General features: G+C 33.5%; 2 protein-coding genes and 1 pseudogene across 5 annotated transcripts in view; 1 reads left to right on the plus strand and 2 right to left on the minus strand.

Annotated features, from left to right (window-relative positions):
• Window positions 1-3,742: 3,742 nt before the first annotated feature.
• Window positions 3,743-3,971, minus strand: LOC145266818 (U2 spliceosomal RNA; annotated as a pseudogene).
• An 8,459-nt stretch (window positions 3,972-12,430) lies between these two features.
• On the plus strand, window positions 12,431-61,522 carry LOC145266411 (peptidyl-prolyl cis-trans isomerase FKBP4-like). Of its 2 annotated transcripts, XM_080122074.1 has the most exons (10): window positions 12,441-12,575; window positions 12,729-13,000; window positions 36,578-36,742; window positions 38,121-38,219; window positions 41,440-41,687; window positions 42,746-42,829; window positions 44,619-44,855; window positions 52,888-53,076; window positions 58,487-58,658; window positions 60,951-61,283. In XM_080122074.1, the coding sequence occupies exons 2-10, from the start codon at window positions 12,793-12,795 to the stop codon at window positions 60,953-60,955; spliced, it is 1,407 nt and encodes a 468-aa protein (XP_079978200.1). In that variant the 5' UTR covers window positions 12,441-12,575; window positions 12,729-12,792; the 3' UTR covers window positions 60,956-61,283. The 2 variants fall into 2 exon arrangements, with proteins under 2 accessions (XP_079978201.1, XP_079978200.1); XM_080122075.1 differs by lacking the exon at window positions 58,487-58,658 and having other exon boundaries at window positions 12,431-12,575; window positions 60,951-61,522.
• A 40,343-nt stretch (window positions 61,523-101,865) lies between these two features.
• LOC145266412 (uncharacterized) overlaps window positions 101,866-144,179 on the minus strand; it is a 792,722-nt gene continuing 750,408 nt past the window's right edge. For 2 of the 3 annotated variants that reach the window (XM_080122077.1, XM_080122076.1), the window contains one exon: window positions 130,429-132,612. Coding sequence is in view for 1 of the 3 variants with exons in the window: in XM_080122078.1 (XP_079978204.1) it covers window positions 108,449-108,648; window positions 127,912-128,101 (390 nt within the window). In the remaining 2 variants the exon portion in view is untranslated. Of the gene's footprint in view, window positions 108,649-127,911; window positions 128,102-130,428; window positions 132,613-144,179 lie in introns of those variants that run through there. The other variant, XM_080122078.1, reaches the window with a different exon arrangement.

A 144,179-nucleotide genomic window follows, 5' to 3' on the forward strand; every position in this document is an offset into this window, starting at 1 on the left:
CTTACAATTCCAACCCCAGGGTTCTACTATAATAAAAAAAAATACAGAAAAATGTTTATGATGTATGTATCTGTTACTGAATGAAGATGTCATTAAAAAAAAAATATGTAAAGTGATCAAGTACTTTTATTAGGTTGGTGCAAAAATAGTGTCGTTTTTTTTTATATATATACGTCAAAAAACGACCCTATTTTTGCACCAACCTAATATTTTCAACTCAGAAAATAAAATTTTATGAGTAAGTAAAAAGGGATTCTCTCACATCGCCATCTTGAAAAGAACAAGGACAAATAAGTCCACAATAATTCAAACTTGTGAGATCAGTCTTGTAATGCTACCAATTTCATATCAATTGCTTTGAATTGTTTAAAAATGGTTTTCTTTATAAAAAAACAAAAAAAAACGTGATGATTGATTTATTGATTTTTGGAATATGACATTCCCATTCCATCATAGGTACGTACATCATAAAGATTTTTTTGTATTATTTTTTTTTTTTTTAATTAGATTGAATTTTTAAGTATTTATCATAAGTTTTTATCTTCAGTATAGGTTATCCGACTAGGGTATTAAGACCATATGTTAAGGTTTTGATCCTCTTCTATTGAAAATGTCAAGTAACACTAGTTGTAATGTGCATGAAAAATATGTGAGGGTAGGGTCACTGGCTCAGTAAGAAAATTGGTAGTAATATAGATCTTGGTGGTCCTTCCATTCTGCAGTCAAACATGACTTAAAAACATTTACTGGGGGGGGCATTAATGGTGTAGGAACTTAGTCCGTTCCAAACCAGAGTAACTCTGCTAGAGAAGAACTGGTCGCAGAAGCCAGAATGATGCTGGAGCTGCATCTTCAGATTGTGTCCCCTGGTAGATGAGTTGAGGGTTGAAGCAAACAAGCAGTTGCCACAGTTGGTGCAATGTCTGTTATGGTGGACATTATCAGAACCCCCTTATCTTGTAGGCCTGTATTATATCAGCACGTTGTTTACGGAATTCAAGAGTAGGGCGGTTGAAACAGGCAAGGTGTTTGGAGTTGGCGATGCCCTGTACAAGTCTTGTTGTTCTATGCTGGACCTATTCCAGGACATCCTTTTCTTTTTTAACTTTGGGTATCAGACCACAGAAGCATATTCCAAGTGTGGACGGAGAAGCAGGAAAGATGTGTCAATAGTTGTAAAGGTGTGTTTGATGACTCTGAGAACCCAGTTGGCTTTGTTAACTTGGAATTTAGCATGTTTATTGAAGGACAGCCTTTTGTCAATGATCACACCAAGATCCCTCTCCTTATCCGTCTCATTCATTATTATACATCATGATGCTTGAATGCTTGAGATTATTATTATCTAGATGCATCGTTGTCCACTTTTCAGTATGGAACTGCATACACATGGTGTTCACCCAGGATTGGAGTTGGTCTAAGTCTGCAGACAGGAGTGTTGGGTATCCTGTGAATAAGCAATGACTTGAAAAATCTTGATATCATCAGCAAACATGAGGACAAAACACTCCAGCATCGCTGAGATATCAGCAACAAAGAGGATAAAGAGAAGTGGGTTAAGAACAGAACCCTGTGGCACACTGCTAGTCACATCCGCCCAGTCAGAGCAAGTTCCGTTGACCACAACTACTGTGGGGAAACTACAGACCCACTGTAGGGTATAGCCCCAAATCCTGAAGATAATCAATTGTGCGAGAAGTCACACATGTGAGACGGTGTCAAAAGCTTTAGCGTAATCCAGAAAGATGACATCAAGTACTAGATTATGACTCAGCGCCTCTGTCCAGATGTCCGAGGTTTCAATGAAGTGAGTCACAATTGACCTGCCAGAAGTAAATTCGTGTTGTTGTTCATAAAGTTGTTTGTTTTTCTTGAGGTGGTCAGTAGTGTTCTCAGATATTAATTGTTCCATGGTCTTGCAAACAATTGATGTGAGCAAGACCGGTCTGTAATTGACCGGATCGGACTTGTTGCTTTTTTTTAAAATAGGGGTTGTGGTAAAAGATTTTCACTGAAGTTACATATCCATTGATGAGACTGGTATTGAACAGGATGCAGAGAAGAGTAGCGAGAATGTGGGCCAGTTCTTTGAGGATCCATGGGTGTATATTGTCTGGCCTTGGTGATTTATCAGTCGTGATGGACTGCAAGTTGTTGAGAACCTTTTCTTTGGTTATGATGACCTTAAGTTCTGAATCCATCATGCCCCAATTGAAATGAATTGTTTTGGGGAAGATCCATGTCTTGACAAGCTTTGGAGACTGACCTTCTCTCCTGATCTGAAATGGAACACATATATCAAATCTGTTACCATGATCGCTGGAAAAATGGTTGAATCATTCTACTGCTCCAGTAGGTATTTCACTGCCGATGCAATCCTCTATCTGTATAAGAGCCAGGTATACATCTGGCCAGGAACTGCTTGGCACGCAGCCCTGATAGAGTTCAAAACTGGCTTTGAAACCTAGTAGGTGTTGCCCATTTCTCTTTCTCGCAACCTCTTTCTCACAAAAGAGATGTTGCAAGCCTGTCTCTGCTCTATTGTTATTTTCATGACTGAACTCCAATCTATGATTCCCCTTTGCCAAACTTTCACAAAAATAACTCCACTTGCTGCAACCACTATATACGATTTCCCCCACTCTCTATCTGTGCCTAAATCTAAATGCAGGTTCCATGAACAAAGCTTCTTTCTCAGAACTCCCCACTTGTGGAACACTGTTCTGCTGGCCTGCTTCCCTCTTTAATACAACATAGTAGCTTTCAAATCCAATGTAAACAAGTTCTTGTTGAGCTGTCCCCATAAATAATCAAATTCTACCCAATTTACAACATTTAATGATTACTACACTACCATTTTACATTCATTAATCCTCATCCTTGAGTGGCCTTCGGGCCTTGATAAGTAGTGAAGACACCGTAGTACTGTTTATTCAGCATATTTGACCTATCCTTATCATTGCAGACAAAAGATTCTTCCCCTTTTCACAGATCTGAGATACCACACTAGGTTGTTCTCCTGCTATTTACATCATTCCAAAAAGCTTTATTGTTGGAACATGTCTCTCTGGCTAATTTGAACTCAAAGACTTTCCTAGGTTTTTCACTTGTATATGAAGCTTCATTCCTGCCTCGAGTAGTTGTGGTCATCTTTTGTGTTGAGGTAGCAGATCCAGGAGTGGTGTTTTTTCTTGATTTTATGAAGAGTAGCACTATTCATCCACAGGTTTTTTTTTGATAGTGTATGGTCCACAATCCTTGTAGGTGTACATTTTTCCACAGTTTCTATAATAGACTAGCCTGGGTGTTTGGCATTGCCCGGGTGTTTGGAGGTGTGTGTTGAGCAAAAAAAGAAAAGTGGTAGTAGGCAGGCAGATTCGAACCTGTAGCACAAAGGAGAAAAAGAATGTAAAAAAAAAAAATGTGACGTCTTTGCGGTTACTCCATAACACGACCAGAAGTTCAGAATCCAACCAATTGCAAAAATGGCTCGCGAAAAATCGACCCCTCCTTGTAGAAAACTGCCCAGTTAAGGGTGAAGGAATTAATGTTTTTAGCAATTTTTCGATATTTGTCATCCGAGACGGCGAGCTTCAAAATGATACTGATCTCTTGAAAATCCGTCGCCTCTGTTAAAAATTTCAAGCAGACATACAAACATACATACATACATTTAAACAGACAGGTTAAATTTATATTATAGCCTAGCCTGGACGCCCGGCGTTGCCCAAGTATTTGGAGGTGTGTGTTGAGCAAAAAAAAAAAATTGATAGTACCTATTTACTATGCCTCCCCACGGGACAGAGTTAGACACCAGGGTCGTTTTTTTAACGTGGAGAAAAGGTACAAAAATAAAAATTGTCTCAGTCGTGAAGGATTTCTCCTCCGCCAAAAGAGAACAAGAAATGGAAGTGCAGCATCTGAAGAACAGATACTACACTTTGATCTTGACCAAAAGGCCAAAAAAAAAAATTGGTAGTAGGCAGGCAGACTTGAACCAATTTTGTCAGGATCCATTGCCTCTGTCGAAAGTTTTTGTGAGACATATATACATACATTTAAACAGACAGGTGAGATTTATATAATAGACTAATGGAGATGGCCGGCGTTGTCTAGGTGTTTGTCGGTGTGTGTGTATAGGGTAAAAAAAAAGTTGGGTAGGCAGGTTTGAACACAAAGCGAAGTTGGAAAAGAAAATGTGACATGTTACCGCTATGCTAAGAGGGCAGAGGAAGTGAGAATGGTTGAAATTAAACGGTTAAAAAAGGCAGGTGCTTAAACGAACGTCTAGGTCAAACATCACGCAATGATCAGAAATGAAATCACGCAATTAATTCTGGGTTCAAACCAGCTGCCCTATTTGTTTGTTTCCCCAAACCAGCTCCCCATAAAAAGGGGAGTGTCCAAATGAAGAGCAATTGTCTGATATGAGCTAACACACATTTTCGCTTTCATATTATAGATGATTCTAGAAAGTCAGTAATTTCTTGCATACTTCTGCTCCTTAGTGTGTGTTTCCAGTTCAAGTGCAGCATAGTTCCCATGTCATTGTAATCCTCTTTATCATAGATGTAGCAGGTCTTGCTAGGGGGAGTATATCAATATTCAAATGAATATTTGAATGAGATGCCCACATGATCACTTGCTGCCAAAGGATCAAGGGTTATTAACTGATCGACCATCTCAAACTCGTTGCCAAACACAAGATCATCATGAGTGGAGGTTTGGTCTCCTCTGAACCTGGTGGGTGCAGTTACATGCTGCAGGAAGTAAGTGTTCCTGATACACTTCACAAACCGAGAAGGTGGGTTGCTAGGAATGACATTCTTGGAAAGTTTGGGCATGGAAGTCCAGTTGGATATGAGATGATTAAATCATCTGTATAGAAGTTTATGTGAACAGTTCATGGAAGATGACCAAGATCTGCACAGATCTTCATCCAATAGGCAACCACTGCTGGGTTGCTACTTTTGCATATATTATATTGCCTCTCCCCTCGATAGTGATCCACATCTTATCCTTCTATGAAGTGTTGAATTCTGGATAGGGTATTGAGTGAGGATTTGACATAGATGCAAGTGCCTCAGGTATTGGTTGCAAACAAGTCACTTGTGAAAAGATCATAGCCAGCAATGTTCAATGTAAGTGTATATCGTACAAGATGTCTTCAATAAGTGTCCAGACTTTTTTTTCGTATGGGCACTTTTATTGATAATACACACATGAAACTCTAGTCCCCTTTGAAGTAATCTCCTCTGGCTGCAATGCACTTGTTGCACCGTTCCAACAACTTCTGAAAGGGTCAACAGGAGTTTTCTTGTGTGAGTGTGTCAATGACCCTCATCACAGCCTCTTTCATCTCCTCAATTGTCTTATAACAACAGCCTCTAAGGTTTTCCTTGAGCTTAGGGAATAACTAAAAGTCACAGAGAGCAATGTCTGAACTATAAGGAGAGTGAGGAACTGTCTTGATGACCATCTTGGTCAAATAATCTGTGACAAGGATGGAGTTGTGGACTGGTGCATTGTCCTGGTGGAAATGTCACTAACACTATTTGAAGAGTGCTGGCCTCTTCTGACAGAATCTCTTCCTGAACTCCCTTACAACCTCAACATAGTATTCCTCGTTCACTGTCTGTCCAGTGGGAACCCAGTGCATGTAGATCATGCCTGTACTATAAAAACAAAAGGGATCATTATAAGTTTCTAATTGGATTTGCTTTGTCTCGCTTTCTTGGGTCTGGGAGAGCCAACATGCTTCCACTGGCAACTCTGTCTCTTTGCCTCTGAGTCAAAGCAGTAGGTCCAGCTTTTATCGCAGGTCACCAGAGCATCAAGAACTGTGGGATCTGAATCGATCAGCTGAACCATTTCCCTGCTGCCATGACAACATCTTTATTTCTGATCTTCTATGAGCATCCTTGGAACAAACATCATGCAAATATTCTACATCTTCAGTTCCTCGCAAATAATTGTGTGTACAGTTCCCACACTGACATCAATCTGTGCACTTATTGTCTCTATACAGACAACGGTCCTTATCCATGAAATTCTTTATTTGGTCAATTAACTCTGGTATTCTGACTTCCTTGCTCCTTCCACACCTCTCATAATCCCTCACAAACTCCCTGCCTTCCTTTGATCTCTTATGCCACTCAAAAACTGATGCTCAATTCATGCAAGATGGTCCAAAAGCAGTCTGAAGCATTCCATATGTTTCTGTGGCATTTTTTCTAAGTTTAAAACATAATTTTATTGCATATGATTCTTCTAAAGTGTTGTCAGGTCCAGATTGCATTTTTGAAATTCACAAACTGTGACAATCAGGCTTTAGTAGGGTGTATTCCAGTTTCTGCTGTAGCAGTTCATTTGAATCTGAAATCATAAAAATTGGTCAGTCATTTCATAAGGTGCATAACAATAACATTGAATTTTCAAGAGTCTACGGCAATTTTAAATGCCTGTATAAAAAAGTCTTAAAACTTATTGAATTCACTTCGCATATGGCTCATCTTGGATTTGATCTCTGTAAGGATCATAATGTCGTAGCCATTAGTGTGAGTAAGAATAGTAGGCTCATTGTATTTGCTCATCATACATTAATATAGTATTGTTTATATCGAAAGGTTTCTTATGGTGTGTACAGTCTGAGCTTGTAGCCTTGGAAATACCTTTATGTTCTTTGATTTTGCTGTGCTGCTGTTGGATCTGGATTATATTCCTGCTCTATGATTCTGCTCCACTTGATGACTCAGTGCTTGGTAGGATCTTCCCTCTGGACCTTCAGAAGCTGAGCCTGCAAGTTTTTTGAGGCAATCCGTTGGTTCTTAGTTAGATCAGGTCTTATGTATACTCTGCTGCAAATCTAATTGCCGCTGATGTGTAATTCCTGGGTTCTGGCTAATATTTGCTAGTTTTCACCAAGAGACTTCAGCCCAGCTTTCGGTAATCTTCTTTTTCCCCTGCTGAGAGGTCCCAGGCAGGTACCCTTGCTAATCTTCACTATCAGTTTAAATTCTTCCTTGATCGTCTCTTGGACAGCTTAGGTGTCCTCCTCAGCTGTGTTTCCAGAAAGTTAAAATTCTTCCTTGATCGTCTCTTGGACAGCTTAGGTGTCCTCCTCAGCTGTGTTTCCAGAAAGTTAAAATTCTTCCTTGATCGTCTCTTGGACAGCTTAGGTGTCCTCCTCAGCTGTGTTTCCAGAAAGTTAAAATTCTTCCTTGATCGTCTCTTGGACAGCTTAGGTGTCCTCCTCAGCTGTGTTTCCAGAAAGTTTAAATTCTTCCTTGATCGTCTCTTGGACAGCTTAGGTGTCCTCCTCAGCTGTGTTTCCAGAAAGTTTAAATTCTTCCTTGATCGTCTCTTGGACAGCTTAGGTGTCCTCCTCAGCTGTGTTTCCAGAAAGTTAAAATTCTTCCTTGATCGTCTCTTGGACAGCTTAGGTGTCCTCCTCAGCTGTGTTTCCAGAAAGTTTAAATTCTTCCTTGATCGTCTCTTGGACAGCTTAGGTGTCCTCCTCAGCTGTGTTTCCAGAAAGTTTAAATTCTTCCTTGATCGTCTCTTGGACAGCTTAGGTGTCCTCCTCAGTTGTGTTTCCAGAAAGTTTAAATTCTTCCTTGATCGTCTCTGTGACAGCTTAGGTGTCCTCCTCAGCTGTGTTTCCAGAAAGTTAAAATTCTTCCTTGATCGTCTCTTGGACAGCTTAGGTGTCCTCCTCAGCTGTGTTTCCAGAAAGTTTAAATTCTTCCTTGATCGTCTCTTGGACAGCTTAGGTGTCCTCCTCAGCTGTGTTTCCAGAAAGTTAAAATTCTTCCTTGATCGTCTCTTGGACAGCTTAGGTGTCCTCCTCAGCTGTGTTTCCAGAAAGTTTAAATTCTTCCTTGATCGTCTCTTGGACAGCTTAGGTGTCCTCCTCAGCTGTGTTTCCAGAAAGTTTAAATTCTTCCTTGATCGTCTCTTGGACAGCTTAGGTGTCCTCCTCAGCTGTGTTTCCAGAAAGTTAAAATTCTTCCTTGATCGTCTCTTGGACAGCTTAGGTGTCCTCCTCAGCTGTGTTTCCAGAAAGTTTAAATTCTTCCTTGATCGTCTCTTGGACAGCTTAGGTGTCCTCCTCAGCTGTGTTTCCAGAAAGTTAAAATTCTTCCTTGATCGTCTCTTGGACAGCTTAGGTGTCCTCCTCAGTTGTGTTTCCAGAAAGTTTAAATTCTTCCTTGATCGTCTCTGTGACAGCTTAGGTGTCCTCCTCAGCTGTGTTTCCAGAAAGTTAAAATTCTTCCTTGATCGTCTCTTGGACAGCTTAGGTGTCCTCCTCAGCTGTGTTTCCAGAAAGTTTAAATTCTTCCTTGATCGTCTCTTGGACAGCTTAGGTGTCCTCCTCAGCTGTGTTTCCAGAAAGTTAAAATTCTTCCTTGATCGTCTCTTGGACAGCTTAGGTGTCCTCCTCAGCTGTGTTTCCAGAAAGTTTAAATTCTTCCTTGATCGTCTCTTGGACAGCTTAGGTGTCCTCCTCAGCTGTGTTTCCAGAAAGTTAAAATTCTTCCTTGATCGTCTCTTGGACAGCTTAGGTGTCCTCCTCAGCTGTGTTTCCAGAAAGTTAAAATTCTTCCTTGATCGTCTCTTGGACAGCTTAGGTGTCCTCCTCAGCTGTGTTTCCAGAAAGTTTAAATTCTTCCTTGATCGTCTCTTGGACAGCTTAGGTGTCCTCCTCAGTTGTGTTTCCAGAAAGTTTAAATTCTTCCTTGATCGTCTCTTGGACAGCTTAGGTGTCCTCCTCAGTTGTGTTTCCGGAAAGTTTAAATTCTTCCTTGATCGTCTCTTGGACAGCTTAGGTGTCCTCCTCAGCTGTGTTTCCAGAAAGTTTAAATTCTTCCTTGATCGTCTCTTGGACAGCTTAGGTGTCCTCCTCAGCTGTGTTTCCAGAAAGTTAAAATTCTTCCTTGATCGTCTCTTGGACAGCTTAGGTGTCCTGTAGGAGACTAGGATATATATAAATACCCCAATCCCGTTACAAGAGAATAATGAAACGAATGAGGAATTGAAGGAAACAAAGGCTCAGTTAATGGATAAGATAAACGTTGTTTATTTGCTATTGAAAGAAATGAACGTTTTAGTTACAATATGTCCGCGCGTATGTGGCCAATGTTCGTTACAGGACTGGTGTTGTTGCAAGAAGGGAAATGTGTTTTCATCTGAAGTTCGGGTCACTATTGTTTGTTCGCGCGTGGGAAGAGAAATAATTGTTGTATGAAAATTGAGAATAGTAGTCCAGCGTGTGTATGCATTGATAAGGAATTAACTTCTGTGGGGGTAGTATAATTAAACAAAGCGTACTTATCTTTTCAGACGACGGGGGTGGTAAGTGGCGGCCAGCCGTGCTACTTCGGTGATATGTGTCAGGCTTTTAACTGGAGAGCGACGACTACATTTATCAAGCTAGCAGCGCGGCGTTTTTGCCTCCTGTGTTTTTCTTCTTTTTCTTCTTTGGTTTGTGTAAGATAGGCATTGTTAGAATTGAAGGCGTCTCGGCTCATAACGTGAGAGCGGAACTTCTTCTTCTTCTTCATCTCTTAAGGTCGGGTGGAAGAATGTCTGTGCGTTCACTGACGCAGCTGGGCGAATCTCCTTTTCTTTTCTTTTTCTTCTTCATTTCTTTAGGTCGGGTGGAAGACTGTCCGTGCGTTCACTGACGCAGCTAGGCGAATCTCCCCTCTCTTTCTTTCTGGTCCCCTCCTTTTATAGTCGTAAACCGGCTTCCAGCGGCCGTGATAATTTAGGCCTTTATTTTCGGCGGGGAGCTCTGCCATTGGTTCATAATTCTTTTTATGGTTTCTTATTTTTCTTTTTCCAAACGGAAGCGATGCGTGGAGCCATGTGCAAACGACGATTTTTTATTTTATCTCTTATGCTGGAGACGTTAGCATCCGGTTGGCATGTTCCCACAGTCCTCCCCAGTTGTGTTTCCAGAAAGTTTAAATTCTTCCTTGATCGTCTCTTGGACAGCTTAGGTGTCCTCCCCAGTTGTGTTTCCAGAAAGTTAAAATTCTTCCTTGATCGTCTCTTGGACAGCTTAGGTGTCCTCCTCAGCTGTGTTTCCAGAAAGTTTAAATTCTTCCTTGATCGTCTCTTGGACAGCTTAGGTGTCCTCCTCACTTGTGTTTCCAGAAAGTTTAAATTCTTCCTTGATCGTCTCTTGGACAGCTTAGGTGTCCTCCTCAGTTGTGTTTCCAGAAAGTTAAAATTCTTCCTTGATCGTCTCTTGGACAGCTTAGGTGTCCTCCTCAGTTGTGTTTCCAGAAAGTTAAAATTCTTCCTTGATCGTCTCTTGGACAGCTTAGGTGTCTTCCTCAGTTGTGTTTCCAGAAAGTTTAAATTCTTCCTTGATCGTCTCTTGGACAGCTTAGGTGTCCTCCTCAGCTGTGTTTCCAGAAAGTTAAAATTCTTCCTTGATCGTCTCTTGGACAGCTTAGGTGTCCTCCTCAGCTGTGTTTCCAGAAAGTTAAAATTCTTCCTTGATCGTCTCTTGGACAGCTTAGGTGTCCTCCTCAGCTGTGTTTCCAGAAAGTTTAAATTCTTCCTTGATCGTCTCTTGGACAGCTTAGGTGTCCTCCTCAGTTGTGTTTCCAGAAAGTTTAAATTCTTCCTTGATCGTCTCTTGGACAGCTTAGGTGTCCTCCTCAGCTGTGTTTCCAGAAAGTTAAAATTCTTCCTTGATCGTCTCTTGGACAGCTTAGGTGTCCTCCTCAGCTGTGTTTCCAGAAAGTTAACAATCAGTTTCAGCTTCCTTTGTTCCAAGTCTTCAAGCTCCTTCAATCCCTCCCTAAGGCTTCTTGTGTCTGGGGTTGGTGAATGGATGTTAGTTTTGGTCAGTTTGGTTATCCTTTTCTCCATATTCCTGATAATAGTGTATATCTCTGCATTGGCATTAACATGTCTTTGTTCTATGTCTGCTATGTCCTGAATACTGGTGTGATTCCCGGTCATGGTCCCAGCCTGTTGTTCTTCAATCCAAGCTAGCCAAACTACTTTTAAGATTGTCAATGTTCTGGTCAGCCATTTTCATGCCGGCGTGTAACTTGGAGAGAGTTGTTTTGGACTCCATATTAGCCATGACCAGAGAGTCCAGAGTTGCTTTGATCTCAGTGTTGGCTGTGACCAAAGGATCGAATGTTTCTCGCATTGCTATCTGGTCTCTCTGTATAACCACGACCTGCAGCTGCGACTTTCTTGCCCCCTGCTTGCAGGAGGTGCAATACCATGTAATATTGTTATGATCACGAGAGATGGCTTCATACAGTTTAAGTATTATTTTTTGGCACTTGTCATGAAACCGGAACAGACATACCTCACCATCTACAGCTTTATCATTATCAGACACCCTCTTGTCACAAAAAACACACTTACACCAAACATTGGAAGCTGGGCCAGAGTTAATAGAAGAAACAGTGCTATGTGCAGTAACTATAATCAGGGTTGCAGCGTTGTTAGATATGCACTAATTGGACAAAAGGATGAATAGAGGGAGCGTTGCTAGTAAGAAGATCTAGGGCCATATTATTGTTTATTTTTATGTATCATTATTATTATTGTTTTTTATTATTATTATTATTATTATTATTATTTAAAAAAAAAAATTTTTTTTTGTCTTTATCTTTTATCCGCTATTTTGTAAAGGTGTTAATAATAATTCCATATAAGTTATCAAATTTACCAAATTTTCATTACTAATGATTACTATATTGTCCAATTTCTACTGTACACTCTTTAACCCTTATCCTTGAGTGGCCTCTTTGCCTTGATAATGTGGTGATGCCTATGTAAAAAAAAAAAACAAATATTTTCAAATGAAAATTTAGCGTTCTAAATAAAAACCTACAATTTTAATTAACCTTTTTAACATATATAAAAAAAGTAAACATTTATGTAAAATATTTAGCTTATAATAGTGACTATTTTAGTTTGCTTGTTAAGTTTTGGCTTACAAGCAAAGTGAAGTATTGGTTTGATACTACATGTGACGGGTTTTTCTTATTTTTAGGTTAGATTCTAAATAAAAACATAATTTTTATTTCATTTGAGAAGAATAATCGATTTTATCCAACATTTGGGTAAGATAATAATAATAATAATAATAATAATAATAATAATAAAAGCAGCACACTAAGGCGGTCTCGACAGTACAATTAAAGCGACAAAGGAGAGAAAGAAGGGTTTTTTCTTAGCGTTGCTTAGCAACGCCGCCCTCCCCATCATCACACAAAAGAGCGAGTGGTCACATGACAAACGTAGTAGTAGTTGTTGTTTAAACCATTTATTTAAAAAAAAAATGTATATTGTTTTTTTTATGCAATAAATAAATGGTTTAGAGGAATATGTTGCATATTTTATTTACTTAAATAAAATAATAATTAGAATTAAAAAAAAAAAAAAATCTGAATTTAAAATCGGCGTTTACCGGAAAAACGGGTCACGTGATCAGGAAAATTCTACTAAGTTCCAGAAATAACAAAAAAAAAGCACAAAACCAGCGAACTGCATGATTTTGCGGCCGACTAGTATATCTGTAGCACCATAAAAAGGTAAAAATCAAAAGGAATAATCTCATTAAATCTCGAATAACAACATACATAATATGTTAGAGTTCATATTATTATCTCAAAATATCGATTTACTCGAATAATTTGTTGTAAAAAAAAAAAAAGGTATATATTTGATCCAATTTTTCTTTGCAGCCTTTGAAATTCGGCTTCGAAATTAAAGATTTGATTTTTTGGGGATCGCCAAATAATTTCCAAAATGACCCAAGATGAAACTGCGAGTATCGATGTGACTCCGGATAAGGATGGGGGCGTCTTAAAGGAGATCCTTCGGGAAGGTTCTGGTGATGAATTCCCGCAAACTGGAGACAAGGTGTATGTTCATTATGTCGGAACGTTAACCGACGGTACCGGGTTCGATTCCAGCCGGGAGCGAGATGAAAAGTTTAGCTTTAACTTGGGAAAAGGTAAAATATTATTCATTATCATTTGCTTTGATTATAGTTGGCCTTTTTTTTTCTTTCTTTTTTTTTTCGTCTTTTATGGGGCTAAAATATGGGGCCCACTTCCTTATGATTTTGCGCAAATTAACCCTAATTTTAATTTTATTTGATCAACCATAAAGTGATGATGCGATTCCGAAATAATTGCTACTAAGGCAATATTGGGTTTAAAGAAGAGCATGTTTTAATTTATAATGAAAACATTCACCAGCGAATAATTTCTCGTTCACTGAAATAAAAAGCAAAACTCTTTAAAAAATACAAATATAAAATCGGATTACTGTTGAGGTTAATAAGTCCCAACCCCTAAAGGGAATTACATCACTTTTTTTTTTTTTAGTTAGCGAACAAAATTAATGATGATGAAGAGGAATAGGTGACTCGAAGTCCGCAGCAAACGGTAGCAGATAAAAAAATTCAGGTGCTTATTCAGATTGGGCACTCATTGCAGTAATTAAAAGTAAAGAAAATACCGAAAAGTCTGTATGATGACCTGCTCGTTGCAGAACGATGTCATCTTCCAAAAATCGCGTTAATCAATCAAGTAGTTTTAATTCTTAAAAAAATAAAAATTTACGATTTTTAGCGATTTTACTACCAAACTTCATTTCAACTTGACACGTCGATTTGAGTTGTCTTCCCTTTTTTTATTTCATCGGATTTAATCATGGCCGACTTGATCATAAAACTTGATTTTTGGCGGACCTGTACGAGAATCCCCCCCCCTTATATCAATAATAATCCACTGAAAAAATTGCAAAAAAAAAAAAAAAAAAAAAAAAAAAAAAAAAAAAAACTAAAGCCGTTCTTGACATGGAGAGGTTGGGGTGTTTATTCCGAAAGCCGTTCTTAATATGGGAGGTTGCGGGAGTATTCCGAAAGACATTCTGGGGGGGGGGGGAAGATTCTCGTTCAGGTCCGCCTGATTATTTGGGATAATTTTGGAAGAAGAAAAAAATTTTGATCAAATTACGTGATTTTCAATTTGACAAGCACGAAAATTCGCATTACTTATTTTTTGCATAAAATAAGTAAAATGTTACCGTTTCATGGTTTTTAATATATTTTTAATATAAAAATATATTACTTTATGAAATAACTATGAGTATGTTATTGTGTTATGTGCAAAACCATGTAAATTTTTTAGATAGCATTTTAAAATTAAACTCAATTTTTACGGTATCTTTTCATTAAATGAATGATTAGATGAAAGTACAGAATAGTTAACAGACGCCCATCCCATCTCCATCCCCATGTTAAGAATGGATTTTTAAATAATAATGTTATTTCAGCACAGTCCGTATTCTGCACAAATACCATGTTCTTATACTACATTTCATCTGTTCAATCATTGGAAGAAATCCTTCTAGACTGGGGAATTTAAATTTTTGCCCGAAACCAAAGTGCTCCTTTTTCTGGAATTTTCTCCACCGTACAAACCGACCTTGTGCATAACTTCACCTTTTATTATTCATGACAAACCTTTAATTGGTATTCCCCCCTTATACTTATTATTGCGGATCAGTTTTCAGGCTGAGATCGAAGTGTAGTATCTGTTCAGTTCGAAGGTGAGAGATCCTTCACGACAGTGGCATTATTATTATTTTTTTCCCCCACTGTCGCCAATTTGGATTATCCGCCACATTAAAAAGCAACTTGTGGGGAGACAAATAAACGGGGGCATTTTCACAAGGTGAATCCACCTCCTCGTAAGTGCGAAGTGTGCATATATATGATGTTGCAGTTTGTTTGCAATTATTTTGTAATATATAGACAACAAAACGAAAAAGTGGTAAAAAAAAAGAGCAAATATATAACAAACGTTTCTATTTACTTGCCTCCCCACGAGGGTAAATTTAGACACAAGGTCGGTTTTTAATATGGGGAAAATCCAGCCCCCCAAGAAGGGGCACTCTGAATAGGAGCAAAAATAAAAATTGCCCCAGTCATGAAGGATCTTTCCTCCTCCGACCGAGGACAGAAAAGGTAAAGTGCAGCTGCACTTTACCTTTTCTGCAGCATCAGAACAGATACTACACTTTGTTCGTAGCCAAAAGGCAATTATTATTAAATGTTACCAAAAGTAAGCTAAGTTACTCTATCTGGGTAAGTTTCTTTGTGGTATAACTTATTTTAAAGCGTTTATTTCGAAACACAATGTCGAGTAAGTTAGAACGTTAACAAAATGGTTGACATGATATGGTTATCTTGGCAGTCGATAATCAATCAAAGATCGAAAATTAAACAAAATACTGGTAGAAACCCACAAATAAATGCCACTGTGGAATTAGAAATAAGTGTAAATGTTTGTTTTAAGAGTAATTTATCTGCCCCATTTTTTTTTATCCTCAAAATTGTATATTTTGCTTTTTTACTTGACTGCTAACTATATTGCAGGAATGCCCCCCCATCTATATAGGTGCGGTAGTAACCTCCCTAATTCATTTTAAGAATTGTGTATTGATCAGATTTAAAACCTGTAGATTTTAAATCTGTTCCTTTATAGTCACTCTAGGAAAACAATGGTATCTACGTATTCCTTGTATTTTTAAGATGATTATATCCAAAAATTACGAAAATCGATAAGGTAGAAAATTATTTATTAAAGTAAATAAAATAGAACCTGAAGAAAACGATCATAAGACAAAGTTCAAAAGGGAGGTAATTTTTCCGTTTCGATTTAAACAATATGGCAGGAATTTTTTACCTGCTAACACGATTAAAGTTGTTTTGTTTAATAATTCAGTTAATATCGACTGCATATTTGGAAGCTACCATTGTAACTTATTTGAATTGACAAAAAAATCAGTGAAACCATTGTTTTTTTTTTTTCTCTTTTTTTATTTTTCATTAATCGATTATAAAATCTCGTCTCAATAGTGTAGAAGCACCGGATTTTCAACTTTAATTCCGTTTTTACGGCATTTTTTTTTTTTTTTTTAAGTTGTTAGGTGAAAGTATAAAATAGTTACAAAATGCATTTCTCTCACCATATTGGGTTTAACGTTATTATTTCAGCACGTATTCTGCATACGTATATAAATATGATCTGAATTCTGAATGTGCCATTTCAAACTTAATCATAAATGACATTTTTGTCACAACGTTTTTATTTATTTTAAAATATTTCAATAAATTTAACGACTATACGATCGAGCCTTATCAGTTGATAAGGCTCGATGGTATAGTCGTTTAAATTTATGGAAATATTTTAAAATAAATAAAAAGGTTGTATATAAAAATAATATTTTCACAATATTCGCTGGGTTGATTTAAAAAAAAAAAAATTATCCCCCCACGTGGAGTTTGTCCTTTCTTTCAGATCTCCCTCCTCCGTCACCTTTTTGCCAAGCAAAAAATCTTTAGTACTAGCGACAATCCTCCCACCTCGATCCCTTACTTGGTGGGGATAGGGCTACGTGTATTGACCCCTAAAACTATTCTAGGTCTTACCCTATTGACCCCGAAAACGGGAAGCCCACATTGAAAATGTGAAAGCCCACATTGAAAATGAGTTTTAAAAAAAAAAAAAAAATCTCCGCGTTGCTGATAAATAAAAAATGCCGTATGCGGCGTTTATAGTTAAATGAAAAAAAAATTCAAAATTAATTTTGTTTATATTGAAGTTTTCAGCTTTTAAAACAGCTGCCATTGAAACACAATCTTAACGAAATAAGTTTGGATACTTATGCGTGCCATTTTTTTGAAAATAATTTCAAGTTAAATTTAATTTTTACAGTAAAGTGAAAGTACAAAAATAGTTAACGCCTTCCTACATCGCCATGTTAAGAGTTTCTAAATAACTTCCGTATTCTACGTAAATACCTTAATTTTATAACATTTTAAGGTTCGACATAATTTAAAATAAAATACAGAAATATCGGGTTTGTATTACTGTACACATAGATTCGAAAAAGTTGTCAAAACAACAAATATATAACAAATAAATGTTATCAAAGGCAAGATAAGTTATTTTCTACCAAACTGGATACATTTTTTGTGTTTTTATTCAATGTAACATGTTTATTCAGCTCGAAAAACATGCAGTGTTTACCGATGTATGTATTGGAAAATTCAAAATGGCGCCCGACACTCTCTTTAAAATGGTAAGTTTGGGAAAAGGTGTTATAAATAATAAACTAGACAAAATACTATTTAAAAAACACCGAATATATGTCAACTTATGTCACGGTAATATATATTGAGCGAATTTCTAACAGTATTTTGTCTAGTTTATTATTTATAACATCTTTTCCTGAACTTACTGTGTTAAAGAGAGACTCTGGCGCCATTTTGAATTTTCCAATACATCGGTAAACACTGTATGCTTTTCGAGCTGAATAAACATGTTACATTGAATAAAAACACGAAAAATATATCCAGTTAGGTAGAAAAGTAACTTATCTTGCCTTTGATAACATTTATTTGTTATATATTTGTTTTTTGACAACTTTTTCGAATCTATGTGTACAGTAATACAAACTGTGTTATATATAAAAAAAAAAATTGCTTTACGATTTTCAACGATTAATAGCAAATTGTAGTAATTACGAGGTTGATTTTGATCTATTTCTGTAGGCACCTCCAAAAGTCACCACATAATTACCCCCCCCCCCATGTAAAACGATGTAACTTTATTATAAATTAATATTATCAATCTAACTTTTGGGCGGAGTTGTACAACCATCACCCCCGTGCGTAATTTCTATACTGATAGTAGGCACGGGCAAAATGAATGCCGATGCTCAAAATGTATAAACATTTTGGCCCCTGCCTTTACTTAAAAAAATCACCAAAAATCAGGAAATTGACCAAATTTAATGAAATGTTCAGTATTTATCAAATAATGATCGCGGAATATAATGAACTAATTATTTTTATTTAAATCTTAGTGGAAATGTATCATTTTGTTTAAATTAAAAATACCTTTACTAAAGTTATGATTTTCAGTAGTAAATAAAAACGCAAGAATTTATTTTTGCTTTTTTTTTTTATATGTATATATATAAAGCATCGTAATTTGTAACAATAAAATAATTTTTACAAGAACATTACGAAAAAAAATCCCTAAAGTCCGTATTAATGAATTCGATATAACTTGAAGAAAAATGAATTTCTCGAACTACCGATATTACCATTGAATTAAGCATTGTTTATTGATTATTTTCACACACAAAAAAAATTATAATTGCAAAAAATATTTTTTTTTTTTAATTACAAGTTTCACATAATTTTTATATAAAAGATTTTAATAATTTCCTTGCTCGCAAGAATGTGAAACTTTTGGCGTAACATAATTTTTATATAATATTGAACAATAATAATAAAAAAAAAATTAATTTAAAAACAAGAACATAGAAAAATCATTAAATTAAAAATGGAAAAATCTATACAAACGTTCAGAATAGGAATGTATGGATGCATGTCTGGGAGGAAAAACAAAAATATCACCCCCCCCCTTTTTAATTACATGGCGTCATCTTCACAGTCTTTCGACTGCCTGAAATTTTGGGCCTTCATGTGTACAAAATTTTAGTTTGTTGCGTCTTGCAAACGGCAAAATCACTTGATTTTGGGGCTAATTAATGTATGTTTTGCACAAACAAGGTGTTTTTTTTTTTTTTTTTTTTTTTTTTTTTAATTCAATTTCTTAGGACTTTACTAATTATCATTGAAATAGACCCAGAAAACTAATTTATCTTTTAAAGGATTTTTACAATGGATTTAACTTCAAAATTTAGCTGAATTGAGTAGCTCGGTGTGAAAACATTTTTCATAACTTTTTTTTTTCACATGTACAAATATTTTTTTTCTTTTGGAAATTAAGTTTAGTCTTTAATCTTTCAAATACAATCAAAAAGTAGTCGGAAACCTACAAAAAATTATAAATCAGCTTTCAAAACTAGGTCCCCCTATTTTTGTCCACCCATTTTTGCCCGTACCTAACTGATAGGTTTTCTGAAATTTTTTCACTGGATTATTATTGATTGCACACTAATTAACCAGATTTTGAAAAAAAAATAAAATCATTTCGACATTTGAAAGGTGTGCTCACTTTTTAGTTACAATTTTTAAAAAATAGCCTTCATAGATTCATATAAGCTATAAAAAAAAAAAAAAGTAAATTTTTACTTTGTTTCCACATGAACATTTTCTTTTAAAATGATGACTTTAAAGGTTTTCAAGTATGCTGAAAACGAATATCGCATTTAAATTTCTGCAAATAAGTAGTTTTCCAGATATTAAGCAATGTGATTTTTTTATGTTATAAGTGGTGGCAAACACGCTCATATTTTTGGCAAATAACATGTATGCATTTCGTTCCCAAGAAATGTACAACAGTGTATCTGAGCAAAAACAATCCCAAGCATCCATACACCATGGTATACAGTGATGGTAGTTGTTGCACTCTGAATGAGACCAATGAGGAGAAGGATCTAGGTGTGATCATTAACCAAAACTGTTCTTCACTAAGCATGTTGAAACCCAAGTCAATAAAGCCAACCGAGTTCTCTGAACCATCAAACACATTTTTACAGGTCTGGGCACAACATCTTTCTTGGTTCTCTATAAGTCCCTAATCCACCTACACTCGAACTACACCTCTGTGGTCTGGTAACCAAAACTGAAAAAAGAAAAGGATGCCCTGGAACGGGTCAAGAGTAGAGCAACAAAACTTGTACAGGGCATTTCCAATTTTCCCTACTGAGAACGCCTTGCCTACCTCAACCTCCCTACTCTTGAATTCGGCAGAAAACACATCAACATAATACAGGCCTACAAGATAGTAAGGGGTTTCAATAATGCCCACCATAACAGACCTTGCACCAACTGTGGCAATTGCTTGTTCGCTCCAGCCCTCAATCCATCCACCAGGGGACACAATCTAAAGATGCGAATACATCATCATCCTGGCTCTTGTGGTCAGTTCTCTAGCAGAGTTACTCCTGTTGCAATGGCCTTAGTTTCCACACTGTTAATGCCCCTTCAGTTATTTCAGTCTTGCCTTGCAACAGAATGGAAGAACCACTAGGACCTACCAATTTTAGAAGTGTAAATTTGGTAAATTGGATTACTTAAGGGGGAACAACTCAAGAACTTGTTTATGTTAAACTTGAAGACGACCAAATTGTAGTTAGCTGGAAAGCAAACAAACAGAAGAGAATTCCACAGGCGTGCAGTTCTAAGAAAGAAGCTTTGTTCATGGAATCTACGTTTAGGTTTAGGCACAGATAAAGAGTGGGGGAAATTATTGACAATGTTTTTGGCTAGATGAGTGTTTCTTGTGACTGTTCAACGGGAGGGGGGGGGCATAGATTGGAGCTCAGGCGAACACTTGCCATTAAAATAACGATAAAGCAGAGACGGTCTCTCAACGTCTTTTCTGTGAGAAAGAGGTTGCAGGGAAGAGAAAAGAGTGGCTACAGTCTATTTTGAACTCTGTCAAGGCAGGTTAGTCTTTCTAGCAGCTCCTGCCCATATGTGACAATAATACTCCATCCTTGGACGTACCTGGCTCTTATATAGGTAGAGAATTGTATCAACAGGCGGATATCTACTGGATTAAGAGAAGGATCCCACCTGCGCTGACAACGTCTGCACTACTAAAACTTTTTGCTGATTTCTATCACTTTGACAGTTTTTATTTAAATTTTATTAAATTTTATTTACATTTTGATGTAGGGGGCTACTATCAGGGCCCTAAGCTAAAAGGGTACTATGTGGGGAGTTGGGCAGCAAGATGTCGGTTTATGTTACACTTGTGTTGTGTAGCAGGGGTTTCATATCTAAAGATGGCGGGGAATTCATATTGGGGCACATATATAACGGGACTATGTATTACAGACATAACGATAGTGATGATGATGAGGGGGAGAAGACATTTATATTACAGTTCTTTTAACACATCTTGGAGAAGGGGAGACATTTCTTGTGATGGAAGAGATGGGACACATAACTTGGAAGCGTTTACAATGTTCATTATAATTGATGATAACACAATTACTTTTCGTTCATAATGATGGATGACACAAAACACGTTACAACATAATGATGACTTCTTTATTCATCTGATCGGCCGGTCGATGACGTCAGGAATTCAAACTTGGATCTACATGGTTAATCTATCCTTCGCCTCTAAGGGATTCTCCTCTGACTATGTCAACTCTTGGCTGATCAACTGACTCTCTGACTGACTCTCTCTCGCTGACTGACTGAAATCCAAACCCATAGAATCCTATATCAAGAAATGTCCTTTGTCTGACGTTAAAAGTGTGTTTTCGAACGTGACTAAATTTGCATGTGGCTTTACATATGTTTGTCCAACACACTCTTAACAAACAAAAGAATCCTCAAATCTAAACTAACCTATTTTTTAAACAATATAATTTAATTTGCATTGTTCATACTTTTACTGACATATTTAATATTCAGATTTCTAAAAGAATCAACAATAGACTTGATTTCTAACATTCCATTTCTTAACTTTGCCTACAGGGTTCGATTCTAGGCTTATCCTAATCTCATTTTCACTTATCTAATATTCTTCTTATTTACATGGAAAGGAGACAGCCCTTTTCCATGTAACACTTCTGCATGTCAGTACAGTTGGGGAAGCAGGAACCCGGAAGGGAATTCCAAAGTCTAGCAGTTCTGGGGAAGAAACTACTGAGTAGAAAGCTCTTACATCTAGGGATCTCTACTGTGTAGGGGTGGAATTTAGCTGCTTGTCAGATTTGTCGGGGGTGTTTACGTCAAGGGTGGGGTACAAGTGCTTGCAGTTTGTTGGAGCATTCACCATTAAAATACTTGTAGAACAGGCAGAGGGATGCAACATTTCATCAGTGGGACAGAGGCTGAAACTTAAATGACAGTTCAGGACCTATCAGGTTGGCGACTCTCTTTTGAACCTTGTCTAAGAGCGAGAGACTAGTAGCAGATGCAATAGTCCAAATATGACAACAATACTCCATACATGGGCGAATGGTGGCCTTATAGACGTACAGGATACTTTCGGGCATTAGTAGCTTTTAGCATGGTAGAGAGAACCTACCTTCGTTGCAGGGGTTCTGGCAATGCTCTCAATGTAATTGTTCCAACTCCTGTTTCGTGTGAACGTTAGGCTGAGGAGTTTAAAAGAAGTACTTTCAGATAATGAATCTTTGGCCATTGCTATTGGTGGAAGAGAAGGTTTCTTGTAATTATTGACGGAAACAAGTTTAGTCTTGGCAGTGAAATTGTGAGATATTATTCTCACACTTTTTAATTCCAAGACAAAAATAACACAAACTACAACAAAGGCCTACCTTAAAATTCAATGCAAATTTTATTAGTTCCTCGTTGCAAGAAAAAAAAAAAAAAAAAAGGAATCCCCGTTTTACCTCTGAAATAGAGCTATTAACAACCTCGAAAGGTAATAGGCTTTTATCTTCAACAGGAACTGGATGCAGGTTTTTAGCATGATAGAGAGATCAAAGATCAATGATTACAATCGTTTGAAGAGGGTTGGTATGATGCCTTCTGATGAAAGAATTCAATTGAGTCTTGAGTCGACTTTACAGAAGTTCATAATTAATGTTCATTCGAAGGAAAAGTCCTTAATGAAAGGTTAACAATTCAAACCTTAAGGTCTCAAGGAGACACAAATAATAACTTAGGTTAATCATTTAGGCTTGAAATTAAAGTCTCAAGGAGACTAAGTTTAGAGGTGCCTAAATTCCTCATATGTGGAGAGTGAGTTCCATAAATGTCTTCTGGGCTACTTTTTGGAACTGAAAAAAGTATGCATGCAAAAAAAAAAAACTTGCCAAAGCTAATCACTCTGCGGTAAAATCAATCGACCAATTTGATTGGTCTAAAACATGGGAGGCATGCCGTAATTGTAGAATTTCTGACAGAAATTGCTGTAGAAGTATAAATTGCAAAACCGTTGATGGGAATCAAGATTTTTTGACTGGGGTGAAGTGAGTCACCCACTTCATTAGGAGAGTGGTGTACAACTTCAAAATTGTGTAAGGATTCCCATTCCACACCTTAACTCCACTAATGTGGATTTTGGGTTGTTTTGGAATATTCTAGATTGTATTATTTCGTTTCACATTTGTAACCCTATGATACAATTTGGTTGATATGTGACATTTGTGACGAATATGTGCCCTGTGTAACCAAGTGATACTGATCTTTAAAAGGACTTTTATTGTAAAAAAAAAAAAAAAAAATATATGCAAGAGTCAAGTAACTTCATTTAATATAAATGTGTTGATGAAAACAATTTTCTTTATAGTGATTTTACACTCTTGATGTCTCATTTCACCCCTTTGCAAGATACATCAAGTACCTCAAAAAGCTTTGTGCATTTTATGGAACATTAGCATTATTTTTGGTCGAATGCTGAGACCCCATTTGCTATCCTGAGCATATTTACCTCTACATGCTTACAATTTTGTGGAAGTTATCGTTTCTAAAAGTTTACTCTAACCCACATTAAACAATTGATCTTGTGCCACACTTGTACTTCATGAACAAAACTATCATTTGATTCTTGCTTTTAAACTTTAAGACGGATTATCATAGGTTTCAAAAGTTATTTGGGGGTGGGGCTAAACAAAAGGAGATAATCTTTACAGCAAGCACACCTGCCGTATGAAAGAACCACTTCGGTTAATATTAAATTTTTTAGGGGGTACGGATTAAGTTTTTACCCCCCCCCTCCCCGATCTTCCTCTTTGTTCAGTGGAAATGTTTGGATAATGGGGTGGAGGGGCTGCTTTTCAGTTTATGTCTAATTGTATATTTTTACAATAAAAGTTTATGTATAATCGAGAGCGAAATGTTTCTTCATTTCTCCATATTTATCTTATTTAGCAATGAAATGGCAACAATTAAAACATCTGCACAAATTCATATATTTCAAGAGTTAAATTTCCATTCATAGTAAGAGTTAAGTACAAACAAGGTATAGCTAAAATATTCAACTTTTGTGTTTTACCCAATAAAAAATATTGTACCCAAAACTTATTTAATTTATTGAAACTTATTTTGACTCTTCTGTAAAGAAAAGTTTTTAAAATATGAATGAAAATAAATCGAGTATGAGGGAAAATTTTAAATATTTATATATATCTATTTTCATTTGATTTCTTCAGTTTGAATATTTAGTTTGGTTCTATATTTTTTCTCATAAATTTGGATGGGAGTAGGGTTAGGTACCCCCACCTTACTCCTGGTGCAATTAACATGTCTGTATACACTCTCTGTTGACACCAGAGAGGAGAAAGGAGACATTTCTGAAAATTATGTTTTCATCATTATTTTTTAATATTAGTTCACTATTTTGTTTAATTTTTTTATTATTTGGATTATTTTGTTAAAAAATTCTTGATTCTTATTAAATTATTAAACTGAAAATAAATGTTTATGTAATTTATGCTTAAAAAATTATCTTGCAAAACTATTGATCCTTCATATTTTTTTAATTTTTTTTTGTAATAATTTAATTTTCTTTAAACCATATTCTTTTCTATTTAAGTTTTTACAAAATGAATAGCTGATCCCCAAAATGTATAAAAATTTTGACCCTTCCCTTCACTTAAAAAATTCATCAAGGGTCAGAAAATCAATCAAATCGCAGAATATAATGAACCCATTTTTAAAAAAATCTTAGTAAAAATGTATTTTTTGTGTAATCAAAACAACTTTTACTAAAGTTATAATGTTTAAATAATAAAAAAACATGAATTTATTTATTTTTATGAAAATAATGTATTATAGATGTTAACAATTAATTTTTTTATAGATATTTCAAGAACTTTACAAAGAAGCCCCTGAAGCCTGTGTTAATGAAACTAATATAAACTGAAGAAAAATTAATTTCTCAAACTAATAATATTTTCATTAAATTAAACCTTGTTTATTCAATATTTTCACAAAAAAATATATATATAATTACAGAAACTATTTCATGTGATTTTTAAGGATACAAATATTTCAAACATACTATTTTCCTGAATTTATGAATGTGTTATCAGCATAAGAAATTTATTTTTATACTCTTTAAAAAATTTTTTAAAAAATTTTGAAAAATTTGAGGTATAGGATCACCAAGAAAAAAATAATAGTATAAAAATAATGGGATAATTTCTACTAATGATTTATTTGGAGAAGTACAAATGGGCAACTTTGTAAAAAAAAAAAAAATAATAAAAAAAGTTTGGATTTTCATCCCACTTGCTGTATATTATTTAATTATTAATGACTGTTTTAGCTTTTTTTTTCAATGAATAAATTGTAAGTGTAATCAGTGATTTTGAATTTTTCACACTTTAAATGTACTTTTTAATTTCATTTAAAAAGAATTAATTTCATTTATTGTTATGATACGTTTAAGAATAGTCATCTAAAAAAATAAATAAAATTGATACTGTAGGCATTTTACAAATGTTTTATTTCAAATTCTAAGGGAAATCATTAATAAACAGACTTCAATATTTCCAGATTATTTTAACCAGTAATATTGTTGACTGTTGTAAAAAAAATACATCTGAACTTGTTGAACCAAGTTAAATATCAATCTTGATAGATAAAAATATAAAATCTTAATAGTATACATTTAAAAGATAAGCACTATTTTATTACAACAAAATAGGAGTATTCAAATTAATGAATCTTTTTTTATATAATCTTCAAAAATACATGAAGTATAATGTTTCAATTTCTGTATGAATTGAAAAGTAAAATTGAATTTTTGACATTTTAGGCTTCTGTAGAAATTCTGCACATAGCTTTGTTTTTGATTGTGCAAAGAATGGTTTCTGTTACTAAACTCGCTTTTTGGCGATAATAAAAGCTTTTTTTTTTTTTTTTTTTTTTTTTTTTTTTTTTTTTTTAGATTTACTAATTATCTTGGAAATAGTTCTCAAACTAATATTCATCTTTCAAGGGAGTTTTACAATTTAACTTTAAAATGTAGCTGATTTTTGGAGTTTTTGTAGCCAATGTGAAAACATTTTTCATTATAACTTTTTTTTTTTTTCACATACAAAAATACATTTTTTTGCGTCCAAAAATAAATGTTTTTGCATCCAAAATTACATTTTTTTTGCGTCCAAAAATACATTTTTTTTGCGTCCAAAAATACATTTTTTCTCAAACACCATTTAAAAGTAATGGTTTACTATTATTTGAAATTCCACACAATTTTAAAATTAAAATGCCTTCTATTTGCCGAGGTAATTAGATAATAGAAGAAATTCGGTGTAGTCACCTTGAAGTATTGAAAAACAAATAATACTAGTATAATAGTAATAATAAAAATTGTAATAATTATACCATTAATACATATACTCATAATACTATTACTTTCAATAATAATGACAATATCGCTAAAAATAATGCAAGTAAAAGCTAATTATAAAGAATAATAATATTGGTAATAAAAAAAGCTGATTTCCTCATGATTGATTAGAGTGACAGGTTTTTTTTTTTTTTTTTTTTTTTTTTTTTTTTTTAGGTCAGACTTTTTTGGGAAAATCAGTTGGGTCGGAATTTAGGTAGGAAAATAGAATGTTGAATGGAATTGAGTAATAATTCCGCTGGTTCCTGTCAAAGGAGGGATTGGACCTAGTAATTCACTCTCGTTCGTTGGTTTGCACTTTTCTCAATAACCATGCCATGTTTTTTTTGTTTTTGTTTTTTTTAATGTTGCACAAAGGTTAGTCATGGTGAAAGTAAATTTTTGCCAGAACTGATTTATTCACTTGTGGATGTGTAACCCACATAGTAGATTAGATGTTTGAATAACTTTTCCTTAAATCATAAATAAATAAATTAAACCTATTTGGGTTATATTGTTTTTATAAATACAAAAACTGGTTTAATTGTAGTATAGATCAGGGCTCCCTCTGTCTTTTACAGACTATGGTTACCCACGAAGGGGTGCCTGCGCGTGAAAGTTTTATAGGCAGGAGGTGCACAATCTCCAACCATACCTCTCCTGAGTCGACATTGTTAAATACCAGTGGCAAGACTAGAAACAAATGCCGAGATAGTGTGTGTGTGTGTGTGTGTGTGTGTGTGTGTGTGTGTGTGTTTGTGTTTGTGTTAAACTAGCAGGGGGTGTCCGGCGTTGCCTGGGTGTTTGTGTGTGGGGGAGGGGTAAATCAAAACAAAGTGAATTGACAGGTGTGTAAATTTAACGAGGTCAAACATCAATCCTGCAGTTAAGTTTGGCTGCGAGGCAGTGTTTTGTTTTGTTTCCCCAAGATGTTGAGTTTGGGAGGAAACCAGCTCCCCATAAAAAATGGGGATCCAAATGATAGCAATTGTCTGATATAAGGTGCCCCTCCCCCCTCCCCGCATTGATCAAACCTTATTGCTTTTCTGGACGTCCCTGTCACGAGTGCCGGGGAGCTAATGCTACAGATTCAGTTTCGCTTTTGTACTGAAAAGTGAAACAAAGACGCGGCAAGTGAAAAAATCTCGAAAATAGCAAAAGTAAAAGTCGCCCAAATATAGATAGATGCGATAGATATGTAGTATAGATACTGTTGAGATATATTATTTTTTTTTTTTTTTTCAGACCAAATTGTGATATCGTATAGACTTGTGGCATTTGTCCATGATATTATTACTTTATCAACTAATACCTAGTCATTTTAATTTTGAATTCATCAACTCTCTCTTAGTTTGTCCTTTAATCCATCAATGATGTTTCTGGCAAAAGGGGAAGAATTGCTGTTTTCTGAGTCAGAATTTATCTAACACTGGCTAGTTTTTATCATGAAGTAGTTTTTAGTTTTGAGCTCCTTGCATCAGATGGCTTCATGCATGCTTTATCTGGAGCAATTTTCATAAAATGGGATTAAAATCCATGATTGCAGAGACTGTAATCTGGTGTTTTACAAGAAAACCATAAAGGACCTGCCTGAAACACGTGATGATTTATTATGTTTACATTGTCGTTAGCGATAAAAGTTGTGTATGCATTCATAAAAACATGAATGATATAATGTAAGGGAGTTAACTCTCTCCATCACTTCGGTTATTATTGCTACTAACAACAAATAATGAAAACGTATATATATGTCTTTATTATAGAAGTGGTGGATGAATTAAACGTCTTAAATTTGAAGCTTTTAATTTTGTAAAATGTTTGAAGTTTCTTTTTGTGTCAAGTGTTTTTGGTGCACAATTTTCAAATGCTAACAATATTTTTGGTGCCAAAATGAAACTTGCTTTTACAACCTGAGAATTTAAGAAAGGATGGGAAAGGAAATTCCTCTGACATGAAAAAAAACCCACATTCACTGTTTATTCCCACTTTTTTTTTTTTTTTTTTTTATTATAGCAATAGAATTTTTAATATAATAAAATTGTGTGTGTGTGTGTGTGTGTGTGTGTGTGCGTGTTAATATTTCTCTTAGCCTGTTTGTCCGTGTTTGTATGGACCTTTATTATAAGGTGCAGTGAACTAAGTATTATGGTATCTGTTTGATGCACAATTAGAGATTAATAAGGATTAGTTAGTATTCCATGCAAAAATGAGCACAAATTTAACCATTAATTTAGCATGAAACATTCTAAGTTAACATGCTATAATTTTTGCCTGTTAAAAACGGGCTAATATTAATTGATTATATATTGAAAACCAGCCTGGTGTTGCCCAGATGGATGGAGATGTGTGAGCAAAAAAAAAAGTAGGCAGGCTCAAACCCATATGGCAAAGGAGGAAAAAAACGTGATGTCTTTACTGTTGCGCCCATCGCCAAACTGGAAGTGACGTGGGTTTAAATTAAGGCTAGTCAATCGAAAAGAGGGGATGACTTTGGAAAATATTGGTGAAAAAAGTAATCCCTCCCTGTAGAAAAGTGCCCAGTGGAGGGTGAAGGAATTAATGTTTTCAACCAATTTATCAATATTTGTCGTCTAAAGGGTCGAGCTTCAAAATGATGCCGATCTGGTGAAAATCCGTCGCCTCTGTCGAAAGTTTTAGGCAGATATATGAACATACAAACAAACATACATACATTTAAACAGACAGGTGAGATTTATATTATAGATAACAAAATACTGAAACAAATTTTTAATTCTAATTTAAGAGAAAGAAAATTGCAGATAATGATACTGTTTATTCTTACTGTTTCCAGTCGTCCAGGATTTTTCCTTGCCGGTGGACTTGCATGATGGAGAGTTGTAGTTTGAGATTATGTAAACCTTGTCTCATAGACTCCCCACCCACACGTCCTTACAAGGAGTATTTATTATTTTTCAAGACTGAAATAGTGCCAAATAAAAAATGATAATGCTTAGAGCGTGACAAGGATATGAATATTTATTTAGGTGTATAAAAACTAGCACATGTACCTAACATTACCTGGGCTTCTTCATTTCAAAATGCACTTTTTTAATTTTTGCCTTGTTTTAATCTTTTTGATTTATTCATTTTTCACTAAATAATATGAACAGAGAAAACTAAGATTTTAAAAAAGTTCTTTTTTTAAGAAACTCTGGTTTGTCCCATCGAAAGTTAAATTGCTCAAAGATGGCTTTTTCTATACAGGATGTTTATAGTAAAATCGACATGTTTTGGACGGAAAAGAGGAGGAAAAGTTTTATATTAATAACTGATATATTCCCAAAATTAAGTACATTTCTTAAAGAACTTTTTGCTCAATAGCACCTTGAACGTCCACCACAATCTCTAGATTGAACTGAATCGTACAACCTTCAGTGTCCTTCAAGAGACGTCTTGCTAACAAATGAACTCTGGTTATATTTGTGGAAACATTGTCATAATTGTATTTTTTAAATAAAATTACTCTAATCTTGGGAAAATTTCAATCTCCCCATTAATAATGTGATGGGCAGCAGGCTCTAATGTGTTTGGTTTTCGTAGATCCTTGTACAGTGCTTTCTTCATAATCACAACTCCAAGAAATGGAAATCCTATACTTTTAGCATGTGTCCTCTGCTATGATCCTTCCGGAGGCCAAGTCTGTCATGCTTTTTTGTTGCTCTTAATCTTTCTTTATCATCAAATCTTTCTTAAGAGTTCATATATTAGATCCATTGTTCTTTCTGCTTCTCATAAAGTTAATTCTCTTTATCGCTCTAAACATCTTCTCACACCTGAGGCTATTTATGAGGCTGCAGATCTGTTGTCAGTCTTTGTCATATTTGGATTAGTTACTGTCCCATTTGAAGTGCAGAAACTTATTTGATTGCCCCTCCACCCCCACCCTCACCCTTTGTTCTTCTCTGCTACATGACTCTCGCAGACGTGCTGTTGCTAGTCTCAAGTCTTTATAAATACTATAATGGTGTGCTCTTCAAAATTGTCTGTTTTATTCCCTTCTTCCTTTGTTCCAACTTTTTCGTCTAGTGGTCTCCATCAATTTACTGTTTTGATTCCCCATTTTAATACAGTAGTTTCAAAGTTGGATGTGCAGCCATACATAAAACAATCCTAATCAAAAGATTATCAGACAAAGCATCCATCTACAGTACTGAAGTATCAACCATTGGTATGGCACTTGATCTTATAGAATTTATCTGCTCAGATGCCAAATCAGTACTTGAAACACTGGAAAACAGGAAACCAACAAACCCAATAATCACCAAAACCCTAAATAGAATTGATGATATTCCTAACGATAAAAACCTCCTTTTCTGTTGGACACCCAATCATATCATCATAAAGGGTAATGATAGAGCTGACAAAGCAGCAAAAATAGCATTAAAATTGACCCCAACCAAAGATGAGATCCCTCATACTGATTTAAAACAAACCATAAACAAATATATTAGAAACACATGGCAAGAGTCATGGAACTCCTATACTAAAAACAAACTGCACCAAATCAAGGAAACCATAGGAAAACAGAAAGCAAACAAAAGAATGACCAGAAAGGAGGAGGTTATAACAAGACTCTGAATAGGTCATACTTCCATAACACACTCTTACCTACTCAAAAAAGAAGCCCCATTCTGCATACCCTGCCAGGAACTATACTCAGTGAATCATATATTAACAAGATGCGAAGACTTGAAAACAAACCAACTGAATCTATATAATGAAAAAGTTTTAAAGGACATATTCACTCATGTAGACCCAACTACCCTTCTCAAGTATCTGAAGATAACAGGGTTACTAAACAAAATTAAAAAAAAAACAAAAAACAATACCTTATTTAACTATATAATCATAGACACTGAACACCAGATACATACATAACTTATAACTATTAATGAATAATAAAAAAAAAAAAAGACTCCGGCATTAAATGACCACATAGGTTGATATGCCATAAAAATCAATCAAGATATTCTAGTAGTTTAGTTTTTTTTTTTCTTCAAAGAACTTTAAGGTTGTGGAACTCTCTTGCACTGTTTAACTCCTACCTACTACAGCCTTGCCTTTTTTTTTTTTTTTCCAAGACTCTGGTCAATAGTTATCTTCTACCTTTGTGATAATCAGATAATCATCTTTGGTTCTTGTTAACTCTTCCCATCAAGTGACTTTACACTTTGTCTCTAGTGATTTTCATTTAAAAAAAAAAAAAAAAAAAAAAAGAACGAGATTATAGGCATAACCGCTCACCAGGGCACCAACTAGCTGAACCATATACTTAAAAGAAAAGAATTGGTGGAAGGTTTGGTTCTATGTTTAGCAGTTCCTTAGAATTTAAAGAAAGGATTTTCCGTAATCGCTTCCTGGTAAAATAAATGATAGCTTTCGTTCAGTTACAACACAGAATTCAATGGATGATAAATCAGGCTAGGCTTTTTGTTTCAGATAAACTTGTTTAATTACATATGCCTTTCACTTTAAAGGACAAATTTTGTACTTTTTTCTATTAGAGAAATATAAACTAACATGCAAGACTTGCTTGATCAAGAAAAATTATCAGGTGTTAACAACATGTTGGATAAACGGTGTTGAATTTTAGTGTTCTCAAAATTGGAAATGAAAGTACAAGTTTGTATATGCAGTCTATACGATGCCAGTGGTGTTGCATTTTTGCAGCATCCACGTAAGAGGCAGCATCAGCAGCATGAGATTTATGAAGTGAAATAATTCTGTCATAATTCAACTCCTACGATTTGAATGTGTATGTGTATATATATATATATATATATATATATATATTTTATTTGTAGTATTCCGAATTATATAGGGTTTATATAATTCAGTAATCAGTCATATACCAATAGATTTTAAGCCAAAAAGAGATGACTTAAACTGTATGCTACAAAATTATCATATTTCATAATTGAGCATTCATATATTGTTTTAACAAAAACCAAAACTTCAAACAATGGATTGATAGCAACAAAAAGTGTACTTCATTGTTAGTTACAATTGTTTCAAGACCATTTGGACAAATTCAAGCATTATGGCGTTTGAAAATTTTCACAAGAACAGCCTTTCTTCAGACTTATTAAATAAAAAACACTTTAACAATAAAACATGAAAAAGAAAACATTTCCTTTATAAGGAAAAGCAAACAAGCGAGACCACTTTACCTCTATCACATCTTTGCAGAGCATTTTTAAAAAATTTATATATCAGCCTATTTTCGTATCTCTTAAAAAAAAAAATCATATATATTAGTGATGGGATGATTCTAATACTTTTCCCCAGTTCCGATACATTTACCGATTCCGATTCTTTATAAATCTCTAAATATTTAACTACAGAGTTATTTCCCCTGGTTTCTGTAAAAAAACATGTTAAATGTGCAGATATTTTCCTAAACGTAAAATTACACTTGTGGAGGATGATTTGTAGATTTTGGCTTTACTGGTAATTTAAAATCAATAAATATTTTATCATTATTACCAGCAATGGAAGATTTAAATCAATTAAAAAAACAAAAAACAAAAAAAAAAAAAAAAAAAAAGAATTGTTTTGTCATCGGATAATAGGCACCAGTTTTTTCGATTCCAATACTCCCAAATTTGTCTATTTTTATGATCCCCGATTTCGATTAATTGTCCCAACACTAATATATATATATATATATACTAGACCACCCATGACCCATTGGGTCAGTATGTTATATTAGCTATGAAATTAATGAGCATTATAACATAACAGAAACATTTCTATGAAAGTATATTGAAATGAAAAAAGAATATAGATTTCTATGAGTCATTCGGTTTATAATTGTTTATTTTTGGAAAAAAAAACCTTACAGTCATTGAATTATAAGTGGTTTTCCATACTTATAGGTAAATGTGCACTGAACAGATACCATAATACTTAAAGTTCAATCCAAATTTTGATATATATTTTAATTTAAATGCAAAAAAAACAAAAACAATTGGGACGTTAAAAACGTACACAGTAAAACAATGTTTTATTGTCGCATTGATTATTTATTTGTAATGCAGTTTTAAAAAAAACATTTTCAGGGTTATTTATGTTGGTAGTGTAAAAGAAAATGTATGTGGTGGGTAAATCGCTGTTGTAAAAATGTATGTGGTGGGTAAATCGCTGTTGTAAAAATGTATGTGGTGGGTAAATCGCTGTTGTAAAAATGCTCTTATGGTTGTCAACGGGTTAAAGTAGATTTATTTATAAGAAAATTGCGTTAAAATAACTTAATGTAATATGGAAATGAACAATGTAAAAAAAAAATGCAGAAAGTATTAACAATTGTTTATTTGGATAATTTAAACGCAAAAAAAAAAATTGGGATGCTTAAAACGTACACAGTAAAACGATAAGTTTTATTGTCGCATAGATTATTTATGTACACATGCGCAACTGGAAGTCATAAACCAGATGTTACAACACCCGTTAGGTCATTTGAGTTTTATAATTATATATATATATATAAGGAAAAGATCAGATTTATTGTTTGACAGAATACTCCTAAAACAATTTTCAAGAAATCCTTATTCCACAGAGTTTCAAAGAATGCTATTCTTCTCTTCAGAGGAAAGAAAGATATTAGCAAATTATTAGCTACGAATTTGCTGGTTATGGCATTAAATGAAACGGCACTTTATGATGGTTAGTCATAAAATGCAAAAAAATTTCATGTCTATTAAAACATGTGAAAAATGGGTGGGGTGGGGGAATATAGAAGGTCCTTAATGCATCCAGTGATAAATCCAATAATGGTTGAAAGTTTTTTAAAAACAGTCAGAATTTCAATGTCAGCTGAAATGCATAAGTAAACTGTAGAGTGAAAAACAATCCGATTGGAAAAGTAGTTGCAGAATTAAAAAAAAAACCTGATTGGAATAATAATTCAATGTAGGTTAAAGGAAAATAAAAATCCACTTGCAGTTGCCGAGAATGACCAAAAGGTTAGATCTTAAAATTCAGTCACTTAAACTAACCAACACGCTTGCTTCCATCGTTGGTCAGGCGTTTAATGGCAAGAACAAATTAGGTTAAATCAAGTTGAACGTGCAAATGTGTAGGCGTTGACCCAGACAAAAGTTGTCTAGACAGAGGAAAAATGCATCTGATAGGTGTTAAAACTTATACGGTCATTCAATCCTGACATTAATAAGGGAAAAAATAAATTTAAGCGATAAAATCATAGAAATGTTGTGAAATTTGCAAAAAATCAGCTCGGTTGTTTGGGAACTCACTCACTCACTCACTCACTCACTCACTCACTCACTCACTCACTCACTCACTCACTCACACACTCACACACACACACACACACACACACACACACAAAGGGGCTTTTTATATAGTAGATATTTTATATATATATATATATATATATATATATATATATATATATATATATATAAACTACAGACACTAGTGTTTTATGCTTATGCACTCCTCAGTATAAGAAGTAACAATTACTGGCAGTCACAAAGTCACTCTTGACTTTGTAGTCTATATAATAAATTGAATATTTCTACAATTGAAAATATAAGAATCTTTTTTTTTTTTTTTTTTTTTTTTTTTCCCCCCCAATGAAAACAATAAGTCAAATATTTTGGTCAACTCCTGACCATCTTCAGTTTATTATAGACATTTTATTTTTCTTATTGTTGAACTACAATGATGAATCTATAAGTCTCCATTTGACACCAACAGATCGACTATCACCAGCATTCATTGTTATTGCTTGACTATTAAAAAAAAAAAAAAATGTTCAACTCGCTGAGGAAGGTCAGAGTTGGCTGAAATATTCAATTTACATTGTTGTCATTTATTGAAAAAAATTTTTTTAGTAATTTAAAAAAAAAATTAAACACTGTTTACCTAGAGGAGAAAAATCCACTTGTTCACTTCACATGATTTAAAAGAAAAAAAAAATTAGCATCAAATTTGCATTCAAAAATAATGTTTTATATATAAACTAAGGACAAATGAATGTATCAAAAATGAGTTCCTTTTTTTTCTTTTTTGTATAAATAAATATGAGCATATCATTAGATTTTACAGATTTGTGCTCTATTTTATTTGATTATATTTATATTTTTTTTATATTTTTTCTTTTTCTTCCACTTTTCTCTTTCCCTTTCCTTGTTTTTTCTCTCTTCAGATCATATTTCGCCTTGCTCCACCTCCCCTTCCCTTCTCCCCCTCTCTGAAAATTTGCCAGGCTTCAAACAATTTATGATTCATTAACAAATGTCTTCCTATCCACTTTAAAACGTATCAGTTGATATAAGGATATGTTTTCTCTGTGAAAAGTGTTGTTCAAGGAAAATTCCAAATATAAGTTTAGTTTAGTAAACCAAATTCAATGCAGATCGTTTTAAAATAAACAAACATTTATTTGTTTATAAATCAAAGTACTTTTTGACATAATAACGTCTTCATCAGGATAGACATTTTTTTTTTTGTTTGTTTGTCTTATTTATCCCTCGTGGCATAGTGTCACTTAGAAAAAGCAAGACGCATTTGATGTTATCAACTGCAATTTACAAATGTCCCGGTTAGGAGATGCCACGAAGGATAAATAAGATTTAAAAAAAACTTTCTATCCTGATGAGATTGTTGAAAATTACTTTGATTTATAAAAAAAATAAACATTTGTTTAAATGGTATTCAGTACCCACCTCCCTTAAAAAAAAAAAAAAAAAAAGTTTACTTTTTAGGTTAATTATGGGTGAACACCCTGAATCCCTAGGTTGTGAAATGACTGGATTAGCCATTATATGGACTAAAAAGAAAAAGAGGTTGATATGCCATAAAACAAATCCACCCTCTTTGTTTTTTATTTATAAGTCACCAAGTAACAATTTGAGGATCAGAGTTAATGAGACTGATAGTTGAATTATGAAGAATATTATGAGAGGATGGGAAATGTTAGTGAACAAAATTTGATTATTTATGAGCCTATTTGATAACAAGATCAAGTTCTAATATGCAAGAAAGTAGTATCATATTGTGTTGCACATTTAGGACTGTCATGGAAAGAAACTTTGTTCATGGAAGTTTTATTTACAATCAGAAAATTTTTTTTTTTTTTTTCATTTTTTTTTTTGAAATGTTGAATTAATGTTGGACATTCGTTGGAAGAAAAGCATGCTACTGAATTTTCTTTTTCTTTTCAGGTTCTGTGATAAAAGCATGGGATTTGGGTGTAGCAACAATGAAAAAGGGCGAACTTGCCCGTCTGACCTGCAAACCTGAATATGCATACGGCACCAATGGTTCTCCTCCCAAAATTGGACCAAATGCCACCTTGATATTCGAAGTGGAACTCTTTGAATGGAAAAGTAAGTGTGCACTTTTTATTTCTCAACAACATTCTCCAAGTTTGTCTAATTAAACCAACATCCATGTTTGACTTATTCAGACGACTATTCTCGTCATAGATGTTAGTCTTGCTACATTTCAGCCAATGTACAAGGTGTCTTAAATAAGTTTCCACTCTTTTTGTACATCATTTAAAATTGTCGTAGACTCTTGAAAATTGAACATGAGGACACTTTAGAAGAATGATATGCGATGAAATTCTGTTTTAAACTTGGAAAAAATGCCACAGAAACGTATGGAATAATTCTGGCTGCTTTTGAATCATCTTGTATGAATCGAGCATGAGTTTTTGAATGGCATAAGAGATTCAAGGAAGGCAAGGGAGTCTGTGAGGTATGTTGAGAGGTGTGGGAGGAGTAAGGAAATCAGAACACCAGAGTTGATTGGCCAAATAAAGAATTTCATGAATAAGGACCATGTGTGTCTATAGAGACAATAATTGTTAGTGTGGGAACTGTACACACAATTATTCAAGAAGCTTACAAGGAGAAACATGCAGAGGACTGGAAATGGGAATCTATGAAAACAGATGAAATCGATAAAAACCTGATGCATATCGGAGTCAACCAGTAGCATTTTTGTAGTCATTTTTCATGCAACAGAACTTTTTGTAGTCATTTTTCATGCAACAGAACTTTTTGTAGTCATTTTTCATGCAACAGAACTTTTTGTAGTCATTTTTCATGCAACTGAATTTTTATTTGCCTGTTTTCATGTTTTATATCTGTCTCCTCGTTACAACACCTAAATGCTTCTTGATTGGCCTCTTTTCCTGTTGGAACTTCAAAAGAGGTTAGACTAGAGATAAAACCCTGTAAAAATGTTATAATTTAAATTAACTCCTTCAAAAAGTGTTTCATTTTGAAACCATACTTATAACTAACTCGCAGGGCTACCCGGCATTGCTCGGCATAAAAGTCTAACATAACTTCTATCTGTCTCTCTTTCCCTCTCTCATCTTTCTTCACCCAGTACATTCTTTAAGCATGCACATAACTTCAGTCAGTGTAAGGGAAATAACTCTGTGGAAAAAAAAAAAAAAAAAAAAAAATCAGTTATTTCTCTATAGTTTACATCTGGGGAAACGGACTATATAAACATTAAATTTTGACCCCCAAATAATGAATCTTTTTCTTTTAAATTTTAGATAATATACATATGCAATTTAAAAAAAAAAAAATCAACTTTATGGGTGTTTTGTGTATTTTCAAGTTTTAGCTGAACATACATTGGCTGTGTGTGTGTGTGTGTGTGATTTTCCTTTTTCTAGAATTTATAAAATTTGAAGGTATTTGTATATTTTATTGTTTGAAAACAAATGTTTATTTTTTTTTGCAGAAGAAGACATTTCTCCTAATAAAGATGAAGGTATTTTGCGGCGTATCGTTAAAAATGGAGAAGGGCGTAAAACACCAAACGAAGGTGCCACTGTGAATGGTGAGTTTAATTTTATCGTCTTTTTCTCTTTTTACATCCTAATTGAATGAATATACGCGCAAAAAAATTGGTTAAAACTTTTTTTTGTCTGTCTCAAACCAGGCATATTGCAAGTGAAACATAGGCGGCTACTGTGATAGGGGCCAGATTTATTGGGGGGGTCAGCTTGGATAGAGCATTGGGCAGCAAAATGTTCAGATTATTTGAATTTCTGCATCTTGGTACAATCAAGCGAACAGAGCAAAAAAGATCTCAAAGGAAGCCGTCCGAGGAAAGAAACTATCAGCATAGCAAAATTGTTTAGCATCTCGGGGCAACAGTGAAAAGAGTAGATTGGGAATATTTACATTGAGGAGATACAAGTGCAGCAGGTTCATCGGAACACGTTCCATAGAAATAACTATGAAATGAGCATAGGGGGTGCAACACTGCGGCTGGAGCTTGGCCAAGAGTGCGGGACATTAGGTAAGAAATTCCGGCTATATTAAAAAAAATTAAAATCTGTATGTTTTATATGCTCATGACAAAACGAAAATATCATATGCCAAAAAGCATGTAGATTGATCAAGTAGTTTTATTTTTAAATAAGTTGATGTATATCCGAGTAGTGAATGTATTGCCCGCCATGTTAAAAGAAAAAAAAATCTTTAAAACCAAGGGGGATAATACAACAGATTTATTTTGTAGTGCCTGCAATTTCCCATTAATCGCTAAAAATGATTTTTTTTTTTTTTTTTTTAAATTAAACTACTTGATCAATTCACGTGATATTTAAAATATGTTTTCACATCGTCATAGGTATGTATATGGTACAGATTAAAAAAAAAAAACATTTTGTGTTAGTATGGGGGAATTCTTTCTGGAGAAGGATCAAAATTCTTTATTTGCACTCTGCCCAAGAATGTACTATTCAGTCATGATTGGAATTTTTACATGAAAATTTAAAGATGCTAAGATTTTACTAAATTTGGACATCCAAAACAGTCCCTACTTATCAAGACTAAACAACCACAGGAGTACAATTGTTAATGAGACAGATCAGTTAATTGATGAACGGAATCTATAAAGTGCTTATGCTTATTGCTTATGAGAAGAGTTTATAATAAATATTTGATGACGACCATGTTGTGTTTAAGAAACTATCTTGTGTTAATATGTTCCTCTGATAGGAAATTCTTGGAAAGAAACTCGCTTCATGGACATTCTGTTTGATGTTAAACGGAGAAAGACAGGCTATTTGCAGTTGTGATTAAAAGGGATAATCTATCCTCACTATTTTTAAATTTATTTATCTTTTTTCTTTTTTTAAGTAAAAAGAATATAAACATGGCCGTTGTTAATCCCAACACTAAACCTAATCAACGTTTGGTTTTGAGATTCTAAATTGGCCTTTGTCTCGTGTATAGTTTCTTTCAGATTTAATTAAAAATGCAACACTAGTACAATATGTCCGTGCTTATTTAAGGTTCTTTCTTTGCGCATCTCGTTGCTTCCTCTTGACAACAATCGTCGACCCCCCAACGTTGTTTCTGTGGGCTTCTCTTTTCGACATATTGTCGTCACTCACCTTAGCGACTAAAAGTGGCGTGCACAGGTTCACAAGTATGAAAAGTGAAAACATAAATCTGACACATCCTGACAAGACCTCATTGTCGTTGGTTGGCATCAGCTCCTCTGTCTCCTAAAAGGTCTCTTGGTCTGGTCCAAACCACAACCTGCCATCAACTGTCACAAACTGGAAACTTTCCTCAAAGATTGCAAACTCAATACTGTCCCTAACTGTCGTAAAACTTGTCCATCCTAAAACTGTCCATAAACACTAAATATCACTACCACACCTTGATTAATAAAATGTGGTTATGGTGCATTTAATTCTGCACTCTTCACAAATCACAACCATAATTTAGAAATCATTGGCAAACATATCTCCTGTGTGTGATGCTGTTTCTAAAGTTTGCAAAGATATCACCTAAAGAATTGTTTTGCTGAGCAAGCAAAATATTCTGACCATATCTACCAAATGTATATTATCTAGGATATTTTTTTTTTTTTTTTGTTCCCTACCAGAAAATTATGTTTTCTGTCCCTTCCATTTCTTCCTTTAGGTTAAAGCATTTTCTCGTATGGTTTTTATTACATATTCTGATCAATCATATATTTTAGAATGTTTTCAAAAAAAATATTTTCATCAAAAATGTCCTGCCAATCTTTTTAAAGCTTACTTTTTTTGTATTTTGTTTTATTTTTTATTTTATTTATTTTTTATTAGTCTTTTCTCCCCACAGGAGGTCATCATATTAAATGGTTTCTTGAACACACAGTGGTTGGAAGCAAATTAGTGAGGGGGAAATAACATTGATGAAGAAACTAATAATAAAGAGATGGTTGCATTTACTTATAAACATTTATTTCTCAAAAAGCAAACATGATACATAAAAGGATGAAAAAAAAAAATTATTCTGTGTAACTGTACTAAAAAACAATCAAAATGTATGTATTGCCAAGGTAAATGCATTGTAGAGAAAGCATAGGTTATATTAACTATTCTGCCAAGGATGCTGTTGATATGTGCCATGCTGAAATGACTAGCTGTTTGGGAGTCGTGTTTTAAATGCCCAGAAATAAATTCTGACAGCCTAGTGTCTGGCTACCTTAAAGTTCGATATCAGAAAGAGACAGAATCTGATTTCTAAATATCTCGTGGATATTTTGGAGATTGTCCAGAATTCTTCTGTTAAAAACAAAATACAAATATTTATCCATGATGGAATGAAAAGATCATATTCCAAGACTTACATGATAAATTAATTTTATTTTTTATAAAGAAAATCATTTTTTGAAGATTTTTAAGCAATTAATGAGAAATTGTAGGCATTACAAGGCTGATCTTGTGAGTTTGAATTATTGTTAGGTTTTCTCTCTTGGTTTCATTAAGATGGCAACACGAGACTATCCCTCCTCACTTAGGTTTTTAGTAAAAAAAAAATTACTTTGTCAATTTATGTAATTTTTTTAAATATATTTTTGTTTCGCCATGGGTATGTATGTTATACAGATTGTTTTTTTATATTTTTGTTTCTTAAAGGGTCAATTCTAGGCAAGAACCAATATTTTATTTAGTTTCCGGAAGTAGATTGTATGTCTTGAATATAATTCCAGGCGAATTACTCTGAAATACTGAACCAACTTGCCATTTTTTCTCTTAAATCTTTCTTTCCAGTTCATTACATTGGCTACCATGAAAACAAACAATTTGAAGAACGTGATGTCACATTTGTGGTTGGCGAGGGTATGGCTGAAGGCGTCATCGATGGTTTGGATATGGCTATGAAAAAAATGAATGAAAACGAACAATCTATTCTGGAAATTGCACCAAAGTATGCGTACGGCAAAGAAGGACATTCCGAGTTTAACGTTCCCCCAAATGCTACTCTTAAATATGATGTCACTCTTAAGAGTTTTCAAAAGGTAATTAGAAGAATCCGCATACTCTCTCATATATACTAGCAGGGTATCCAACGTTGCCTGGAGACAGTAAGAACAAAATAGAAGAGGCTAAAATGTATAACATTTTTCTATTAAGCATTCTAGCGCTTTACATCTGTCCTATCTTTCTTCCCCTTCACTTGTCTTTCTAACCCCTTCTTACTAATAGACCCATATAGTGAAAAAATAAAACTAAGGTCTCTAGAGCGCTACTGAAACTACCTAAATAAAATTATGGAGACCTCCAGAGCACTACTACTACTACCACTGTACACTCATTAACCCTTATCCTTGAGTGGCCTCCGAGCCTTGATAAGTGGTGACTCCTTGGTAAAAAAAAAAAAAAAAAAAAAAAAATGGACAAGACGCCAGCTATCTTGGTTGGAAATTTAAAAGCCATGGTTAATATTTGAGATGAAATAAAAAGCATTTAAAATTATGTAAAAACATCAAAAAATGATGCAGGTAGTTTGCAAAGTAACTGTTATTGGCTATGGTAACATTTATTTGTATGTTTGATTTTTTTATCACTTTTTCAAATCGCTGTGCATTGTAAAACAAACCCCAAATTGAAAACTTGAATTTTGTCTGGCAAAGGCCTTGAAAAGTTCATGAAAATGGACATTGAAAATCTGTACGAACCCTGGAAATAAGGAAATGAGTCTACATTTAATTTCTCTATTAATACTTAAATTTGACACCACTACTGTGCACACACACTGAAGGAACCTGTCTTCTCGATTGACCTTCAAAAAATGAATGTTTTAATAATCACTTGTGGCAACACTGATTAATATATATATATATATATATATATATATATATATATATATATATATACACACACCAACTTTATAGGTGTTTGTTTTGTAGTCTTACACTTTTAGCTGGATATCAGACCTATATATACACACAGACAACTATGCTTTATATATAAAATCAATGTTATAGAAATGTATATGTTAACAGTGTTTGACTTTGTAAGTGAATTTACTCAAATTACATAATCACATTTTTTTACCTTTTTGTTTTTTTATAAGGACAAAGAAACCTGGGAAATGGATGCAGATGAGAAATTACAACAAGCTGAAATTGCCAAAGAAAAGGGAACAAAATACTTCAAGGTATATATATACACACACACACACACACACACACACACTTTAAAATTTGTACAGTGGTGCCAAAAAGAAAATCCGCACTTGTCCTTTTTTTTAAAAACTGCAAATTTAAGCTTAATTAATGTAACTGTTTAAATACCTCATTTGATTCGCCTTTTCTTCCTCTATAATTTTAACTGTTTATATTTGAGTTTTAATTTAAGTATCCTAGTGTTTATGTCAATTTAAATATATATATATATATATATATATATATACATACACACACACACACACACACACACACACACACACACCTACAGAAGGTGTCCAAAAAGTCACTCTAAAATAATCTAAGTTCAAAACCCTTCAGTGACTTTTTGGACACCCTATATATATATATATATATATATATATATATATATAGAGAGAGAGAGAGAGCAAATAGTTAATAATAAAACATGTTAAAAAACACTTTGAAAAAGAGTTAAAAACATATTTAATTAGAATCCGCGGAGTTTCGAAGAAATACTTTCCTTCTCATCAGAGGGTAGGATTTAGCAAAATGTTGGATCAGATTTTGCTTGCAAAAGTATTTGATGAAACTGCAAGTAAGTCGAGCATCTTACTTTATAACAAAGTGTTTTTATTTTGAGTGTTTTATTTTTATTATATATTTACACAGCCTACAAGAGCCATGACGCCCAACAAACCGGAAGTCCAAGACTTGAGTTTTGGGCTCAATCAGTTGGACATATCCAAACCCGGGATTCGAAACCTGAGCCTCTTGCATGTGAGGCAAGCACTCTGCCAACTAAGTAGCACCCCCCCTCCCCCCAAAAAAAACGAAATTCTATTAACACAATCACTTATAATATAAAAGATTTTGTCTGAATTAAGGAAACGACATCCAAAAAAAACTGATCAGAGATAAGTTTGGAAGTCAATTTCTAAAAGCTGTCCAACACATGCCAACTTGTAAAACAGACGTTTAACTTTTAAAATGATGATAGTTTGTGCTGTTAACACTCCTGCAATCATGTTAGGATGAGACTACTTCTTCAAACCCCTAAATAATTATCTTTGTCTCTGAGGTGATATCGAAATGTGGCTACAGGGCTGTCAACAACATAAATATTTAAATAATCTATTGAGCACTTTTTAAAAATTATTAGTTTTAAATTTATTTTATAAGTACATCTGGACGCAATATGTATAAATAAATATATTATTTGGATTCTTTGGACTGTTTTTATTTTGAGTGTTATTTTCACAGTTTCGGTTTATGTATACCCCAACTTCTTCAGGCGTATCTTGTCAAATTTGGGAATCTGCACATAATTTCAAACAAAGGCCTTTATTAAATCCACTAAGGTAGCATGCTCCTATTCCATCAGCTATGACTGGATTGTAGTCCTAAGTAATTCGCAATTGTATATGTGAGTGTCACCCACGTAAGGATTGGACCTTCAACCTCCTCAAGAGTGTAACTTACAATTAAATATTACCAAGTACTTTATCCACTATACCACGGGTTCTCATCAACAAGATACACCTGAAGAAGGTTGGGGGTTACATCAACCGAAACATTGTGAAAATAACACTCAAGATGAGAACAGTAGTCCAAAGAATCCAAATATGAATAATCAATCCTCATCTCAAAAGTTCAGAAAAATAAATGCACATTTCTCTTTATTATAAAGTGGAGAATAACTAATATTGGTTAAGTTGAATGAAATTGTTGCTTTTTAGAGATTAATTTTTTTTTTTATTCCTCATCTTTGATAATGTTTTTTTTTTTTTTTTTATTCAGGAAGAAAAATATACATTAGCCATAAAACAATACAAAAAAATTGTCAACTATCTCGACACTGAATCGTCATTGGAAGGTGCTGAAGAGGAGAAACGACATAACCTTTTATTGGCGGCACATCTTAACATTTCGTTGTGCCATCTGAAGACAGGCGAACATGTGAAGGCAATTCAAGCCAGCGACAAAGCATTAGAATTGGATGACAAAAATGTTAAAGGTCTTTTCCGCAGAGGACAGGTAAAAAAAAATTTTTTTTACACTTTAGAAGCAACCTAAAATGCTATTAAATTTTCCAACTTTTTTTCAAATTATTTGGTAACACAAAATAAATTATTTTGACTAATTTCATAGCATATTTCCGTGATGTTGATCCTTTCTTGCTAAAGAAACAAGATAACTTTTAGAATAGTTTTAGATAAAAACAGAAAATGACTGCTGGTAATATGAAACCAGCACACTACTTCATAAACTAAAATTATTTTTATTCAAAAAAAAGTTATTTTAGAGGTACTTTTTAAAGATACTTTATTTTAAACTCTTGACTAAAAAATGTTTTAAAAATGGAAAATGTAAACCAATGCATCCACTCCAGGGTGCAATGACTTTTTTTTTCTTTTTTTTTTTTGCACCAACACAGTGCCCTCACTCCTATATTGGTACCCCAATTCATCGTCTGAACGATTGACATTAGTTTTTCCTGAAATTTTGCTACAAATTGTATTTCATTAAATAGATGTGCACAGTAAAAGATTTTTTTGTTAAAATTCCCATTGCGTCAGGTAAAAAATGCCACATTTTGCCCCATAACTTTTCATCCACGTATTAGATTTTTCTGAAACTTGGTCAAAATGTGGAGCCATTGTTCTTAATATAAATCCAGTATGGATGACCCTGGCAAAATTCTGGGAACTTTTAGTGCTAAAAACGTTCTTTTTTTTTTTTTTTTTTTTTTTTTTTTTTCATATTTCTCAGCAAAAATTTGATATGTCTGACTAAATAGTGGTTTGTTATGATGGTCAACTCAAATGAAACTGCACTATTATCCATTTCTATTAGGATTCGGTGTCTCCAGGAGCTCAAAAAAGGTAAATGGCCAAAAATGACACTGAGATAGCATTTGATCCATTCATTAGATTTTCCTGAAACGTTGGCCAAAATGTGGAGGTCATTGTTCTTTGACCCTTCATACTTCTCACATTTGTCATTTCTTCACTATTTTTTGTGGTGTCATCTCACATGCAGCACCAGAAGAGGATCACGCATGTGCGGCTTGTTGGTATGGTTTTGTCCAGTATTTATTCCAAGGCACTCCCTCCAGTGTATGACTGCAACATTTATAAAATTTAAAAAAACTAATTTTCAGTTAATTAAGTGCTTTTGTATTTTGTTTTACTTCCAGTCAGTTTTTTGTTCCTGAACGCCATTATATTTCTTTAACCAGAAATTGTGAACATTACCAGTATTTCTTTTAAGTTTATGTTGCCAATAATGTTTACTGATTTGTTTTTAATCGTTTCTTGTCTGTTTCTGAAATCATGGGTCAACTGCATACTAAGGATTTTTCTTTATTTTTGTTTTTTTAATATGGGTGGAAATCTTGACAAGCACAAATCTTTGATTTCTTCTAACTTGCCTCCTTATTTTGGCTGTATTTTTTTTTTTTTTTTTTTTTTTTTTTTTTTTTTCTGTTTTTTCATTTTCCTTGTATTATGTTGCCTTTCTTTTCCCTTTGCTGACAGTTCTCTCTAAATTTGTTAATTTTGCCAACTAAGATTTAAAACCATTCAGAATAAGCATATTTTTGTCATGCTGTTTATTGTTTTTGACTTTCACCATGATAGATATTTTGCTAAAAAAAATTTTTCAAATTAGCATTTATTTATTTAAATTTTATTTTTTATTACTAAGTACATCATCCAAGTTGTTTTCAGTTTTTTTTTTTTTTTTTAAATTTTTTTTTAAATTTTTTTATTTTTTTTTATTTTTTTTATTTTTTTATTTTTTTTATTTTGCATTGGCTTCTCCACAATACTATCAGCCCTCCCCCAGTTTTAGAAAGCAAGGAAGAAAAAAACACCATCTATTACATAAATCTCACCTGTATGCATGTCTGCCTAAAACTTTTGACAGAGGCGACAGATTTTCACGAGATTGGTAACGTTTTGAAGCTCGACCTTTCGGAGGACAAATATCGAAAAATTGGCTAAAAACATTAATTCCTTCACCCTCAACTGGGCACTTTTCTACAAGGAGGGGGTCGCTTTTTTCACTGATATTTTCGAAAGTCATCCTCTCTTTTTGATTGACTAGCCTTAATTTAAACCTTCGCAACTTCTGGTTTGGCGATGGACATAACAGCAAAGACTTTTTTTTTTCTCCACATTCTTTTCCTCCTTCGTGGTACGGGTTTGAGCTTGCCTGCCTACTACTACTACTTTTTTTTTTTTTTTTTCAACATACACCGCCAAACACCCGGGCAACACCGGGCACCCAGGTTAGTTGTATTTTTTTGGAAGGGAACTCCTGCAAGGCTTCATAATTTTTGTATTCATTCTGTTGCGGACTATTATCCTCGTGTTTATAATTGTTGTTGTTTCACCATGTTTCGGCCAATTCATCCTCTGGCCTTCTTCTATTCGACAGAATAGGAATGCCGAGTCACCCCAATAATTACTGCCTTCCATAATTGTTTTTATCTCGGCACATTTGTTAAAGAGCATCTCTCCCCCCTCTCTGGCTTTCTTACTCTTTCTATTTTCTCTCTGTGTGTCTCTATTAGAGAATAGAGAAATAGAGAGGGAGAGGGAGAGAGAGAGAGAGAGAGAGGTGAATAACGTGGACAGTGGACACGTTTGCAAAAGAAGGGTCAGCTGACCAGATGACGTGGTATCATGTGGTGAGGTTAGCTGATTCTTTCTTGGCAGTTGGGTTTTCGGGTGTTGAATAAGACAGACGGCTTTTCAGCTGTCCCCCCTGGGCTGGGGAGGACGCTGACGTGTATCATCAAACAAGCAAGGTTCACCTCCATTCTGTGTCGACCTTTGGAAGGTGAATAAAAACATAAAAACCTTAATTGTCATCTTGGAGTGAATTCTTCATCCAACAGGCCAGCTCCCCTCCAAGAGACAATGAAAACCAGAGGAACAACCGACGACACATGAATAAAGGTATGTTAAGAAATACATGTACACAAACACACACTCACGAAGACATCGAAAATAAAACCATTAGAAACTAGACGATCACGTACACGAATCTCCTTGACAAAATCTCTTTTATGACAAACCCGAATATATAACATATTCGTTTTGGTGCTCGTGACTAAGTCGCATCACCGATGCGATAATCGAACCTGTGTTTAAGAAAATACAACGTGGAAGCATGGAGATTTAGTGTCAAGAAAAAAGAAATAGACTAAAAAAAAAAAGAAAAAAAAAGGACAAGAAAAAACAATAAAATGTATGGAAAAAAAAAGAAAAAGAAAGAACAGTAAAAAAAAAAAAATAGAAATCAACACACACACAACGTAGGGTCCATTACAACACTAGGCGAATTAGAAAAATAATTAAGAAAAAAAAAAAGAAAAAAAAGAAAAGCAATACACACGTACAACCTTTTCACGAAGAAAGAAAAGGAAGACATACAGACACACAGATGTAAAACTTTATATATAGAAAATAGTTAAAAAAAATATTTATCGTATTGGGAATTAACTCGTTATGAACGAAGAAAAATATCACTTAATGTCAAAATTAGAAGGGAAAACGAAAAATGACCTTATTTTGTAAATTTTTAACAACGGCCAGTGAGAAAACCAAAAAGAAACGAGCCTTACCACAAAGATAAACATGTCAATCAAAAATATGTGTTATGAATATTTCGTGTCATTTTTAAATTGTGAACTAAATATAACTTTTAATGAAAAACAATATGTACTTTTGATGAAAAACAATGGATAGGTTCTGAAATGTGATTTTTTTTCTTCCTTTTTTTCACTAATTGAACGATTTTATTTCTTAGGAATTTTTTTTTTTTTTCTTACATGGACAATTTTAGTTCCATCGAGTTGTCTGAGACTTTATAAGTGAGTCGTTTTATTTTATTTTAGAAACGACTGTATTTTAATTGTAAATGTCTAGGTATTTTTTTGTAAACGACTGTGGTTTTTCTTTAATTTTGAATTATGTGGAATGGTAAAAGATGATGCACTATGCAGCCGACCTACTTGCTGACGTGGACAAAATTTTGTTGTTTGGATTTTTGTTATTGCTAAGATGGGACTTTGTGATTGCTTATAGAATATTTTTGTATTTTTTTCATTTATTTTCTTTATGTAATTGATGTGTTCTAAAATGGTATTGTGCAGGATTTTCTTACTCTGTGACATGTATTTTTTTTTTTCGCAGAATGGGGAGGTGGAATCTTGCTTGTGGGGTCTATGGAAAGAAGGATTAATAAAAGAAAAAATGTGTTTTTAATTAATTAAATAGTAATAATAAAATAGGGAGAAAGAAATAAGATTTAAACAGTGTAATAAATGATTTAAAAAAAAAAAAGTTTCGGAAGAGTCAAAGGTTCAGTCGGTATTAATTTCAATTTTCGAAAAGTAGAATAAATGTTCTATTCGACATGAGTGACGTTTTGACCACATAAGTAAGGTAAAAAAAAAAAAAAAAAAAAAAAAAAGGATAAATATAGGGTTAAATAAACTATATGAAGAAATGAAAGAAAAAAGTGGGGCGTGAATGGAATTTAATTTCTGTGGCAAGCATGTTAGAATTTTGGAGAGGTGTTGAATTACATGGGTAGTTATTAATTTCATTATTCTCGGGAAATGATTCGAATTTTATTTTTTTTTATCGTGATTTCTGTTGATTTCGAGTAGAATCAACATGGAGCAAGTTTGAGTACTTCATGTCTGGAAATCCGATGTTTTCCGTGAAGCTATGTGTCTTCAAGGCAGGTTGCGCTTACCGACTTTGGAAAAAAAAAAGAAAGTTTTTTCTGACATAGCAGTGAACGGAATGTATTCTGTCCAGCGTGAGCGGATCTAGTTGTAATCAACTTCAGGGAGCAAATGAAATGCCCTCTGACATGGTGTAAGGGGCAGAGGGGGTGCAATGGCTGACGTGGCCATTATGTTACGAATCGCTCAAGAGAAGATGAATGAAATATGTATGCAAGTACTTAGGAAAATAAAATGTTACCATATTGTGAATTAAAGGTACCAAAATTAAAAAAAACCATGCTGGGTGAATTTCATTGGTATTATTAAATTAAATTATTTTGGAATAGTTTTGGTTGGTTTAGTTATATTTTAGGGACGTTTAGCGCGTAGTTGCATTTTTTTTTCATGAGAATTACAAGGCGATTAGGCTGTAGAAAGCAGTTTTTTCTGTTGTTTTATTTTTTTTTATAAGCCACGGTATTGTCACAAATTAGAAAATTTGGCAGGGGAAATACTATTTTAGAGTAATGAGAACCCTGTTAAAACAATACTAGTGGTTCCAGTGAGTTGGAAGATGCCACGTAGGCCCAAGCAACGGCAATAAGTCTTGTCCAACAAAAGTCTGGCGTGCGAGGTCGCGATAATTCCTCAGGGTACGGAGCGACTGGACAGTCGGTACCAAGCCTAATCACGGGGAGATAGAAGAAAGGGAAAGATGCAGATTACGTAAGGGACAAGATAGAGCCTTATTATTTTTTTAATTTTTTTAGAGGAATGTGTGAGGGATATCTGGGTTGGAATCTTGGGACTTGCTGGGAATGCGGAAAAATCACAAAGGGAAAACTACTTAGTTAGAAATCGATGGCGCATTAGTTAGGGAGTGATGATTCCGTATCTTGTCGGGTTCCAGGAACTCAAACAGGCTCCGAGTGAATCAGTGTGAAGGCGTATCTTGACTTAGACCAACCAAGGGAGTTAGTAGAAGAGCTTTGTGAAGTCCCGAAGTAGTAGATTGAATAGAACAAAGCTCCAGTAATAGGACCACTCAGAGAAAGACGTCAGGGCATTACAGTAAAGGAAAAAAAAACTGGGACTTAGGCCTATGCTGAAAGTCGAGAACGCGAGTGGGATGGTTGGATGGTAGAGCATCAGACTTTTAATCTGAGGGTCTGGGGTTCGAGTCCCCATGCGATAAAGCTACCACCAACATGGAGCATCCGACGTTCTGGTCGTAATTGCGATATGCTGGCCCCATTTCGAAAAAGTGATCGAAAATGGAGTCTCCATTTGTTTGGCCAAGTGGTCCAAATAAAGAGCAGAGTCAGTGGAAAATATCCAACAATGCGACCGCCTAGACAAGATGTATATCTGCAAAGCTGTATCTTTGTCTAACTTGGAAGCAAGTTAATGTCTAGGAGGGACTTTCGAGAAGCAGCAGAAGGGTTGATAGTGTTGTAGAAGAGTACTGGTGCCTGATCTTTCTTGGAAAAGGGGTGAGTCCGGAAAGTGAAAAAATAAAGATGTACTTCGGACATAATTATTTTTTTTTAGTTAGTTAGTTATTAAAAATGTATGGCTTGCCATACATTTTGATAAAAAAGGGGTGGAGGAATGTTAAAGAGCATCTCTCCCCCCTCTCTGGCTTTCTTACTCTTTCTATTTTCTCTCTGTGTGTCTCTATTAGAGAATAGAGAAATAGAGAGGGAGAGGGAGAGAGAGAGAGAGAGAGAGGTGAATAACGTGGACAGTGGACACGTTTGCAAAAGAAGGGTCAGCTGACCAGATGACGTGGTATCATGTGGTGAGGTTAGCTGATTCTTTCTTGGCAGTTGGGTTTTCGGGTGTTGAATAAGACAGACGGCTTTTCAGCTGTCCCCCCTGGGCTGGGGAGGACGCTGACGTGTATCATCAAACAAGCAAGGTTCACCTCCATTCTGTGTCGACCTTTGGAAGGTGAATAAAAACATAAAAACCTTAATTGTCATCTTGGAGTGAATTCTTCATCCAACAGGCCAGCTCCCCTCCAAGAGACAATGAAAACCAGAGGAACAACCGACGACACATGAATAAAGGTATGTTAAGAAATACATGTACACAAACACACACTCACGAAGACATCGAAAATAAAACCATTAGAAACTAGACGATCACGTACACGAATCTCCTTGACAAAATCTCTTTTATGACAAACCCGAATATATAACACATTTTGGCCAACTAATCCTTTTGTCTGCTTGGGCAGGATTGAATTGAAACCGCTATCTTCAAACAATGCCCGTGGCACAGTGGATAGGTGTCGAGTCTCTATGGTTTTAGGTGAGCATTGTCTAAAGATAGTGGTTTCAATCCTTCCCAAGTAGGTCAGTACTGGAGATGCAGCTACAAGATTCAGCATTTCTATCCCTTTGCGTTTAATCACCTGAGGATGAGTGAGCTGAAACATGGTGAAACAACAATAGCTATTAAAATGAGGATAATAGTCTGCAAAAAAAATGAATATACAACACAATTGACCCACAGAACATAGGTATAGGAAGTGAGGTTATTAGAAAGACAATGGGGTGAAAGTTGTTCACCAAGGCACACAAAAAAGCTAAAATAGGATTGTTAATAAAGGTATGGCAGTAACTGGGGCAAAAGATCGGACATTGATGGTGATATATTTAGAGTTAGTTTATGGACAATCTTGGGAATGGTAATGAATTTTTATGACAGTTAGGGACAGTTTGCAGACGATCTTGAGTTTGTAACTGTTGAGGACAATTTCTAGTTTGATACAGTGGATGTGGCTTTGAGCAGGTAGAGATGAGCTGACGTCAACCAACAACAAAAAACTGCAGCAAATGACTTCGCTGTAGGTCAATGGTGTCACACACTCACCCAAAGTACAACTGATATCTAAAGAATTTCAGAATTTTTTTTTTTTTTTTTTTGTTCTTCAATTTGTGTTTTGTTTTATAAATCTGTGAATTTGTGAGAGATAACCTGGCCAGAACGAGAATGGGAGCTGAAAGAGAAGACAACAGAAATGATTTGGGGTTGACAGTTGTTCTCGAGAGGAAGCACATGGTTACGCATGCACATGAGGCTGGGATTGATCTTGATTTCAACATTTTTTTTTTTTTTTTTTTTTCGTTGGTAATTTGCATTCCCAAGTTTATAGTTTGCTCTGAGCATTTGTTTGTGCGTGTTTGTTTAAACTATTTTTTATAATCCATATCTGTCTAGTAATCTGACTGAAGGATTGAGATCCTGCTTTAGAATCTATTTTCATCAGCGCTTTTATCACTTTGATAATGTAGAATTTTTTTTTTTCTTCAGGCCAAACTGAAAGTGAATGAATATGAAGACGCCCTCTTCGACTTCAATACTTTGCTCAAATACGATGCGGAAAATAAAGCTGCTAAGAACCATGTGATCATGTGTACAAAGAAAATCAAAGAGTACAAGGCGAAAGAGAAACAACTTTATGCGAACATCTTCAATAAATGTTCCATGGAAACTGCCAAGGTTGGTTAAAACTTGTTTTTCTTTGATTTCATAATCCTTATCGTTGCTAATGCGATTTATTGGTTTCATAATCTTCATCGTTGCCAATGCGATTTATTTTTAACTTACAAAATTTAACCCAATGCTCTGGCAGTCTTCACGTGTATTTACGCTGACATTTCGTCCATATTTAAGCATGATTGGAAATCCGCTTGAACTTTTTCGTTTACGATCAATCATATAAAAACTAAAATACAAATGAATCAAATCAAAAGGAGGTAAATGTGATGCAGTAGTAGTATTAATACATTTTGTTTTTATATAAACAAGAAGCAGACGACAACCAATTTTTCTTTTTAAATTTTTTTAGTTAATTAAAATAGTTTTATAGCATATTTTAATGTGCGACAAATCAAGTATGACCAATTGATGTGACCCGTAAGTGTTTTTTATCTGAAATGTATTTGTTGTAAATCCCGCTATTCTGTGGAAACTGCAAATTTTATTAACCAAAATTTGTAAAAAAAAAAAAAAAAAAAAAAAAAAAAAAATGTAAATAATAAACTTTACAAATTCAACAAAGCGTATTAGTTAACATCTTGTGCCCTTGATTTGCTTTGAGCACCTACTTGTTTGGATATCTCCCTTTCATCATCATCATCATCATCATGACCACACGCACACCTCCACCTATTTTTTTTTTTTTTTTCTTAATTTTATTTTTGTATGTTTTTATTTTCTAAAGAAGTCATTTTCTTGCATGATGATTGTTACGTCTAGTTGCCACGATTCGAATAAGACAACTTTATAAATCTTATTGTTGGTGATAGCGGATGTTTCTGCTCTTTTTTATATGCTTTTAGAAGTAATTGTCAGTTTTTTGGTTTTTGTTTACACTTCTCACAGCAGATGTTGACACATTTTTCTTACACCATTGATTCACTTAATGCAAGGATGTTTGAAGAAATCAGCTTTCAGTCACGCAAACTGGTGCCTATGATAAAAATGTACTCCGATTTTCGTCTACTGCTTCTTTTTATCTTTTTTATTCCGTTTCCTGATGTTATTTGTTTTTAAGTAATAATTTCTTTGTTTTAGGCATTTTGTTGTGAAAAAAAATTTGTTTTAGAAGGAAGATGCAACATTTAGGTTTTAATTGAAACAAAACTATAAGGAATTTCACTACTAGCTATGATTGGCTGCATAGGTAAAATGGGTTGCATCTAGCCAGCAACAATTCAGCATGTGTGTGGTTTCAAGTAGTGGTAGACTTTTTTTATGGAAATTGCGTCAAACAAGGCATTAAGCCACTTAATGTATGGAGCTAAAAAGAAAAAAAAAGCATATTTGTCCACAAGCATTTGTAGCTTCTTGAGGAAGCAGTGAAAAAAATAATTTTATCCTCTTCAATCACTTAACTATGTTTTAGTTTATTTTTCTTGTGCTGTTTGGTTTGGTTTGCCAAATTCCATATCACCTAGTCTGGTGGAGTATCTAGCTTTGTACTTGTGGTACATTCACCAGGAGTTGCACCATTCCTCAAGTGAATGTGTTATGATGCCAAGGAGATTTTATTTGGGCTTCAAATGCCACGTTTTTATTTGAATATTTGGGTTTGTATTACTGTACACATAGATTCAAAAAAGTTATCAAAAGCAAGATAAGTTACTTTTCTACCAAACTGGATATATTTTTTTGTGTTTTTATCAATGTAACATGTTTATTCAGCTCGAAAAACATGCAGTGTTTACCGATGTATTGGAAAATTCAAAATGGCGTCCGATTCTCTCTTTAACACGGTAAGTTTGGGAAAAGGTATTATAAATAATAAACTAGACAAAATAATATTAAAAACCCACCGAATATATGTCAACCTATGTCACGGTAACATATATTGAGCGAATTTCTAACAGCATTTTGTCTAGTTTATTATTTATAACACCTTTTCCTGAACTTACCGTGTTAAAGAGAGAATTGGGCGCCATTTTGAATCTTCCAATACATCGGTAAACACTGTTTTTCGAGCTGAATAAATATGTTACATTGAATAAAAACAAGAAAAAAAATATACCCAGTTAGGTAGAAAAGTAACTTATCTTGCCTTTGATAACATTTATTTGTTATATATTTGTTTCTTGACAACTTTTTTGAATCTGTGTACAGTAATACAAACCCGAATATTTCATAGGTTTTATTTTTAAGGGGAGGTATCCTCATGTTACGATTCCTGATAATTTTTTTTTAAAGAACGACTCTAGGGTAGTGTCTAGTAGGCATTCAAACCTTTTTTTATTTTTTTTTTCAAGCTGAGGATAGGTATCCTATTGGATGCTGGACATTCACTCGCTATTTCATACGTTCCACCCAAGAGATGTTTAAGATTTTAACCGTCTCTTTAAATGCAATTGTTTGTATCTCTTCTGCACTTGGTTTGCTGAGTATATTTGCCAGGTAGTTCTGGAAATTTTTTTTTTTTTTCCGGGAGTCTAGTTGCTCCTATATTTACTGGAATGATGATCTTCCTATGATTCCAATTTCTTTTTATGTCATACATAAGACCTTAGTATTTATCTTTTCCCTCTCAGCTCTGTGTAACCCAGCATCATTGGGACACTAACTTCTAAGGTTGCTTCTTTCTCCTTCTTGTTTCACTTCCTCTTTGTTGAAATGCCTTCCAGAAAATTATTAATCGTTTAAATATATTTATAAGGAAATCTTAATTCTAGGATCATGAAAATCAGTTTTCAAATCTAATTGCATAATTCAAGAAATTGTCTTTATATGCTTATCTTGCGCCACTTGATTAATCGATGCTTTTTTTCACGTGTTTTTATTGCTTTTCAAATGAACTTAGTCTTGCAGGAGGAATGCATATCTCTTAACAATACACTCGGTAATTATTCATATTTTTTTTATTCATATCTTTTTTACTGCTAAGTCATCATCTATTAAGACTAAAAACCACTCAAGGATAAAGGTTAATAGATTGACAGTTGGAGGATGATCAAGATTAAAAAAAATCTTCACATATCATCTGCTTAGCACATTAAAGTTTTCAAAACTTATTAACACAAGCCAATAATTTTAAAATATAATCTTCACTGCATTCTTGATAATGCAAGATAGGTACAGTTTATATATATATATATATATATATATATATATAATGTACTAAGTCATTTTATTTTTTGTTTGCACAGTTTTTCAATTTACACAGAAAATGAAATAAAATTTTAGTTATATAAAATAAAGTATTTTTTTTTTTTACATATATATGGAAAAAAAACACTTTTTACAGAATTACAAAATGTCTCTATTACCAGTTGTCTGGGCGGGACTACATAATTAAAAAATTTGAAAAATTAATGAATTAACTTATAAATCTGATCACATAAGACAATGAAAATTAATGTCACAAAATTTGATATGTTGGCTTAAATGCTATTAAAGTTCAACTTTTAAATTCATGCAAAATAATTTTATTATAATTTAAAATGTAATATTGCGAACGTTTCCTCTGCTCTTCATCAAAAAAAATTTGTTCTTACTAAAAATTGAATCTGACACCATTTATGAAAAGGTTCAGAATATGACCTTAAGACATCCAGACCCAATTTGAACACTTTGGGGGATTTGGGAGTTGCCCCTTAGTTACTTGTGGTACATTCATCAAAAGTTGCACTATTACATTCTTCGTGTGAGTGCGTAATCAACCTAGAGTAATAATACCTGTTAGGGCATCTGATGCTAGCAGGTTAGGCTGTCTGAAGATACTGGCTTTCTGACCAGAAATGTACTAAACATTGTTCTTTTTTTTTTTTTTTTTCTTTGTTTGCAAAATTCAATCCTGTTCTGCAAAATCAAAAACATTTTTTTTCTACAAAACAATCGAACCGAACACTATGAAGTGTCATATTTGAAGATATAAAAACAAAAAATGAAGCATAAAAACTGGCTGATAATATGCTGCAGAAGAAAATAACTGAACCTTTATGAAAAACTTTGTGAAATGTTCATTCTTTGCATATAAATCGATTTGCATGAATCTCTCCACAAAGTAAATTCCAACAAAAGCATTCCAGAATTTATCTTTTTCTGCATCCTATATATCTGCATTAATCTATCGTGTTTAATGTGTTAGATGCTGAATGTGTTTCTGATCCAAGCTTTTTTATTATGTCTTAGACAAGCACATAATGAAAGACCTTCTTCCCCTCGATTAAGTAGTTGGGTTACTTTAAAATGGACCACCAAATACAATAGATTAAATAGATTAGGACAAAATGGTAAAATTAATTTGGCAAACGGAATAATTTGCACCACTTTTTTGTCCCTTTACAAAGATTATAGTCAAGATACAATGATACAAAACCTTATATTCCAATTATGATCAAAATCCATAACATGATTTTGATTCTAAGGCTTTTAAGTTGAGGGGTCTTAAGAAGAAACTGAAATTCGGGGAATCTTAATTTGTGTATAATAATTATGGATCGAAATCACATAATGCACATGAAACAAATGATGAAAAATTTACTTCATTGCCTCATTGTAACGATGATAACACATTTTTCATGAGTTCAAATCAAAACCAATATTTTTTTTTTATTACGTAAACAATATTCAAAGATAAACTAATATATATTAGTGATGGGACAATTCCAATATTTTTACTGATTCTGATTCTTTATAACTCTAAATATTTGACCATAAAATTATTTTGTCCCATTACCATAAAAAGCACATTTTATATGTGCCTATTTTTTCTCAAACGTAAAGGCACTTGTGTTGGGGTATCTAGAGATGGAAGTTTAAATTGATAAATATTCATTATTTTATTGCTGCAAGCAGTGCAAGATGTTTGTTTTTTTTTTTTTTGTTTTTTTTTTTTTTTTAACAAAATCAAAGAAAAAAAAGATAAATTAAGGAATCGGTTTTGGCACTAGGCTCAAATTTTTCCGACCCCCCCCCCCCCTGATTTTTCCAATTCCAATTAATCGTTCCAACACTAATATATATATCTTAGCATGTCTGGTTTTACTCTTTCTCAGAAACTATGAGGCCAATCTGGTTGAAATTTTGTAGGGCTCTTTAACATTTATCGTTGGCAAGTTTTTGAGCTTGAAGTTGTTTTTTTAGCTTGTTATATCAAATGGCTTCATGTGTTGTCTGGAGCGATTTCCATTTTAAAAAATTCAATGAAATATATATATGTTTTGAGTTTGACAAAGATTTCAAAGTTCAAAAACATGTACCTGAACAAGCTTTGAAACATAACGAAATATAAATTTTCAATCCTAATCTCAAATTCCATACAAAAAATTTTTTTTCTCTTCATTTTTTTTCCTTTCATTTTTATTTCATTTTTTTAATTTTTAATTTTTTTTTTTTTTTAAACTTCTAACCCTGCTCCTCCTTTGCCTTTTTGTAGCTTGAAAGTAATTGTGACGCCGAAGGGAATGTGTTTGATAATGTAGGGGAGTGGCATAATGACATGGCCCGGGGCATGATGAGTATTCCGCAAGAGATGGAGGCTTTCGGTGAGACAATGCCCGAGAGTAGCGCCACGTGCTGCACAACCAATGATGACTTTGATGACAATGGTACTTAAGCGTTCTTCATTCAGTCGAAACTTTCATTGCAGCCTCTCCTCATCTTCCTTACTAACATGGCCCCCCTGAAACCCACTGGGGGAGGGCTCCCACACGCACTACACACGGCCTTGCACTAATCTTCATATTGGCCATATTTATCATTGGTAGGAGTTTCAGGTCTGTAAAGCGGACAGACAATTTTCGGTTTTACAATTTGAATTTGAAGGCTGGATGAAAGTGAAGTGTCTGATTGGTTTCGAAGCTATCCTCTCGGGCATTAACTCCGCCTTTAATTGTGGGGATGGGTTCCTGGGGAAACTCATTCATGGAGTGATGACAGAACTATTCAAGTATATCCATCCAAAGTGACCCTTCTGGGGGAGCTAGTTTACCCCACATTAAACACCGACCTTGTACCTAACTTTGCCCTTGTCAGGAAACAAGTAAATGTAAGGACAGTTTCAATTCTGTTGATATTTTGCGGTTGTTTTCTGCTAATTTTTTTTCTTTTCGATCAAAATTCTATGAAATGTCAAATTAGTTTCGGTTTGTAACAAAATAAAAAAAAATCTTTTTAATTGGTGTGCTATTTGTTTGTATATAAATTTTTGTTCAAATTTTAACGTTTTTGGCGAAATTTTGAAATGAAAAGAATCAGTTATTGTCCACTTCTTGTTTACATGTACAAATAAAACTGTATTAATACTACTACTACTGCATTGTGTTTGAATTAGTGTATGCATATCGGCAGCATTATGATTATGTTAAGGGTGACCGCAATTTCAAAGATAGATTTGACATTTTCCTGTTCTTTTCCATTTAGTAATTTTCCCAAATAAAACAGTTGGAAAAGCTGTGTAAATTTCTTGAAGCAATTATAAAATTTCTAAAATAGGAAATTGTATAATTTAAATTATTTTGTATTTTATTTCAAGATGATTTTATATCGTTTTCATGAGCTTCATACAAAATGATACATGTGATCTGTTTGATTTGAAAGCCTCTTTCTCTACTTTGTATGTTTTGTACTTTCTCATTCAACCTTTTTTTTTTTTTTTTTTTTTTTTTTTTCCCCCCTAAATGTTCGCGTGATAACTATATTGGCCTCGTCTTTACAGTTTTTGCTCTTTCTCTCTTTAAGTCATTTACAGACATAGGGCCTTTTTTCTCTCCCATTATACCAAATGTAATCTTTTTATGTATCTTCTATTTCTAGATTTGATATAATCTTAGCGAAGGTTGGTTTCATAATTTCCACAAAATGAGCAGATCACAATACTGAGCACGAAGCAGTTTGCTTGCTCTATAAAGTTTGAATTTGTTAAAGTCACTTGAATGCCCAAGTATATTGCATGCACGTTTTAGACTGCACTTTGATCTTTACAGATAACCTGTACTGATTGTGGCATTCATACTGTCCCATTTGATCTTCCCTATTAGGGAATATAAAAGTTACAAGCGGTTGCAAGCTAACAGTGCACCTATACATCTTGTAATAATTTCAGCTCTCTAGTGACTTGGGTATGGATGTACATACAAATACATGGGCATATTTTATATATATATATACACACACACACACACACGTGCTAAAAAAATATCCATCACAGCAGAATGGGTAAAATAATTGCCTTAGCAGTTGTGCATCACTTTTGTCAACTTATTAAAATTACAACATAAATAATGTAAAATTTTTGTAAAATTACAACATAAATAATAAACTTAGAATCCTTATTCAAATTTTGATCAAAATCCATTACATGATTTTGATTCTAGAAAATGTCTAAAATTCAAAGATTAACAAATCCAAATTCAGGAAATTTTACCTCATTGGTGTCTCATGCTTATGGGTCAAATTTAAAATCGTTGAATTTTTTATTTATTTAAGTGTTTTAAAAAACACTTAAATAAAAAATTTTTAAAAACACTTAAATAAAAATTGAAATTTCTGGAATATTTATTGATGTGCGTATTGTTACAATTTCACAAGTAGAAATTTGAATTTTCACAAATGTTTTGCTCCTTTTTGCATTAAAACCTAAATTAAACTAAATAAAGCCTACACTATCCACTTTTACCCTGAGCAGCTGTATTGGAAAATTCATAATGATTGGTTAGTTTAGGATTGAATTCTATACATCAAGATATAAAAAATACCTAATTGTGCTTAAATATGAGATATAATAGTTTTACTGTTTTAAAAAAAATTAGTCTTCCATTAGATTTTTTTTTTTTTTTTTTTTTTTTTTATGAAATTGATTATTTAACAATTTTCTGTTTTTTTTTATTTTCTATTTTTAGAATGAAGAATCCAAGAGTTCCGAGAATAAGCCTTCGCCTCCTGTTGAGGAAGAAACTGCTGATGTGGAGGAGGCGGTTAATGAATAAACTTGTCCTAACCCCCTCCCCTAATCCCCCAATTGACATCCAGACTTGCACATTCTTTGTTTTTGTCTGTGTTGCCCCCCAACGTGGAGACCAGTCGGGCAATGGGTGGACAGAAGCAGTATTCCAAAATTTAAAAAAAAAAAAAAAATTGTTTGAAAAAAAGTCCCTGAGCGGTGCCAGCCATATTTCCCACCGCTCCATAATATGTCCACCTTTCATTTTTTTTTTTTTTTTTTTTTTTTTTAACTCCTTCTCTCTGGTGGCTATTTAATAAATCTCTCAATCTCCGGCAGCAGGAAGTATGTGACGAGTGCCTGCTCCTCCGAGATTGATGATGATGCTGCTACTGCTGCTATGGCAACAATCAAGATGCGGTCCAGCTTTAGGGACATTTTAAAAAAAAAATATATATATTTAATTTTTTTTTTTTTCTTTTGTATCAGTTGATCTATTAGAATAATGAAATAAATAACCACCGTTTGAAATTGTTTCTTTATACATATAAAAAAAAATTTAATAAGAATTAAAAAAAAAAAGAAAAAAAAAAGAAAAATAATAGCTAATGTACTTTCTAATTTTCTGGAGAGTACTACCAGAAGTGGTGACAAAGCAAATAATTTCGTTGACTTTTATTGTTCTTGAGTATTTCTGTCGTGAAGCGATTTATTGAAATAAAATATAATAAAGAGCATTATTGAAAAATATACAATAAAAATTAGCAAAATTATACAGATAAAAATAACACATTTAGTTTTTATTTGCATTTTTCATAACAAAATTAAAAAGTTTTATTTGAAATTTTATAAGTTTATGAAATTATAGAAAGAAATTGGTTTTTATTTTAAAAATAAGTTTATTTGAATTTATATGATGTTTATGAAAGTATAAAAATAAAATTATTGAAATCAAAATACAAAAACTTCAAACATAAAAAAAAATGTAACCAATACATTCCAAAATAGTTTTCAATAATTGTTTTAAAATAAAAAAAAAAAGAAAAGTAATTTCAATAATTCTTAATAAAATTATGTCCAAAAAAAACTTTTCAAAAACAATCGGAAAAAGTTAATAAACAAAAACCGGGGAGATATACGCATGAGAGAGAAAAAAAGCAAAGGAACAAATTTGCCTTGTCACCACTTCCGGTAACGCTATGCTGGAAGTTAGAAAGTACGTCAGCTGGCTAAATCCAATTCAGTTCCCTTGCTTTCCTTGAAATCTGCCATTGAAAAAATAGAACATCTTCTATTGCAAGTGTCTGATTTTTTTTTTTTTTCTTTTTTTTCTTTTTTTTTTTTTTTTTTTTTTTTTTTTTGTAAAAATACATCTACTATATGTATTAGATCGTGCTTTTTTTATTTTTTTATTTATGCTAATTTTGACGTTATACTTATATACGTAATAGTATTTTTACCTGAATTACATTAGTTAAGAAGAGTCTATATTTTGCTGTTTTCGATCTGGAAAAGACTTTTGGCAAAGTGCCGAAAGATATTGGGTTTTGCATGAACTGAGGATAAATGAGCGGTGATGGTTGTTAAAGTGACAGTTTTAATGTTAGTCACTGTTCATATGAGTTCATTGCTTTTTCTTTTTCATGTCCTATAAACATTGTATGACACAATCATGTTCTTGCCAGATCACTGATGTTCAGCAACAAATGGGTGACCATTTGTGAAGACTAGGTGCTGTATTACAATTCTGTGTTGTAGAAATTTCCAGGTTGGTATCTGGGAGCGCTTTTAATTCACTAGGGAAGATGCCCCCTCCCAATTTTACTTGTCTTCCCAAGATTACCATGTCTCTACAATTTGTTCAGTTTGTAGAAAGCTAGTTGGATACAACTAACCCTTTGTGTGATGCCAGTACGGATTAGATACACAAGAAGTACAGTGGCAGTACTGGCTGAGATATGATAACCAGTTTGTGAACAAGAATTGTTACGATGTGCATCTGTCGGATCATCCTGGGAGGATCATTTCTGCTGAATTGTGAACCATTCCTCTCCTGAGTTAGTTCTGTTTGATTCCAGTAGTAAGGAGAAGCCCAAGATGACTAGAAACAATGCCGAGATAAGCGGAGAACACAACAGCATTTGGTATTTCTAAATGTTCTCCCATTTTAGTACTGAACAGACCTAAAAGTTTAACTTGATTGAGCTAACGAGAACCGGTGCATGAACGTGATTGTTTTGTATATCAGAAACTGGGAGCATATGACAACTCTGATGTGGAGAAAGTATATTTGGATGGTGAAGATATTGAGGTTGTGTACATGTTTATTACTATGATATTGTTGGAGTACAGGGAGGAGCAGGTTCTAATGTCATTGCAAGATTATGAATGGATCGAATAAGTTCAGGGAACTTCTACCATTATCTAGCAAAAAGGGAGTTTTTTGATGATGGGTACGATTTGATGATGTATGAAAGTGAAACCAGGTCAGTCGGGCTTTTTTTTTTTTTTTTGTCTTGGGAGTCACCTCTTATCCAGGATAAGGGTGATAGTGTAGTAATTGTTAATGTTGTAAATTGGGTGCAATTTGATTATTTATGGGAACTTCTCAATCAGAACTTGTTTACATTGGATTTGAAGGCTACCATGTTGTATTTAATTGGGAAGCATGAAAGCGGAACAGTGTTCCACAGGCAAGCAGTTCTGAGAAAGAAGATTTATTCATGGAATCTGCGTTTAGATTTAGGCACAGATAGTGGGGGGGGGGTCATTTATATTGGTTGTAGCTAGTTGAGTTTTTTTTTTTTTTTTTTTTTTTTTTTTTCTCTCTCTCTCTCTCTCTCTCTCTCTCTCTCTCTCTCTCTCTCTCTCTCTCTCTCTCTCTCTCTCTCTCTCTGAAAGTTTGGTCAGGGGCCATAGATTGGAGTTCAGTCTAGCACCTGCAATGAAAATAACTATAGAGCAGATCTGGGCTCACAACGTCTCTTCTGTGGGGAAAAAGGTTACAGGGAAGAGAAAAGGGCATCATCTACTAGGTTTCGAAGTCAGTTTTGAACTTTGTCAAGACGTTGCATGGAGAGGAATTATACAATGGTTAAGTAATGCGGGTCCAGCTTACTGATGACCTCAAAATGCGAAGCGTATAGAGAGATGTGGGCAGAAGAGTAGACTTTGATGGTATAGTCATCCATTGATAGAATGGAAAAGAGTTCTTGGGTTAATGTAGAACAGCAGGGGGGGGGGAGAAAGTGATAAGAATGGATTTAAGAAAAAACAAGACCGATGGCCATTAGTCGAGTGCTCTCATGTAATGAATGAATGCGTGAATGTAGGATTGACATAAAATTCTTAAAGATAAACGAAAATGACTGAAAAATGGGCTGAAATGACTTAAATAAATAAATAAAAAGTAAATGACTTTAATGAACTTAAGGATGAATTGAATGACCTTAAGAATGACTTGAATGCTTAAAAATAATTGGAATCCTTCAAAAACAACTTGAATGATCTGGAGAATGACTTGAATGTCTTTGAGACTGGTTGAAAAGTGGGTGATAATTTTACATTAAATTAATACAGAAAAGTGACCCTCCCACTTTATATCACAAAGTTACAAGCATAAGTACAGCATGTAGTAAGAACAGGTACTACACTTTGATCTTGAAAAGCTTAAAAAGCTAAGAACAGCATCTATTAACAACAGACCTTTGATCTTAACCAAAAAGGCCAAGCACAAAAGTGTTACGGACAGACCGACGGAGTGACTTATAGAGTCGCTTGCATGCGACTAAAAAGATAAAGATCTGATCTGAAATAGGGTTTTGTGGAAGTCAATTTTTAAAAGCCATCCAACATATGTCAATATGTAAACGTGTATGATGCTTGTTGTACAAAAATCATTACAAGGTTTTCACTTCTAATATTTTATTTTTATTTGGTTTCTGTAAATGACAAATATTGACCAAAAAATAAACATTTAGGCTAACTCAAAAAATGGAGGGGGGCATTTGTAGTCATTTTTGTCACGGTACCTTTTTACTTGTCTAATGGTTATCCCTTGCCAAAGTTATCACAACAATCATCCAGGGGTTGTCCTACTTATTGTTCCCAAATCAAATTGTTTTTTTTTTTTTTTGTTTTTTTTTTTTAATGAATATAATTATGTCACAAAAGGTTGATCGTTTTTTTTATTTACAAATAAACAAATTCAACAAAAGTAGATTTCATTGGTAGGAGTGTGGGGGTGGGGGGAACAACCAAAAGAAAGACAGAAAAGTTGTTAGTAGGGTTCTCCAAACTCTCGCTAAATAGCAGACTGCCCACTGTTTTCTGGCTTGATGAAGGCCGAAAACAAATGGGTCGATCCCTAAGGGGTTTGGAGAACTAAATTTGGGACAAAATAAAAGATGGGTTGGGAGTCACTCCAAGTTTAGGGAAACAGCCGGGGGCGAAAAATAAAGTGGGAGCGGGATGCAACTCTATCGGGAGAGGACCATTGACTCGAGTAGCTAAGGGAAACAAAGCTTACCTTGCTGAGACTAGAGTCCGTGCGCCATGCATCGGCTGGAAACCTCTTCGTATGCACAAGCTTGCTGTCGAATGCTGGAAGATGTAATCTCTTCTTATCAGTCCTGATCCTTTATTGATGTTTGAAGAACGTAACCAGATCCTGATCTGCCTAAGATTCAACCCCACACTTCTCATTCAGTCGCGACATCCACACAACCATTCTGACTACGATCAGGATCGCAAGAAATATCATTTATTTCTCCTCGTTTCACGGCGGCCTGGCATTGTGCACGACCAGGAACACATTCAGTGGGTAAGGATGCGAGCCATCACTTTGTTGACATACCTCCAGTACCGATGGAGTTCGCTGCAATCGGAGAAACTGTGCTCTGGTGTTTCTTCTGCTGAAGTCCAGCAGTGCATGCACTCAGGCGAACTCGCTAGTTTGGCATTGAGGGCCAACGCATTTTGGATAGTTGCCAGGTCAGAGTTGTTCATTATTTCCATGTCTGGCGCCCAGCTCCACTGGGAGCAGATCTCCGCCACCAACAATTCCAGACGCTCAACAAGCAGGTTGTCAGTAGTCCCCTTTACTAATTCCTTATATAGCTACTTTCTCAAAGCTCGCAAAAAGTCGCGGCTCAGCATTCCCTGAGAAACTGCATGTCAAACGATCGTGTGGTTGAAGATGAGATCAGGAAAGGCAGTCTCGACCACAGGATTCCATGCAGACTCTTCTGCGTCATGGTTCAACTCAGAAAAGCCAGCCTTTTGGCATCGCAATGACACTTCGATTCAAGCATTCCCAAGCCTCTCTCAAAAGGACGTTGGATACAGGCCTGTCTGCGAACCCAATGGCTCCCCTCATTCCAGACCAACTTGGACAAGCGGCGCCAGAGAGCCTTTAGGTGTTTCGCAGGCAAGGGAAGTACAGCCAGCTGGTAGAAGATAGGAGAAAAAACATAAGTGGCGCACACCTCCACTTTAAGGAAAGTTTCCTTTGCTGCCACCAGGCAACCATGGCAGCGACTTTTGACTGTACCTCTGACCAATTCTTTTCTAGTTGGAGACCCAGTCTGAACCACATAGCAAGGATCTGATCAGGCTATCCATCCAACTAAAAGGTGCCAGAAGGGAGATGACATCTCTCCATGCACCAAACTGCAGACTGACTGATTTGCTGCAGTTGATTGTGGCCCCGGTAACCATTTCGTAGCATTTCTCAAAAGCATGATATGGAGACGGTGACGTCATCGGCGAACGCGGAGACTCTGGCGGGCATTTTGCTGGGCAGAGCTATTCTGCGAAGGACTGAACTCACCTCCCCGCTCCTCGGGTAGCAAAGTAGCAGCTCTACTGCAAGGAGGACAGTAAACAGACCGACTGGGAGATAGCGAAGAGTTTTAAGTGCTTTCCGTTCACTTGTATCACGGATGTTGGCACGCGGTACAGAACAGAGACCCATTTGCGGAAGTTCGGTTTACTGGTGGTATCTAGAACAGATGGCAGAAAGCGATGGTCGACTCAATTGAAAGCTTTGGACTGATCTAAATTGATCAATGCAGCTTCTGTGTTATCTTCTATCCCTCCCTCTAGGATCAGGTGCAGATTGTTCTGGATCAATCTTCCCTTCATCGCGTAATTCTGCACAAGTTCAACCAGATCGCCTATAACAGCCTGCAGGCAATTGGCTAAGATTCTGGCCAAAAGCTTAAACTCTGTGTTTAGCAGTTATGACCTGTAATCATCTAATTCTTTCCCACCATGCCTTTCTCTCTTCCTCAGCAATGTAATCATTTTCATGGTGACTTGACCCGAGATGGATCTCTGATTAAACCAGTAGTTGAACACATCTGTCAGAATCATTATAAACATAGGCGACAGCCTTCAAATACTGTTCATAAGGCAGACCATTGAACCCGGTGATTTGTTGTAGCTGACCTGCTTTATCGGAGTCAGGACCTCCTATTGAGTCAAACCGGCCAAATAGTTGCCGAATTCTTGTACAGGTAGGTAGGGCTCTTGCGTAAAATTCTTGAAATATTTCTGAAACCTTTTGCAGATCTCCCGAGTCGATGCCAGGGTTTGTCTATCTGGGTATTTAACGCTTGCGATGTACTTGTCAGAGTTGCACCTAGAGGCTTCACGACGCTCGTCCATTCGTTGGATATTTTACCTAGTCTCGCCCTAATTGCTCTTTGTAGCACTCGTTAACCTCATGACGAAAGTCCTGCTTAGCTAGTTCTTGATTGTCGCTAACCTCCCTCCAATAGCTCTCGCTTGTTTCTCTTCATGGTGCTTCTTCATCTGGGCCTTTTCTAAAATGAAGCATTGAGTGTATCTGATGGAGAAGTCTCTAATCTTAGCCTTAAGACTAACCCATCATCTACTTCCTGTAACCGCCCCCACTAAAGCCTTCTGTATGAATAGCACTAGTTGTTCCTGGAAAGGCTGCATCATCTGGGAAACGCTTTTCTTTTAAAAACAGCTTTATGGTTGAGAAGAGGGGAAAGTCAGAGGATGCAAGGTCAGGAGAGTAGGGAGAGAGAGGAATTCACATTCTCTTAATTATTAGGTTGGTGCAAAAATAATGTCATTTTTTGACATTCAACTATATATTAAAAAAAACATTATTTTTGCACTACTAACCTAATACCTCAGAAGGGAAGTATACTAGGCTCCTGTAATTGTAGCATTTGCCCAGGAAATCTGTCATCAATGGTCTCAGAAGACTGTGAGCATAACCTTGCCAGCAGAGTGAGTGAGTGAGTGTATTTGTTTAACGGCATTTCAACCTCTAAGAGTCATTTAATGCCAAAAAAGTTTTGTTGGTATAATAGATTTTCAGTTTCTTGTAAAAATTTTTTGAAAAAGTTTATCTTTTGAAGCAAGATGTTTTAGGTTTTCCGAAAAATTGTTTTAGTTGTAAGAGATTTGTTTTTCTAAACTGAATTTTACTTGTTTACTTTATAGGAGTTTGAATACATTTGTTTCTTTTAAATAGTTTATGATTTGTTGGGGTTTCACTTCTTGGAACACTTTTCTAATGTTTGTTGTTTTAAAATATTTCTTCCGAGTGTGTTTGTGTTTTCTACATTCCGTCAGTAGATGTTTAATTGTTAGTTGTTGGTTGCAGAGTGTGCAATTTGGTGTTTCCTCCGCTTTGATTAGGTAGGAATGAGTTAATTTTGTATGTCCGATTCTTATTCGGTTTAGTACAATTTCTTCTCTTCTTCCTTTAAATTAAAAGTTTTTTGTTTTTAATTATTGGTTGATGTTCGTGCAATTTGTTTGCAGTGCATTTGTTCCATTCCTCTTGCCACTTGTTTTCTATATTTTCGTTGATTTTTCTTTTTAAGTCTGTATGTGGTATTTTAATTTTTTCCATTTGGTGGTTTGTGGCTTCTTTAGCCAGTTTGTCTGCTTTTTCATTTCCTGGAATGCCGACATGACTTGGTATCCAGGCTATTATAATTTTTTTATTGTTTTTTTTCGGTTATTTCATTGTATTCTTGTATAATTTCTGTGATAAAAGGGTGTTTAGATTTTACTTCAAGGGCCATGATACAGGATAGCGAGTCTGTATATATTATGGCTTTTTGTTCGTTGATGTCTTTGATGTGTTAGAGAGCTATTTTGATGGCCTGCAGTTCGGCTGTATATATTGAAGCCTCGTTGGGCAGTCTTATTTGATATTGTTTTTGTCCATCTGTGCATGCTGCACTTGTTCCGTTTATAGTTTTAGACCCATCAGTGTATATTTCTATGTATTCTGCATATTTTTCTCTTAGTTCTCCAAAGTTGCTTCTGTTTGTTATACTATTTATAATGTTTTTCTTGTAAGTATTAAGTGTTATGTCGGTTTCTGGTTTGTGTAATGTCCATGGGGGTCTGTCGTTTGTTTTCTTAGTAATTATATTGTCGGGGTTTTCATTGATTTGATGTATTATTTCTCCAATTCTGTGTCCAAAGGAAGGTATACTTTTTGGTTTCCTTGAATAAGAGTTTGTACATTGTAAGTTGAAGGTAGTTTTGTATGTTGGCTTTTCGGGGTTGGTTTGTAGTTTTGTTGCGTATTGTAACGCTAGTTTTTTTCCATCTTAAGTGCAGGGGTAGTTCTTGGGCTTCTACGTGAAGGCTTTCCATTGGAGAAGTTCGGTAGGCTCCCAGGCTAAGTCTTAAACTTTGATTCTGTATTGTTAATAGTTTGTTTTTGTAGGATTTGTAAGTAGAGCTGTATATGGAACAACCATAATCCAGTTTAGATCTGATATGTGAGCGATATATTTTGAGCATTGTAGCTTGATCTGCTCCCCAATCTAGTTTTGATACTATTTTTAAGATATTTATTGCTTTTAAGCATTTTTGTTTTAATTTGTTAATGTGCTCCTTGAAGTTTAGTTTGTTGTCTAAAATGATCCCTAGAAATTTGGTGTGTTGTACTACTGGTATTAGTTGTCCATTTAGTTTGAGCTGTGGGTCAAGGTGGTATTTTCGTTTCCTACAAAAGTGGATACATGTGGTTTTGCTTTTGGACATTTTAAATCCATTTTGGTTAACCCAAAGGTCTATTTTGTTAAGGCAATGTTGCATTTGTCTTTCAATAGTTGGCATATTTGGTGATGAGCAAGTTATTGAAAAGTCATCAACAAATGTTTTTTCGAATTCCATGTTAACAATTTCGATCATACTGTTGATTTTAACTAGAAAAAGGATGGCAGATAGTACACTACCCTGTGGTACCCCTGTTTCTTGTGTGTATTGATCTGATGTTATATTTCCTAAGCCTACTTTAAATGTTCTGTGGGATAGGAATTCTTGGATAAATTTTGCTAGGTTTCCTCTGATTCCCATATTATGAATATCTTTCAAGATTCCGTACCTCCACGTGGTGTCATACGCTTTTTCGATATCAAAAAAGATTGAGACCATGTGATCGTTTCTTATTAGACCGTTACGAATATATGTTTTTAGTCGAATAAGTTGGCCGTTAGTACCTTGATTTTGTCTAAATCCGCTTTGGTATGTAGAGATGAAGTTATATTTTTCTAAATGCCACATTAGTCTTGTATTGACCATCCTTTCTGTTGTTTTGCATATACAGCTTGTTAAGGCGATAGGACGATAATTGGTAGGGTTGGAGTGATCTTTTCCTGCTTTAGGAATTGGGATGATATTGGAGTCGAGCCAGTGTTTTGGAAAATTGTTAGTCCACCATATTTTGTTAATTATCTATAAGAGAATGTTGAGAGATGTGTCTGGCATGTGTTTTAGAAATTGGTAGTGGATGTCGTCTGGACCGGTAGCTGTATCTTTACTTTTATGAATTGCATTTTTTAGTTCTGTTATAGTGAAAGAGGTGTTATAGTATTCTTTGTTATTGGATGTGAAATTGAGTTTTTCTTTTTCTGCGTTGTTTTTGTATTTTTGGAATTAGAGGGAGTAGTGGTTGGATGATGAGTTTTGGCTGAATTCATTTGCGATTATGTTTGCTATTTCTTTTTTGTCTATAGTTTGTCTACCATTTGGTGTACTTATATTATTTATTGGTATTCCAAGTTTTTTTCCAGTTATTTTTCTTATTATTTCCCATGTTTTTTTTTATGGCATGTTGTTCAATTTGGAAATGTAGTTTTGCCAGGTTTCTTTTTTGCTTTTTTTTTATAATATAGCATGCTTTTGCTCATGCTTGTAGGTATTTTTGAAGGTTGGGTTTTGTAGGTTGTTGTTTGAAGTGTTTTAGCATTTTTTTCCTGTTGGTTATTGCTTGCTTACATTCTATTGTGAACCATGGCGTTGATTTTGGGTGTGGTTTGGTGGAAGATTTTGGGATTGTCTTGATTGCTATTTCGTTTAGTGTATTGGTGAAAGCTAACATAGGATCTGGTTTGTTAACTATTTCTTGATTAATTAGATTTGTGCAAAGTTTGCTAAATTCAGTCCAGTTAGCTTTATAAATTCGCCATTTTGGTTTTGATTCTTCTGTTGTAGGTTCTTGGGTTTTGAGAAAAATTGGGAAGTGATCGCTGCCGCACTGGTCGTTATGTACCTCCCATTGGAAGTCCATAAATATTGTGGGGGAGCATAGTGTTAGGTCGATAGCTGATAGCGTTCCTGTGCCTGGGTGAAGGTATGTGTGTGTTTTGTCGTTAAATATAGTTACTTCGGGTGATTCCAGTAATGATTCAATGATTTTCCCATTTTGGTTAATATTCTCACTTCCCCACATTTTGTTATGGGCGTTGAAGTCCCCCATTAATATAAAAGGTATGGGGAGTTGTGTTATGAGATCTTCAATTTCGGTTTTGTTTAGTTTATGTTTAGGTGGAATGTATATTGAACAAATAGTTATTGGTCGGTGAAGTGTAACTTTAATTGCTATTGTTTGTAGGTTTGTTTGGAGTTGTAATTTTATATGTGGTATCTGTTTTTTTATTATAATTGAAGTGCCACCTGTGGGTCGATTATCTGCTTGTGATCTGTTTGTTTGATTGTAGATGCGGTATCCTTTGAAGTTGATGTCCTGTAGGCCGATTATGCTGGGGTCATGTTGTGCTATTATATGTTTGATTTCTTCGTAGTTTGGTTTTATGCCCCTGCAGTTCCACTGTATGATGTTTTTATTCATTTCCATAGGTAAGTTCGTTTATTTTTTTTTTTTCTGTTTGGTTTTTGTTTAGGTTTTTATATCTATTATTCTATTGATTTGTTGTGTTTTGAGTGGTTTTTGTTTTGTGTTTACTTGAACTGCTTGGTTCCTCAGTCTCCATTTTCTTTTTCTGGTCAGTTCTGTTTTTGGAGCTAGATTTTTTCCTCTGACTCTCGATTTCAATCAATTCAAATTTGTTTTCATTTTCGATTAATATTGTCTCTGTTTTTTGTTTGCTTTGGTTTTTGGAAAGAGGATTTGTGTTTTCCCGTTCTGTTTCCATCTTTCCAGATATTGTGTTTTTATCTTCTGCTTTTGTCCTTGTACGTGATTTGGATCTTTCACGATTTATTTATGGTTTTTGCTGTTCGGGTTCTTTTTTGCTCTTTGGGACTTGTTTTAGATCATTTGACTGAGTTTTAGAAGATACTGATATTTGTTTCTTGTTTTCGTTTTGGTTAGTTTTTAAAGTTTCAATTAAATTTTTGAGTTCGGAGATTAGTTTAAGTAGGTCTTGGTTTTGGGTTTGGTTTGTTTGGTTTGAAGTTTTTGTAATATCTGCGTAAGTGTTTTTTTTTTCTCGAGAGCTTGCTATTTTCCTTGCTTCAGGAAAGGGCACGTTTTGTTTGTATTTTATTTCGGCTATTTCTTTTTCTTTTGTGTAGATTTTGCATATTTTAGAGTATGCTGGGTGTTTTTCTTGGCAATTTTGGGCATTTCGTTTCACTTGGGCATTCACTTTCATTATGGTTAGGTTCTTTTAAGCCACATTTTCCACATACTTTCTGTCCTTTGCATGCTTCTCTGCTATGTCCATATTTATGACACTTATAACATCTCAGAGGGGCTGGTATATATTGTTCTACTTTTTCTATTGTGTATCCGATTTTTATTTCTTTGGGAATTTTTGGTGTATTGAAAGTTAGTATGTAGGTTTTTGTAGGTATGGTTTGACCATTCCTTCTTATGTTTATTTGGACGTGATCGATTACTCCCTGTTTTCTTAGGGCATTTTCTGTTTCTTCTGCTGTAGCCAAGGTTAATTCATGGCTTTTTATAACACCTTTTGATGTGTTTAGTCTTTCATGAGCATAACTTTTGCATTTATAGATATGGAATTTCTCCATCTCTAAGATGTTTTTTGCGTCTTTATAGTTGTCGACGGTGACAAGTAGGTTGCCATTTTTCATTTTTTTTGCTGTTTTGAGACAATTTTTTCAATTAAGAATGGAGATAGATCGCTGATCTTTTTTCCTTCTAAGGTTTCGATTACTATGAATCTTGGATATTTTTCTTTATCAATTATTTCATAGTTATATTCTTGTTCACTGTCTGAGCTGGTTACGTCAGAGTGGGTTCTTTTCGATTTTGTAGTATTTTTTTGATTTCTGGGTTTTTTGTTTGGGTTTATTATATCCATGAAAGTTTGTTTAGATTTTCATCTCTCTTTCTCCCAACCCTCCTCGGAGCCCGAAATTGGGAGATGTTAGGGGGGAAACCCATTCGCCTTTTCATCCCAAGGATACAAAAGAGATATACTCAATTGATTGAGTTTGTTCCATCATTTCCTGTTTCCTCCTTTAGTTTCTTCTTTCCCAGTTTGATAGAAACGTTAGTTAGGGAGCAGTTGTGTGGTTTTTGTCTCATCAATTGATTGGCCCTTGCCATCGCCTTCTAACACTTAACTGGTTTGTCTATGTTTGTAGTAATGAAATGTATTATCTTTGGATTAAGTTTTTTTTTATTTTTTTATTTTATTTTTTTTTAGATGTTATAATTGACGTTTTCAGTGTAAGTGTTGGGGCTTGACATGACTAGCCGATTGGTTGGATCGGGCCTCTCCAACCGCCCGTCTAGCCTAGTACAAGGCCAAAGTAGAGTGTTGCTACAGATACCTTTATTTTCCCTAGGCATCGGTTGCTCAGCCACCAGGATCCTTTTCCTAGGCATCACGGGTTGCCACCCACGGCCAACAGGTAGCCCCGTTGAGGGACTTTTACCCTCTGCAGGGGGGCAGTCGGCGTATTCTATTGCCCTGCCGACAGGGTCAACCGGGAAGTAGGGAAGGAAAAAAGGAGGGGGGGGCTGTTGTTTTTATTTTGTTTTTGTAGAACATAATTAAGTTTTACAAAAGAGAATAAAAAAACAAAAACAGAAATCGATGTAGGTGCATTTCGTCTCAGGAAGCCAATAGGCAGCCTGATCTGGTAGCACCAGTTGCCAGCAGAGGTTTGCACTCTTGAATTCTAGTTTGTTTTTTTTTTGTTCGTTTAAAAACAGATTTTAATAAGCGAAGTACTTTTGTTTTTTCTTAAAAAAAAAATAAAATAAAAAATAAAATTTTTAAGGGATAATAAATAAATGAATAAATTGTGGAGGGCAGGACCATCGACTGTTTTTAGTTTGTTCTTTTGTTTTTTTACTTAAATGTCGAAAACCCTTTTTGGGATTGTATTACTGTACACATAGATTCGAAAAGGTTGTCAAAAAAACAAAAAAAAACAAATATATGACAAATAAATGTTATCAAAGGCAAGATAAGTTACTTTTCTACCTAACTGGATAATTTTCTAGTGTTTTTATTTAATGTAACCTGTTTATTCAGCTCGAAAAACAGTGTTTATTGGAAAATTTAAAATGGCGCCTGCTCTCTCTTTCACACGGTAAGTTTGGGAAAAGGGGTTATAAATAAAAAAAACTCAACAAAATACTGTTAGAAAGTCGGTCAATATGTTACCGTGACATAGGCTGACATATATTCGGTGGGTTTTTAACAGTATTTTGTATATTTTTTTATTTTTAACTCATTTTCCCAAGCTTACCGTGTTCAACGGAGAAGCCGGCGCCATTTTCCAATACATCGGTAAACACTGTGTTTCGAACTTAAAATTTCAATTATAAAAACTAATAATAAAAAAAATTATAAAAAACGGTTAGATTTGTTAATATTTAAATAAATTGTTGAAAACGAGTTATTATTTGAAAGAAAAATGAATAAAAATATTGTGAAGGATTTTTAGGAGGGGGTGATTACACCAGTGGAAATTTCTGATTTCATATTTGATGGCCATGACAAAGTGGAAATTTTTTTTTTATTTAAGCCCCCGATGTCAGTCATTAGAAATACACAGTGGGGTCGCTTAAGACTTGGAGGGACTAAGCGGAATGGTAACAGACAGGATGAATTGGAAGTTATTTACAAAACATCTGACATCAGGTGAAAAATGAAAATGATAAAAAAATATTATTTAATTTTCTTGTAAAGCAATTTTAAGTTAACTCCCTTAAATATCATAAAGGGAGATAATAAAAAGGAAATTGCATGTAAGGGAGATAACTAAGTTAGAATTTACCGCCTTACGAAATAATAAGAAAATAAATTAATTCTTGTCCAGAATTTCCCCATATAAAATAAATAAATTAATTAATGTGTATTCAACTGTAATTCAAACGTCCTATGGAGACCATTGTTAATGGAGAGTTATTCAAGAAAAATCGAAATAAATTTGAAATTAAGTTAAACTTGTTGCTCTCAACAAAATAAAAAAATTTGTAAAACTGGCACTCGGACACGGAAAAATAAAAGTGCAATAACAGTCACTTGTCTATGCAATGGCGAAAGTTAGTCAACTACTGCATACACACAATAAAAATGAAGATAACTTTCAAAACTGATGATAGAAATTTCAAGCTCTGAAAATTAAATCTAACATAATTTTAGAATAAAGGAACTTAACAACAACAACAGACTTTGGACATAACACCACAAGAAAACGGATTTTACTTACAAGAAAAAAAAAACAAGCAAAAGAACTCCTTTGTTCTCTGATGATGGAATTGAAATGGTCTGAAATTAATAAGAAATGTTTCAACTTTAAAAAAAAAAAAAAAAGAAGGGGGAGGAATCAAATGATTTTTTTTTTTTTCCTTTTTTTGCATCTTAACGTGTTCAAAAACAGTTGTCTGTCTATTCAAAGTTTTTAATGATGCTTCCAAGAACTTTAATACCAATTTTATACAGACTAGAGAATTACGAAATATGCTGGTCGTGAAAACAACGAATTAGGTTAGAGAGAATGTGATAAAAAAAAAAAAAAAAACACATTTTAAAGACTAATGTCGATCACAGAATTCAAAAATAATTCACTGGAAAAAAAAAAAGCGAAATATATAGGAAGAGAAGTACATACATACAGAGAGAGAGAGAGAGAGAGAGAGAGAGAGAGAGAGAGGTTAGTTTTATTACAATCAAACCAAATCAAGTACACAACAGCCACGCACATTTATGAAAAAGTCATGTTTGCAAACCTCTAAATTAATTAATTGATAGGCGAACACGCAGCAGCGCAGCAGTAAAAAGCAAAACAACAAAAGGTTTATTTCTGCAATCAAAAGTTAGACTGTGTTTGAGTTTGAAAAAAGAATAAGGTTCTTTAGGTGTGTTGGTCAAGTAGCGGTCCTTTGTGGAGTTCCAGATTGGCAGCAGCTATCTTCAATGAAAATCGTCAATGCTGGACTCCAGCATTGCTGGAGTGTTCAGTGGACAAGTACGGGGGGGGGGGGTTGTCGTCACTCCTTGTTGGGTTTTCTCTGCTTGCTGACCAAGGCTCCCAAAGGAGCTAAAAAAATTTCCTTAGAGGACAGACGAATCAATGTACTCTGCTTACTGATTGTTCAATGTGTGGCCAAATAACTCAGTGGAACGGAGGCATTGATTCAGAAGGGAAAATAGATCTTTTATTTTGTGACTGCTACAGCATCCCCTGATTAGGCAGAAACATGACACACGTTTTTGAACAAACTCATTACACGTTAATAAATCATCATTGTAACAATGTTAAGATGAATAATTTATTTCTGACAAAAAACAAACAAAAGCCCATTATTTGGCCTTTTCATTTCTTTACTATAATTCAAATACGAAACGATGTTTTCAAAGTATGAATATTTTTCTTATTAACCTATACCACGTAGCAACCATGTGCAGCACAAGACATTTAAATTAACCGTGATTAATGCCTCCACGGAAAAATGTATAATTTTTTATGTTTTTGCTATTAACGCCCCTCCATATATACACACAGAAGCCAATGGATCGGACGACAATGGGATGATGATAATGATGATGATGATCGTCGTCATCATCAGCATCATCATCCACGACCACCATAGTCTCCTCCACCTTCTTTTTCTTCATTGTTAATTACTGTTCTCTATATTTCTTGGTATTATCTCGGCATTGTTTCCAGTCGTCTTGAACCTCGATTTGCCACTGGTATTTGACAATGCCAACTCAGGAGAGGTGTGATTGGAGATTGCGCAACTTTTGCCACAAAAATTCCACGTGCAGGCACCCTTACAGTGGGTATTGATAGTCTGTCAAGACTGAAGGAAGCTAGCATATATTTTTCTGGCTATTACAAAGCTAAAGTTTTAAAGAAATGCTTTGTTGAGCTGGCCCCTGTCCTCTCCAAACTCTACAACAAATACGTCGCTGAATCTTGCATTCCCTGATAGTTGGAAAATTGCTTCTGTGATACCAGATTTCAAGAATTTTGATAAAAGAATTAACCCACAGGATACTGTATCCGTAAAATGACATTTAGTTTATAGTGGAATGAGACACAAAAAAAATGGATGTTAGCATCTAATGCAATCAAAACAACCTCTAGCCTCACATTTTTAGTCAACGTTAACAAAAAGAACCTCTAATCTAATAGGTCCCACACTGTCTACCAAACTCCAGCCCCTGTCCCATCACTGCAATGTTGCATCCCTGTGCTTATTTCATGAGTACATCCATGGAACGTGCTTCAACAGACTTGTTGTATTTGTGCCTACTTGATGCAAATAATCTGTACAGATCCAACAATCAGGAAAATTTCACCCCTTCATTGTAGAGGTCCCTAGATGCCTATCTTAGAACTCAATTGTAATGGGATAAATTAAAATTAAACAAAAAAAAAAAAAAAAAAAGAAAACGAAAATATTTTGCCGGCATAAAAAGTCTGCATAGATATGAAATAGTTTAATGGCAATAAATTAATAGTTTAATGGTAATAAATTAATAGCTCAATGGTAAAAATTAATAGTTTGATCGTAATAAATTAATAGTTAAAAATGGTAATAAATTAATAGTTTGATCGTAATAAATTAATTATTTAATGGTAATAAATTAATAGCTAAATGGTAATAAATTAATCGTTTAGCTGTAATAAATTAATAGCTTAATGGTAATAAATTAATAGTTTAATAGTAATGAATTAATAGTTTAATGGTAATGAATTAATAGTTTAATGGTAATAAATTACTAGTTTAATATTAATAAATTAATAGTTTAATATTAATAATTTAATGGTAATGAATTAATAGTTTAATGGTAATAAATTAATAACTTGATGGCAATAAAATTAATAGCTTAATGATAATAAATTAATACTTTAGCTGTAATAAATTAATAGTTTAATGGTAATAAATTAATAGCATGATGGTAAAAAATTAATAGCATAATGGTAATAAATTAATAGTTTGATGATAATAAATTAATGGTTTTACGGTAATAAATTAATAGTTTAATGGTCTTAACATGGAGAAAACATAAAGAAAAAAAAACAACTAATTTTTCTTTTGTCGTGAACATCCAGTACAGAATGTAACAAACCCACATTCATTCCGATGAGGCATCTTTATCGCCCTTTCTACCAAGAACAATTTAAAAGGCCATCAAGAGGGTCATAATGAAGGAACTAATGGCGATCCTAGAAAAATTCTTTCAAAAATGCTTAGAAGAGGACTGATAAGGATAGAAAAGGATATTCGACACTCAAAGGAGTTATACTTTAAAACTACATACAATAGAACTCTTGGATAAGGTGGCCCTGGTATATGATATGTTTTTCCAGCCTCTGGTTATGGTGTTTGCTCAGCCTTACGGTGTTATTTATAACATTTGATTTGATTATTTAATGTGCATTATATACTGTACTGTATTTTGTTACTAATTTTTAATATGTACTGTATAAATTTTTGCTTAGACCCTGCTATACAGTAATTTCACCTTACGATCCCAACCCTGGAACTGATTAATGCTATATCCTGGGGTTTTACTGTAGTTCGTTGTTTGGAATTGAAGTAAACTGTCTATGACAGTCGGACATGGAAGAAGAGTGGTTGTTACTGCATGACTGAAACAAGCATCGGATGAGGTGTTGTTAATGGTGAGACGCAAACATGCAGAAATAAATGGATGAAAACGATTCTATGGGGATCAACAATATAAAATGATCTATTAATACTTTACAACTGTGAGAATTATCATGAAATGAGGGTTTAATCGTCTGTCACTGAGCCAATAATGTTAATTGAATGTTTCTTTTCTTTTTTTTTTTTTTTTTTTGGCGTCTGTTGTGATGTTGTTTGTGTAAGTGGTAAGGCACAAATATGAAGAAATAAAATGGATGAAAACGATTCTAAGGAAACCAACAATATAAAATGATTTATTTTACAATTTTATAACTGAAGAACTTAGTTTGACGATGAGGGATTAAACATAAGCATTAAGTTTTTAAACAAGTATATTCATGCAATTCTAAATTTTTGAAATGAGATGTGAATGTTTGTATCATTTTAATTAATCGAACAATTATTCTCATCTTGGGTGCACCTCACGACCATCTTCGGGTGTTGAATACATGTTTCCTTTTCCTCTACTAAAGAAAAGAGGGGTTAGCTCTGCATTGCATTGTGTTTCTTTTTTTAAATGAAAATACACAATTTTTTTTTTTTTAATGAAAATTCTGGTTTGGCGATGGGCGCAACAACAAAGGTGTTACGTTTGTCTTCTGTTTTGTAAAATATTTTTTTCACTAGTATTAACAATTACCACATATCCTGAAAAATCGAGTCGTAGAAAAACCCTAAAAAAAAATGTCTTAGTGACCCCTGAAGATTGAACTTTCTTTATGATCAAATTCTTACAATCCAGAGCTGACCCCTCTTTTCCTTAGTAGAAGAAAAGGAAACCTGTATTCCACTCAAAGAAGGTCGCAGGATAGACCGACTGAAACGTTGTGCCAATAACGCCCAAGATGAGAATAATTGTTTGATTAATCAAAATAATACAAATATATTCATGTTTTGAATAACATATTTTTATAAAAGTCACTAAATAATTTCCCTGTAGTTCAGATTCACATTTTTAGTGATTATCTGTCCAAGGAAACATGTCGGCTATCTTGGAATTAAGCAGATAATACTAGCATATTTACTGATTTAAAAAGGGTTTTGTTTTTTTTTTCTTTGTCCGGTCACAGTGAGAATCTTCCACTGAAAAAATTTTTTTTCAGAATCAAGCAAACTAACAGGGAAGGTTCCAAAAGTAATGCCTCCTATTTTTTATTCCGCCCAAATAGATCAAAGGGGGATTGCAAATTGCATTGTTATAATATCTGAACTTCTGCATTCATGACTTGAAAGTTTCATCTCTCTGTTGCAGATATTGACGGTGTGAGACTCTAAGAAAGCAAGCCCTGTCATGGAAATGCATTAGAAGCAGAGATATGCCGATGAATTCCTGGCAAAAGTGCATTGAGAATGGCGGTGACTATGTAGTAAAATAAATTCTGGGATACAAAAGGTCGCTCGTTTTAATGGTACCACTCCCGTTTTTGTAGTTCTTTGATGTTTTAGTTTAAGAATTCGAAAAAATAAATTAAATAAAAGTAAAACATGTGCAAGTAAAGGGGAAATACGTTATCTAACACCTAGAATAATAGAGCTTAGTTCATGCAAACGAAAGTGTAGTATCTGTTCTGATGTTACACTTCATCTTTTCAATCTTCAATCAGTGAAAAGAGAAATCCTTGCAGACTGAAGCAATTTTAGTTTTTTGTTCCAATTGAGACTGCCTCGTTTTGGGGAACTTCCACATTAAAAAAACGACTTTATGTCTAACTCTGCCTTCCTCGAATGTCCTTCAGGCCTTGATAAGTGGTGACACACTGGTAAAAAGAATAGAAAGTTAGAAAATCTACATAAAATCTAAAAGTGTATTCTTATGTAAATTGGAATTAAACGTAAAAAGAAAAGAAAATGGTATAATCTCCCTGACCCACTTATCAATTACTATATCATATGAAACCTTTAACTTGTTCAAGATGTTGGAGGCCCTCAGAGCTCCTTGACTTCTTTAAGAAACACTTCTAAGATTCATCAATAGTTAGTATCTAGCTTTAAAAGCAAAAATGTCTAATTTCAAGGTTCCTTTCTGTTCTTTAAGGTGAAATGTCAAGTGACCCTCTGAGAGTAACTCGGTTAATACCTTCCCGTCGGAACTAAAGAAAACTTTAATGACCCATGAGATTTTCTAAATACATGTATGGGAGCTGAACAATCTTATATTCTAACTAGCAGACCGCCCGGCGTTACCCGGTCATGCAACCTCTATCTCACAGAAGAGATGTTGCGAGTTTGTCTCTGATGTATTGTTATTTTCATGGAAAGTGTTCGACTGAGCTTCAAATCTATGGTCCCCCCTCGCAAAACTTTCACAAGAAACACTCGTCTAGCTGTAAACACTATCAATAATTCCCCCCACTCTTTATCTGTGCCTAAACCTAAACGTAGATTCCATGAACAAAGCTTTTTTATTAGAACTGCACGCCTGTGGAATTGTCTTCCGTTTTCCTGCTTTCCGGCTGACTACAATATGGTTGTGTTCAAGTCTAAAGTAAATAAGTTCTTGATGAGCCGTTCCATATAAGTTATCAAATTTAACAAATTTTCATTACTAATGATTATTATATTGTCCAATTTCTACTGTACACTCTTTAACCCTTATCCTTGAGTGGCCTCTTGGCCTTGATAATGTGTTGATACCTATGGAAAAAAAAAAAAAAAAAGAAAAAGTCCAATGTGAACAAGTTCTAATTGAATCGTCCCCCTAAGTAATCCAAGTTACAAAATTCCCACTGTTTACTATGCTAAAATCACAATGACTAATGTATACCTATTAACCCTTATCCTTGAGTGGCCTCTGGGCCTTGATAAGTGGTGACACCCATGTAAAAAAAAAAAATAAAATAAAATAAATAAATAAATATTATATTTTCATAAATGCAGATTTCCTATTTATTATAAACAAAAATGCCGTAGGTATCAAACGTTAAATTCATGTAAAAATAATGAAGTAATAAAAAAACATATACATGCGAGTATTATGGTTTTTTTTTCTAAACAATTCACTTCTTGTAAGTAAAAAAAAAAAAATGTATGAGATGAGATCGAAATCAAAACCTAAAGACAGGCATCATCACTAGCTTTACATAGTCTTTAAAAGATGTTTTCAAACCGACTTATTCTTAATAAAATGAATCTGTAATAAGAACAATTCACACATGCACATTCGTGAAACAGTTGCCAAACAGATGAAAATCCGATGAACCTACATACCAATTTTTTCATTTTTGACTCCTTAGCAGCCCTTTGTTCCGATGAAAACCAATTAAACTAAAAATTTTTCCACATGTCTGTATACCCTACATATGTATGTATAGTTGCCATCACACACACGCATTCTTACTTTTATATACAATGGGCAGTGTCTTGTTTTTTTAACTCACGTTCACCCCTAACGTAAGGGCCTACTATTTGGAACCATGCCTAGGAAACACAAGATGTTGGTTTACATTACATTTAAATTTCTGCATATCAGTACAGTCAGGGAAGCAAGTAGCAGGAAGGGAATTCCAAAGCTGTTCGAGGGAAGAAATTATTAGAGTAGAAAGTTTTCTGGCATTTAGGGACCTTAGGGTTTAATCTTGTTGTTAAGCAGGTCTATCAGGGATATTTACGTCGAAGGGGCACAAGTGCAACGAGTTCATCAGAACACATTCTAGTTTGTTCAAGCTGAGGATGCCAGACGTTCACCCGCTATTTCAGATATTTCAACTGAGAGATCTTTTTAAGATTCTGACCGTCCCTTTAAATGCAATTCTTTGTATCTCTTTTGCACTTGGTTCACTGGATATATTTGGCAGGTAGTTTTTGAAATTCATTTTCATAGGTCCAGTTGCTCCTATAATTACTGGAATGATGGAGATCTTCCCAAGATTCCAGTTTCTTTTCATGTCTTATACATAAGACCTTGGTATTTCGTTATCTTTTCCCTCTCAGTTCTGTTTAACCAGCATCATTGGGGACACGATCTTCTATAATAAGGTTGATGTGTGTTTATATGTCACACTAAAAGTCAAAAATTGCAAAACAAACACCGACAAAGTTGATATATTCTCAATCAGTGGATGAATAATATCTAAAATTCTATTATTTTTACAGTTTCCTTCCCCATCCTCTCTACTCTCCTGATTTTGCACCCTCTGACTTTCACCCTTTCCCAGCCATGAAGTTGTTTATGAAAGGAAAGCGTTTCCCAGATGATGCAGCCTTGATTTCTGAAGTCACGTTGTGGTTGGAGGACCAACCTGGAGTGTTCTACAAAAACAGTCTCCAGAGCTGCATCAAACAATGGGAGAAATGCATAACTCTGAGTGGTTTCTATTTAGAGAAAGACTAATAACTGTGCCAAGTTTCGTTGCTCTACTGTTATGGGAAGTGGATCATTTTCATTTCATTGCTGTTCCTTTATTTCGGTCGGATGAGGTGGGTCTCTTTAAATTTAGATTCCACTAAAACATGCATGCACATATGCAATCAAAAATTTCTGTATAATATATATATATATATATATATATATATAAAATGTGCAACTCAATGTGTGTGTGTGTGTGTGTGTGTGTGTGTGTGTGTGTGTAGAGCTATTCTTAAAATAGAAAAATGTAGTTGTCCCCAAAAAAAAAAAAAAAAAAAAAAAAAAAAAAATGGTAGCATAAGTTTAGACAGAAAAGCTTTTTTTTTTTTTTTTTTTTTTTTTTTTCAGGTAAAGCAAGAATCCAGTCTGGATCAGCAGTAGCATAGTCGTCTTTTTGTGCCAAGACAAAAAACTATCACTGGAGAATTCAAAGAGATTCAGTATATCTTATAAAGCGATTCGGGTATCTGATTGGTTTGTTCATCGCTGGTTATGAATAGAATCATCCAAATCTTTGTGGTCATACTAACAACATTGCAACATTCTCTATTGAAAACAATATGGAAGCCTTCAAGTCCAATGTAAACAAGTTCTTGTTGAGCTGTCCCCATAAATAATCTGAATTCTACCGAATGTACACCATTAATGATTACTACACTACCACCTTACATTCATTAACCCTTATCCTTGAATGTCCTTCAGGCCTTGATAAGTGGTGACACACCGGTAAAAAGAATAAAATGTTAGAAAATCTACATAAAATCTAAAAGTGTATTCTCATGTAAATTTTACCAGGGAAGACAATGGAAGTTTTTCCGAATCTCTAAATGTACTGGTAAGATTTGGGAATGAGGATATTCGAGGCTTCCAAACTTTTTTGTATAGTCAATTAAAATTGTCATAGACTCTTTAAAATTCGGTATGTTATTGCTATACATCTTATGAGATGACTGACCGATTTTTATGATTTCAGGTTCAAATAACAGAGAGTTGCCAGTGTGTGTATGTCCAGGGAGGAATGGACAGGGATTGGTATACACCCTACTAAAGCAGCCTGATTGTCATCACAGCTGGCGAATTTTAAAAAATGCGATCTGGACATAAGGACACATTAGAAGAACGATATGCAATAAAATTCTGTTTTAAACTTGGAAAAAAAATGCCACAAGAATGTATGGAATGCTTCAGACTGCTTTTGGACCATCTTGCATGAATCAAGCATCAGTTTTTAAGTGGCATAAGAGATTCAATGAAAGGCAGGAAGTCTATGAGGGATGATGAGGTGTGTGGGAGGAGTAAGGAAGTTAGAACAGACTTGATTGACCAAATAAAGAATTTCATGGATAGAAACTGTTGTGTGTCTATAGAGACAATAAGTGCACAGTTTGATGTCAGTGTGGGAACTGTACACACAAGGAACTGAAGATGCGGAAGATTTTGTATGAAGTTCCATTGTCTTTCCTGGTTTGCCCAAAGTATGCTCAGAGAAGAATAGACTATTTAACCAAGATGGACATTAAGACAGTTCTTCACCCTCCCTGAACTTGCTCCCTGTGATTTTTGGTTGTTTCTTAGAGGTTGTCGTTATGAGACAATTGAGAAGATGAAAGAGGCTGTGATGAGGGTCATTGACACGCTCACACAAGAAGACTCCTGTTGACCCTTCCACAAGTTGTTGGAATGGTACAAGTGCATTGCAGCCAGAGGAGATTACTTCGAAGGGGACTAGAGTTTCATGTGTGAATTATTATTGTATTATTGATAAATCAAAGTTGGATATGTCAGCTTAAATGCTATTTTGAAATCTCGCAAGATAACTTTAGATATAGAGAGAAAGAGAGAGAGAGAGAGAGAGGGAGAGGGAGGTAGAAATCTCTCTATATAAAACTCAATATCTGTACATGTGTTCCCTATAGAAAGAAAGGTTAGAGAATCAACATAAAATCTAAAAGCGTATTCTTATGTACAATTTTGTTGGGGAAGACAATGGCAATATTTTTGAATCTCTAAATATACCCCTAAAGAGACTATGAGGGCATAACCCCCAACTTAAAATACAAAATTTCAATTGTATGAATAACATTTTCTGGGAAAGACAATGTGAATGGTCTTGAATCTCCTAGCGCCCCCATAGCCTAGGGAGAGGGCGTTGGACCTCTTTAAAACTGCAAATATATCCTATTTTTGATGAAGTTTACATTTCAAGTATGAATTCTCTAGGGAAGACAATGGAAGTGGCACAGAATATCTATATGCTGCATATCTATGTTTCCCCTACTTGAAATGATTGATGGGGGGACAGAATACTCTTATAAGTTCAAATTCATAATTTGAAATACAAACTATATCTATAACTAATTCGGATAATTCTCCAACATTTCAGCTTCTTTCGACTATACCGGGTGCAAAACAAGAAGGGGGGGGGGGCATAAAAAATAAAGAAATTATTGTAAAAATAAATGTATGGTAGTAATCCTCATTCAATCTCAAGTAACATCAGGTCAACAGGGTCAACTAGGTCTGTTTTTCAGTGTTATTACGAGGTGGTGTGCAATAAGTAATGGCCCTGGCCTACTTCCAGTTGTCTGATCTAGTTGAAATTTTGCATGTGCAATGATTTATATCTCTACGGGTTATGTGGAAAATTACAGCTCTGAACTAATTGTGGTTTCTGTTTTACAGGTGTTTGAACTGAGTCAGGTGTGAAATGGAGCCTTTTGAATGTCGAGCAGTGATCCGGTTTTTGTATTTGAAAGGACGCACACCACAGGAGACTTTTGATGAAATCAAAGAAACTTATGGTAATAATGCCTCATCATATGACCTTGTAAAACACTGGCATCGTGAATTCCAACATGGCCGGAAGTCTGGAAACAGCTCCCAGACCTGGTCGCCCCCCCCCCCTTCTGCCATTAATGAGGCATCTGTCCGTCAAGTTGAGGCTGCCATTTTGGAAGATCAGCGCATTACTATTCGCCAAATAGCCCAAGATGTCAAGATTAGTACAGGGTCTGTGGAAACTATCATTCATGACCATTTGCATATGCATAAAGTGTCTGCCAGATGGATTTCCAGGTTGCTCACCATTCCAGAAGCGAGAACGCGTCGAGTGCTCGAGGATGAATTTGGAGATGTGCCAAGAAGACGAATAAAAGTTTTTCAAAAGACTGATTACACAGGATGAAACCTGGGTCCATCACTATGATCCAGAGACCAAAGCCCAGTCAATGCAGTGGAAGCACTTGAACTCACCACCTCCAAAGACGGCAAGGTGCAGCCCTCCGCTGGCAAGGTCATGCTCACAGTCTTATGGGATCAGGACGAAGTAGTGATGACAGATTTCCTGGCAAAGGGTACCATGATTACATGATTACAAGAACCTATTATGCTTCACTTTTGAGGAAATTAAGGGAAGCTGTCAAAATCAAGAGGCGGGGAAAGATCAGCAAAGGTACCCTCCTCCTGCAAGACAATGCTCCGGTCCACAACCCGCATGTTGCCAGATCAGAAGCACGGGCGTGTGGTTATGAAATTCTCCCATCCTCTCTACTCTCCTGATTTTGCACCCTCTGACTTTCACCCTTTCCCAGCCATGAAGTTGTTTATGAAAGGAAAGCGTTTCCCAGATGATGCAGCCTTGATTTCTGAAGTCACGTTGTGGTTGGAGGACCAACCTGGAGTGTTCTACAAAAACAGTCTCCAGAGCTGCATCAAACGATGGGAGAAATGCATAACTCTGAGTGGTTTCTATGTAGAGAAAGACTAATAACTGTGCCAAGTTTCGTTGCTCTACTGCTATGGGTAGTGGGTCAGGAGCACTATTTATTGCGCGCCCCTCGTATCTCTTCAACATCATTATTGTCTGAGCTACTAACAGATGGACACAGAAAGTTATAAATTAAGCAACTTTGAACTATAAATGTTTCATTTTGCACATGCGCAAAAGTAACAGCAGGAGTGAGTTAATGAAAAGAAAAGATTTAAAAATGGATAAGAGCTAAACAACATGTATGTATAATATATATATATATATATATATATATATATATGTGGTAGCTTCCTCCAGTCTTGACAGATTATGGATACTCACGATAAGGGTACCTGTGCATGGAATTTTTGATGTTTTGTTTTCAGGTAAAAAACCAAATCAAAAGTGTGCTACAAGGCCAAATACTGTATATATCAAATTTCAATTCTGTAGACCAAATATTTAGAGAGGAATTTGTAGAAACTTTTTGCATACACACCAACAAGTTCACTTATATATATATATATAGATATTTCTGTGTTCTAGAATGATTTCATCTTAAATTCTACACAATTATGCAGAATGTAGAAACTATGCATAAATAGAAGCAATCATAAAAGTTAAATGAAACCAATCATCTTATAAGAAACCATAAACAATGAATGAGTAATTAATTAATGCTCGGTTTTAAAAGAATATGCAAATTAACCATCATGAAGTCGCTCGCACATTAATGACTGAGTATATTAAGAAGTTCATTTTAATAATTTTTTAAGTAGAAAAAATATACTTTTAATATCAGAGCGATAAAAACAACTTTATAGATGTATATAAGTTAAAAGAAAAAAAAATTAGCCAAATCTCATTATAAATTTATTTAACCACAATAGGGCGTTTTCAAATGAGTAAACTGATTGAGGGTTGTTGTTTAACTGAAAAAAAAAAAAAAAAAAAAAAAAAAAAAAAAAAAACACGCCATTTTGTATGTGTGTGTATAAATCCAAAAAAATGTTTGCGAAAATGTTTACTTTGGAGGAGAGTCTGTTATGGTTTCAAGGTGTTTTTGATATGATAGCATCTGAGAATCAGTTTTCATTGATGTTAAAAATGGATGCAACATGTCAAATTCTTCCTTGTTTTATTCTGTAAAAAAATTTGATATATTGGTTCTGAGTACATTTTAGTTCAAGACAATGACCCCCAAACCCACTAGAAAATTGGTTTATTTTAGAGAAAATTCCATAATCATAGAAAACTGTCACCGGATTGAAATCCCATCGAGAACTTGTGGGAAATAATAACATTGAAAATTGTCAATAAAACATTAAAAAATAAAACTGACCCCAAATCAGCCATAAATGAAAGAATTTTCTACATGATGGAGATTAATCAGAGATTACCTTATTTAAAAAATTTAAATTATTATTTATCAGATTTTTTGGCATTCCATTTCCACCAAAGTGAATGATAATGCAATGTTTTTCATGTTTTTTAAAAAAAATTTTAACAGTAGAGGATGAAAGTTCTAGAAATCTTGAAATACTTCTTATTGTTTTTCAAGCCTTTTTTTCATTCCTATGAATCACCTTTAATTTGATCAGAATGATGTGGGGTTTTTTTTCATGGTGTTTAGTTTATTATTTGAAAAAATTTTGATTTATTGGATTTTGGATTAAAAAATTGAATTGACCAGTGAAAATTTTGATTTATTGGATTTTGGATTAAAAAATTGAATTGACAGGTGAAAATTTTCTTTTTAATAAAATTCTTAATATTTTTTATCACAAATAAAATATATATAACACGTGGGAAATAGAAGTTTCCTTTATATAATATATTTGCATGAATTCATGTTTATTAATAAAACTATGGATGACCAATTTTTTTTTTTTTTTTTTTTTTTTTTTTTTTTACACACTGAGGATAAATTAAAAATTGAGAAAGTTGGATATGAAATGAGAGAAAGAAATTATTTAAGTTGAAGAAATCAGTTGAAAAAAGGAGAGATGATATGAGCTGCATAAATGAATGTTGGTTTCTGAAACCAGTAATCGTCAGGTCCGAACAAATAAATAGAAACAACGCAAACACAGTCTGTCATAAACCTTTTTATTATCATCATCATCATCAGTATTGTTCTACTGATAATCAACACACTCTTCTTTTCTTCAGGCTATTCTGATAGTTTCGATCTAGGCTAGCACGATAAAAACAGAAATGATTAAAAAAAATCCTACCCTTATAGAAAAATAGGCCGTCCTATAGCGAAGGATAGCAGCAGACATCAGGACAGGCCGCTGGTTTTCAAGACAAAGTCCAAGAATTTAAATCACAATATGTTCAACTTTTTTCTTTTCTTTTTTTTTTTTTTTTGTAATTTTTATATATTTTACAGTTTTTCTTTTGAAATTTTTTTTTAGTATATTTTTTTGAAACTTGTTTTGTTTACAGTTTTGTTTATTTTTTTATTTTTTATGTGAAATGAAAACAAAAAAAAATGTAAAAAAAAAACAATCAAACTGAAAATAAAAAATAAAAAAAAAATGTCGTCAATTAATTTCTAATTTTTCTGTCAATTTTGAGTCATAATTTTTCACCCACTTCTTGTTTTGTTGGGTTAAAATTGAAACTTCATTTTTTTTTTTCTTCAAAATCTGTTTTTTTTTTTTTTCTTCTTTTAAAATAAAATTGTATGTTTTCATTTGATTGAGTTATAAGGACAAATCTTTGAAATTGTAGGAACAGATCCTTGCTTGAGTTATAGGGACAGATGTTTGAAGGGACAGGCATTAATATTGTTTGGGAAAAAGAAGCAACATTAGAATCCACCCCTTATAAAAAAAAAAAATAATTACCAGAGTATTTAGAGGCAACACAAGAAAAAATACATTTCTCATAATTATTTCATATAGAAAAGATTTTATTTATATATATATATATATATATATATATATATATATATATATAAGTATTTTACCCACTCCGCTAGTCCAAAAACAAAATAATAAGAACCACTCCTTTGTCTGATTCATTTGCACCTTAAAATAACCTGTTGAAAAATTCAACATTTTAACTTCCAAATAAATCTATATTTATTTGCCTCCCTACTGCTTGATAACAAATGAGCCCTCCATTCCTTGGTCATAACAAAAAAAGGGAACACTCCTTTCTGTAAAGCCCTGATTATATATATATATATACAGAGAGAGAGAGAGAGAGAGAGAGAGAGAGAGAGAGAGAGAGAGAGAGAGAGAGAGAGAGAGACGTTGGGAAAAAATATGTTTGTGCATATGCGTTCTATTTTTCTCATAGATCAACCTTTTCAAAGTAAAAGCTCAATGATGGTTGATGCATAACAACAGAGTATATATATGGTCATATTCCAGTGATCAAGATTTTATTCATTCTACTAATAAAAAAAAAAAAAAAAAAAAAAGACAGACTTTGGTACATTTTTACAGACCATTTTGTTCACAGACAAACATCTGCCATTAATGCGTTAATAAAACAAGATGGCTGTTCTTTCTGGGTAGCAATTTTATGCTTTTTTTTTTTTTTTTTTTTTCTCTCTCTCTCACATGAAAACGCGATCAATGTGAGTTTTTTGTTTTTTGTAATGTTTGTTTGCTGCCTCACTATGTATTTTTTTTTGTTCTGGTTTCTGAGGAGTCCATAGATTGACATACAAATATCAGATGTTCTTCTAGGAACAAAATGATTCATAAAATTGTATCGTAGATTTTGTTTTGCAAAAATGAGCAGTAAAATGAATAAACTGTTCACCATTGGAATGTACCCTAATATTGTTTACTTATATATGCTCTGTTATATCTTAGCAATCATCGAGGTTTTACCTGAATAAATTTGGTCTATTTAAAAAATAGAAAATGCATGAAAAAAACATATATTTACCCACGTCTAGCCCTCTCTCTCTCTCTATATATATATATATATATATGTATGTATAAAAATATAATTACAAGAAATTTGTCATTCTCAACTTCTCCTTGCCACTAGTTGCAAACAATGCCAGTTCAGTATAACTCAACCCTTGCTTCACTATATATTTCCTGCACAGGTTACCTTTACAGGAGGTATTGATTATTTCTTCAGACTGAATGGAAGTTTTATATATATTTTATAAATTATTTGAAAACTATCAAAGTGCTCAACTATAGATTCTACGAGAGCGAATATTATTTTATTTAAATACCCTGCCTGTTGAGAGTACCCAGGTTTCGATCTATCCTGGATTTAGAACATCTGACTTGTTTTGCCAGAAAGATTCGTTGATCCCATTAAATGTTGATCACTCTGAGATTAGGGTTATCATATATATATATATATATATATATATATATATATATGGGATTGTGCAACACTTGCTCCACAACTGACACCCTATACTGATGAGGGGGGGGGTAGCCATTGCCTTTCAAGACTGTATGGAAACATTAGTTTATTCAATTTAGATAAACAAAATTACCATAAGTCGCTACAATAAATCTACTATTTCAGTCTTAAAAGACATTGTTAGGCAACAATATACCTCTATTGTAGCGACTTATATTAATTTTGTTTACTAAAATTGAATATAATAATATCCTACTCTTAATTGAACACTGTCAACAACCACATTGAAATTCAATGGATTTTTTTTCTTTTGAATTATTACTAACCTGGGAGATATATATATATATATATATATATATATATATATATATATATATATATATAAGGTTAGTTCGAGAAAACTCCCACAGAGTGTTTGCTTATGAAGAATGTAATAGATACATATTCATTCACACAGTAATATATATATATATATATATATTCATACTGAGGAAGTCTAAAGTATCGGTCGAAAACTGTGGTTTTGAAAGAAACATTTTCATTTTTTTTTTTCAAAAGACGTTTTGTATTCCTACACGTCAACACATAGGAAATAAGTACAGAAAAGATATAAATATTTATATATTTTTCGTATTGATATTTTATTTTATATATATATATATATATTACAGAAGATCAGAACAAATTTGGTACCGTCAGTTTAAAATCTAAACAAAGTCTCCTTCATTGGAATCTCTTCAGTCTCTGTTTATGTCTATCTCCCTGGAAAACCTATATATTATTATTATTATTATCATTATTATCATTATTATCATTATTATTATTATTATTATCATCATTATCATTATTATTATTATTATTATTATCATTATTATTATTATCATTATTATTATTATTATTATCATTATTATCATCATTATTATTATTATTATTATCATTATCATCATTATTATCATTATCATTATTATCATTATTATTATATGTACGTTTAGTAAAAAGTGGTACCTGCTGAGTTTTTGTTTGTTTTTCTCTGCTATTAAATACCTTTTTGTGCTCATCTGGTATGGTTACACAAATGACATGAGATAGAAAGAGTCAAGTTAAGAGGGATTCTACAGTTTGTTAGAAATCTCCATTTGCTGGGAGACAGTATTTTGATAAACTTTCATAGCCCTAATACCATATTTTTGGTTACAGAAACACTATCATTTATGTTGTATGAGGCCTTAATGTCATGGATTCACTCATTTGAGAAGTTAGCTCAGTATTTAACAAACGCAATGAGATTACATGGAAAAAGATTATTGGCTTCTACTGTCATCACACACACACACACACACACACACACACAAATATATGTCTTGGAAGTTTTTCAACCTATAAAACTATATGGGAAAAAGTCTGCAGTCCTTTGCTGGGAAACTCCTTTATTTTTAAAGCTATCAATCTCTTGCAATCACTGTACTAGTTTACTTCCAATAATTTAGGCTAATTCTTACATTATCATAGCGATCATCAGTCCAAGTTGTTTCAGGGATTTAAAAACAAAGCTGTGTTTTACCTCATGGCTCCCCAGCAGTGTTGATCAGAAACCACTTCCCTTAAAAAGTAAGAACAATATCAGATCTTTTTTTTTTTTTACTTTAAATTAATTTTATCGCTAACCTATTTTGTTATAAAATAGGTTTTCCTTATTTGTGGCGTTCGTTTTTGTCCCAGAAAAAAATGCTTCATATTTACAACATTGCTGTATTTTATAGAGTTTGGACAAATCCATTATACTATTTATCATCCTCCTTACATACATACATACATACATATATATATATATGTATGCATATGTTTTGTGAAAATGTACGCTTTTGAGAATATTTTCTATCCTTTATGTATACCAATCTTTTTTTTTTTAATCAGAAGCTTGATATTTGTTAAGATGTAACAACAGAGCAAAATAACAAATTTACTATATTCCAAAGTCCAAGATTTTATTCATCTTACCAATCATTTTTTTTTTTTTCAAAACAAAAACTCCACCACATTTACAGTTTGGAATATGAATAAAATCTTGGACTTTGGAATTTAGTAAAATTGTTGTATATGTTAAGACGGTGCAAAACAATGTCTTTTTTTTTACATCCAAGTTCATGTCAAAAGACAACATTATTTTTGCACCAACCTAATAATATATATATATATATATATATATATATTTAATCACCACAAGGAAGTCTTGAAATAAAAATGAAACGTTGATGACCATATAACTTGGTTTGTTCCTATCTCTCCATCTTGTTCTATATATATATATATATATTATATATATAGGAAATCATATTCCGACAAGATGAAAAGATGAAATAGAAACAAACCACGTTATATGTTCATCAACGTTTCCTCTTTATTTCAAGACTTCCTTGAGATGATTAAATTGAAAAAAAAAAAAAAATTAATTTAACCATCCTGAGGAAGTCTTGAAATAAAGACGAAATGCAGATGAACATATACCTTGGTTTATTTCTTTTTCATCTCCCTCTCTCTCTATATACACACTCACACACACACAGGGATAGTCCAGTGGACAAGGACAAGTGGTGAAGATGACAATCAAACACACTTAAGACAATAATAATAATTGTCATAATTGTGTTTGCTGAGGTATAAAAAGATGCGCCCGCTAGCAGTTTTACTTTTTTCTTTATCCCCTCTTTGAAACAATGAAGACAGAAATGTTATTTCAGTGCAATATAAATGATATATCTTCTTGCATTAATCAAGAAAAGATTCAGAGAGATGTAAGCTGATAACTTCCCTCCAGTAAAGATGAAGCATCCAGAGAACTCGTCCTCATAGAAATAGAACCCGTTAGACAACATTATATGCAAAAACCTGAAAGGATAATGAGAGAAAAAAAAATTGATATGTCATAGGTGGAGGACTTCATATTATGGACATTGTTAGCACAAGTTGATTTCCCTGAAGAAGATAACAACTAAAAGAAACGTCTTTGTTGTTGCCTTTATTTTATTTTTTTTTTATTTGAGTTTTAATGCATTTTTTTTTTTTTTTTTTTTTTAGTTATTTAAAAAGCAAGGAGAAACTTGGTATTTCCTCCAGGGTGTGAGCAAGACAGCAGTATCATTATATTTGTAAACATCTCTGACAATAACAATATCATTAGACAAAAAAACACACACGATAAACATTACCAAAATTTAATTAAAAATTAAAAATAAAAAAAATTTTTTTTTTTATTTCATTTTTTTAAAAGTTATACAAAATTCTTTTAATGTTTTTTATTTATTTATTTGTTAAAAATTTTTTTTTTAATTGAATTTTTTTTTAAAGTTATACAAAATTCTTTTAATGTTATTTATTTGTTTAAAAAAAAACAAAAAAAACAAAACAAAACAAAAACACTCGTTTAACTACAACCACTATCAACAATTTCCCTCACTCTCTATCTGTAAAAACAAAATAAAGATTCCATGAGCAAAGTTTCTTTCCTACAACTGCCCGGCTGGTCATTTTCAAGTCTGATGTAAATAAGTTTTTGTTGCCTTCACCATTACTGAATCTGGTTTCAGAGACTAAATGGAGACATTCATGCCATGTTTAACCGCATGCTACGAACACGTTCCTCTCATATCACTTTAGTGGCTCCTGTATTCTTTATGATAAATGCATATTATATTTTATACACTTTACAGTACCTGTGGTTTCTTTCATTTGTAATCCCTAGCATGGGTCTACAACAGATATACATATATATATATATATATATATATGTGTGTGTGTGTGTGTGCATATCTTTTTGTTTTTTTTTTAGTTAGACTTAGCACAATATAGAATACAGGAGAAAGCTTTAGTTGATACAGGGAACATTGGATGCATTTCAGCCTCAAAGTTCCTTATTTTTTATTTATTTATTTTTTTTTTTTGACTAGGTTGGTTGGTTGTTTTTGTTTTACGGCATATCAACCTTTTTCAGGTTATTTAATGCCGAATCTAGTTATTTTGAGGAATGATTTTTAATGGAGTATATTTGTTTTTTTAAGTCAGATTCTATTTAACCCATAGTTGGGACCCTAACAGTTACTACCACTCCGGGTAAGACTGGACCTGGGAGCAACGCCAATTAAAGGGTGGCTCCACACTCCCCAAAGCCCGCAAGGTGGGGCCTCACCATCGGATATAGTTTTAGGTCATATCCAGGACCTCTTGGAAGGGAGAAATCCTTCTAGACTGAGGCAACTTAAATTTTGTTCAATTGCAGAGTGCCACTTTTTGGGGAACCGGCTTTTCCTCTCATTCAAAATTTGAACCGGAGAAGGGATACTTTCTCAATCAGGATCCTTGGACCTCGGAATAGACTTACAAGTGAAGTAATAAATGCACCAACAATGCAACAATTCAAGGCAAAATTTGAACAAGTGCTTGGTTATTGTATCATCTTCTTATTATTAAATTTTGGCCACCTTTTATTTAAATATTCTACATGCGTCTGTTAAGAATATCCACGTTTCAATCTATCCTGAATTTACAAAAACAGCTTGTTGTGTCAGAAAAATATGCTTTTCCATTAAATTTTGACCATTCTGAAACTAAGATTAAGATGTGTGCATGTATATATATATATATATATATATATATATATATATTTAAATAAGGGAGTAGTCACCAACAATGTGTATTTTTTAACATTATTTTATTATTCCGTGTCTTGGTTTTTCATTGAGAATTATGTTTGGATCATTGTAATAATGTTTTTAAGTCATTGAAATCGTTTACGCGTGTTTCAGACGGTCTGTGATGCGTCCTCGTCAGAAATTATTTTCAAATGTGTAAAAATTGCGATTTTCGATTTTCGTAGTTAGTTTGAAGTTTTTCCAAGGGGTGGAGGATTGTAAGTGTTTATTATACATTGGTATGCTGAATTTTTATTGCTTTTTTATTTGGTTTGTCCAGGGAGATTTTGACCTCGCTGTAGTCAGTCGCTATCTCTTTCTGCTAATGTGTTTTTCTTTTCCTTTAGGGTGGGGTAGGGTGTGTGTATGTGTGTGTGTGTGTGTGCGTGCATGTGTGTTTATGTGTGTGTTTGCTTTTATTGGTTTGGGAATGTGTATATTGTTTTATAGTATTTTGGGGTTATTTGCTTCCTTAGGAAGGCGGCTGTGGTCCAAGGTCGTTACTAATGTGTATGTGTGGGGAGGGGGGACTGGCTCTTCTGAAGTAAGGGTAGGGGTGCTTTTATTCTATTTTGATATTTATTTTTTGGATTCTTGGATTATATATATATATATATACACACACGACAGTCTTATGAGGTTTTACAGCACATCTGGCAATGCCAAGTTGTCATATTTGTGGCCTAATCTGCAAATCTAAAAGTGGCCTGACACAACATTCAAAGATTGACAATATTATCATGCGATCACCTTTACAAGAAGGAAAGTTTTTATGTCACATATGTGCACATTCATGTAGGACTAAAGCTGGATTAAAAAGTCACATACGTGCACACAGCTGCATAACACTTAAGAAATGGCAAGAAGTAGTAATCATCATATATACACTCATGCATGTATATATGCACACACACACACACACACACACACACACACATATATGCACACACACACACACACATATATGCACACACACACACACATATATGCACACACACACACACACATATATGATGAGAATAAAGGAAATAATATTTGGCAATCGAAACACGATTGTTTTATTTTTGCCAAATACACTCAACTGAACGGTAAAGTCATGTCAGCTATTTTGTAATCTATTAAAATATCTGGCTTGTTTACTGTATTGTGATGCTTTGAAATTCGAAATTAATTCAAAGTCTTTAAATACTGCTGAATTGAGTTTTAAATCCATCTAAATTTTTTTTATATGACAGTCATCTTAAAAATACAACAGAAAAAAAAAAAAGGAAAAAAAAAAAAAAGGATCATATTTTTTTTCCCTTTCAACGCCGCAGTATAAAGTCTCAAAATTAATTTGGAAATATGTGCCTACAAAAACATTTTTTTAACAATGTATTTATAGGTTGCAAAATGGAGCGTGGTCAATCGAAATGCAAAAACAATTTCGAAATCTTTAGCCTGCCAATAAAAAAAAATAATGTTTAAACGCAAAGGTCAAGTACTAAGGTTGTTTCGTGATGAGTTAACAGAACCCCCCCCCCTAAAAAAAAATGTAACGTTTATGAATTTTGGAGATAAGGATTAATTATTTATACTCTTTCGATTACTCTTCTCATCTTGAGTGTTATTTTCACAGCGTTTCAGCCGATGCAACCTCCGATCTTCTTCAGGTGTATATATCTTGTTAAACTTGGGAATTTGCATCGAATTTCAAACAGAACCTATTATTCAATTCATGGAGGTAGTATGTTCTCGTTCCATCAGCCTCGACTGAGTAGAAGTCCTAAGCAATTTGCAATTGTATTTTGAGTGTCACCCAGTTCAATCGTCAGTGCGGCAAATATTTTTGAAATTCTGTGCAGATTTTTGAGTTGAACAAAAAGATTCCCAAGTTCAACAAGACACACCTGAAGAAGGTTAGACGCTACATTGACTGAATTTTTGTGTAAATAACACTGAACATGAGAACAGTTGTCCGAAGAATCCAAACGAAAGTTAATTTAGTATCATGTTCCTGTCATCACAACGAGACGTTCAGCTTGGTTGACAATAGGTTCAAGGGAGATAACTTCTATAAGACATAACTAGACATAACTCATAAAACTTTCAAATATTTTTAATGAGAGTCAACATATGAAGAAAGAGAGGGAGAGAGATGGAAAGAGGAGGAAAGAGAAAATAACGGTTCCTACTTTGTATAAAGTAATACTCTTCTTCAAAGAATAGATTTTTCTTGGTAACTAGTTGTATTATAAAATTATTATATGTAAAGAAAGAAAATACACACACACACTTATATATTTCTGTAGAAATATATATTCTTATAATATATACCAACCCTTATTTAAGAAGCTCAATGCAATTACAGAGCAATATAGTAAATAAATGACAAAAAACTATATTCCAAAATTCATGATGTTGACCATCTTATAATTTATTCCTTTAATTCAGTTGACATTTACAATTAAGTGATTGATTTTGCGCTACAAAACAGACACTGTGTCAAAAATTGTAAATGTCAACTGAAAGGAATAAATTATAAGATGATCAACATCATGAATTTTGGAATATAGTTTTTTTTGTCATTTATTCACTATATATATATATATATATATATATATATATATATATATATATATATATATATATAGTGAATAAATGACAATATATATATATATATATATATATATATATAAATAAATATTTTTATGTACATAAAAGTTATCCATGTTTTGTAGAAATTATAAAAATGGACAATAAAATTGAATCATGTCAACCATCAAAAGGGTTGATGTAAAAGAGGCAAGGGAAAAACATCTCACCACTTAGGAAGTGGATTTGAACACAAAAGCAGTGTTTCCATACCGCTACTATTATATGTATATATATATATATATATATATATATAGCATTATAGTTTCTTCTACTTACTAATTCTTATATATTTTACAGTGTTAGTGTAACAAAATATGGTGCTTGACTGCTGATCGTGATTTTAATTTTGGTATCGATAAATTCGCTACGTCTAGCCACACTGATGAGTTGTACCTGATGAATGGCATAATCATGTTGACACACCAGTTCTTGTTAGATCACCTAAGTTAAGCAACATTGAGCTTGGTCCATACGAGATGGGTGACCAATTTTTGAATTCCAGGCTCTGTATGTAAGAGAACAGTGATACCCCCCTGCAAGAGTTGCAAAAATTTAACATCGTCATCTCCCATAACAGGGGTATACATGTGACTGGGGATTGCTTGTGAATTTCATACTCCCATGGAACTTCCTCCTTTGGAGGAAGCTAGTAAAAACCTGCATAGGGTTAGTGCCATTTCCATTCCATATATTTCCCCAAAACCTCTGGCCTTGATGGAGGGGAGACTAAAATTTGCTGCTATGGTTTCAAATGATCTGAAATAACAGCAAGGGGAGACTTGATTCCAAATATTTTTCATATGTTATATCTCTCCTCTTTTAAAAATAGGGTACGATTATGAATATCTCCAGTATCAAATAATCCTTATACACTGTAAAATTCACTTTATGTATGAAAACCAAAGAGGCGAGATATCACATATGAGAAATATTTGGAATCAAGTCTCCCCTTTCAGATCATTTGAAACCATAGCAGGAAGTTTTATAAGATATTTTGTAATTCCTATGCAAAACTAGGAAAACAAATGACTAGGAGTGAAACATTTTATGACTGTAAAAAAGTGCCAAAAATAGGCTCTGGATGATAGATGATCCCCTTAATGTGCGACCTTAAGAGCAAATGTCACATAGTCCACTATACAATTCAGGCCATTACCTTTCCAATAAGCCTTCATTTATTAAATTCTGGTCAATAGCTGCTGAGATTTGGAACTTATTAAATCACCAACAAAGGTGATATATAATATCTATACTTGTAGCCAAATTGAATATTGAAATTCTCATATCTTTGGTTCTATAGGACAAAACTACATGAAAATTTGCAGGAGTCGTGGAGATTACAATACTATTCTATGGTTACAATTTTATGACAATTGGTAAAAAAGAAACTATATTTTCAAACCAATAAAATATGCCCAAATTTGCCTACACTTGTATATATAGTGTCCAGCAAGCCAGCTTCAGTTTTGCTGCTTCGGTTGTCTCCCCTGTGGTCTTGCCAGGCCACTAATATATATATATATATTAACTGTTCAGATCTGGCGTTGTCTGGGATCCATTATATTAAAATTTTCTTGTAAATATTCATACATTCTATAACCATGCATTTTTTTTTTTGAGGGGGGGGGGGCTTTCTGTCTAAACTGAAAGACCCCATAAGGAATGCTAATTCTCTAATGCAAGTTATTTCTCTTAGACGGGTTTTCTTTTTAGGTGCTTATTTAAAAATGTCTCCATATTAACAAACAGCTAAATCAGATATAGTATTTAAAAAAAAGTACATTAATCTATTGCCAATAACATAGTACAACAATAACAAAATTTGATTTGTCAGCTTAAATGTTATTTAGGTCCAACTGTAAAAATCCGGCCAACATAAGTGTATGTGTGTGTATATATATATATATATATATATATATATATATATATATATATATATATATGTGTACACTATTATTTAAAAAGGACCTTTGTCTGTGCGTGAGTTCGTTCCCTATGGACGAACTTTACGAAATTTCACAGAAAGTTACTTTATGTGGCTGTTAGTGTTCTTAAATAGGTTTTTTTATTGAAATGTCTTTAATAAGTATTGATAATTGATAATTGAAAAAATCCGATCGAAAAAGGAACAGACGATTTTGACCAAAGTTAACACCTTACACAGCCTAACATCACAAGGGCATTTGAGAAGTCTTATTACCACACAAGCTGAAAGGCCTGACATATAAAATCAATAGTAGGTTCTTTGATATGACAGGGGTGTGTTCAAAATGAATGTTTCCATTTAAAGCACAATTGAACCATGATACTTGATCTTTGCATTTAAAACTTTAATTCAAGCCATTCTATATAAAAAATTTTTTTTAAATCAACAGTAGGTTCTCTACAGTGCAATGTAGACTAAAATATATTGTGGACTAAGCCACTGCAGGGAGGTATGTGAAGCTTCCTCTGGGTACACTGCAATGGGTCTCTAACTAGGACAGCAATCAATTGATTTGATTGAAAAATGGGCGATGTCACCGATTCTGAGGACAATAAAAATATGGGGAAGTGAAACATTCGTTGATCAGCAATCATAATCAACGGGCAACATCGGGTCTCCTTGCTAGTATATATATGTGTGTGTGTGTGTGTGTGTGTGTGTGTGCTTGTGTCTTAATTAGGTTAGTTTTCTGAGTATGAACAGGAAGAACACGAACTCAATTAAAAGAGAAAATATTTATTTATCAAAGTACACTTGAATTGACATTAACAAATTCGTGTGAAGAGGAAATTTTCATGGACTTCTGAAACCCTGGATAACAAATTCATGCCAATAGTGTATTCTGATTTATATATTTACATATATTATTGAAAAAGAAAGGGAGATAATTCTTAATTTATGCTGAGGTAATTATTTGAAATTAAATTTCTGTTATTTTATGAGTTATTTTGTTGAAGCATTTAATGGATTTAATTCGATAAAATAAAATAATATATTAAAACTAACATCAACAAATTCATTTTCTTCAAATTATTTTAAAACTATATTAAAATTCTTGGTTGGATACAACTCAGTCAATATTAATATTGGCAGAACAATTGGTTATAGTCAGCTAACGTACTTCCCAACTATTGGCGTAGTGCTATACTAGATGCGATGATGAGGACAATCAGTTCCTTCGCTTTTTTTTCTCTTATACCTATATCTCCCCTTGTGCATGTACTCTTTTTTATTACATTTTTTTATTCTTTTTATTTTATTTATTTTTTTTTTTTAATAATCACTGAAAAGTTTTTTTGGTTTTATTTTAATTAAGAACTACTGAAAACACTTTTTGCGGTCATTTTTTTTTTTTGTTTTTTTTTTTTAAAAGAATTATTGAAAACCGTTTAAAAAATCTTTTGAAAACTATTTTTGGGAATATTATGTATTGGATACGTTTTTTTATGATGTTTAAAATTTTGTTATTTTGATTTCAATAATTTTATTTTTATATTTTCATAAAGATATATTTATTATATAAATTCAAATAAAAAACTTTAACTTTTGAAATTAAAAAAAAAAAATATTTTTATAATTTCATAAATGCATTTTTTATAAAATTTAAAATAAAAAAAACTTATTTTTTAATTTTGTTATTAAAAGTGCAAATAAAGAGTAATTGTGTTATTTTTTATCTTTTATACTTTTGTTAATTTTTATTGTAGGATTTTTAATAATGTTCATTTCTTAAAATATTTTATTTCCATAAATCGTGTCACAACAGAAATACTGAAGAACAATAAAAATGAAGGAACTGATTTGTCTTGTCACCACTTCCGGTAGCACTCCACAGAAAATTAGGAAATACGTTAGCTGACTATACCCAAACAATTTCAATCATCATTTCTATTGTTCATCAGCATTGGACAATTTTATTAACTCTTATCCTTAAGTAGCTTTTAAGCCTTGTTAAGTGGAAACTCCTCACTAGTAAAAGAATAAACAAAAACAACATAAAATTATAATCATTGCTGCCGTAGTTACCGTGGTTTATTACTTTGAAATCAAAAGATTCATCCGAAGAGTGAATCCGCATGGATTTTCAAATCCGTTGCTAAACAAACGTTTACATGCATATAAGCAACACCAACATTTCTGTTAAAGTATTTTTTTTATATATTTTTTTTATTTTAAAAGAAAGTTCCTTATTTCTAATTTTTGTAAATGAAACAAATATATTTTACTTTAGAAAAAATTAAGTATATTAAAAAGAAAATGTTCAAAAATAATTTTGTGTGTGTGTGTGTTTTTTTTTTAATTACAACAAAATAATAAAAAAAATAGTCACATGACATTGATCAAGTCAGGGATGTTTTGTTTTTTTTTGTTTTTTAAATCATAAGAGCAACACCCCTTTTTTTTTCTTTGAAATTAACATAAAAGCAAAAGCAACATTATTATTATCATAGTAATTTCATTATAGTAAGACAACTTTGTAAAACTCATATATATATATATATATATATATATATATATATATATATATATATATATATGAGGGTAAAATACATGATATATCATAAATTGAAATGCCGTGAAGACAGGATGTATGAAATAGACAAAAGGAAAAAAACTATCCGCAAAAAGAAATCACTAAATTTTACCCATTTTGTTTGGATCAACAAATGTCTTCAGCAAAAAATGATATTTTCTGAAAATGTTTGTTGATCTAAATGAAACCGGTCAATCTCTGGTTTTGACGATTTCTTCCTGTATCTAATTGCTTTTCGTATTGTCATATACATACATATATATATATATATATATATATATATATATATATGTATGTATAAAATACATGATATATCATAAAATTAAATGTTGTGGAGACAGGAGGTATGAAAAAGTTAGAAGGACAACTAATCAAAAACAGGAAGAACTCATCAAAACAAGTTGCTTGTTTTGTTTGGAAAAAAAGATGTCCTCTGAAGATGTTCATTGATCTGAATGAAACTGGTCAATGTCTGGTTTTGATGATTTCTTCCTGTGTCTAATTATTTATCCTTTTGTTTTGTGTGTGTGTGTGTGTGTGTGTGTGTGTGTGTGTGTGTGTGTGTGTGTGTGTAAAATGTATGCCGGATTTTTTTTTTTTTTTTAAAGAAAAATTGATCAGAGTGCTTAATTACCATAGTAAAAGTCAAATATATTTACATAGAGACTAGATATTATAACTGAACCATTCGTTTCATATCTGGTCCTGCAAATAGATGCATAGAATATAAATGGAGAGGCTCTCAGCATTCTAATGTAGCTGAGTGCAGAGCGAGTATCCAACCTGTTTAGATTCTATGAATCAATTTGGAAGACTGAACATGATGAAATGAATAGTTCATTCAGAATATCCGGTCTCTTAAATATAAATGCATATATTTTATATACAGGGTGAGTCAGAAGTAACCATGCAGTCAATGCCTTCTTCTTGTGTTAATAACGGGTGGCTACTTAGACACTCTCTCGATCAACTGAACTGAAAATGTTTCGGCTGACAGAGCACGTTTCGAAATTCATGTTTTCCTATGGCTTAACACAAGTCAGCCATTTTTTTTTTAACTATAAATTAGAAACTTTTAGTGGCATAATAGTTTCAGTGTTATCTAATGAGTTAAAGACCAGGGTTCAATTCTGGGTCGAGTTATACCAAACACTCAAAAAATGGTTCTTGATGCCTCCTCGCTAAATGCTGAGCATAAGTTGTGGATCAAGGGTAAGTGGAGTAATCTAGAGAAAGCAGTGACGCCCTCCCCTACATCTTGGTGCAATAGCCAATGAAAAAAGAGGCTTCAACTATGGCCGTTCCCACTTCTTCATTTTTGTTTTTTTTTTATATTCACCTCAAACAAGGCACATTGCCATCGAGATGTAAGGGATTACAGAGAATTAGGGGACAAATTAATGGGGGCATCCTATGTGGAGAGGTGTACAGCAAGATGTTTGTTTACATTACATTTGAATTTCTGCATGTTGGTATATTCGGGGAGCAGGGAAAGAATTTCTAAGTTTGAAGAAAGAAGCTATTAGAGGAGAAAGCTTTCTGGCATCTGGGGACTTTTACAATGTAGGGGTGGGATTTTGCTTCTACTAGGAGCACTACCATGAAAGAACTAATTTTTTGACTTTTGCCTTTAAAAATTGAAACCCAGATTTTCTATTTTATTTATTTGCAAACTGTTAGGATCATTTTCATAGTGGCATCGCTCATCTTTAAAGTAGGTAAACTGAGCATCACAGTCGACAAATAAAAATAAGCATACCAGTTACTCATCTCAAAGGATTCCAATAAAAAATAACATATAACAACATTTTCTAAATCGACAGTTGAAAGGTTTCAGAATTATTTTCGAATTTCAAAATGTGTGATCATAACACAAGTCAGCCATTTTTGTAACTATAAATTTATCAGTTCAAAAATAGATCATGATATAATGAAAGTAAAGAAAATGTCTTTTCTGGTTGATTTCATTTTTTTTAGTTTTTTTTTTTTTTTACTTATTTTCACTGCAAGTAAGCTATATTGTTATTCGGAATGTGAAGGGTTACTATTTGGGATCGTATCTAACAAGGGACTGTGGGGAGTTGAGCAGCAAGATATCTGTTCACATTACATTAAATCTTCCACAAGGAAAGCAATTTCTTGCTTTCCTTGAAGAATATTAAAGGAAGGAATTCTAGTCTAGTAGTCCAAGGGAAGAAATTATTAGAATGGAAGGCTCTCTGGCATCAAGGAGCCTCAACAGTGAAAGGGTGGAATTTTGCTGCTTGTTAGGTTAATCAGGAGTATGTACATTGAGGGGCACAATTGCTATGAGTTCATCAGAGCACATTCCATTAAAGTACTTGTAAAACAGACACAGGGATGAAAACGCTACAGTGATGGGACAGAGGTTGGAGCTTGGCCGGTAATGTGGGACAAATTAGATTTGAGACATTTTTATGGATTCTGTCTAAGAGTGAGAGACCAGTGGTAGATGAACCAACCCAGACGTGGGAACAATACTCTATGCATGGGTGAATTGTGGCTTCGTGAAGATACAGGATTCTCTGTGGTGTAAGTAATTTTCTAGCATGGTAGAGGGAGCCCGCCTTTTTTGCTGCAGCCTTGGCAATGTCCTCAATATATTTGTTCCCATTCATCCTGCCTTTGAATGATAAGCTGAGGAGTTTGAAAGAGGGGGGGGGCACAGTTATTATTGTTGCAACGGTGTTCATCTTTAATGTTGCAGGAGCAAACAATAATAAATCTATTATTGGTTGCTCCTGTGCCCCCCCCCCATCATCGCTTTAGCATTTTTTTCTTTTTTAACAAAAGCATTTGTTACCGTTACTCTCCCGTCTTGACACCACTTAAAGAGTCTCTTGTTGCCACATGTTCATCTAACTTGGAAAGCGTTTCTCTTTCTTCCGACTGCATGCTGGTCACAATTGGGCCATTCTTGCCTTTACATGTCCATCTCCTTCCGTACCGACTTTTTTCTTCCTGACCATGTGATGTCCTTTTTTTACTTTTTCTTCAGACGCAAGCCTGAGCACACTTGCCAATTTACATATGCACTCAAATGCTGCTCCTGCTGCTAATACAATTGCTTGCCATCCATCCTTCGCCTGTTGCTGATATTTTCATATGCGCTCAGATGTGCTCCGTTACAAAACCTCATTGGGTTGAGTCGAAGTCTTCTGTAGCGTACACTAAATATCAAATCATGGCGGCCAACTCACAGAAGGCAGGAGCAAAGTTGCATGAAATTTTACTGTCAAAGATCAACCACGTATACACCTGAGCTCAGCTAATTACCCCTTGATAAGCGTCACCCATGTCTTTAATTGCTCACACAAATACTAGCGCCACCTAAGCAGAAAGAATTAGCTAACTGGTAATACCAATATCAAACTTTTACAAAAAACAAAACAAAAAACAAAACACTCGTCTAACTGAAACCACTATCCATAATTTCCCCAACTCTTTATCTGTGCCTAAACCTAAATGTGGATTTCATGAACAAAGATTCTTTCTTAGAACTGCACGCTTGTGGAACTCTCTTCCATTTGCCTGCTTTCCAACTGATTACGATATGGTTGTCTTCAAGTCCAACAAGTTCTCAATGAGCCGTTCCTTTAAGTAATCCAATTTACCAATTTCCACTACTAACAATTACTACGATATTGTCCCATTGACTAACGTACACCCATTGACCCTTATCCTCAGGGCCTTGATTCTGGTAAAGGGAAGATGATATACTGCATCTAGCATTCCCCAAATGGTCACCCATCTGGTACTGGCCAAGCTCCATGTTGCTTAACTTTGGTAATATAACAATAATCGATGCCATACTAGAAAGAATTATGTTGTAAATTAGTTCCTCCTCTGCTGCGGGATTGAACCATCAAAGATGTTGTTGCAACAAGCTGAATGGCAGAGATTTTCGGTTGAGGAATCGGTGGAAACAACATTTGGGACACAAATAATACGTCGACAACATGAGGCAGCATGACCCAGGCTAAAATCGGCTAAAATTTGTAAATACGATCCTATGTTTCTGTTATGCAAACATTTTTTTTTTGTTTTCCAATATGTAAAGTTTTAACGAAAATATTTTATTTTTTTTGAGATTTTGTTGTAGTGCTCCCCCCTTACAGATAACAATGAATTCTTTCACTTACTATAAAGATGGGAGAATATGTCTCAGTGGTTATGGGCAAGTCATGCACATATGGTAGCGGACTGACATATGCCCCGCATTTTTTATTTGCTTTTATAGTCATGATATTTTGTTTCCACGGATTATCGCGTTGCGTCTTTCTTTCGAACTCTTAATATGCGACAATGATAATTTTCAATGTATCTTACCATGTGAACGGAATGCCACGGTTTTCTAAGATTTATACAGAAACTGTTGAGAATGATAACAACTTGATTCTACCAGACTAAGATTTTAACTTTGACTGTTTAATCATAAGGAAACCTTTTAGCGACCTGGAGCCAAAGGAAAACATAAATCTTGGATGTGACCCTGTCATACCAAAGAACGAAAGAATTCATCATTGCTGCCTTAAAGTTGTTTAAAAAAAAAAAAAAAAAAGGCGCCCCCACCCCCTTCGAAAATAAAAATGTCCAAAATTGTAGTAGTAGTATATCTACAGCAGCAGTAGTAGTAATAGTATAGGTCATGGTAATTAGTAGTAATAATAGTTGTCGTCATAGCAGCACAGGCGATAATGGAACTTTTTTTTGTTTTTTTTTTGCTGGATTAAAGGTGACGGCGGGGGCTAGGTGATGTTAGGGTTAGTGTTGTTCATGTTGTTGTTGGCCGAAAGAGGGGGTGGAGAGAACGAAGGTGGCGGGTAATGGTGATGCTGGTGGTGGTGATGATGTTGGCCACCGGAAGTTAGCGCATGTGTGACGTACACAACTGGAGAAGCCGAACTCGTACTGCAGGCGGCGCTCATAGCTGGAAAGGCAGCTTGATCTGAAGAAGAAATCGAATTAAAAATTAAATTTTCATTTAAAAAAAAAAAAAAAAAAAAAATGATTATGCATTTAAACACAAAAAAGTACTTCTGCATGACAGTGCCATGAGACGAATGTATGTATTTTAGTTTCAAGAACGGCCGATAGAAGGCGTGTCATTCGAACAGGTGTCGATAAATCGTATCGCTCATTGAAAAAAAAAAAAAAAAGAATTGAAAATTTCTATAAATTTTTATAAAATAAATATATAAAAACTTCTATATTAAAATTATATTTTGCAATATTGACAAACTAAAATTTATATTTTGATATATGTTTATATAATCTTACTGTGAAAAAAACCCCAAAAAAACTATCTTTGTGTAAAAAAAATATTCTTAAACCTCTATAAATGTTTCATGTTTTTAAAATTATATTTTTTTATACAATTTTATTGTGAAAAAAAAAAAAATTATATTTTGATATATTTTTATACAATTTTATTGTGAAAAAAAAAAAAAAAAATTATATGCTGTTACATTTTATACAATCTTACAGGACCCCCCCCCCCAAATAAATTCAAAAACAATCTATAAATGTTTCATGTTTTTAATATTTATTTTCACTTATAAATCACTCATTTAAAAGAAATATTAAAACATTAAAAATATATTTTTTATACAACAAATGTTTCGCTTTTCCTATATTTTTGTGTTATTTCATTATCATATTTTTGCCTTCTCGGAGACACTTGTTTATATTTGAGGTTCACAGAACGGTTGGTAGAGGGCATTTCTCATACAAAGAACAGGGGTCGATAACTCGTCTCAGTTGCCTCATGGCACTGTCATGCAGAAGTGCCAAAAAATTTTTAAACAATTCCAACATTTTTGAGATAAGAATTGATTTTTTTTTTTTTTTTTTTTTTGGACTCCTTTTCACCCCAAACAACGCATATTGCCACCTGGGTGTAAAAGAACTATTATTTGGGATTGTGTCCAACAGAGGATCATGGGAAGTTTAGCAGTGTGATATCTGTTTACATTATATTTAAATTTTTGTAGATTCGTACAATCAAGAAACCAGGAAATGAGGAGGGAATTCCAAAGGCCAACAGTTCGAGAGAAAAAACTATTCCAACATCAATAGTGAAGGGGTAGGATTTTGTTGCTGGTTGATACAAGTACTGGTAAGAAAGATCTTGGACAGGATTTCACATGGTTGAATATAAAGGAATTCTGTCTTAGATTTGTGATCTACCAGTTAAGGGAGAGACCACCATGAATAGCAAGTAACGAGTCTTTTTTGTATGTTCGCTTATGTGGTGTTGAGGTAAAATACCAGGTTGAGAAACTGGCGCGGCCTATCCTTCTCTCGAGGATAGATGGGACTCTCTTAAACCGTAGTAGGCACCCCATCTAGTGATGACGTCACGATAAAATATACCCTTGATAGCCCTGGTGAAGCATCAAGTATTCAGCTACCGACAATATTTGAATTACACTACAAACTCGTTTAGTGAGTTCAATCTTGGCTGCGGCCGTGCTGGATGGATGGAATATTGTTGGGACGATTAATCAGAATCAGAAAAATGTGTGCTTATTTTCCAATGCCAAAAACGATTCTTTCATGATTATTTTTGTCCTTGTTTAAAACTTAATTTCCGATTGCTGATATTAATGATAAAATGATAAACAGTAGATCACTCTCCCTAAGTATATTTTTGTGTCTGATAAAATATATGTATATATTCCATGGACTTTTGCAGTAGTAAAAACACTTAAGTTAAATATTTAGAGATTATAAAGGAATCGGAATTGGTATCAGAATCAGGTATTTACAACGGAATCAGTAATTGTATCAGAATTGGTAAAATTTTGGAATCATCCTATCACTCGTTAGCTTTAGATTTGTAGTGTAGAAGGTTAAGATCTTTTATTGTATTTTTTTTAAGGAGAAGATAATGCATGGGAGAAAACTACTCTATATTACGGTTTCATGGCCTTGTTTAAAACTTAATTTCCTGATATTAATGATAAAACTGATAAACAGTTATTGATTTTAAATTGTTAACGAAACTAAAATCTATAGATCACCCTCCATAAGTATATTTTTGCATCTGATAAAACATAAGCACATGTTCCATTTAGTTCATCAATATGTAAATAAAACGTGTATATTTTATTTGAGTGCATTTTCACATTATTCAGCGTTAGTCTCATAGCATTGAGTTTTGTATGTTTTTCTTTACAGGTGAAGTTACTGAAAAAAAAAAAGAAACCTAAGAAAAACATTTAATGAATATTTTTTAAACTAAGTGGCCATTTTTTTTTTCTTGATAATATGCAAAAAAAAACAGCACTAAAGCGCATGAGTTAATTGGGAGCATGTGTGCCTAAACCTAAATGTAGATTTCCATGGACAAAGTTTCTTTCTTAGAACGGCACGCCTGTGGAACTGTCTTCCGTTTGCCTGCTTTCCAGCTGACTACAAGGTGGCCGTCTTCAAGTCCAATGCAAACAAGTTCTTGATGAGCAGTTCCACTTAAGTTAACAAATTTACCGAATCCCCACTACTGACGATTACTATGATTCTGATACTGTACACCCATTAGCCCTTATCCTCGAGTGGCCTCTAGGCCTTGATAGTGGTGAATCCTATGTAAAAATAATAATAATAATAATAATAATAATGTTGCGGAGCTGGAGGGGGGGGGGAACACAAGTACCACAAGTTCATCAGTGCACGTTCCATTAAAATACTCGTACACACAAGCACATGAATGCAACATTTTGGTGATGGGACAGAGGTTGAAGCTTGATGGATGGCACGGGATGAATTAGATTTGAGACTCTTTTTTTGGACCCTGCCTAAGAGTGAAAGACTGGTGCTCGATGCACCAACCCAGATGTGGATAATTGGTATCATTCAGACTGCTTTCATTCCTGAAATGCTAGTTTCACAATGTTTCAGTTGATGCACACTTCTTCAGGCGTGTCATGTCAAACTCTGGAAATCAGTATGGAATTTTTAACGGAACCGTTTATTTAATCTACGGGTGAAACTGGCTCTTATTCCATCAGTTACAAATGGGTAGAAATCTTGATTAGTTTAATACTTCATTCCTCACAACACCTGTACTGAAGATTGAATCTTCAACCTCCAAAAGACCGTCATTCCGAACCAATTATTACTTAGCGCTTATATCCATTGTGCACAATATGTTGGTTGGTTTACGGCATATCAACCCTTTTCAGGTTATTTAATGCCAAATCCAGTGATTTTGAAGAACAATTTTTTAATAGAGTATATTTGTTTTTTTTTTCAAGTCGGTTTCTATTTAACCCATAGTTAGGACCCTAACAGGTACTACCACTACGGGTCAGAGTGAACATGGAAGCAATGGCAATTAAAGGGTGGCTCCACACTCCCCAAAGCCCGCAAGCTGGGGCCTCACCATTGGATATAGTTTAAGGTCATATCCAGGATCATCCATTCATTGTGCAAGCACTTGTGAATAGTAGTCTGAATAATTCAAGTAATACAATATTCTTAAAAGAATATAATAAATTGCATTCAATCTGTTTGTTTTGCACTGAAATTACCATTTCAAATTTATGTGTGAGCAAATGGTATTTCTACCAAAGAACATAATGGGCTAAAATATACTCAGCTCCCTTTTTTGTCCACCAATAATATTTTGAACATGTTACCTCCGTACATTAAATTAAGGGTCTCATTCAAAATTTTTTTACCAAGTTTGAGAAGATACACCTGAAGAAGGTCAGAGGTTACATTAGCCAAAGGTTGTGAGAATAACACTTAAGATGAGATCAATATTTGGAATAATCCAAATGATGTTTTTATGTATTGTTGCTATTGGTTAAAACAAAAATACATTGGAAATTGTTTTTTAGCAAAAATAATTGGATTTGAACAAATGCACAATATCCTTTAGTCCTGGTTTTATTTTTTATTTTTTATTTTTTTTTTTTTTTGCATATAACCAAGAAAAAAAAAAATGGCCACTTAGTTTAAAAAATATTTATGAAATGCTTTTCTTAGGTTTCTTATTTTTTTTCAGTTACTACACCACTCTGTAAAGGAAAACGTGATTATGACACATTCATATTGACACACCAGTTCTCGTCAGATCACCGAAGTTAAGCAACATTGAGTCTGGCCAGTACTAGATGAGTAACCATTTGGGAAGGCAAGGCGCTGTATGTACCGTGAGGTAAAATATCAGGTTGAGAAACTGGCGTGGTCTATCCCTCTCTTGAGGGTAGATGGAACTCTCTTAAGCAATTGTAAGTACCCCATCTAGAGATGGCATCAGGATAAAAAATACCCTTGATAGCCCTGGCGGAGCATCAAGTATTCAGCTACGGACAAGATTTCAATTACACTACAAACTCATATAGTGAGTTCAATCTCGGCTGCGGCCGCGTTAGATGGATGGAAAGGAAAACATACAAACTCAACATTTTTTAGTGAACACAACAGCATTTATTCTAGTAATTTCCGACAACGCATTTCACTGCGTTTCAAAATATCATTCATGCGTCGAACATGTCTTTCTAGATGCCCTTTCATGCATGTGTCTTTATTGTTGCCAACCTTTCTTTTTTTTTTTCGACCATGCAGCGCATTTTCTCTTACAAGTCAAAACATGTTTGATTGCTTGCTTTGCTTGAACACATGCTGTCCTTTTTTCTGCCTTTTTTTTTGTCCTCATTCCGGTGACATCAGCGCGTGCACACTTGCTTAATTTACATATGTGCTAAAATAGCTGCTGCTACTAATATTTTCGCTAGTCAGCTTTCATAGGCTGCTGATGATTTTCTCACATGCAGTCTGCTACAATAAGAGTGCACCGGTTCGTTACACAGTGTTATGAGCATGATAAAAAAGTATGTAATAAAAAAGTACGTAATAGTGATCATCATTCAATTTTTACACATATCAGGTCTTCCTGCAAGCGAAATATAATTTCCATGTTTTTTTTAAATTCTATTTCGAAGTGTGACAGATCAACGAAATGTTATTTCAATAAGTGACAGACCAACGAAATGCTGTTTCTAAGTGTGACAGACCAACGAAATGCCGTTTCTAAGTGTGACAGACCAACGAAATGCCGTTTCTAAGTGTGACAGACCAACGAAATGCCGTTTCTAAGTGTGACAGACCAACGAAATGCCGTTTCTAAGTGTGACAGACCAACGAAATGCCGTTTCTAAGTGTGACAGACCAACGAAATGCCGTTTCTAAGTGTGACAGACCAACGAAATGCTGTTTCTAAGTGTGACAGACCAACGAAATGCCGTTTCTAAGTGTGACAGACCAACGAAATGCCGTTTCTAAGTGTGACAGATCAACGAAATGCCGTTTCTAAGTGTGACAGACCAACAGAATGCCGTTTCTAAGTGTGACAGACCAACAGAATGCCGTTTCTACGTGTGACAGACCAACAGAATGCCGTTTATAAGTGTGGCAGACCAACGAAATGCCGTTTATAAGTGTGATAGACCAACAGAATGCCGTTTATAAGTGTGACAGACCAACAGAATGCTGTTTCTAAGTGTGACAGACTAACGAAATGCTGTTTCTAAGTGTGACAGGCCAACGAAATGCTATTTCTAAGTGTGACAGACCAATGAAAATGACATTTATAAGCGTGGCAGACCAACAAAATGCTATTTCAATAGTTGACTGACCAACAAAATGTAATGTAAAAGTGTGACAGACCAACAGGGTGCTATTTTTAAGTATGACAAACCCCCAAAATGCTATTTCTAAGTTTGATAGACCAATGAAGATGCTATTTAATAAGCGTGATTGTCCAACAAAATGCTATTTGAAAACGTGATAGACCTACAAAAGGCTATTTAAAAACGTGACAGACCAATGAAATGCTATTTCACTGTATGACAAACAAAAAAAATTGATATTTTGGACAAAAGCATGGCAGACTATTTCAAATTTATAATTAAGCGTGACAGACCGAAAGACAGGACATCATAAACTTAAATGTAACAGGCAGATAGAGACTTTCTGTTTTTGGTTAGGAGCAAAGTGCAGCATCTGTTCGAATACTTGCTATTTTCATTAGTAAAGGAGAAATCCTGCTAGCCTGAGGAAATTTTCATTTTTGTTTCAATCCAGAGTGCTCCTTTTTGGAGAGTTGGATTTCTCTCACATAAAAAAAAAAAAAAAAAAAAAAAAAAAAAAAAAAAAAAAACTGTGTCTAACTCTGCCCTTGTGGTTTAGTTTGTTTTGTTTTCATGGAATATCAACCCTTTCTGGGCTGTTCAATGCCGAATCCAGCAATTTTGGAAAAAGCTTCTATGTTTCAAGTATTCTATGTCTTCACATATTTATACATGGTATTTAGTTTGCTTATTTTGTAGAGGAAAATTATTTTTGTTTTTGGCTTTGCAGAACATGATTGTGTTTTTCAAAGGCAAAGGAAAAAAAGAACATCTATATTTGGTGCATCAAAGTCAAAAAGCTGATATTTTGAAACAACATAATCTGGTAGCACCACATGCCTTTGTGGGTAGGCAAATAAACCGGAATTTTCTAAAGATTTTTGGAAGCATCTAAAAATGCTATATGTCCTTTTAGTCTGTGTGTTCATCGATAAAACTACGATTTGAAGCTGAAGCGTGATGTACCAACCAAAGGACGCAATCTGTTATGGAGCTGCGAGATAAATCCAATGTAATGTCAAAAGCCAATGTCTTTCATTTCTACCGCCACACACTCTCCATTATCGTTTTCCCCATTCTTTTTATTCGCCTGCAGCTAACACGCGAGCGCACATTCTTAACAGCAGTGGTGACAGCGTTGGTGATTGGGCTAGTTGCAGCTGCACTGGCGAAGGGATGGTGTGGTGGTACTGAGCAGCCATTACCGCAGATGCAGTCTACTGATTGTTGGCATTGCCGGCCGCACAGAGTTCGGGTGTGAGAAATCTGAGCAGTGTGACTGCACAGGATGTGGGGTGGGCTAGTTGGTCGGAGTGAAGGACGCCGCCGTGAAAGGCCAGGAATAATAACTTTAACCGTTAGCCAATGCCAGTCAGGTTATCGATAGGAAAGAGGATGGGGTGAGGAGAAGATAGAAGATACTGCAGAAGATGGGATCGAATATTGAAAGATTTCAGCTAGAGAAAGGGTGATTTACAAAAGAAAAACATTGAACGCTTCTTTTTCCATCACACACTTTCAGGTAAAAAAAAAAAAAATGACGAAAGTTATGACTAAATACCTCTTCACTAATTAGGATATGACTTATCCTAATCAGTGAAGAGGTATTTATTAAGTAAATTTTAGCTTAGCTTTGATAAAAGCCAGTAATATGGAGTACATCAACCATGAAAATTAACAGTCATGGTGTGACAAGATATTTTACTAAAAGTTTATATATATATATATATATATATATACTAACAGACTGCCCGATGTTGCCCAGACATAAAATACACAACTATATTTTAATTCATGCAGATTACGTATTTATTATTATTATTATTATTATTATTATAAAGACAATTCTCTATCGATTATTATATTGAACTTAATATATGGTAGTGAGATCAAAGCTGAATATATAACTACTTCCTTTATTTAAAGAAAATTAATATACGAAAGTATAAATTTATGCGTAAACTTTAAGTATTTACTTCAAAAGTGCTCAATATGTAGGTAGAGCTAGTTAGTAAGTTATAAAATATATATGGCGATTAAGCTACACTGAATATTCTGCGTTTCATCCACTCTAGGACTCTTCAGGCTTATGCGCATAAGCCTGAAGAGTACTAGAGTGGATGAAATGCGGGATATTCAGTGTAGCTTAATCGCCATATATATTTTATAACTTACTATATATATATATATATATATATATATATATATATATATATATATATATATATATATATATATATACACACACACACACACACACACACACAGTCCTGGTCAAAATCATAAGACCACTTAAGAAAGTAAGCGTTTATGCATATTATCAATTTTTTAATCAAACAAATGGTTGAAACCATCGCCAAAATGGAAAATATGATGGAAAAAAAAATTAAATCTGCTTCATTTGAAACCTTAATCCTGATCTAATAATTATTTTTTAAAAAAACAAATATTTTCATCTGGTCAAAATGGTAAGACGATTGATAATTTATCTAACAAAGGCAATTATAAATTACTAAAAAAGGGTCTCAGTATTTAGTATAGCCTCCATTATTACGAATTACTTCAAAAATTCTCTTCGGCATGCTTGCGACTAAGTTTTTTATCAGTTGTGAAGGAATTTTATCCCATGTACTGAAAACTGAATCAGAAAGTTCCTTTATCGAATCATACTGGGTTCCATCCGTGAACACTTCTTTTGCCATCCATCCCCAAAGATTTTCAATGGGATTGAGGTCCGGAGAACATGCTGGATGATCTAACAATTCTTTATTATTTGAAGAAAAGTATTCTCGTGCTTGTCGAGAAGTGTGTATCACAGCATTGTCTTGCTGGAAAATCCAATTTCTTCCATACAGACGTGGACCGTCAGTCTTGATAGAAGCATTTTCAAGCATTGAAATGTACTTCCATGATGTTTGCCGGCCTTTCACTACTTGCAACTTTAGGGTCCCAGCTGACGAAAAAGCAATTTTAAAATTTGACCCCACTTTTGACCCCTTAACATTTATTGTTTTGGGCTCAAATCAAATTAAAAAGTTTGATCCATGTTCAAGTAACCTACATCTAAAATTTCAAATGTTTAGACTTAAAATTGACAGAGGAGTTTGGTAGAGTTTTCAAAGGTCAAATCGTTGAACTTTGACAACCAAATTTATGGCTGCTTTCCCAAATCTCAATACCCCTTATGTCAAATCTTGAGCCTGTAGACTGAAAATTGACAGAGTAGTTTAGTAGGGAAATGTACACACACAGACGGACAATTTTACTTTTATAGATATATAGGTATACTCTTCTCTATATTTAAAAAGTTAGGTGTGTGTCCATATATATATATATATATATATATATATATATATATATATATATATATATATATTCTTCTTTATAAAGTTATATATGCATATATCTATGCACACTTAACTTTATAGAGAAGAGAAAAAAGTATATATATACTGTAATCCGGGGTAATTGCGCCAATTAGCTAAAAGTGCTCTTTTGGCAACCCCTCATATAAAGAGACCTTTTTTTTAGTTTAGTTACCCCAAAGTACGGTATCTGCGTATTGCCTAAACTAATGAACAGATCATTATGAATTTCTAAATAATAATACAGTAACATGAAGACATTACTTGTAAATCTGGCGAGTAACATGGGCACTTTTTTTTTGTTTTTGTAAACATTACAATTTCGGGGGTGCGGCCATGCAAACTTGCAACTTGTAAAATAAGGTAGATAGTAAAAAATTTGAGAAAAGAATTAGTTCACATAAAATTTTGGTGTTAAGGCCACCATATTGATAAGTGGCCTTTTTTGTTTAAGACAGTGCTATTGTTATATGCCTAGACATATTTTTTTTTTTTTTTTTTTTTTATTCAATTTTCACCCCAAACAAGGCACAGTGCCACTTTGAAGCAGGGGGCTACTATTAGGGAATTAATTAGCGGGGTCATTATGAAGGGAGAAGAGTAGAAAGATGTTTGTTAACATTACACTTGAACTTCTGCATATCATTGCAGTTGGGAAAGCAGAATCCCGGAAGGGAGTTCCAAAGACCCGCAGTTCTGGGGAAGAAACTATTGGAGTAAAAGGCTTTCTTGCACCTAGGGATCTCCACTGTAAAGGGATGAGACTTAGTAGCTTGTCGGGTTTGTCGGGGGTAGTTACGTCGGGGAGGTACAAGTGTTTGCAGTTCGTCAGAGCATTCACCATTAAAGTATTTGTAGAACAGGCAGAGGGATGCAACATCTCGTCGATGGGACAGAGGTTGAAGCCCAGATGACAGTTCAGGACCTATCAGGTTTGCGACTCTTTTTTGAACCCTGTCCAGGAGCGAGAGACAAGCAGCAGATGCACCAGCCCAGATGTGACAACAGTACTCCATACATGGGCGAATGGTTGCCTTATAGAGGTATAGGATACTGGCAGGCGTAAGTAGTTTTCTAGCACGGTAGAGGGAGCCAACCTTCCTTGCAGCAGCCTTGGCAATGCTCTCAATGTATCTATTCCAGTTCATATTCCCTGTAAACGTTAGGCCGAGGAGTTTAAAAGAAGTACTTGCAGGCAATGTGTTCTTGGCCATTGCTATTGGTGGTAGAGAAGGTTTCTTGTAGTTATTGAAGGAAACAAGCTTAGTCTTAGCAGCATTGAATGAGACCAACCATTTTTGTCCCCATTCCACTACGGATTGGAGGTCATCCTCTAGTGTTTCTGCTATTTTCTTGGATATGTGTTCATTTGTTTTCCCCTCATATCTGTTATAGAGAGTGGTGTCATCGGCAAATATACCCATCTCCGAAACAATATTATCAGGGAGGTCGTTTATGAATATCAGGAACAATAGAGGTCCAAGGATAGACCCCTGAGGCACTCCCGCATTTATGTCATATTGTTTGAATGTACGTCCGTCGAGGACAACTTTGATTTTTCTATTACTTAAAAAGGATTTAATTACGTTATGAATTCTTCCAGTGATTCCATATGATCTAATTTTCCTTAGAAGACCATCGTGCCATACCCTGTCAAAAGCCTTAGATATATCAAGGGCCACCGCTCTACCCTCCCCTGTTTTATCCAATGAACGGTATATACGTTCAGAAACTACAGTTAAGATATCTGCTGTTGAACGGGCTTGCCTGAATCCATATTGTTTGTCAGTCAAGAGTTTAGCAGCTGTTAGGTGCTGGACTAGGGCTTTATTAACTAAGGACTCAAATATTTTGGCGAAAAGCGGGAGGAGGCTAATAGGGCGATAATTTAGTGGGTCAGTTCTTTCACCAGAATTCTTGAAGACTGGTACCACAGAGGCGGTTTTCCAGCAGTCGGGAAAACAAGATTCGTTAAGGCATTTATTGTAAAGTTTGGACAGAACTGGAGCAACCTCGGCAGAGCATTTTTTTAATAGCACAGCCGGGATGACATATGGTGCACACTGAATTTTAAAAACGTAAAAAAAATTTTTTTTTTTCACATAAAAAATAAATCACTAGCCCACCAAATATAGAGACTTAACTTGAAGTAATCTAGAAAAAAAAAAAAAAATAATAACAGAACTGCAAAATGATAGATTAACAGAATGAGGAGCTAGCATTCAATGACAAATGAATATTCTCACATTCTGTCTCTGGGTTTACACATCATCTACAAATGTTGACTAAAAATTTTCTCATTTAAAATTTTTCTAATTAAATTAACTTGAAAGAAATCAGTTGTCATTTTTTTGCTTGGATCTATAAGTTGTATTACTACTACTACTACTACTACTACTAACCAGAGTGTTCCTTCTTTAGGAGCACTGGCCTCACTTTTCTGACCTTGTGCCACATCTTCTAGCAACGTTAAAGGACTGGAGTTATGATTTTTGTTTGGAAAGAGAATTCCCTTTGTTCCCACATCGACTGAATTGAGCAACAATTTTGGACCGACACAACGATGGGACTGTGACAACAGCATATGCTCGTGGTTTAAAATTTTGAATATGTTTGTTTTAACATCATTGCTGATTGGTTATAGCGGGCAACTTCCTTTCTGGCTTGTCCAATCAAAGACTATCACTCAAGTGAGTTGACCATGTGACGGAGTTTATAAAAAATTAAACACACAGCAATTCTCTCTTTTGCTTCTCGACTCTCGGACTGAAGACATCTCCACGCGGCATGGACTAATCCCTGACTACTCTTTAGGGATGCCACACAACCCACCCGGGCCTTTGGGCCCAGAGTTCAACGAAGACAAGAAGATAAAAAATCCAAATGATAACTTCAACTGCACATACATGAATTCTCCTTCTCGCACCAGACTTTCTAATCTAAAATCGATAACATTCAATTATTTTTTATAAGTATCTATGGTATTCCTTTTACTACATACCTTGTCCAATGTGTGTGTGTATGTATGTGTATATATATATTTTTTTCTTCTTAGCTTGACTTCGCAAACGGAGATCCTATGAAGGGGGCTGTCCATGTCGACTTTTACTACATACCTTGTCCAATGTGTGTGTATGTATGTATATATATATATATTTTTTTCTTCTTAGCTTGACTTCGCAAACGGAGATCCTATGAAGGGGGCTGTCCATGTCGACTTTTACTACATACCTTGTCCAATGTGTGTGTATGTATGTGTATATATATATTTTTTTCTTCTTAGCTTGACTTCGCAAACGGAGATCCTATGAAGGGAGCTGTCCATGTCAACTTTTTCTACATACCTTGTCCAATGTGTGTGTATGTATGTGTATATATATATTTTTTCTTCTTAGCTTGACTTCGCAAACGAAGATCCTATGAAGGGGGCTATCCATGTCGACTTTTTCTACATACCTTGTCCAATGTGTGTGTGTGTGTGTGTGTGTGTGTGTATATATATATATTTTTTCTTCTTAGCTTGACTTCGCAAACGGAGATCCTATGAAGGGGGCTGTCAATGTCAACTTTTTCTACATACCTTATCCAATGTGTGTGTGTATGTATGCGTATATATATATTTTTTTCTTCTTAGCTTGACTTCGTAAACGAAGATCCTATGAAGGGGGCTGTCCATGTCGACTTTTTCTACATACCTTATCCAATGTGTGTGTGTATGTATGCGTATATATATATTTTTTTCTTCTTAGCTTGACTTCGTAAACGAAGATCCTATGAAGGGGGCTGTCCATGTCGACTTTTTCTACATACCTTGTCCAATGTGTGTGTGTATGTATGTATGTATGCGTATATATATGGACACATGCTCCTAACTTTAACACACATCCATAAACAGGTCTGTCTAATCTTTCATCAACATCTTTACACAGGAATTCTTCACAATACTAACCCATTTACATATTACAAGTCATACTAATGAAGATTAGAAAGTTGTTTTTTCTTATTTTACAGGACGATCACGGCCTGTGCAAGGATACACTCAGACATATCGAAAGTTGGTATACCAACTTTTGATTCTTTCTCTACATACGATAAATGTTAACCTTTTTGTTATTTTGCTCAATTCTACTTTTAGAGCACTGTTTGCTATTCTATATCTCAAACGGACACCTATGACTGCTCTGAACATTTGCGTGTAGGAACCATCTGACCATTTTGCATGTTCATTGAGGATGAGACATTTAAAAACACAGAGTGTGTGACATAGTGAAACAGGTGCATGATCTTAGATATCTTGGTTTGTGGATTGTAGATATATAAAAAGGAGATGTTCATTCAAATCAGGTTGCCATCGAAGGTGCTAAACAAGTTAGATGAGATTTGGAAATCAAAACTGAAAAGGGAACTGTGTGAATAAAGAAAGTTGGAATAAAAAAAAAAGCTGGACTCTTACAAATAAAAAAAAACAAAAAGCTGGACTCTTACAAATAAAAAAAAACAAAAAGCTGGACTCTTACAAATAAAAAAAAACAAAAAGCTGGACTCTTACAAATAAAAAAAAACAAAAAGCTGGACTCTTACAAATAAAAAAAACAAAAAGCTGGACTCTTACAAATAAAAAAAACAAAAAGCTGGACTCTTACAAATAAAAAAAACAAAAAGCTGGACTCTTACAAATAAAAAAAACAAAAAGCTGGACTCTTACAAATAAAAAAAACAAAAAGCTGGACTCTTACAAATAAAAAAAACAAAAAGCTGGACTCTTACAAATAAAAAAACAAAAAGCTGGACTCTTACAAATAAAAAAACAAAAAGCTGGACTCTTACAAATAAAAAAAACAAAAAGCTGGACTCTTACAAATAAAAAAACAAAAAGCTGGACTCTTACAAATAAAAAAAACAAAAAGCTGGACTCTTACAAATAAAAAAAACAAAAAGCTGGACTCTTACAAATAAAAAAAACAAAAAGCTGGACTCTTACAAATAAAAAAAACAAAAAGCTGGACTCTTACAAATAAAAAAAAACAAAAAGCTGGACTCTTACAAATAAAAAAACAAAAAGCTGGACTCTTACAAATAAAAAAACAAAAAGCTGGACTCTTACAAATAAAAAAAACAAAAAGCTGGACTCTTACAAATAAAAAACAAAAAGCTGGACTCTTACAAATAAAAAAAACAAAAAGCTGGACTCTTACAAATAAAAAAAACAAAAAGCTGGACTCTTACAAATAAAAAAAACAAAAAGCTGGACTCTTACAAATAAAAAAAACAAAAAGCTGGACTCTTACAAATAAAAAAAACAAAAAGCTGGACTCTTACAAATAAAAAAACAAAAAGCTGGACTCTTACAAATAAAAAAACAAAAAGCTGGACTCTTACAAATAAAAAAACAAAAAGCTGGACTCTTACAAATAAAAAAACAAAAAGCTGGACTCTTACAAATAAAAAAACAAAAAGCTGGACTCTTACAAATAAAAAAACAAAAAGCTGGACTCTTACAAATAAAAAAACAAAAAGCTGGACTCTTACAAATAAAAAAACAAAAAGCTGGACTCTTACAAATAAAAAACAAAAAGCTGGACTCTTACAAATAAAAAAAGGAAATCTGAATAGGGTTCATGTGATACCCAATTTCCATGAACAGCGTTTATTTAAAAGAACTTCCCATCTGTGGAACCCAGTACCATGGGACTGCTTCCCTGCAGACAACAAATACTTGTCAAACCGTCCTCTTAATTACTCAAAATTCTCATTTCACATTTTATCTTCTTAGTCCTGTTACCATATTAACATCCAACTGAGAATCTCATTTACCCTTATTCTCGAACGGCTTTTGGCTTTAGAAATGGTGACTCATTAGCATAAACGCATCAAGTACCAGTCTTGTTTCCTTTTGTGGTTCAACTTTGCTTTGATTAATAATTTTGACTCACCAAACCAAACCAAACCAAACCTAACATTATTTTAATGATATTTGGAATTTTTTTAGAGGGGGGGGGGGGTCCTCGTATTTGCTGCAATTCGCCTTTGGACAGAAGACTTTGAAAGTTCTGTGTTTAACTTGAATGCTTCAAAATATTCTTATCAAAACAAGCCGAGAAGATAAGGTCCTTCTCCACAAGTGAAAAATTTACTTTCACCATGACTAATGTTTGTGCAAAATTTCAAAAACATCCAAGGCGTGGTTATTGAGAAAAGTGCAAACAAATGAACGGATGAACGCTTTGGGGGTAATTTTACCCATATAATGCTCTCTAGGGGGCAACTAGAGTTATCCCTGAAAAACTATTCTGCCAGAAATTTACTTTCACCATGACTATTGCTTGTGCAAATTTTTTTTTTAAATTCCAATGCGTGGTTATTGAGAAAAGTGTGAACAAACGAATGAACGAAGAGGAATGAGGTCCAATCCCTCCTTTGTCAGGGGTACCAAAAAAAAAAAAAAAAAATTATGACAACATTGTTCTGACGCAAATAAAACACACCAACTCATAAATCATAAAGTTCATTTGTGAATCCGACTCAATAATCCAAATCTAGATTTGCAGAGATGACAGTAGAGAAAGGCCTGTTCTATATTGCAGCCAAAAAATGTCTAACGTGCACGAAGGAACTTGTTTTAAAGAACAACATTTGCAAGAAACACTAATACAATGCACACCTTAGAAAATTATGTCAAGTCTGCAGTAGTTTGTTTGGCAGTGTCACCATTTTTTTTTTTTTTAGGGGGGGGGGGGAGATAAAAAAAAAAATTATATATTTTTCTTCTGGTGATAATTTCTCCACAAACACCTGTAAAATATGCACCATCGTTGCTTTTAGGAAAGCAGCATTCTGCTCTGTGGAACAATCGTCCAGAGGGGATCATGAAAGGGACTAGCAAATCCAGGTTTAAAGTGAACTTAGACAAACCTTTAGACTTGTACGCGGATATAAATGCCTTCCACATATTTATTTACATTATTTTTTTATCAAATAGATTGGATATGATCATCATTCAACTGTCAGTCTATCCATCCTATTAACCATCATCCTCAAGTGATTTGGCCTTGATAAGTGATGATTCATCAAGTTTGGGTCTCTGCAGACCATTCCTTCATCAAGGAATGGTGAAGAGACTTTTTGCAATTACGTACAAAGAGCGTCTCCAAACACTAAATCTCTTCACATTGAACAGTGGAAAATGTAAGGAGACTTGATTCTGGCATACAGCATCATCAACAGAAATTTAAATCTATTTCTTCAAGAGTTTTTCACCAAGTCATAGTCTTCTATGTGAAATATATACCACTGTCGTTTTCGTCTCAATCAAAAAAAAAAAAAAAAAATTAGCAGCATTTTTTGCTCCATGAAGTCAAAGCAGCCTTAGGCAAACATTAAGACTGGCTTATATGTGGAGATAAATGTCTTCCATCTGTTTCTTTGCATGGCTTGTTGCACTATGCTTTTTTTTTTTTTGCCAAATAAATTTGATTAACATTCGACTGTCAAGCTATTTATCTTATTAATCCTTATCTTCAAATTATTTATTTCGGAGACTGAATTCTTTGTTTTGTTTGGTGAATAACACAGTAAAACAAGTTAAGCATGCATGGTCCCCCGTGAATGCGCAGTGAACGAAGCATAAAAAAAAATGACTAAACTTAGCACTGCCCCCCCCCTTAGCCCAAAAAGTGCCCAAGGCCTTAAAGTATTTGAATTTGAGTTCAGCACCATGCAAAACTGATAAATAGAAATACATAGAAAATTTTGGACAAATATGGTAAAATAGTCCCAAAAATGGAGTGTTTTTATTAGCCCTAAAACAGCCCCCCCCCCCCCCAGGGAACAGCAAGAGTTATCGCAAAGTATAGACAAACAAAATTATATAGAAATCAGTTAGTTACAACTTTTCAGAAAGTTTTATAAAATTCCAAGGCATCAATTTTTTTTTTAATAAGCACAAAAGTGTCAACTCGAAAGGTGCCCCTAGGGGAGCAACCGGTGTTTTCTCAGAAAATCCATTCTGTTACTTTTTTACTCATATCACGTTTAATGTTTGAACAAAATTAAAAAATTCCAAGGCGTAGTTATTAAGAAAAGTGCGAATGGATAAACAGACAAAGGTGAATTTACAGGTCCGCCCTCCTTTTGTCGGGGGATCAGAAAAAAAAAGAAAAGCAACATTCTCAACGTAGGTAACTAGGATATTGACAGGATTCTCCATGCTTATCTACAAAGAGTGGCTCCAAAAACTAAATGTATTATAACTTGAGTCACGGATGATGCGAAGAGACTTGATTCTGGCATACAACACCATCATCGACAGCAATTGAAACCTTTTGAGGAGTTTTTTTACGCAGCGCAATGGCACCTGCAAAAGATGTACCATTGTTGCTTTCAGCTCATTAAAACCGTGAGACTTTGGAATTCTTCCCGGGTCTCCTGCTTCCCTGACTGTACTGACATGCAGAAGTTCAATTGTAATGTGAACAGACATCTTGTTGCTCAACTTCCTACATAGTATCTCTGTTGATTTGGTGCCAAATAGTAACCTTTTACATCCAAATGGCAATCTGCCTTGTTTGAGGTGAATAACATATAAAAAAAAATGAGAAAGGCAGCATTTTTTGTGTTGCAGAAGAATTTCGGATTCTGACAACATATTAATATTTACAGCAGACTCAAAGAAACATTCAGACTGTATGTGAATATAACTTCCCTTGCTCTTTTAAAACATGAAGTGTGTTCAACAGTTGGTGACCAGGATAATGACAGGATTTTCCACACTTTTCGTACAAAAAAGTGACTCCAAAGACTAAATTCCAGGATACAGAATCAAAAATTAGTAACAAAATACAGTGATGATTGCAACGTCTTGTCAGACAAGTGCCACTCCCTCAGAGACTTAAAATCCAGGAGCACAAAAATGACTTCCATCGCCACAGGACTATTTTAATAGACAAATGTCTGAGGGAGTATCTATACACAGATGATGTTACAGAGTCTTAGCGTTGTACGACAGCTAAGTCTCTCTCTCGGTCCAAAATGTTGAGATCCAGCAACAAGCAAGAGCAAGGTAGCCAGCAACAAGTTAAACTGCAGACCAGCTTAATGCGGGTACAGGTTTCCCGCTTTATGGTTTTTTAAATCAGAGATTTGCTTCTCCTAGAAAGGCTGCCTTCACCACGGCTTACGGGAGCCCTCTCCACCCCAAAATACAGTACAATATCCCACACAAAATACAGTACACTATATAATACACATGTATATAATCAAATAACATCATAAAGCAGGGCAAATACCAAAGCCAAAGGCTGGAAAAACATCACATTTCACATCGTAACCTGAAAAAAACGTATCCTAGGACCACTGGGGTTCTACCGTATTTCTCATTTGGACAATGGAAGATGCAAGGAGACTGGATTCTGGCATACAACATCATCAAGAGGAGCATAAGTATATCCTTTGCAGAGTATTTCAAAGTTATGGTCTTCACAGCAATTTATAAAAATCTATCACTGTCACTTTCAGTTCAGCATTCTCTGTCGATGGTTTGGCTCCGTGGAACAACCTAGCATGGAAGATTGTAACGATGACTAGCATATCCAAGTTTAAAGTGGTCTTGAATAAACATTCAGACTGTATGTGGATATGTCTTCCACCTGTTTCTTTGTAAGGGTTGTTTCACTTTGCTATTTTTTTTTTTTTTTTGTAAAATAAATTTGAAATTTGATATGATTTTAAGTAACGCCTCTCGATCAGAAATTAGAACAAAATCAGTAATCATATCAGAATCAGAAGCGTAGAACAGTATTTTCGTTTCTGAATTTTTGAGATGAGGATTGGTTATTTGTATTATTATTCATCGGACTACTGTTCTCATATTGAGTGTGATTTTTAAAGGGTTTCGCTCAAAATTTTGTTCAAATTCCAGAGTTCGACAGAAACAGTCCCGAGTTCAACAAGATACACCCGAAGAAGGTCGGAGGTTACATCGACCGAAAACGTTGTGAAAATCACACTCAAGATGAGAACAGTCGTCCGATGAATAATACAAGAATTGGTAATTGTATCGGAATCGGTGAAAAATGTCAAAATTGTCCCATCACGAGTAAAAGAAAGAAGAAAAGAAGAAAGTGACGAGGGAACAAAAGGAAGAAGCAGAAAGCAATGAAAACAAACAAACAAAAAACCTCAACAAGTTGTGTTTCTTTGGTTACTTACTGAGTCCGTCTAAATTTCCAGTTTGCAGCCAGGGTAGAAGAAGAGGAGATCCATTGCCGTCTTGCAGCTCTTGATACCAACAGTCCAGTTGAGGGGTGCACAGTGCAGGGTGCCCATACAACTCCGAAGGGATTGACAGCTCTCGCTTTTCTGTGTTACTGGAGTAAATTGGGAGTCCCACCGCTGCCGTCTGGTGATAGGGAGATGAAACTCATTAGAAGACTGTGGGGGGTGGGGGGTTAGGGTAAGAGTAGTAGCAGTATAATGGCAGTAGTAGTAGTAGTAGTAGTAGTAGTAGTAGCAGTAACAGCAGCAGAATGGTTGTATGTTATAATAGCAGTAGAATGTTATGATGGTAGTTATGATGGTGGTGCTAGATGAGAGGACACCATCCCACTTTAAAAATGGTATGTTTTCTTTTTTCATTTTTTTTTTTTTGTGTGGGTTATTGTCTGCATTTTCAGGGTGTCATTCAGCAGGCATTACAAGAAATAAGTAAACTATCAAAATACTTATATATATATATATATGTGTGTGTGTGTGTGTGTTTAATTAATATATATGTAGATGTTAGCGTGTTTAATTAATATATATATATGTATGTGTTTGATTAAACATTTTTTTTTTAATTTATACTATTTTTGTTAAAGAGTACAGCCAGCTTGTGTTGACTCAATCTCTTATAGATCTGTCCAGAGTTGCAGAAAAAGATTTTTCCTAGCATGAGATTGGAAAAGATTAAGAAAGGTGCCAGAATGTCTCTCCAGACCAGAAACCATCTTCACAGAGAGAGAGAGAGAGAGAGAGAGAGAGAAAATGAGGAGGGGAAAATTGTAAAGACAGAATTCTTTAGTAATTTTAAAGTAAAGCTATATTATAAATATATACAGCACAATCACATTGAGACATTGGTTCTTGTCAGATCACTAAAGTTAAGCAACGGTGAGCCTGGCCAGTACCAGATGGGTGACCATTTGGGAAGGTCAAGCTCTGTATGATTTATCGTGTAGAGTCGTAGAAATTTCCCGGTTGGTATCTAGGGTGCGCTTAACTCATTGTGGGGGGGGGGGGGTTAGAGATGCACCCCCAAACCAAGACAGAAAGCAACGGGAAACTACCGTGTTTACTTGTCTTCCGAGATTATCATGACTCTACAATTTGGAGAGCTGTGGTCGCCGACGCTGTTTAAAACAGCAGAGCTGCTGCATGCATGCATATAATAAAATCACTATAGCAGCACCACACTCTTCCCGGTAGGAGAATCTCTGGAGACACAGAAATTATTTGTTCAATAAGTGCGATTAATGGCACCATCTTTAAACAATTCCAACTATAAAATTTGAGCAGATCCACAAAAGACCAAGTTAATACAAAATTGCATACTCTTTAACAAAAAGTTTATATATATATATATATATATATATATATATATATATATATATATATATATGTGTTTAGTATTTGCTTCAACAGTGCTCAATATGTTGGTAGAGCTTAGTAGTAGTATAAAAATATATTTATGGTAAGTAAGCTACACAGAAACATTCAGGTTTCATTCCTGGGATAAAACATATTAGACTAATGACCCCCTCCCCCCATCCCACCTCTAAGAATAAAACCGACTTTTCAGTATAGCTGACCATAAATATATTTTCATACTACTATATATATATATATATAAATGTAAAAGTACATTTTGGCAACAAACCTTCTTTTATACATATTTGCTTAAAGATGGACAGTGATCAAGTAGTGTTGCTACATGAGTCTTACATTTCAAGGAGCCAGGCTTTTGTTAGGAGTATGGCCTGCAAGAACTGGCTAATGATTTCTTCTCTCTCTCATAGCTTACGGCTAACACGTAAGCCATCATTAAGGGGTCATTAATTTAATTAGCAAGTCGTGCATGACTTCCTGATTTGAAAATTATTGTCGTAATGATGCCAGATTATAAATAAGATTATGAAGAATTACCATTTTTACTGATTTTCTTTGCTCTTGTAAAAAGCTTACAAACGAATGGTCGAAACATTGAGTAATTCGATCTTTTCTCCATTTATAATTCATTATGAAGTACAACAAAACGATCCTAGCAAAGAGAAGCACTGGTAAATCTTTGGGTTTTTTTGGCTAAAAAACATCAAGAAATCCTTGACAATGATTATAGTTTTAGCCAAAAGCCATCAGATAGAGAGAAAGAGAGACAAAAAATTATTGCATGGCACCTAATGAAATCCTAGCTCTTTGAAATGTGTGCAAGAGAAGGCTTACTGTTCAAATATACCTGAAATTTATAAATATATGCATAAAGAAATGAAAAAAGGAGAACCAGAAGTAGTATCAATATTTCAACTTCATATATCGAGATAAGAGATAAGAAAAGAAAAAGCAAAAGATGTAGCAAAATCTAGAAAGATAGAATTTCTTAATTTTGCTACATTTCAACTTTTCTTTCCTTGTCTCACTCTTGATGAAGCCTTCGAAATGTGAAGGTGAAATATTGATACTACTTTGACTTTTTCTGGATTTTCTTCTTTTTTTTTTTATTTATTTGCATTTTTGTTACATGAATTTCCAATTTATTATACATACATATATATATGAAGGTGGGGAGGGTGAGGTAAAGTTTCTTTCTTGCTCTTTTTCTTTCTTTCTTGTTAAGATTAAAAATAAAGATTTTTTTTTTTTCCTTTTCCATTGTTTGTTGACCAACATCCTGCCAAAGTTACCATTTTCTTTTTTCTATTTTTTTTTCAAATATTAAAAAAAAATTCCTTTCTTCCTTTTTTTCTATTTATTATTTCACCTGTCAGTATCTTTTTTGTTGTTATTTTTTTTTTTAATAAATTCTTTTTTTGTTATTAATTTTTTTTTTTTCTGGGAAAGTTATTTCCGTTCCCCAGCACCTCAGTATCGTTTATTTTTTTTTGAAAAAAAAAAAAAAAAAAAGTGAGCAAATATACATACACACATAAATGTAGAGGTAAATAGAAAAAGCAGACAGACCAACTTATACAATCAAATAAATTCATTTTGGTGAGATATTTTCTCATGCATTTAATCTCTACTATCAAAAAGACTGCATTAGAAATGAGTGAAGGAATGCTATTTTTTTAATTTTTACAAACATGAGACAAGAAAACAGAGGGAGGAGTCAGAACAAAGATAAAGAAAGAGATAGGAAAATAAAAAAAGAGGAAAGGAATCTCATGTTATTTTTTAATTTACAAATTGACATGGATATTTTAGAAAAAAAAAAACATATGGGGAGATCTAATATGCTGGTGAGAATGAAAAAGATGTTTACAGAGAGAGGAAAAGGCAACACTTAAAATTTTTTTTTTCTTCTTCCCCTTCTTTTCTAAAACGTTCATGCTGTTTTGCGAATAGCATAAGCCCCGTTCATTGGATCTATTTTCTCTCTCTCCTTCTCTCTTTCCATTTATCCTGCCCCTCCTCCCCCTCATGTCTGCCATTTTGAGTTAAGATTTGACAATAAAATTCCTTTACTCATTTCTGATGAAGCTTTATGACAATAAAGACGAAATATAAAATAAAAACCTCACCATCAGTTGATATGATCGTTTTGTTTGGTCGATCCACTTTTTTTCATTCATCTTGACATTTTGTTTGGATTTTACTCAAACGTTTTAGTGTATGCGTGTGAGTTTATATATATATATATATATATATATATATATATATATATATATATATATATATATATATATACACATATATATATTATTAATAATAATCAGATATCTTTCAAGTTTTAAGCTCAATGGATGTTAATTTTTTTTAACACCAGAGCATGTATAAATAAACAATATGAAGTTAGATTTCAATGACCAAGACTTTATTCATCTTTCAAAAAAAAAAACAACAACAAAAAAAAAAGCTTTATCGGCTGTTTCATTGATAAACGAACAACAATAATATAGAGTTATATATCCTAGAGTTTCCAAAAAAAAAAAAAAAAAAAAGTAAAAAAAAGTCGTGTCTATAAACCATCGGAAAAGAAAACCAAAACGAACAACATTCACATAATATAACTATGGCATTCACAATGTTGATCTCATCTTGCTGGTTTGAACCTGCTTTTACAATATAAGTGTTACCATTATTCTATTTTTTTTTTTTTTCTGACATTTCTTAGAGACAGTTCTTTTTTTTTTGGGGGGGGGGGCTTTTTTTCTGAAGAGTCACACTTATTGAAAATACAGGATATATAACTCTATATTATATTTGTTCCTTTTGTCAACGAAACATTCTGTAAAGTACCTGTGTTTTTGTTTTACTTTTTATTATTATTTTTGAAAGGTGTATAAAGATATGGTTACTGGAATCTAACTTATATATATATATATATATATATATGTATATGTGTATGCATATGTGCATGTGTGTGTATGTGTTTGATGTCCGGCCCACTATTTATTGTTAAGGTGCAGTTGAGTGTATAGTTCTCTTTGACAGATGGCTATTCATACATATCGGTCAGTCAATGGTCGGTCAGTCGGTCAGTCTTATTGGTTGGTGCTGCTTCCAGGTTGGTAGTTGTAGAATTAAGTAGTAGAAGTTCCTGTCTCCATCTTGCCGTATCTGCGCGTGTGTGGCCAGCTGGTGCACATCTTAGCGTGCTTACTGCTTCAGCTCGTGCACCCCTGCTGTAGACGTCGTAAACGTGCCAGGTAGCCACTGTAACAGGAAGAGGGGAGCACGTTCAGTCCAAGTCCACGACGGATGGAGGAGACAACGTAGTAGTAGTAGAAATAGTAGTAGTAGTACTAATAGTTACAGAGCCCAAAAATAGCCCAGGTAAGTTCCTATTTATGGTTTATAACAACATAGTTGCTATTATATAATAATTCTAGACTAATTAACTGTTTTTACATACAAGACTTACATATTGCAGTGAATAGCCGATATATGTTTATGACAATTCTCATCTTTGATAAATTTTTCAAATGAGATTAGAGAAAACAAATTTTTTCCTTATTGTGATAATCCTCAGTAACTGCAGTAAATGTAATCATTTTAATTTTATGTTACATAAGTTTCTGTTTCTATGTAGAAAAGCAATATTTCAAATTTTAGCAAAAATAAACAAGTATTTGAAAAAAAAAACCCCAACTTTTTTTAATCTAAGATTTAAAAACTTTTGGCACAAGTCCAGAGTTCAACCTAATTAAAAAACAAAAATAAAGAGGAATTAATATGGTGTACATACCCATCACAGAATAAAAATGTCATATTCTAAAAATCAGATAAACTGGTCAAGTAGTTTTATTTTTAGCGAAGAAAATCAAATTTAAAGTGAGACCATTGTGTCTTAATTCGCCATCTATGATATCAAAGCGAAAATGCATTTTTTTCGTATATCCGCCAAAAGCTTTGGGGAGTGGGGAGGGGGGGTCACTCGGTGGGGTCACTCTTTCTTAGAACTTTTTATATACTCCCTAGATTATAATATCTACGATTTACAGAACGAGGTCATCTATATCTTTTATTTCAGCAACTTTTATTATGTTACAAAATTCGCACTGTGATTTCATTTTCTCTACTATCATGACGTGATGTTTGACCTAGAAAACCACACGTTCATGTTCGTTTAACCACCTGCTTTTTTAAACGTTTAATTTCACCCTTCTCACTTCTCTGCCCTCGTAGCGTCGTGGTAAGTTATCAGGCTTCCTTTTCCGACTTCACCTCAAGGCTTCGGGTTCGAGCTTACCTCCCTACAAAACCTTTTTTTTTTTCCTTCTACACCTACAAACATCTGGGCAATGCCAGTCACTCTCGTCTATTATATAAATCTCACCTGTCTGTTTAAATGTATGTATGTTTGTACGTCTGCCTAAAACTTTCGACAGAGGCAACAGCCACGAGATTGGTATCGTTACAAAGCTTGACCCTTCGGACGACAAATATCGAAAAATTGGCTGAAAACATTAATCCTTCACCCTCAACTGGGCAGTTTTCTACAAGGAGGGTCGTTTTTTATGCATCGCCATTTTTGCAAGTCATCATATCGATTGGGATGACTTTACTAATTTCAACATTCCAAACTTCTGGTTGCGTCATGAAGTAGGAGTCAGTTTTTTTTTTCACTTTCTTTCCCGCCTTCGCATCATGGGCTGAAGCCTGCCTACCTGCTACCCCTTTTTTTTTTCTTTTGCTCAACACACACCTCCAAACACCCGGGCAATACCGGGCACTCTGCCTAGTATTTAATAAAGGAAGGCAATTCAATTTGAACTACGGAGATCAAAATTAGCTTTATAATGACTGATTTACTATTAAAATCACTAAAAACTTAAAAAATGATTTTCTATAAAAAAGAAACAAAAAAACCCACTACTTAATCAATTTGCATGATTTTTAGAAATTTTACATTTTTGTTCCTTGATTGGCATGTACAGCATAAAGATTTTTCTGTGTTTTTTTTTGTTTTTTTTTTTCAAATTAATTAGGTTGACTTCTGAACTTGCAACATGTTTTCTCATTTTTTGAAAATGGCTACCATCGGAAAATTCAATTCTAATGTTAAGTCATGGCGATTTGTTACAACACAGAAAAGTAACATGTCAAGTTTCAGTGGAACTAAGTCAGTAGTTTAAGACTTTGTAAATGTCTACCATTTTTAAGTACACAAAATCCAATTGTAATTTTGCAATGGATAATTGTCATTCCGTAAAAAAGAAATATTTCATGTTTCAATAAAAATAAATCAGTAATCAAAAAGAATTTTTAAAAAATATTTTCAAATTTTCTCATTTTCTTCTTCTTTTTTTTTTTTTAAGAAAAAAGACTTTGTAAATCACAATCATTTTGAATGTCCACAGCGAAATTTAAGTTACAAATAACAAGGAAAGATAACTCGTTTTGACTAAATCATGTTGAGTATCTAAACTGGATGAATACCAGATTCTATTTGACAAGAAAATCATAATGAAAAACAAAGTACTTCTTTGTTGTTGCTGAAACTTGAAACATGACTTTTTTTTTTTTACATAAGTCTGCATAAATTAACATTGGATTTACTGTAGTTAAATTTGTAGCCATCTAACATGTTTTTTTTTTAATTCTTTTTAAATAAGAAAATAATTTGAAAAGAAAATATTTGTTTTAAACTTGAAACATGATTTTTCTACACAAAAAAACATCTGCAATACCAGTTTTATTTTAGTCATTTTTAGATCACTTTTCCCTTGTCCAAGTGTCAATCATCAATTATAATCGATTTTGCTGCAGTTACTTAGGATTGCCATCTTAAGAAGCAATGATGAACATTTATCTGATATTCACAGCAATAATCATGTACGTAACAACAAATGATAAATAAAAAAAAAACATGAATAATAATAATAAAAAATAATATTTGATGTTCTTTGAAAATACTTTCAATTCACTATTAATAATAATTATTATACTATAATTATTATTAATATCATGTTTATTAATAATTATATCAATTATCAATACTGTTATTAATAATCATACCATTATAATTAATAATAATTATATCATTATTATTATATTATGATTAATAATAAATAATTAGTTAAAACATTATATGGGCGTTTAACTTAGTAACATTCAGACAAAATCTATTCAGAAAAGTTTTTTTGCATTAAATTGACAGTTAATTCATAACAATATGCAACAATTATAATTAATTATAATACTTAAAATAATTTGTAAATATCAAATATAAAAATGGGATGAAGAAAACAATAACTAAAATGGAAAAAGAAAAAAAAAGAAAGAAAGAAAGGAACACTAAACAGACAAGGACACAATGAAGTGCGGCCTATGTTACAACAGAAACAAAAAAGGATTTGGACTGACACACACATACATATATATATATATATATATATATACTTGTTTATTGTTAAATAAACATGCTCACATCCCGCTGCTACAAATAGCCACTTGTTTCAATCAAACAACAGATATCATCAGGCAGCGACTTGACTATTCAAAAGTTCAATGAATAATGGATTTTTATTTTAGGTAGGAACTCTTTAGAAGTTGGAGTTAAAAAACTTAAAACACAGGACTTTAATTAAATAAAGAAGTAAAAAGGGAGAGGCAATTTAAATAAAGTTAAAAAATTACAATGGGGAGAGAGTGATTGAGAAGAGAAAAAAAGGAATAGAGACAGAAATAGAGAAAGAAAATATAGAGAAAACAAAATAGAGAGAAAAAGAAGAGAGAAAATATATATATATATATATATATATATACATATACATATATACATATATATATATATATATATATATATATATATATATATACACACATACACATACATACATATACACATATATACATGATATGGAGAAGAAAAAAAGAAGAGAAAAAAGAAATAAATGGTTATAATAAAGAGAATAAGAACTAGAAGGAAAAGGAAAGAATAATGAGATCTAGTTAAATAGGGAAAGAGAGAAAGTAAGAATTTGACAGTATATAGAAAAAGAAAAAGAAAAAAACCTGCGTGTCAACCAATTTATGAACAATTATACAATTCAGTAATGAAACATATTATTACAAATACAAACAGAAGATACAATCCAAGCGTCAGAAATGAACGTGTCAAAAAAGGCAGTGAATGTATTCGGCTAGCATATTTATCCTCTTACATACGTCCACGAGTAAAATCAACGCAATTCAAACATACGTCTACCATTAATTAGGCCCTTTATGCTAAATGATATAAGTTTAAAGTTTTCGCGTTTTTATTAGATAAATATATGAATAAAAGAAGAAAATAATGATAAAACAATATTAAAATTATTATTAATAACAATAAACATAATAGTGATAATAATAATAATAATAATAATAATAATAATAATTATAATAATAAAAACAGAATAAAGTTAATATTTATTATCTTTTTAATATAACATATTTAGCCATAAGAGGGGATTAAATAAATTAAATAGGTCTAATAATTATAAATAAAAAAACTACTAATATTTATGTATATAAAAAAAGAATACAATACAAATATATATATATACACACACACACACATATATATATACCCAAATATACACACACATATATATATACATATATATATATATATATACATATACATGCACATAAGTAAAGGTGTAACTATACTATTAAGTTGGAAGTTTAAGCTATTTAAGTATAGCTATAAAGTCATATTAAATCACAAAATAATACATTCAATACCAGATTACTAATAACACAGATACAAGTACACTTACCTATAAATATATTCAGGCAAAAGAAGTAATTAAATCAACGAAATACTCAAAAATAGCGACGCACAGGTAGATAGTACCCAAATTAAAAATAAGATACATATGTATATACTCACAGAGAACCAACCGACATACTAATAAGCACATATATACATATATATATATACATATATACACATATATATACATATACACATATATATATATATATATATATATATATATATATATACACACATACACATACATATATATACATAATCTTATGTATACACATACATACAAAAAAATACACAAATATATGCACACAATCATATACTAATAAACAACAACGCACACACACATATATACACACACATAAATATGTATAATTTACATAAATTATATATATAGAAATACATAAGAATACAAATAATTTGGCAAGGGTACAGATAGATGCATACACACAAAGAAACATACAAATGGATTGAATAAACATGGGAGGGTATACCAAATAATATAGAAATATATAGATCTAAGTACACACGGTCATAAAATAAATACATAGACACATACATATACACATAGACACACAGGTATATAAGATAGGAGAAGTAAAGAATGAAATCAGGAGAGGAGAAAGTATATTAATAGAATATTAATAAATTATAGAAATCAGTGACAATTTTTAATTTATTTAAATTTTATATCTAAATTAAATTACTTAAAAGATGGGTTTTATAATGTTTGCAATTAATTGAATTTTCGTGCTTCTTATTTAATAATTTATCTCTTTCTCTAAAAGTAAGTATATATATATATGTATATATGTATATGTATATATATATATATATATATATATATATTTTCTCTCTTCTTTTTCTCTCTATTTTGTTTTCTCTATATTTTCTTTCTCTATTTCTGTCTCTATTCCTTTTTTTCTCTTCTCAATCACTCTCTCCCCATTGTAATTTTTTAACTTTATTTAAATTGCCTCTCCCTTTTTACTTCTTTATTTAATTAAAGTCCTGTGTTTTAAGTTTTTTAACTCCAACTTCTAAAGAGTTCCTACCTAAAATAAAAATCCATTATTCATTGAACTTTTGAATAGTCAAGTCGCTGCCTGATGATATCTGTTGTTTGATTGAAACAAGTGGCTATTTGTAGCAGCGGGATGTGAGCATGTTTATTTAACAATAAACAAGTATTATCAGCTCTTTTTATTGAGCACTATCTAACAACCTCGTTGAATTCATTAGTCCATTACTTTTGAATATAAAAAAAAACCCGAGTATATATATATATATATATATATTACATATATATATATAAATGGTTAAGTGGGGAGAGTAAAATTATGTTCTCAATTTCTTTACTAACTCTGTGTTTGAGAGATAAAGAACTTTAATGGAACATTTGAATACCTATGTATCTCATATAGAGTTCAAGTGTTTGCCCCAGGTAGTGAGCCCCTTGATTTCTGGGAACTTCGACTGAAGTAAGATAAAACAAACAAACAAAAAATATATATATATATATACGATGCTGATAGATTTTTAATTTAATCAGTCTTGGGACCCACGGATTTTATTTTTATGGGTTCTCAGGAGATTTTATGGGCTCTCTACTCCTCCTCATCACAAAAAAAAAAAAATCGATCTGACACTTGCACCTAGCAGACGACTTTATTTAAAAAAAAAAATTAAAATGTATTTCATCAATCCTTAAATTAAATTATTTTAATTATTAAGAAAATGGTTGTACAACTCACTACTTAGAATAACCACTTGAAATCTGGCCCATGATGCCCTTTATTTATGGTGAATAAAAGTTAAAAATAAATTATGCATTTTTTTTTTTGCCAAATTATTTTTTTTATTTAGAAAAATAAAAAATTTTTCAAGAAAATTTTATTATTATGTTATAATTTGCTTATTAAATTATTAATTGACCAAAATTTCCCCATTAAATTAATTGCCAAAAATTGATTCATTAAATTATTGATCAAAATCGACCCATTAAATTATCAATTTATTGATCAAAATCGACCCATTAAATTATCAATTAACCAAAATTGACCCATTAAATTATCAATTAACCAAAATTGACCCATTAAATTATCAATTAACCAAAATTGACCCATTAAATTAGTAATCGACCTGGTGGATTTAAATTCATAATTAAGTCATCTTTAATAGGATTTTTTAAATCATGTTTTATTAATTTCTATGAAATATTAATAGTTATCAAAGAAATAATTCAAGGTGTAATCATTAATTGCAGAAACATACACACGCAGTTGCATACACAGTTTATTAATATAGATTTATTTATGATAATCAATATAGAAAATAAAATATCGTTAAAAAAAAAGTAAGAAAACTATAAAAATCATGCAATTTAATGGTAAATATCCAGATTAGTTAACACTAGAAAATTCATAAATCAAAAACAACACAAAATTTATTAGAATGAAATTCTCTATCAAACCTACCAGGTTTTAACGTGTGGAAATGATTTGTAAAAATGTGTTTAACAATTTAAAGAATCTTATAAATCATTTTCACATATTATAATATGGCAGATTCAGCTTTTTTTCTTTACAAGTCTCTGAAATGTTAACTATTCTGTACAACTTTTAAAAAATCTTACAAAAGCAGGTTCGTTAGAGAATTAAAGGTTATTGTCCAGAATGCTCATTATATTAAAATGAATAAAAATCTGCCTGCTGTACATACCTGTCACAAAATGAAAATACCGCATTCCAAAAATCATATAAATTGATCAAGTAGTTTAATTTTAAATAAATTTTAAATAATCAAGAGGCAAAGGTAGATAACTCAACATAATTCAAACTTGCAAACATTTTTTGTTGTAATATCTACAAGTTTCAATTAATCGCTTAAAATAATTTTCTTAAGAAAATCATTTTTAAGACTGTTGCTCCTCAGTTACTCATAGAATTTGATTCTCTAAAAATAAAACTACTTGATCAATTTAGGTGATTTTTGGAATATGATATTTTCGTTTGGTCACAGGTATGTACATCATACAGATTTTTCTTTATTTTTGTTTTTTAAAATAGAGGGAATTCCGTTCAACACATTTAATATAAATTATGTATTTTTTCTTGGGGGGGGGGATGAGTTCTCAACTGCTAACTATACTGTACTTTTACTAAATGAATATAAAAAATTTATCCTGTTTGCATTCGAAGCATTTTTAAAAATAAAAATCCGAATTTGTTTTTGTAATTTGTTTCAATCCGAGTAGACATTTTTGGTTTTCATTTTTATAAAAAATTGCATTTTATCAAACACACGATTATATTGAAACGCTCAGCTTCCAAAATGGTGGCCAAATTTGAGCAACTACTTTTTTTCTGTTGTAATTTCTAAATGATGACAGAACGAAGTAATCCAACATATTAACTTGTCGTCTAATTCTTGAGGATTATTTTGCAAATATTAATTTGATTTTTAATTTTTATGGGTTTCTTTTTTCATTTTTATTTTGCAAATATTAATTTGTTTTCTGATTTTTATGGGTTTCATTTTTTTTTACTTTGCAAATATCTTGAATTATAACAAGCCAAGCATTCGGGGTTTCCCTTCACAAGTGAAAAATTTACTTTCACCGTGACTAATGTTTGTGCAAAATGAAAAAAAACATCCAATGTTCTTGAGAAAAGTGCGAACAAACAAACAGGCGAACGATTTTGGGGGCAATTTTACCTTATAATGCCCCCCCCCCGGGGAGGGGGGGGGGCAGAGTTATGCCAGAAAATCTGCTCTGGCAAAAATTTACTTTCACCATGACTAATGTTTGTGCAAATTTTTAACAAAATCTAAGGTGTGGTTATTGAGAAAAGTGTGAACAGACAAACAGGAGTGAGTTACTAGGTCCAATCTCGCTTTTGTCGGTGGACCAATTAAAGATTAATGTTTCATCCCTTTTACCTACTACTAATCCTAAGTCCAGGTGACAACTACACTGCTTTTTTATTGGTTCATTCAGAGGATCTTTTTTTTTTTTTTTGGCAGAGAAGGATGTTGCAACTAGGACTTATGATTAATGATAAGGTTAAGAACATATTTTGTTTTATAAGAAACAAATAATAAAAGCAGTGTTTTTTTTATTTTTTTATTTTAATGAAATTTAAATCTATTACAAATTAATCATAACGATGCCATCTATAATATAAAGGGAAAAATCTGCTTAAATGTATGTATGTATGTATGTTTGCATATCTGCCTAAAACTTTCGACAGAGGCGACAGATTTTCACAAGATCGGTATCATTTTGAAGCTTGACCCTTCGGATGCCAAATATCGAAAAATTGATCAAAAACATTAATTCCTTTACCCTCAACTGGGCACTTTTCTACATAGAGGGGTCGCTTTTTTCGCTGATATTTAAAGTCATCCCTTCTTTTCGATTGACTAGCCTTAATTTAAACCTACGTCACTTCCAGTTTGGCGATAGGTGCAACAGCAAAGACGTCACGTTTTTTTTTTTGACATTCTTTTCATCCTTCACGGTATGGGTTCAAGTCTGTTTGTCTACTACCACTTTTTTTTTTTTTTTTGCTCAACACACATCTCCAAACACTTGGGCAACGCTGGGCACCCAGGCTAGTATTTGATAAAGAATATTGAAGAAATTGTCTTTTATATTATGGATAATTTACATATTGAATTAATCCAGAAAATAATATTAGACAAATTAATATTTGCAAAACAAAAATGAAGAATGAAAAAAAAATATCTGCAAACAAACAAACAAATTAATATTTTCAAAATGAAAAACGCATCCATAAAAACCTGTCAAGTTAATATACTGGATTAATTTGACCTGTCACAGCTGGTAAAATTAGACAAAACTAACTGCTAAAAATTTGGCAGCTATTTTGAAAAATAATCGCTTCAATATAACTGAAAATATGGTCAGGATATGGTTTTGAAATTCTATATAGAGTATAAAGAGAATTAAGTACCTTAGACCCCAATATAAAGACTTTTTTTTTTAAGAACAAAGCATTCACTAAATTAGGATAACATTGAACAAAGAATTTTAACTAAAAAAAAAAACTATCAAAAATACACAATATTAAAAAATTTGATGAAAAGAAATACTTTTTGTTACTTGAAGGATAACGAAATTTACAATAAAACAATATATATATATATATAAAACCATTGCTCTCCTTAAACTTTGTGTTTTTATAAGTGTTTGTATGGGAAATCTCTAATATGTTTTGTGTTAATTCAGTTGCACACATTTTTATTTGGCATTGGATTACTATATAAATAATAAATTTGCTTCAAATTTACAGAAGCTTTTGGCTTATAAACTTAATTTTTACTTCTTAATTTTTTATATACCTATTTAATAAATCTAATAGACATATCAGGTAATCATTGAAGTGAGTATAATACTTAAGTTTATACTAGAAATATATAAAAATTGTATATAAATATGGATTAGTTTATTGTTTTAAAATATTAAGGTTTAAATAAATAATCAATAAATGATAAAAAATTCAATTTATTAATTAAATAAAAATAAATAAAATAAAACTGCTAAATTAGAAAATGATAACATTTAACTACAGTTCGGGACAAGATCAAAGTGTAGTATCTGTTCTTCAGATGCTGCACTTTTATTTCTTGTTCTCTTTCGGTGGAGGAGAAATCCTTCACGACTGAGACAATTTTTATTTTTGTACCTTTTCTCCACGTTAAAAAACGACCCTGGTGTCTAACTCTGTCCCGTGGGGAGGCATAGTAAATAGGTACAGTTAAACTCATAAAATCTAAGGAATAAAATTAGATTATGTAAGAGAGACAATTCAGTATACAATTTACTCATTTGTTTTTTCTTTTATTCAAGAATCACCACTTATCAAGGCCTGGAGACCACTCGAGGATAAGGGTTAATGGGTATACATTAGTCAATGTGATTATAGTGTAGTAAACCTAAGTAGTCAAAATTTTTTAAAATTGGATTACTTAGGGGAACGGTTCATTAAGAACTTGTTTACATTGGACTTGAAGACAATCAGACTGGAAAGCAGGCAAACAAATGTATTACGTATAAAATAAACCTAAATACACACATTCTGGATTTGACCATTATACATATTATCTAAGAAAATAAATATAAACTAATTATAAATAGTAAATTAATAAAATATTAAATAAGATATTTTTATGTTAATTATAACAATGTAACCGCAATTTATGCATTGATAACTCTACATTAAAATTCATAGATGGTGTAACTACATATCTGCAACTTCTCTTTCCGCTTTTGTAATCATGACCGTGTTCCTTTATTTTCTTTTAAAGTTGATGAGTTCCTATTCTTCTGATGAGTAAGGGTGAAATAAATTACAAAGTTGACATAATTATATAAGATTCTGCGCTACGAAACAGATGCCGTTATGAACTGAACATTTTAACATGCTGAAAGAAATAAATGGTAATATCGACAACATCTTCAAATTTAGAATATAGATATTTTGTCATTTATTTGCATATGCTCTGTAGTTACATTGAGCTTCATAAATTAAAGGATTAGTATAAATATAAGGTGAAATATAATTGAATAAGCATATTTTCTCCCATATATATACTAGCGGGGATACCTGGAACCCATGACGATCTCAAAAGCGGAAAAGAAAATGGAAGAAAACGTGGCATTTTACTGCTATGCTAGGAAAACATAAGTGAAAAGCGTTTAAATTTAGCGATGTCAATCAAAAAGTTGACTTGCAGAAACGAACGGAGGTCAGTTCAGCTTTCCACCATTTCATTTATTTGTTTCCCCACAATGTTGGGGAAAACCAGCTCTCCATAAAAAAGAAGTATCCAAATGAATAGCAATTGTCTGATATGAGGGGTTTCCCCAACATTGATCAAAGCTGATAGGCTTTCTGGACGTTCCGGCACGAAAGGCAGAGAAGTTGCCTTCGCTTTCGCCTCTGGCTGGCTTGGCCAAAACATGGTGAGACGACAACAACTATGGATGGCAATA

Source organism: Euprymna scolopes, chromosome 41, assembly GCF_053919585.1.
Source record: "Euprymna scolopes isolate OS-2025 chromosome 41, ASM5391958v1, whole genome shotgun sequence".
Classification (NCBI taxonomy): domain Eukaryota; kingdom Metazoa; phylum Mollusca; class Cephalopoda; order Sepiida; family Sepiolidae; genus Euprymna; species Euprymna scolopes.

Bases quoted from the DNA above. Each gene is read 5' to 3' on its own strand.
- LOC145266411 (XM_080122074.1), top strand. From the start codon at position 12,793: ATGACCCAAGATGAAACTGCGAGTATCGATGTGACTCCGGATAAGGAT. The intron at 13,001-36,577 runs GTAAAATATTAT...TTTTCTTTTCAG, and splicing joins TAGCTTTAACTTGGGAAAAG to GTTCTGTGATAAAAGCATGG. The intron at 41,688-42,745 runs GTAATTAGAAGA...TTTTTTTATAAG, and splicing joins CTCTTAAGAGTTTTCAAAAG to GACAAAGAAACCTGGGAAAT.